Source organism: Stigmatopora nigra, chromosome 9 (assembly GCF_051989575.1).
Source record: "Stigmatopora nigra isolate UIUO_SnigA chromosome 9, RoL_Snig_1.1, whole genome shotgun sequence".
Lineage (NCBI taxonomy): Eukaryota > Metazoa > Chordata > Actinopteri > Syngnathiformes > Syngnathidae > Stigmatopora > Stigmatopora nigra.
In genome coordinates, this window is record NC_135516.1 from 3,653,620 (window position 1) to 3,797,798 (window position 144,179).

A 144,179-nucleotide genomic window follows, 5' to 3' on the forward strand; every position below is an offset into this window, starting at 1 on the left:
AATAGTACCGTGTTTCCCGCACTATAAGGCGCACCTAAAAGCCTTCATTTTTTTTCAAAAACTGACCGTAAGGCTTATAATCTGGTGCGCCTTATATATGGATCAATATTGGGCCACAACAATTGTCTTCAAACTACGATAAGCAACCCCGACTCCATTTCCCCAGTTGTAGAAGTAGTATGTGGTGAATGCTGGAACAGCGACCCTCTTTTAAGGTCGATTTACAAAAGAACTCCTGGCCCTAGATGTTGGCGTCAACAGCTCTCGCAACTACGGCAAGCAGCCCCCGACTCTTTTTCCGGTGCGCGGTGAATGCTGAGATATATAAAACAGCATTTCATTTCGTTTGAGCTCGATTTAGCACATTAATTCTATGTTCGCCACTAAAATAAACCATTCATTGAGGGTGCGCCTTATAATGCGGTGCACCTAATAACGTGGTGCGCCTTATAGTGCGGAAGATACATAATCTTTTGTTCTACCGTCATCACGGAACACATGATCACAGTTAATAGCATCAACATACGTGTAAAGACATAATAAAGGAGAATATTTTAAAAATGTCATGCATTTGGCAAGCTTTCCGTCAGGAAAACTTTAATCCACTAATTAAATGTGTATCATTTAGTCTTGCTATTTCTTTTACCTTACTTTTACATGTGTGTTAGTATAAACTGTTAAAATCTTAGATAACAAAGCAAAACTTCAATTCACTAATTAATATGTATATTATTTAGTCTTGCTATTTTTTTACAAATTTTTACAGGCGTGTTATTATAAACTGTTAAAATCTTAGATAATATATAGTGTCAGTTTGAGTTTAGAAAATATTTATGTTTGCATTGACAGAATATACACACACATGCATGTTTATATTTGAAATTTCAACAAATTGGAAGTGGGGCATCATCACAAACTGGATTGTTATTAGATTCCGATGTAGGAATGCAAAATGGAACAACTATGTTTTTGCTCATCTCACCTAACCTTGAGCTGTAATGTGTAATTAGCGATGTTGTTAATAGAACCTGATGGCACTAACTGTGCATTTGCAAAGGCATGGCTGGAAGACAAAGAATCCAATTATTACTCATACAAGTGCGGATAAAACATGATTACGTAACAAAGGCATCAATAATAATAATGTTGTACATCCTTGAAAGGCACATAATGTAAAGTACAACCCTGCAGACTTTAAAAAAAGGAAGTCCATACAGATCAGTCTATGTCATTGTTCTGTCAAATAATTTTAATTCATCATATTGCTGCTTAACATCCTGTCATTCTTTGATTGAATGTCTTTCTTTTGGCCCTTTCGAACTGACATGTGTAGAAGTGTTAACTTTCGGAAGTATTCTGCCAAGCAAGCAAGGTGGTTGACCGAGGATCTATTTTTTAGTTTCCAGTTCGATGGAAAATGCTTGCCGTAAATGGCAGCCTTACAAAAACAAGAAACCGAGGCAATGATGTGTTCTCCATTGTGGTTAAGAGGCTTCAGTTTTTTTTCCTGCCTCTCTACAACAGAACTTGCAGTTTCCACTGGCCTTACTCTCACGTCATCACAGAGCTCTCTGCTGGCCAACAAAGATACTGCCATTTTCTGCAGAACCAGCCATTTACATCCGGCAATGATAAATCACTCATATCTGAAATCAAATTTTCCCATAAAAAATAACTATAACTACAAATTAATCTGTTCCCACCCTCTGAAAAAAATACCAAAACAGAATATAACAATGGAAAAACATATTTTTATTAAGTCGAAGCCCCCCGACCCCATAATTACCCTTGTAGTTTATTAAGGATGGTAATATTTTGCACATAACAAGGCTTAATCATTTCTTTTGAACTTAACTTACTCTGATTCAAGTTTGTTTATGCCACTTGTCCACTGCTGGACAAAAAAAGGAACTAATTAATTCTGTGCAAGTTTAACATCTAGTATGAGTACAGTAATCCCTCGATTATCACGACTTCAACTATTACGGCTTCACACATACATTTTTTTCATGTGAACAGCAGGCTCAGATGTTGCCTTTTAACAGCAGATGACAGCATAAAATATTGCACGTATATTTTTTATAGGGAGCTCAAATGTGTACTGAAAGAAATGTTGAATAGTTTTTATTCCTGTGGATTTTTGGACACTTTGCAACAGAAATGTTACAAATATGAGTATTGAGCTTCAACACCCAACAAAATTAAATAAGTGACTGACATAATCTTATGCTTACACATTTAGAGAAGTTGATGAATGCTTGTATAGACAAATATAAAGACCTACTTGGATCATTAGAAAAATAGATATTCAAATCTATTAAGTAAAGAGAATTTGGAGTCCATCCTATGAACAAACAACCACTCCCTGATAAATATACCTGAATGTTGCTTCTGGTATTTGAACTGTTTAGATAATCAGATCACGCATCAAAGACTCAAGCAGACATTTAAAAAAAATTAAAAACTGTTTTTTGTTGTTCTAAGTCTATGAATGAATGTAACTCACAATTAAAAACTTTCTATTCGAGCATGTTTTTGTTTGGAAGATCCATATTTTCCCATGAATGTTCTGCCTAATGATTTGTATACAAACAGTCGGACTATATTTCCCATAATTGCAAGCAGGTTACACTTTAATATTATAAATCAGTCATCCAAATACTAGTACAATAACTTTAGCTGAAAATAATAACGTTTTCTCTATGGTTACATTATTAAGTCATTTCAAATGAATCAAATTGAAATATGCAGAGCTCTTTAACTAAAACATAGCAATACATTCCAAAAATTAAAAATATGGAAAGTGATAGATAGTGTGTTTATGAATGCTTTGTATAAGCGTGTTATGGCTTAAATGCAAGGACTAGAGAAGCTGTGATTCTTTCTCCATCTTCACTTTTGAGATCTACTGTATGTATATACGTACTAATTTAGGGCCACACTTCCTTTCTTCTTCCTCCACTTCAAATCAACTCTTTCTGCCCTGTTGTCAAGAAACAAAGAGCATCAAATATGCATTAGACTTAAAGGAAAGCAGAAAGTGAAATCAGTTGTGAGATAATGTATAAACAAGGACACAAAAGTAAGAGAAAAGAGCAAAGGAGAGCAAGGAGGAACACTGGAAACATTTAGTGCTACTGCGGTTCTGGTAATTCAATTATAGTGATGGTAGATGCAACCTCAAAAGGTACTCGAGCATTTTAAAATCAGACTGTTTTGAAAAGAATTCCACAGTTTTGAGTCATGCAAAAACAACTTCTAAATTGTTGGGTCACTTAAAGACTGAATGACAACGGCTGGGACATTTTTATGTTAACGTTTGACTGGTTTATCTCTACGTCAATCTTATTAAAAGACAAATTCATTAGTTGGGATTTTGGGGGGGGGGGGGGGGGGGAATGGTGGGGTCATCTGGAGTGGAAACTCCAGGTCTCACTTACTTTGTTTTTCTTGTTCTTGGCGAGGACACTCACTAAAATTACTGGCTTTCTGTAGACTGTTTTGGTAGATATATATTTTAGGGAGCAAGCCTCAAGTTTAAAATAGGTCATTTAGAACACAGAAAATAATTGCAGTACATTCTAAACAAATGATTATAAAATATTTGAGAGAAAAGGCATGTTATTTTGTCTCATTCAAATCAGGCAAAGGACATCTTAATATCTGATTTCAGTGGTTTTCAAAGTGGGCGGTACCGCCCCCCGGGGGGTGGTGTGAACTTTCAGGGGGGCGCTGACGAATAAACAGGCGAATGGGGGGCGTTGAAATAGTGAAGGGGGCGATGGAGCAATTACAGTAAAATGTGACGTTGGTGTTTGTAGAAAGACCGGAAAAATTGATTGTCTGCAATAAAAAGTCGACAAAAAACAAGCTTTATTGAAACAAGAAACGTTGTCTGCTCGAGCGCTCACGAGCAGCGCGCATATACCGTATATCACTAATTGTCGCGAGTTTATCGTCGATGCAGGCGACTGGGGAAACCACCACCATCCAGTCAGCCGCAGAGGAGCACACAATAGCGCGCCGGCAACGCTTAACCACAGACGTATGCGCACAGCGACCGGCTTAATGCATCAGCTATCAATTTTTATGATTCGAGGTGAACTGCGCATTGGTCTATTAAAAGAAACGAAATTAGCGAATAATATCTGAGGCGCCTGTCTTCTATTTATTTAAGCTTCGTTCGTTGGAAAGGGGTAAAGAGGGGGGCGTTGGCATTTTGGCCCGGCGGTGAAGGGGGCGGTGGCCAAAAAAGTTTGAAAATCACTGATTTAGATGTAAGGTGGAATCACGTTTATAAAAGAATGGCTTCTGTTTTTTTAATGGAAATTAATCAATCTGCTGTGATAAAACAAATAACTTGCACTAATTGCATTAACCAAAGTGTTCAGCGTTTGCTTTCAAGATATCTGGTGCCATTTAGCATTGTGAATGTATATAATGTCTTGTCCCCGAATCTAAGACGACCAACACTTTTTCAGTCTTAATTCAATGCAAAAAAACAGGGGTAATATGGTAGTAAGATGAATTCATTACGAATTTGTTGTTGTCTTTAGGTGGCGAATTAGCCATCGGGGGGCATGTGTTTTCTCGGCTGTGCTTATCGTGTCTCTGGCCTGATTAAATGTTTTGGTAGCAAGCAGTTGCGATTTTCCAAACGAGGACACAATTGGCTATGTTTGAGAGTTACAAGTCGATTGCAATCTTTGTATTGAGAACCGTTGGTTTACATGTACAACTTTAACTCCTGCCTCCTTTCGTATTGAGGAAAAAGCTTGGTTGACCGCAATGGCGGCTAAAATGACATGTTTACCCCTTGGAAACAGTGACTGAGTCCACTTAGTAAACTGCAAAAATATTCCACAACTGATTTATTACTTTGTCATACCTGTCAACGTGTATGTTTTACACATATTTTATACGTTTTTTTTACCATTTCAAATCATGTACGCCGTACACCGACTTTTGTACGGGGAATTTTTTATTTATTTTATTTCGCCAATATTCGTGTAAAACAATCTCAACAAGACCGTTTTGGCTTAAATCCAGATAGTCTCGTAGGTTGGTAGCCAACGACGCTACTGTCATCGATCGTTACTATTGTCACGGTATACCAGCAAAAATTATCCTCAATCGTATGTATTTTTTTTGCGATGCGTACGGCAATATCGATAAAGGATGACCTGCGTAGATATAAATAGAGTAAATATCGTGGAAGCAAGCATGGAGGAGCCACCTAGTAAGAAACGAGTTACTGAGAGTAAACATGCGTCGTACGGTGTTTGTACTTTTTTGGGGGGGGTTGTACGGGGAATCATAATCATTTATAAGGGCAGTTATCGACAGAGGTTGACAGGTATGCTTTATCAATGTAGAAAATTACATGAGTTGTTAACAATGTAAAATATCTATAATGGCTAAAAAAACTATCTTAATCACATCTCGGGACAAGAAATTAATTTAAATGATAACTAATAGTAATATTTCAGATTTAAACTAATTTAATGTATTCTTGTTTGCATTGTGCAGTAAAATATTGGTAGGCAGAAATAGTATGCCATGCTAGAGATAAAGAGCTATTTGCTGAGGATTGGAAAGTTATGTCAGAAGTGGGATACGTCCTTAGAGGAACATCTTTTACTGGGACTTGCAAAAATAGTTCATAATGAACCCACTGTGCATCAACTTCGATAATAAGATTTTCGTCACCGGCCTGGTGGCGCGAGTGGTTAGCACGTCGGCCTCACAGCTCAGGGATCAATTCCAGGTCACGTCCATGTGTGGAGTTTGCATTGTTTCCACGGGCCTATGTGGGTTTTCTCCAGGAACTCTGGTTTCCTCCCACATTACAAAAACATGCATGGTAGGCTGAGTGGACACTTTAAATTGCTCTTAGGTATGAGTGTGAGTGTTAATGGTTGTTTGTCTCCTTGTGCCCTGTCATTGGCTGGCCACCATTTCAGGGTGCACCCCCGCCTTTGGCCTGAAGTCAGCTAGGATAGGCTCCTGCACCCCCCACAACCCTAATGAGGATAAAGTGGGGGAGATGAGATGAGAGATTTTCATCACACATTTGTATAGTAAAAGTACAGTTGAAAGCCACTTCCGCTTTAGACCAAACTGAAATTTCAGGATTTTACATTAGTTTGTCTCTGTTAGTTAGACCTCTGTTCGCTTCCAAACTATGTGCACTACTTCACAGGTATGTTTGTCCTGGTGCAAACGGATCAGTATCAACTTACACTACGAACAACAGTCCACTGTTTTCCTGAACTTTATCTTTACCCCACACTGTTTCCATTGAGTATTTTTCTTTTACTTTGGAGCAGCCTACAAATCCTTCTGTTCCTCACTTCTCACTAAATATTTCAATTCAGAACATCTTGTATACTCTAATTTAAGTTTCTGGAAACTCATCTCCTCTCCATTTGTAAACCACTTTATCCTCACTAGGGACGCAGGGGGTGCTGGAGCCTATCCCAGCTGACTTTGGACCATAGGCGAGGTCACCCTCAACCGATGCCCATGCAGGCCCAGAGGGAACATGCAAACTTCACACTGGATTTGAACCCAGGTCCCCCACTGTGAGACCTATATGCTAACCACTCATCCGCTGGGCCAGCAGTTTCTGGGAACTAAAAAATAAATTTAAAAAATGGGTTAGTCTTTTTGTCTTTTTAGAATCCTGTTATACTCTCCATCCCAAGGACCAGAGTTGGTGGCTTTTGCTCTTGTTCTGGAATGTTTTTGACTGAGCGATCCATAAACAGTTCAATTTTTTAAAAGTTATTTATTGAGAGACATAGTTGATATTAATAGAAAAAATAAAAATGTGAGAATTCTATGTCTTTCTACCACTTTTAAAGTACAAAAAGTCTCTCAATTATTTTGACAACAATGTTATACTATTGCTAATCAATTATTATCATTGAGAATATTCATGCAAAAGAGTATAATAAAAAAATGAATGATGATTAAAGTGGCGGGAGAGGTGGCCAGAGCTGGCAACTACTCCGGAATTTCAGGACTTTACCCGGAAATGCAGTGCAAACTCCGGGACTCCAGACAATCTCCCTAAACTCCGAAAATCCCCCCAAAATTGTCACCTACATTTTTTTGGAAGCAACCATTTCAGAAAAGAACCAAATTTCCAATTTAAATGCTTCGAAATTCTCTCCATCGCTATGGCTTCCGCCATCTTGATTCAACTGTACAGTCAACCGGAAGAATTCGGTAACAAGAGTGCATTGTGAATTATCTGAGTTACAGGTTCTGACGAAAGATTTGTCTTGTGCGACTTCAGCACATATCGATTTTACGTGAATTGCATTCACTCTGGATAAACTCCGGAAATGGGACAAGGGACTCCTGAAATGGGGTCGGAGGAGGTTGGCAGCTCTGGGTAGTTTTGGCGCCTCAGTTTTGACGTGATGCTCCAGGACTCATCTCTTTCACAGGGCCCTATACACCCATCAAAAGAGCCACTCTTGGCTCCCGAGCCCTTGGTTCCCTAACCATCCGCTTGGGCACTGGTGTCAAAGTGGCGGCCCGGGGTCCAAATCTGGCCTGCCGCATCATTTTGTGCGGACCGAGAAAGTAAATCATCAGTGCTGACGTTCCTTTTTGAGGATCAAATTAAAATGAAGAGTATAGATGTATATTAAATTTTGTGATTTTCCGCCTTTTAAATCAATAATTGTAATTTTATCAATTTTTTCAGTGTTTTTAGTTCAAAAATCATTTTGTAAAATCTAAAACTATATTAAAAAAGTTAAAATAAACATTGTTTAGACCTATAAAAAAACTGAATAGTCAGGGCTTTTAATCTAGTTCTTTTAATCCATTTATTAAAAATATCCAAATATGATATCTAAAATGATCCGGCCCACATAAAATTGAGTTGATCTTAATGTGGCCCGCGAACCAACCCGAGTCTGACACCCTTGCTCTAGGGATTGTCCTGTGTATAGGCTAGTGCCAAATAATAGTAAGGAAAATGGGTTAGATCTTTTGAGACGTGATCCATTATAATTTGGCTCGAGAGGACTGAATAGCTCAAGGACAATATCTCAACAGTTAACCGATTTTTTTCCGCGAAGGAAAAGAATGTGAATTTTTGATAGACTGAAATACTTGTTACCTCATGTTTGTTTTTGAAGGTTTTATTTTCTTTTGAGTTGGCAGCAGAGAATGCCAATCACTGGAAAGCAGCTCTAACTGTCCGATCGCTCAGTGGTTGGGTGGGGCGGAAATTGTCCCCCAACATCCCATCATTACCCTCCGGCAGCTCTGCGCCTTTTATATGTGAACGTAGCCTCCGAAACTCTTCAATCTGCAGAAATGGAAAAATATATACATATAAAAATTACATCTCAGAAGGAAACCCAAGTACCCAGAGGAAACCCACGCAGAAAAAAATACATGAGTAGCTAAATTGAATGAGCGGTTCCGGTCAAAATGAATGAAAAGTTGGGTTAAATTCGATATCAGCTACAATACAACCAATAATAAAACATGTTAGTGTATAATACTGTATCTCACTTACCTAGTGCCTGTCATGCTCATACCAAATAATAATAGCAGAGTACTTGACGATGCAGGGTCAAAACTCCATTAGTTCATATACCATATTTTCACGACTGTATGGCGCATCGTATTTTTAGCCGCAGTGTCAATAACGAATGCTATTTCTGTCAACGGAAGCGAAACTGAGTTCGGTTGTACTTTCTTCAGCCATTTTACAATGTACTCACGTCATCATCACCCACAAATCCATCAAAGTTGCTTCGTAAAACTGTGTTGATGCCGATCGCCAGGCCACAATCCATTGGGTGTATTGACAAAAAAACTATATATTCCAGCAGTCACTGCGCTGTACTTTTACTATGGGTAAAAAGTAAAGTCGCGGGCTGCTTGCTGTAGTTGTGAGCGCTGTAGAGCATGGTGTACCCTATCAACTGATTTATTTTGTTTTATCGTGATAACAATTTTAGTATTGGTCCAAATATAAAGGGCACTGGATTATAAGGCACCCTGTCTATTTTGGAGAAAATTTAAGACTTTTATGTGCGCCTTATAGTCGTGAAAATAGGGTATATTAAATGTTCTTTTTGTTCTAAATTAAATCGAAAATACATATTGAAACAAGAAATTACCACTATTGACAGTGTGCTCACATTTTGCCTATGTAAGAAGATAACACACTGTTTATTTGACTTTGCAAAGACGAATTTGACCTTCCTTACTCCAAATATTGGCAGTACACTCGAGACCTCCTCAGGCTGTTATCAGTCCTGGGTGGTTATGAACAAAAGAAAGAGAAGCTGTGGGAAAACCAGAGGAAAGATTGCATGCAGTGCATGTTGAGCATGGAATAGAAATGTGATCAACTGAAGAAAGCAGGCAGCATGCCTGTGGAAATTTATAATTGTAGCAATATAACATCTCTGTGTCTGTTAGCATTTGCGGATGAATTTAACAGATTTGAACTGTGATGGAGAAAATGCATTTCACTTTCATATAGACACTGTCTAAAAAAAAACAGTAACCGCCTTGCATATGAATGAATTATACTGGTTGAAAAATATATTAAGAAACTACATATGGTTTATAAACAGATTACTGGCCTGTACAAATTTAAAGCAGGGCAGTTAGTACATAAGAAGTCCTTTTATAAACACATGCACGTTCATGTTTTGTGTACACACACACTTAACGGCTATAAATAGTAGACAAATGTTTGCTGTGTCCTCCAGAATTGATACAACTGTTCTTTAAGACATCTACTTTATGTGTTAGTAAGATTGTATTTAAAAAAAAAAAAAAAAGAAAGTCAATGAAGCACATTAAAATATACTTTAAATATGCAGTTTTTGTACTTTGAGTATAGTACATTTTAAAGTATAGTTTAGATGTATTTATTATGATATCACAGAACAATTAAATGTGTTTATATTCAGTGCATTTTTTGTTTAAGTGCTTTTGTACATTGATAAGTTGTTGTTTTTTCTTTCTGGGGCATTTTCAAGTACAGTGCAAATATTCAAACTCTACATAATGTTACAGTGATTTCAAATAATAAACATATTTCCCTAGGAATACATTCTCTTGCCTGCAATTTAATTAGACCATTTCTGTGGTACTGGGAGAGGAGGAGAATTAAACTAAAATAAAATATATAATGTAGGGACATTTGAGACCCATTTGATGTTTAAAAAGGCTACACTCACTTTATCGAGTTGAAATAATTACCTAGATTTGTTTAATTGTAAACATTAAGTTGAAAAATGCATTCTGCTGAAATATTTACCTGCAATTGTGATATAGTTAGAGGGTAGCGGTAAAGGATCCAGGTCACGTTTTCGCTACAAGGTGGTGTAGTCAGAGAACCTTTATACACCCAGTAGTCTCTCAACAATGGATCTGAGTGCAAGAATTAGAGTTAGGGATAATATGATAATCTTAACAACGGTCTTTGAAAGTGCTGAAAAAAAACTATAGATGTTGATAGTGAGGCCACGGTAATAAATTTACTGTTATTAACTGGAATCTTTTGACAAACATAATTGTATATTTATTTGTATATGTATATATATTTGTATATTTGTATAACTATGATGTAATTGAGTATGAACATTTCTTTTGATTGTTTGTTACTATCCACTTGTACAATTATCTACCGTATTCGGTTAAAGTTTTTTCTCACCAGGCAACAACGTATTTGGATTGAAGCAGGGAATTATCTTGCTCTTTCCCTAGAGGGGACAAAAAGGGGAAAATATATCATTTCTGTCTACTTAAACAACTCTTAGATTAGATTAGATTAGAATTTTATTTCATCCCGTATTCGGGAAATTTCTTGGTTGCAGTAGCAAGACAGACACAAGACACAGAAGTCATTGTAGACCTAGTTAAAAAAAACTGGAGCCACACACAGAAAGTCCACAAAGTGGGGACCTTCTGCAGACTGAGACTGAGGTTACCACACATTCCCTCAGTACTCTTGAGGTTTTAAAGATCATCTTGCCTAATCAACACGGGATAAAATTCATGTCCATAAAATGTGCCAGTGTAGGTAAACAGATTTATAATTTCTTCATCTGGAAGAACACTGTATCAAAACAATATTGGCATTTTCTTTATCAATCTCACCTTATATTGCAAGTCTTGAAGAACTTCGGTGATAGCTTTCAAGCCCAGATGTTCTTTACCGATCTGTTGGCACAAGTTAGATGTGAGAGGTCAAAAGCGTAACATGTTGTCTTTGGGAGACAAATATCATTGTAAAATTATTCAAGCTAATCGCATGTGATAACAGGTTACCTTCCTTGGATCAACAAACTCATACAATTGGTGGAAGTCAAAACATAACATTGAAATGTACCAACTATTTAAAATGGATAGTATGTGAAACCTGTTTCAGAATTATGTGTTTTGAAAATGTGTGAGACCGGGCGGCTTGAGTGGATAGCACGTTGGGCTTCACAGCTCTTGGGTTCTGAGTTCAAATCCAGGTCAGTTCACCAGTGGGGAGTTTGCATGTTCTCCCCTGGCCTGCGTGGGTTACTGCCGGATACTCTGGTTTTCTCTCACATTCCAGAATCATGCATGATAGGCTAATTGGACACTCTAAATCAGTGTTTGCCAACCTTTTTTGAGCATTTTTTTTTTGCATTGAAAAAATCCCAAGGCACACCACTACCTGAAAATCTTCTAATTTAAAACTATGCCGTCTATATTAATCCTCTAAAGTCGTTTTCATCAAAGTTGTATTAACAAGACTTAAACACCACAAAAAATATTCCAACATTCATTTTTTTCACACCATTCTAACGTCATTAATTGACATCTGCAGACCCCAACCAGCTTTCATTTCGACTGATGTTAAAATAATGAATGCAGTGTTTTTTTTACTTTATTTTCATTTTTGACTTTTTTTCTCCCTATACTATTACACAAAAAGTAAGAGACTTTTCATCCCCAAAAGTTGATGCCCCTTAAAACAAACAACTACCGTAAAAACAGAAACAATTCCTTAAATCTCGTAATATTACGACTTTTTTTCCTCCCAATATCACTTCAACCACCAAACATTACAAGAAGAGCCGCTTTGTGCTCACACATACTTAACGTGGGCAAAAATTGAATTAGAACTTGTTATTCAAGTGGTACAACGAAAAGAGAGTTGTTATAACAAATAAGGAAGGAAAAAAATGAAAGTGGAGTACTTACGTATTGTTTATGTTTTTGCTCATAACTTATTTGAACAGTTGATGCGAATAAAATATGTGTAGCAAGAATTATGAAGAAAATGGTAAACCCTTTTTTAATGGATTATTTTTCAATGATATGAATCATATTTTGCTCACCTGAACAAAAAGAGCAATGATGAGGACTCCATTATTCTTCCCCAAAGCCTCCTCCAGAGAACTAAAAAGAGTACTGTTCCAGTGGATTAGATGGAGCTATGAAGAGAAACAATTGAATTCAAGATGAATGTGAAAAGGTCGCTGTCGTCAACAGGTGTGCAAAGCTGAAGTGACTAAAAGTAATCAGCTGCTAATGACTCAAGACCCTTATCTAAGATATCCTAGCCAGGAACATGATTTTAAAGCTGTTTTCTCATTGGGCGGCCCGATGGCGCGAGTGGTTAGAGCGTGGGCCTCACAGCTCTGGGTTCCTGAGTTTAAATCCAGGTGATGTCCATCTTTGTGGAGTTTGCATGTTGTCCCTGGGCCTGTGTGGGTTTCCTCTGGGTACTCCAGTTTCCTCCCACATACCGAAAATATTCATGATAGGCTGATTGGACATTCTAAATTGCCCCTAAGTATGGGTGTGAGTATGCATATCCATCTCCTTGTAACCTGCGATCGATTGGCATGTGGTCAGCTAGGATAGCATACCTGTCAACTTGTACGTTTTATACATATTTCATACGTTTTTTTACCATTTCATATCATGTACGCCGTACACCGACTTTTGTGCTGGGATTTTTTTTTAAATCGCCAATATTCATGAAAACCGATCTCAACAAGACCGTTTTGGCTAAAATCCAGATAGTCTCGTAGGCTGGTAGCCAACGACGCTACTGTCATCCATCGTTACTATTGTCACGGTATACCAGCGAAAAATTATCCTCAATCGTATGTATTTTTTTTAGCGGTGCATACGGCAATATCGATAAAGGATGACATGCGCATGCGTAGATATACATAGAGTAAATATCGTGGAAGCACGCATGGTGGAGCCATCTAGTAAGAAACGAGTTAACGCGAGTAAACATGCGTCATACGGTGTTTGTACGTTTTTTGGGGGGATTGTACAGGGAATCATAATCATTTATAAGGGCAGTTATCGGCAGAGGTTGACAGGTTCCGGCACCCCCCACGACCCTAATGAGTTCAAATCATGAGCTAAATGTCCTGAAACAGAAGTTTTCTGAGCTCTATCCTCTTAGGGTCGTGTGGGTGCTGGAGCTAATCCCAGCTGCTTTTGTTTTTTTTATTTAAAACTTTTACACCAATGAACTATGAGATACAGAATTACGTTTGGATAGGTTGAGATTGAAAACAACATGTCTTCAAGATGAAATGTGAGACTTTACGGCAGTAGTAAAAGCACTTTCACAGAACAATCCTATTACATTCAGAAAGGACCAAAATTAAATGGTACATTCTTAGCTCCCCTCTACTATAGAGCCAAGTAGTTCTATTGTTTATTTCTTCCACGTATGCTTTATCATACTGTAGCCAGCCTTTATACTCTTACATAGTTATTTTTTCTCAGCCTTGCAAGAGATTAGTAGACAGGAATCAGTTTGGTCAAGGTTATATGGTGATATTGTCTGAAGGACAAACCAGTATTAAACTGAAACATTTCCTGATGAATATTCGGAGGGGCACATGCACAAGTGTGTGTTTGTTTGTGTGTGTTGGCTTGCACATGTTTGTGTGTTCGCTTGCACATGTGTGTGTGTGCTGGCTTGCACGTGTGTGTGTTGGCTTGCACATGTGTGTGTGTTGGCTTGCACATGTGTGTGTGTTGGCTTGCACGTGTGTGTGTGTTACCTCCATAGGAAAAGCCTTGAAATTAACGGTGTGCTCTGATCCTCTCTGATTTTCTTTGCCCCAGTGAAATCGAACTTCATGAAGTTCATACTCATGATCGCGAGGCAATGGACCACCACTGACCACTGAAGACATGTGACTTGTGAGAAAATATAGACTGTTTAAGAAGTGAGTGGTTGTACGGGTTTGTTTACCTGACTTTGACTTTAGAAGTATGCGCACGGTGTGCCCGTCATTGATGACCTCGCAATCACGACACACCACGTAGTTTGGTGACAGGCGTACATCCAGAAGGGATGAGTCATACTCAGCCTCTCTGGAGTTCAAGTTGATGGGCGACTGGTACTCACCGTTAGCTGCTGGGTAATGGAGTCCCCATTCTACACCTATGAGGAATTGAAAGAACAACTAAATACATTTGATTTTGTGAATATCAATAGTACATGTCATTTATTTGACCATTAACACAATCAAGTGTGGAAAGGCTCAACACAATAACACAATGAATTCATTCATTATTCAAGCCACACTAGAGTCAAGGGAATGGTGAAATCCATCAGCCCGAAAACAGGCAGTAAAAAGTGTGGTATACCCTGAATGGTGTTATAATATATTGTATTTTACCCTTTGGCTGTCAGGCATTGAGTTCATTTTAGGATATGTGCATCAATAGATCTAATCCAGCTGGAGCTGTTTTTAAGTTAGTAATGTTGTACTTGTTTAATAATTACAATTCATTATGTTATGCTACATCAAATATATAGATTTAAAAAATCTTGTTCGCGGGCGGCCCGGTGCCGCGAGTGGTTTACATGTTGGCCTCACAGCTCTGGGGTCCTGGGTTCGAATCCAGGTCGGTCCACCTGTGTGGAGTTTGCATGTTCTCCCTGGGTCTGCATGGGTTTTCTCCGGGTACTCCGGTTTCTGATAGGAGACTAGTATGAGTGTGGGAGTGAATGGTTGTACGTCTCCTCGTGCCCTGTGATTGGCTGGCCACCAATTCAGGGTGTTGTCCCCCGCTTATGGCTAGTAGACAACTGGGATTGGCTCCAGCACCCCCTGTGACCTTAATGAGGATAAAGCAGTTCAGAAAATGAGATTAGAAAATTATGTTCGCATTGAAATTATAAATAGGTGGCGCGTTAGCCAAATGGTTAGCCTATCGACCTCACAGTTCTGAATTCGAGGGATCAATCCTAGGTCCGGATGTCACAGTGTGTAGTTTGCATGATCTCCCCGGGTTTGCATGGGTTTTCTCCCAACATGCTTGGTAGGCTGGTTGATCACTCTATATTTCTGTTGAATATGACTGTGTGTGTGAAAGTTTGTATGTCCCCTTGAGCCCTATGATTGGTTGGCCACCAATTTGGGGTGTGCCCTGCCTGGTGCCCATAGTTAGCTGGGACAGGCTCCAGCACCCCTGCGAACCTTGTGAGGATAAGCAGTATGGGAAATGAATTAAATGCAAAATCCTTTTTTGTACTAATGACTTACCATTAGTGGATTGTTGTTGTGTAGAGGGTAAAATTATTATTTAATTTTAACTAAACAATAGCTCCAAGTGTCTAGTCAATTACTATAATTGCAATTACTTAATTTTGACGCCTCTAAAGATTACAAATGTAACAGCTGTAATGGCATGCTTCCATACTCCATTTGCCCTGCGATAAGCTGGCCACCGATTCAGGGTGTCCCCCGCCTCTGGCCCGGAGTCAGGGATAGGCTCCAGCACCCCCGCGACCCGTCGGTTCTCACTATATATATATATATATATATATATATATATATATATATATATATATATATATATATATATATATATATATATATATATATATATATATATATATATATATATATATATATATATATATATATATATATATATATATATATATATATATATATATATATATATATATATATATAGTGAGAACCGACGGGTCGCGGGGGTGCTGGATATATATATATATATATATATCAACCAGCTCTACATGGATGTGAATAATATGTATATGTTATACTGTCGTATTCAAAACTAGTTGAATCATCAATGTGTTCCTTCCAAATTTTGTACCAAATGCAGACTCGTCCGGAAAGCCCTTGGCCTCATACTTTGAGGGACCTAAATAGCATATTTGAGGATTTTGTCAGAGGCCAGATTTCCCGACTTCCAAAAGCACACTATGCTTTTTTGCTGCAACCACAGCAGAGGCAAACATGGAGAGTGAATGTGATGTGTAAGGGGGGGCCTTCACATTCCCTCTTTCCTCAGCAACTAGGATCTTGACAACAACTTATTCAGTGCTTCAACCATTTGTATAAACTAGCAGTTTTTTAAGGTTCCACAAACTTGTGGGGATTTGCTTGCAAAAGCCCAGAAACTGTTCATTCAGTTGGCCTCATAATGGTTTAATGTTAAAGCATACCTTTATTTTCAGAGAGAGAGAGAGAGAGAGAGCGAGAGAGAGAGAGAGAGAGAGAGAGAGAGAGAGAGAGAGAGAGAGAGAGAGAGAGAGAGAGAGAGAAAAAGAGAGAGAAAAAGAGAGAAAAAGAGAGAGAAAGAGAGAGAAAGAGAGAGAAAGAGAGAGAGAGAGAGAGAGAGAGAGAGAGAGAGAGAGAGAGAGAGAGAGAGAGAGAGAGAGAGAGAGAGAGAGAGAGAGAGAAAGAGAGAAAAAGAGAGAAAAAGACAGAGAAAGAGAGAGAAAGAGAGAGAAAGAGAGAGAGAGAGAGAGAGAGAGAGAGAGAGAGAGAGAGAGAGAGAGAGAAAGAGAGAAAAAGAGAGAAAAAGACAGAGAAAGAGAGAGAAAGAGAGAGAAAGAGAGACAGAGAGAGTTTGCTGTTGAAAGCGATCAACCAGGTAATCTCTCGCTCTCAAAATGATAATCGTGAGAGAGAGAGAGAGAGAGAGAGAGAGAGAGAGAGAGAGAGAGAGAGAGAGAGAGAGAGAGAGAGAGAGAGAGAGAGAGAGAGAACTGTCCGTCGACCAAACGTCCGGGGACCAAGCGTCCATCGACCAAACGTCCGTCGATGAAACGTCCAGGTACCCATGTTTGTTAGTCTAGTGTGTTCTTCTGCTGGCCGGCAACCAATTCAAGGTGTAACCCCTCAGTGCCCATTGATGGACTTGGATAGGCTTCTTTATCCTTCTTTATCAATTTAAGGCTTCAATGTTTAATATTTACACATTTATGTGTTAAGAATGCTACAAGATATCCATACATTTTGGAATATGTAAAGTTCAACTCTACACCCTTTTCAAATGCCAATATAAATCTAAGACATACAACTTCATTAAAAACCTTTTTTAAACTATTGGCATTAAAAAAACTTAAAAGATAAACAAGGGATTTGTTCCGAATTTATTATTTTCCGAATGTTTTCTTTAGCAAAAACTTGAGTATTTGAAATAGCAGGCAGCGTAAGCACACCATTATGTTTCGGTCCTCTATACATTTAGGAAAACCTACTGGGATAAATGCAATTGATATGTGGGTACCAAAAGGTATTTTAAAGGTAAAGGTATTTTAATTCTGAAGACAGCCACATCCCAAATATTATCTATTACATTGTGCTTGTGCAACATTGTCTTAGTTGTTGAATTTTATTTTTCTTTTTTGAAAAGAAATCTGAAAATAGCAGTAAACACAGTAATAATTATGTGATGAGGACATTTTGCAAATATTTGATCGTAAATTATACACAAAACATACATTCTATGAATGCATAAAATATCAAGTAAACATCTACTTATTATTTGCACATCCATCCACATTCTTAATAGGTAGAATTATTGGACAAATACATCAGTACTTTGTATGTTATATCATGTTGGGAAATAATTATACTTACAGTAAAGGTTTCACAGTGTTAAAGATTGTCAGCAAAGGGAGAGAGTGAGACACACAAACATTATATTGCTGTATTACATCAAAAATGCATGGCATTGTACATTATTGGGTTGAATGAATCCTCTCAGAAATTACTTTTAAGACATTTATGTCCAATTACTATACATTTACTACTTAGCTCCTAAGTCAATACGGTACAACTGCACTACAGAAACTACATCATAATATTCTCACCATCCCTTCATATGGTGATTAACAGCCTACCTTCCTCATAGCCCCAGTCAAGTTCATCTTTCCCTGGATTATTATTGGATTCCTCATTCACTTTGTCGGCCATTCTGTTTGGCAGTCTTCTCACGAGGGATGGAAACCAGTCTATCCAGTTCACTAGGGAAAAAAAAGTATCTCTAGTTTCCTGTAGATAGAATCTCAACTTGTCCTCTGACAGACTACTTTTCTCTCAAAAATGTAAAAAAGAAATGTCCTTCTTTTTAAACTTCCTACGCACTTTCTTGATGTGCTCAAATGAAATTTCTGCGTAATGTATGCAGAGCTTTCTTTCTCTCAATTTTCTTCCCTCAGCATGCTCCTCCTCCTCTCTTTCTCTTTTTCTCTCTCTTCTGTCATCCCTCTCTCCATTCCTCCTTTGCAAATCTGTTTTTTTGGGTTGAATTACTTTTGTGTCTGTTTTGTGTGTGTGTGTGTGTGGATGTGTGTGTGTGTGTGTGTGTGTGTGTGTGTGGATGTTTGTGCGTGTGTGTGTGTGTGTGTGGATGTTTGTGCGTGTGTGTGTGTGTGTGTGGGTGTGTGTGTGTGTGTGGGGGTGTGTGTGTGTGTGTGTGTGTGGGGGGGGGGGGGGGGGGGGATTTTCCCCCGGAATCCTGTAGGAAGGTCACGGTGGTGTGTTTCTTTTGAAGGCCACAGATAGACACACTCCTATGAGCAAGGAAACAACTGCACACAAAAGAAACCAAAAGGCTAACTTGTTTTTACCATGATGACTTTGTGATTGCTACATCTGTTAAAGATTTGACAAGACACAATAACATGAGCTTCACGAGAAAATATTGAAAGCTAAGAAAAGTAAATTGCTACTCCCTCTATTGTTCCAATTCTATATTTTCTGTCCTTCACATCCTCCAGGACACTGATGTTAATTGCCCTAGATTCTTAATAAAGAAATTGTCTTTGGATGCAAGTGAAACCCCTTGTCTCCGATTTGAGGACGTGAACGCAAGACAGGAATTTTACATAGATTGAGAGACACAGTTGATTTTAGTTTGTATTTACTGGAATGAGAACAGACACAAATCCATATTACAGTGTTCCCTCGCTTATCGCGGTTAATGCGAAGTAGGTGTGCCCCTTCAAAAATGCTTAAAGAAACGTCTAACACGTGCACAAAAGCACCACCAGGCAAAAACATCATAGTAGTCCGAATGGAGGATCTTCTGCAGTTTTTTTGCACGTAAGAAACATCGTTATTGGGAGTTGTGAACATTGTTTTTTTGGGCGGTGAAGATGTGCCTGTAAACAGCCATGACGTCATCAATGCGATTCCTGAACTCTCACCATGTTATTGACAATTTCTTTGATGCAATTACTAATTCTTATTGAATATTTTGTTTCGACCTCTTGTAAAATGTATGTAATTTATAATTTTAACTTAATATCTTTAAATTTTTTATTTATTTTTTTTCCTGAAAAAAATCAGCGAAGCTCTGAGTCCGCTATAGCTGAAGCGCGAAGTAGCGAGGGAACACTGTAATCCACTTGTGTGGAGTTTGCATGTTCTCTGGGGCCTGTGTAGATTTTCTCTGGGTACCCCGGTTTCCTCCCACATTCCAAAAGCATGTAAGGTAGGCTGATTGGACACTCTAAATTGCCCCCAGAGATGGGTGTGAGTGTGGGTTGTCCGTCTCCCTGTGCCCTATGATCGGCTGGCCACCTATTCACGGTCACAGTCAGCTGGGATGGGCTCCAGCACCCCACGCGTCCCTAATGAGGATAAAGCGGTTCAAAAATGAGATGAGATATTTATATAATACATTTTAATTCATACTGAAATATTATATATATAATTTAAATACATTTGTTTAAAATCAGGCAGCTGCCAGTGCCCATTGGAAGCGCTTCGGGCTCACAGTTCTGCGATCAAGGGTTCGATCTCAGGTTGGTCCTCACTTTATGGAGTTTGCATGCTCTCCCTGCATGCATGGTAGGCTGGTTGAACACTCTAATTTGCCCCTAGGTATAAGTGTGAGCATGAATGGTTGTCTGTTTCCTTGTGCCCTGCGATTGGCTGGCCACCAATTCAGGGTGTCCCATGCCTGATGCCCATAGTTAGCTGGGATAGGGTCCAGGACCCCCCGCGAACCGTGTGCAGATAAGAAGTTCAGAAAATTAATGAATGATTAAAATCAAGCAGCCTGGTGGAAGACTAGTTAGCGAGTCGGCCTCACAGCTATGGGGTTGAGGGTTCGATCAGATTTCCATTCACGAACTCAACGCATCATACCTAGGGACAATTTGGTGTTCAACAAGCTTACCGAGCAAGGCACTTTACTTCTCTCTACAGGTAAAAATTGTCATTACACTTGAAGTACAAGTGGATTTTCACAGCCTGAAAGCGCCAAAAAGATAAACAAATCATTGTTAAACTCATTATTATTATTGATTCATTAATTTTCTGTACCGCTTACCCTCGGGAGGTGTCGCTGGGCGTACTGGGGTCTAGCCCACACAACCACAGGCAGCTGGTGGGCACCCTGGAGCCTATCTCAGCAGACTTTGGGCCAGAGGCGGTGGACACCCTGAATCGATGGCCAGCCAATCGCAGGGCACAAGGAGATGGACAACCATGCATACTCACACCCATACCTAGGGGCAATTCAGAGTGTCCAATCAGCCTACCATGCATGTTTTTGAAATGTGGGCGGAAACCTTAGTACCCGGTGGAAACCCACTCAGGCCCGGGTAGAACATACAAACTCCAAACAGGTGGACTGACCTGAATTTGATCCCAGGAACCCAGAGTTGTGAGGCCGACGTACTAACCACTCAACACGGCAGGCTGCTGGCACTGCTGACACTTTTTCATAATAAATTAACTTAGGGAATATGTTTAATTTTCATAATATATGCATCTATTTTTCAACAGAAAAGCTTAGTATGTAAAATAATTTAATCGTAAAAAAGGGACTAGCGGCCCGGTGGCGCGAGTGGTTAGCACGTCGGCCTCAGAGCTGTGGGGTTCTGGGATGAACTGCAGGTCATGTCCATTTGTGGAGTTTGCATGTTCTCCCTGGGCCTGTGTGGGTTTCCTCCGGGTATTCCAGTTTCCTCCCACATTCCAAAAACATGCATGGTAGGCTGATTGGACACTTTAAATTGCCCCTAGTCATGGGTGTGAGTGTACATGGTTGTGTGTCTCCTTGTGCCCTGGGATTGGCTGGCCACCGATTCAGGGTGTCAGCTGGGATTGGCTGCAGCACCCCCCGTGACCCTAATGAGGATAAAGCGGTTCAGAAAATGAGATGAGAGGAGAAAATGAGATGAGGTACGATAAAGTGGCATAAACGTTTATAGAAAATATAGTTTCATGCATGTAAAAACAATTTTCAAATAACATGTCTATGTTTTTTTATCAGAATGGACACATCCATCTGGATAAAACATATAAATATCATATTTGTTTGGTGATCTATATTGTAATATTGATGTTTGAGTTTAACCTGTATGTATTTCAGTAAATTGAATGTGTTCTTTTTAATATTCAATCTGGAGGAATTAAAAAAAAAAAAACTTTTCATGCTGTCGCAAGTGAGACTACTAGTTTTTTTTTAAGTCTGTTCAAAATTGATATAATTGTAATTTCCGAAGGCACGTGAAGTATACATTTTGTCGCGTGGCGAGGGTGGGCCGAGTGACGTAGGGCTGAGGCTCTTGGCTGTTTATTGTTCCTTCTTCAACGCCGATACAGAAAAACAGGCTAACACGCTTTTTCCACGCAGTTTACGGTGGGGTTTACGAAGGTGTGATAGTCTGGACAGCTGACTCCGCATTACGACCACCATGGCATACGCATACCTCTTCAAATACATCATCATCGGAGACACAGGTAGGCTGCAACAAGCTAGACTAGATATTAGCTTGCAGCTAGCTGTTAGCCTGTGGCTAGCGGTCCATTTCCGCAGTGTTGGATGTCCAATGACGTGGTAAAAGTAGACGCAGAGGTGGGATGACAGTTCTCCCTCTTGAACGATTTAAACCCCGGGGCATGGTTGCTTATAGGAAAACAGCACTGTAAATTAAATGTCAAAATTCTAAGTCCAACTACATCAAGTATAAAAATGTAGCAGTAGCTGTTTACGTTCACTGACAGAATACGGGCCTCTTCTTGGGGTGGGGGTGTTAGCCGCAGCCAGCTAGCATCCTGAACTGCCTAGCCAACATTTAGAGTTTAACCAAATGTTACGCAAGCGACGATCACATCAGTAAACAACCATGTCTCAAATTCGGGATAGATCATAAAATAAGAACCAACAGCGTTGTCATGGTTCCAATTAATAAAACCCAGGAGGAGGAGGAGGCCAGTGTGGAAAACCAAGGCTCAGATATTCCCCGAAATGGCGTAGATCGGTGGTTATTTTAATTGCGTATTAGGTAAGTGAGTTATGACATCTCGGGTAGTGTATTTTTTTCCTAACTTTTGAAATATTATTGTTGTCAACTTCTCTGAGTGTGTACTAGGTGATTTAAACAATGATTGATGTTTTCATCTGGACACCTGCCCGCCCTCACAAGGAGCCAAGCCATTTGACTTTTTCTCCTGCCTCAATGCGTGAAAACACCAAAATATCGAAAATACATAAATACATTTTATGGGGGGATCAATTAACACGTTGTCTGCGGTTTATAATGGTTGACGACCAGTCCATTTGAAGTGGGAAAGTTGGCAAAAAAAGAAATTCACTGTTCCAATTCTTTTTTTTAATTTAAGTCTTTTAATATATTTTCCTGATATCCACATGTTTAGACTAGTAAAAATAATGCACCCAGTGAATGACATTTCCAATGTTTTTATATCAGAGTAAGCCTGTCTAGTACCTACTCAATAAATGCTCTGTTTACAAATATTATGGCATACTAAGTTATTATCATTAGAGCAGCCCGGCACGAGTGGTTAGCGCGTTGACTTCACAGTGGGGGTTCTGGGTTCAAATCCAGATTGGTCCAACTGTGTGGGTTTCCTGCGGGTACGTATTCTGGTTTCCTCCCACATTCCAAAGACACGCATAATTAGGCTGATTGGACACTGGTTGTTTGTCTCCTTGTGCCTTGCGATTAGCTGGCCACCAATTCAGGTTGTCCCTCGCATCTGGCCCGAAGTCAGCTAGGATAGGCTCCAGCAGCTCCCGTGACCCTAGTGAGGGTAAAGCGGTTCAGAAAACTAGATGAGATGAGTTACTATCATTAGGTTCTAAAGAGAAGTCGTCTCACTCAGCTGACATGCTCGGCAAGTGGTTTGATTTACAGGAGCCGAAAGGCACGCAAGTACTGGAGTGGATCCAATCTTGTGTCCAAATCTGATACTGCCTAATACTCCCCTAAAACTTGCCCCATTAGGCGCCAATTTTGATACCTACATCAATAAATTTGCTGCCAACCCTTCCACTTCAAATAGACTGGATGTATACGAGGGACAAACTGAGTGAAATTCACAGCAGAAGAATGCAAAGAGCCGCTGAATTCATGTCCACCAATGTCAATGGCACTAAAAAAGTGAAAGGCAAATAGCGTATTTTCTCTCATTAGCTGTATTTTTAACCAAAAAAATTAGACTTGCACAAGACTTGCTGCATTGCTGTACTCTGTTTCACCAGTAGATGTTGGCAAAATAATTTTACTATTTGTTAGTTATTTTCTGTTTTCCAATAAGAAAACAACCATTACTGGATGAAATATTAACGTCCTTATGAAATTGACCCTAATAATGTGCTTTTGATTTATACAGTATCTCAGAAATAGCACTTGCAATGATTTTTTTTAAGATTTTCTTTTCAAGGTAACACAGTTGTACTCCCTATTAAAACCATGAAAATGGACGTGAAACTTGTTCTTCAGGGGGCGTTAACGATTTTAAGGCAATTTTAAGGGCGCATCTTATACACGAGTGCAGTTTATATGCGAGAAAAGATAGTAGTTTAAGTGTAGTATGCCGCCACCTTTTTTATAAACTTGACTTTTTAAAAGCTTGACTAGTATTCCAAAACTACAAAGAAGCATTGCTGGTTGAGATTTTTCTCTCTTAGCAAAGTGCTGTTACAAATTGCCAAGTTCTTGTATATATTATACACGACAATAAACAGCAGGTGTAGTGACTGGATGTAGTCATCCTAAAGCAGTTTGTTATACCAAAATTCCCTGGTATGCTTAGGAATAAAGAGTTCAAAATTCTCTGGAATTAAGATGTGAACATGTCACAACACAGAGGGGTTGGTCTTGGGTATTTTCAAGTATGATTTATTTATTGTTATTATTTTAAGATTTTTTTGGTTAATTTATATGTGAAAATTGCAATACTTGGATTGTAATAACCAGATTTTTGTTTAGTTAGATTTAGGAATTTTGTGATAATCACATTGACCATAATACAAATTGTTTGTGATACTAGTGTTATGTGACTTTTTTTTTTTTAAACGTAGTTTAATCTTAATATAATAGTAAAGTCTTTAGTAAATTAAGGGACTCTCTTCCATCTGGCCTTTATCAATCCTGTCTAGCATTCTGCATCTCAAAATGTAGCTATTCCATAGAAACCTGAGAATCACCATGGTATGCTCTCTAAAATAACCTGTACCAAATCTGGCAGTTATGTAGAAGGCGGTTCTTAATAATTATTTAGATATTAATCCTAATGTAGAGCTGATCGATTTTAGAAAAAAAATCTTGCCAATATTATTCTAATGTGATTCACCTTTTCTCTTCATATTGAGCCTTAATGAAAAATTCGCCAAGCTATATTAAAATACCTAATTAAAAATTGCATCCTGCCATCAAAAAATAAGCGCAAACGTATACTGCTCGCATTCAAGTATTATGGAATCTTCTAAAGTTTTTAAAAATTGGTTCTGAATATGCTAACTCATTCCATTGCGGAAGTTTTAGTTTTTTTTGCCAAAGTTGTTTTAACTTGTATGCAACTGTAGGTAGAATGGTACCGGAATGATTGGCCACTGCCATCCTTCACCACTTTGTGGCTTCAACATTCACAGCTTCACTCTATTTTATATCAGGCATCCAAATAAAATATACAGTGTTCCCTCGCTACTTCGCGGTTCAGCTATTGCGGACTCAGAGCTTCGCAGATTTTTTTTGGAAAAAATAAAATAAAAATACAAATATTACATTGAAACAACATATTTTACAGTTTTTTTGTTATAACATGAATTTCACTCTCTCTACCCGTATTCTATATGGTGTACTGTTTACAGGAGGGTAAAAAAATAAATAAATAAAAAATAATAATAATTAAAAAAAATGGAATTAAATTCAAATCAAGCATTTTTGAAAGGGAATCCCTACTTCGCGGAAATTCACTTATCGCGGGTGGTTCCATGGACTATATCTCAACTCAACTCCTAAGAAGAAAAATGGTGGAAATGTAGAGTTCTCTGAGTGGACTGGAGGGCTGGGAGCCCCAGTGAGTGTGGATTTTTTTCATAAAATCAAGCCCTGGGCAACCTTATGTCGGACGCCATCACCCTCGAAAATAGAACACTGTGGGTGGACAGGAAGGCCGGGATCCTCGCCGAGGCTAAATTTTTCCTGAAATGCGAGCTCCCGGCGATCTTATAGCAGACGCCGTCGCTCTTAGAAAAAAAAATAGTCCTCTTTGGTCAGGTAAGACAGTTCGACGGTGTGAAGGAGCAAAGTGGAAGTTTAATTTCCAAATCTTCACAGAAATAAAGATGCATAACCTGGTCTTAGTGCTTTGAGACATTGGCAAGAAATTGTGAATATGGCTTACAGTTTGAAATAATGTGTCCCCGAGATTGATTACTACATGGTCATAGCCATCGAAAATGGCAATCGACTTGACGCTGTCAGATCTCCCCAACACAATGTCCCTTGTGCGCCAAAAACCTCCTGCATAACTCCTGCTGACCAGACGACACCTCTCGAATCTGACGAAGATTTACCTGACTTGGAATAAAGCTCTCAATAACTTGCACACTAAATTATTGACATCACATGGTTATGTAACAATGAACAATTAAATATTGGTGATGATCAATGGCTTTCTTAATCAGTGCAAGCAATCACTGAGTAAACCATTATTGTAGGTTTATTTTATGTGCGATTTGTCCCCTTTCACTACGGGGTGCGCCAATTTTAGTTTTGCTGCCTTTTCCTTAAGATTTTCTAAACTTGTGATCTCAATAATATATAACATTGTTGTTAATGATAATTCTTTCTTTTCGTTTATCTTTTCAGGTGTTGGAAAATCTTGTCTATTACTACAGTTCACAGACAAGCGGTTTCAGCCTGTTCACGACCTTACCATTGGTAAGACAGTGTGCTTTTCTACTATACTGTATATTTATCAGTAATCCTAAACGGTATATAGTATGCTTGTATGAATGGATGTCAGTGCACAAAATTAAATTCGATTATGATTAGTACATGTCAATACAGATTTTTAGGTTATTATTTAACACTGGAAAGAAGATATTTATTGTGCTTTTTCCAGATTCCAGTCATGAAGTGTTTCTTTTTAAAATGGAGGGAATGAGATTTTTACTTTTTACCCCCTGATTTTTGTCAGCTGTACTGTATAGTATAGATGTTGAACTTTTGAACTTAACACATATCTTATGAATTATTAGCTCTCATGGCTTTAGCAAAATACCTGATTTATTTTAAGAAATTTTACATCACATTTTTAAACAAGTTAACCTTTTTCATTGAAACAAACTAAACTTAATCCTGCCTTTGCATATATGGAGCATATGAAAATACCCAGCATCCACAGTGGTACCTCGACATACGATCTTAATCCATTCCGGGACTGAGATCGTATGTCGAGCTTTTCGTAACTCGGGCGGACGTTTCCCATTGAAATGAACTCAAAACAAATTCATTTGTTCCAACCCTCTGAAAAAAACACCATAAACAGGATATTGGATTGGAAAAAAATATTTTATTTCTTCTAATTTGCCATCTATTAACTAAGTAAGACATAACTAGTGGTTTAATAGTAATAAAATGTGTTTAGTATAACTAAAATTGGGCGGTGTTGTGTGCACAAGTATACTTCATTACCCAGAAAGCCCTCTTTTTGCCCGCGCATGTGCGTTGTGCGTTTCCTGGTCGAAACTCGTCTGAATAAATCGTTCAGTGCTCGTAGATCTCTGTTTAGACAAAAGAGATGCGGCAAAAAAGGCAGTCCGCTACAATGATAAACAGCCTCTCATGTCATGGCCACCTGTCTTGGTTGCATCTCGAAATTTTGATCGTATCGCGGGCGAATAATTCGATCGAAATTTTCGTCATGTCGTACCATGAGCTGATCGTAGGTTGAAGTTGTTGTTGTTGCACTACAAGCGCCTGAGGATTGCCCTCAGATAGCACTAGAGCTGCCACTGGAACGCGGATTATTTCATCCGGGGGGTAGTCGGAGGTGAGGGGCAGTCAGATGTCTCCGGCTGGATGAAAAACGTAGGGTGCCACGGTCCTTGTTGGCAGCTCTGAGTGGTATTTGTTGGAATTCGCAGGCCGCAGCGAGCGGCCTCTCAGGAGACACCACGTGAAGGTTTCCAACTTTGTCTCCCGTAGGTTGAAGTACCACTGTTAATAGCTTAGCAGCCAGTTCTCGGTTACGAGTCTTTGATTGAGCTGTCTGCTTATTCTTATTTGAGAAGGACATACTGAAGTCTGCAGTGTTAAAATTTGAACAATAAAAAAGTCAGTGAAATGATTTTAATTCTCAAATGCAGAAGTGTGCTAAACAGTAACTATTCATACTGTATGAGAGAAACTCAACTTTCTCCTTGCCAACTATCACTGTGAACTGAGAAAGTGTCTGACATCTGTTTTTTTATTTATTTTTAAAGCTGCTTTTTGTTAATTGAGGCTACACAGAAATCTAAACTCATGGAATTTTTTGGTGAACATTTTAAAATTTAAATCTCTTATACTTTCTCTCCCAAATTCAGGTGTAGAGTTTGGAGCAAGGATGATCACTATAGATGGCAAACAGATCAAACTGCAGATCTGGGATACGGTAACGTGCATATATATTTTTTCTTCTTTTAATTTATTTCATGTGAATTACTAAATGGATTTGTACTCATTCAAGTGTTAATATTGTACTAATACTATCAATTTAAAGTCTTTTTTCATGGAGTTTTACCATATTTATTCAGGCATAATGCGCACCTGAGTATAATGCGCAACCATAATTTGTGACTAAAAGTTGGCATACATTTTTTTTTTAATTTCTTAGTTTTTCACAGCTCACACAAGAATTGCACCATTACTGGTAACTGGCAAATGCTGAACACATGTCACCATGACAAACATTTATTTGCAACATTTGGTACGGAAACCCGGTAAAACAAACTACTATCAATATGAACACAATTCTCAAATCGAATTTACAATTTGAAATCCCTAAATTTTGCCAATTACACTCCAATAAATATGGTACATATTAATTAAATCATATCATCCTGTCAAAAATAAAACACACAGACCTATAACTATTGAAATTGTCAAAAAAAGTTGTGTAATGTTGTGGTTCAGCTCACCAATGGCCCAATGGGAGGACAGAATCCGGCAGAGGGCCGTATGTATGACTCAGAAGAAAGAGTGCACTCGTGTTTATCTTGCGACGTGTTGGAATACGAACTTGATAGTAGGTCAGAGGAAGAATTAAATCCCGAATCACCTGAGATTTTACTGCACAAAACAACCCAATTCCTTAGCCACTCATCATTTGTCACTTGGTGAAAGGGATCTTCAGTAAAATGTTTGGATCAAAACAACAGAATCCGCTACTTGCCGGCTACCACCGCCTTCCATCTGCTCAATTCTCTTAGCTCCCGCTTGGTTGGACGGAAAAGAATAGAGGTTTATATGTCTATGGTCCTATGGAGTGTGCAGGAAACTGCTGAGGACTTTCTACGACACTGAGGTGGCATCTACAGTGTTTTATGCAGTGGTCTGTTGGGGATGCGGGAGCACGGAGAGGGACAGGAACAGGCTGAATAAGCTGGTCAGGGGGGCCAACTCTGTTCTGGGCTGTCCTTTGGACTCTGTGGAGGAAGTGGGAGAGCGGAGGATGCTCTTGGAGCATGCAGTATGACAAAGATGAAGTGAACGTGCCGAACATCATGTGTGGGAATGCTGCTGGCTTCATGGTAAAGCCAGTCTTGATCTACAAGTTTGACCCTCCGTCCTCATGCTTTAAAAAATCAAGAACAAAACCTTGCTACCTGTCTACTAGATGAGCAACAGGAAAGCTTGGATCATGAAACCCTTCACAAATGACTGGTTTCTTAAACTGTTTCATCTCGAACGCGAAACTGTACCTCGCTGAAAAGGGGGTGCCATTCTCCTGCTGCACTGGGCAGGAGGACTTGAATTAAATTGAATGCATTTATTGTCATTAAACAAGTATAATGACTTGGACGAAAACTCCCATTTACCTGAATTCCGCCATTTTGCATCTCCTGTCTTCCGCTTGCAAGTTTCAACACAAATTCTGACACAAAGCAGGACGTTTAAGAGGTATTTTCAACGCCAATTCAAAATCCATACAATGCTGGAAGAAGCTCGCTTTAGTCTGCATGATTCGAAATGTATGTAATGTAATCCAAAGAAAAGGCATGACGCTGTATGTATTATCGATGCATCATTCTTCTATGGTGAAGTTTTCCTACTTCTGTGTTGAGTGCCACCCATTTCAGCGCCAAAGAAGAAGCGGTGCCCTAACATCTGCTATTTTTCATCTTCTGACTTCCGCTTGTTAGTTTCAGCGTGGATTTTGACATTTTTATGAACTTTTTTTATACCCAAGATAGAAAACCGCGATGTACAGAACCCGCAAAGTGGTGAAGGATCACAGTATGTAGGCCGTGAAAAAGTATTGCCCCCTTCCTAATTTCTGTGTTTTTGCATATTTATCACACATGATGGAAGAATTGATTCTACTGTCTAACAGCAACTTTTGAAGGAGAACATTCGGGCCCTTAGATTGTGCGCTCAAACTCCCGCACTCTTGGAGCATGCAGTATGACAAAGATCCAAAGCCAACCAACAGTTCCAACTCTGAATGGCAAAAATGTCTCACCTTTCCTCCTCCAAACATAATGCTGGGCATTGTGGCCAAACAGCTTGATTTTTGTTTCGTCTGACCACAGAACTTTCATCCAGAACGTCTTATCTTTGTCCATTTTATCAGCAGCAAACTTCAGTCGAGCCTTAAGGTGCCGCTTTTGGAGCAAGGGCTTCCTTCTTGCTCGGCAGCCTCTCAGTCCATGCAGATGCAAAACACGCTTGACTGTGGACACTGACACCTGTGTTCCTTCAACTTCTAATTCTTGGCAGATCTGCTTTTTGGTGATTCTCGGTTGAATCTTCACCCTCCTGATCAATTTTCTCTCAGCAGCAGGTGATGGCTTGCGTTTTCTTCCTGATCGTGGCAGTGACAAAACAGTGCCATGCACTTTATACTTACAAACAATTGTTTGCACTGTTGCTCTTGGAACTTGCAGCTGCTTTGAAATGGCTTTGAAAAATCCTAGTTGTAGAAATATCTCAATAGATGATATTATGTTCTTCACAAGTGTATGTACACTTTTGACCACAACTGTATATGTCTTCGTGTTTGTGTTGATTTTATTCATTCGTAGTCGTGCTTCTAAATAATTGTGTGACTGAATTTGGAAGTGTGCAAAATGCAGTAAAGTATTTCACCAGCAGAGTGAGGTAGAACACTGCTGTAAAATGCAGCAAATGAGACGAGCAGGGATTTTTCTGTTAATGATGACAGATCTCATTCTCCTTCTGGCTCACTAGTTTGAACATGTTACCTGATGTTCATGTGATGTATGATTGCAACGATAAAACGTCTGCTGGCTTTTTTGGACATATAATATCACCATTAACAATATATTTTTCAGCAGTACAAATTTTCTGATTCCCTGGGTTGCCAGAACAACAGGCTTTTTTTTCTTTAGGTCGACTCATTAGTACTTTGACATGATGACTGATTGCATGATCCGCCACCAGACTGGTTGACAAAGTTAGATGACTGGTCGAGTGATTCACACACTTCCTGGATGTTTGGTTCAACAACCGAGCTTGTAGAGACGATCTGCAGCTGCTGGCACAGAGCGCATTTTGTTTGTGTCTGAGGCCCAGATGAGACATAGGCAACATTGTGATTTTACACTGGATGGAGACAAGGAATGAATAGATATGGTGGGGGGTGTAGGAATGCTTTCCAGGGAGTTCAGCCATTGGGGGTGTAGTTAAAGAGAGAATGGAACGATGAATAATGGAAGGAACAAACAGTGAAGATGAGACAATGAAAACAGGAAGAATAGACCTGTGAATGAACATTAAATGGTGAGCTGTCCTATATGCCAAAATGTTTACATCACTACAAGCTCATGCAAATATCCTTATAGCTTATGTATGGAGAACTGGAGGGTTGTTTTCTTTGTTACCAAATGCTTTGAGAGAATGAGAGAAATTGTGAAAGATAGAAGGAGCAAGTTAGAGAGGACTCCATTGTATCCTGCTATAGATGCGTCTCTGTCCTGCCTTCTCCCAAACTCTTCGAAATCCCGGAGCTAGAGTGCTCTTGGGGAATCAGGGTTCTATTATCTAGTTGCCTTAAAATCACCAATTTTTCACATTAACAGTTTTTTAAGGACATTTACATAACTGTCGCATTTAATGATAGGACTGTTGATGACCATTTCTCCCTACGGGCATAATATTATTCTTATTATTACAAGCTATAAATCAATCACCAAAGAAACATGTGAAGCCCATGAAAAGGGAAATTTTGCTATTCAATGAGACATCAACCGTATCAATTAAGTAATATCTGTATTCTGTGTATCGGCAATTCTGACCCTATAGTTCCTTGGCCCGATTATTGGCAAAATATGCAGTATCGTACACCATTATTCCTTTGTCATTTGTTAGGAAGGGGTTCACTATCAAATATTGTTAGTTGATTATTCTGATGATTAACAGAACAAATTGATTTAAAAAAATGCTTTAATTCAGAAAAACATGATTGTGTTCTCCGTTTTCTATTAATTGGTTTTGCTTATCTTATTTTTTGAACCTCAATATTTTCGAGACTATGGAACTGTATTAATAATTTTCTAAAGAAAAAGCACATGATGACCAATATCATCTATTCAACCCATTGAGAAGCGTTCTGCTTTAAAGTTTGACTAAGTTTATTTACAGTTGAGGGACTGAAATCAACATTTGGGTAATTTTAGTTGCAATTCAATTACTGAATGATTAAATAGTTTTCCATTTATCAATTGTTGAAACTGTAGTGTCGAACCACTTAAATTATTTAAAATTCAATTTCTTTTCATCATTATATTCGTTTCTGTTTAGGCTGGTCAAGAGTCATTCCGGTCCATCACTAGATCTTACTACAGAGGAGCAGCAGGAGCACTCCTCGTCTACGACATCACAAGGTACTAGACAATCACAAACTCGCTACTGCACTATAAAGGTTAAAGCGTGTTGAGAAACAAGTTGTTCACGTTACCAATTATATTTTTGGAATGTATGAAATCAAGAGTACCCAAAGTATTTTGCCATGTAGGTTTACTGTCTAGAAGTTTCTGCAATACAAAATGTATCACAATAATGTCTGGTCGCAAGACAATTTTCAATTCAACAGGGTGCAAATGAGTAAATTTGCAGCTCAATTCTTTAACGCAAATATTTGGGTTTTACTTTAATGTTGTTTCTTTATGCAAAGTATAGCATGTTTTCGTTTTTCAATTACCACAAGAAACATTTTCCAATTTATAACTCCAATGGTTACATTTTGGTAAGTTAGAGTTCCTTTATGTATAAAATATGAACTTTAGATGCCGTGCATTTTTGTGCTATATCAATGAATCTATCAAAAATGTGGTTATTGTGTGTGTAACATGTGTCATTTGCAACTAAGGGACTATGTTCATTTTATGTGACTCTTTAGTATCTTATAAATAATGAGATGTTAGAAGGAAAGTGTATTTTCTAACCACTCCATCTAAATAATACTCAAATATCGTTAGCATTTTAGCACTGACTCACCTCGTGTATTCTTTTGATCAAGCCATAAATAATATATTTATATTTTTTTCCCTTAATTTCTAGGAGGGACACCTTTAACCACTTGACGACTTGGTTAGAGGATGCTCGCCAACATTCCAACTCAAATATGGTCATAATGCTTATTGGAAACAAGAGGTTTGTTCCTTTATTTTCCAAAAAATACAGTAGCTATGAACCTCGGGTACCAGGTGCATTTGCTTGTAAAGGAAAGGTTGGTTAGAAAATGTGTAATCACAAAGACTTCCTACCTCCGCCCCACGTTAAATGTATTGCAGACAATACAAGATAAGAAAAAATCAGTTCAAATGTAATACATGGTTTCTCAACAGTATTGACTCACTTTGTACCTACAGGTTAAGTAATGTGGTGTTATGTAAGATAGATACATGTCAAAATGAAGCCTTTTTTTCTAACTATATTTTAGTGGTGGTTTAGGACAACACTTGATTTGTTTTAATATTAAAAATAACCTTTAACAAATATCAGTTTGTCACAGTGCTGCCTTTAGATGTGATGGCTGTCAGAATGTGTAACTTTATGTCAAAATCAGATTCATGTTTGTTACTGGATAGACTAAAGGAAATTCACAGACATTGTGCTCAATGCGAACTGTGCTCCTCAAAGCAACGTTGAGATAGCTTGGTGGCCAAAAGTGGTACTGTAAATAGGATCGAAATATTGCAAGCTCTCCATGCATTCTCCCTTCAGGTTGATGTTGCATTTCAATCAAAACCAAACCTGTATTCAAAGATCCCGTCTTCTTTAATGCCATGAAACTGTCTCTGTGGACTTTGCCAGATGGGATCAAACATGGGACATTGATAGGTGGGGAGGGAAATATTCTCTGATGAGGAAAAAAAAACTTTATCCTTGGCAGTCCAGATTGTATTACTGGCATGGCAAGGAGATCCAACTTTTCTATCTGGCATGATCTGGAGTGCTTCTTCACTCAGTGAAATTTTGGCACTTCAGGGGAGTGGAGGGTCATCATATGGCTGGTGGTTATGTGCAGATGTTGCGTCCTTCAGGACTGATGGCCCTCGTCTGTGTGGAAGCACAGGTGTCGCGTCTGGGATTTTCAACTTGACAGCTTTAGTTCAGTGTTTGCTTAACCAAGAACTTCTTAAGAGATGATAGAGTCACTCTTTTAGATTATGCTGCATGTTCCACCGATTTAAATCCATTGGAGAACATCTAAGGATGGATAGCAAGGGAACTCTATAAAAAGGGCCATCATTTCCAGAAAGTAGATGCCCTTTGGGAAGCCATCTTCATCACTTGGAGTAATGTTTCCAAAGCCCCTGGAAACACTCACATTACACATTCCGAAACATTTTTTAAACAGAACAGTGGCGCAACTAATTTTGGTATTCAACTGAGATGTTATTTATTTATTTATTTAAAGTTTTGGAGGGTTTTTTTTTAGCGATAGTCTTTTTGATCAGCTATTAAAAGCCATTTTCAATTTACTTGTTGTTTTCGATAAATTACTTTTTCAAAGTGCTTTTAGTCACTCATTGTAGCTATACTTAAAACCTCATTAAGATCCAAATGGGCAAAAGGTAATTTCTAGGATTTCTTTTTTAACTGGTCTGGGATTTTGATCAAGTCTATATTAGAGCCATTGAATATTTGAAGTGCAAATCTTACAGAGTGCTCCGTTAACTGTGGTTACTTCCTCATTTAAAATGGTTTATTACTCCATTATGTGTTTTTGCATTTCAGTGACTTGGAGTCACGGAGAGAGGTAAAGAAAGAGGAAGGGGAAGCATTTGCCAGAGAACATGGCCTCATATTTATGGAAACCTCAGCTAAGACGGCCTCAAATGTAGAGGAGGTAATAATACACACTTGCAAACAAGAAAATGTCATTTAAATATCATCCTTGTCCTGAAGTTCTAATTTCCTCCAATGGTGCATGTAGAACACTGAAACATTTAAATGTACATAGCAGATCAGTTGAAGCCAGTAAGTATATAAACTACACACGTGCATATGAATTACTAATTGTAACGTCTCTTTTAAAGCATTAGATTTCAAACCTTTCTTCAAATAAACCTCAATTTTTATGTACCCACAATACAATTGCGTGGCAATGAATAGACCTGAAGACACATTGTAATACTTGAAAAGGGTGCTATGTAAACGACTTCTTTAATTTGAAAACATGCAAATTAATTCTACTGAAGAAATAGCCCATTTCAAAACCACTCTGTTATATCACTGCAAGCAATCCATTGAACTCTTTTCCCTTCACTGTCTTGAAACCATGATAAATGCGTATATCATTTTGTCTATTCTATTTAGTGATCATTAGCACTTCAAATATTTGCCAATATCAAAGCAAATATTTGAATCTAAAAGGATAAACAGCACAAAATGACTGAAGCAGTAGAGGCCAAAAATTATTTTACGATCCCTGCCTCTTTGCAATTTTCCTTTTCCCCCCCCTTTTTTTATCTTCTCTCTGACACCTTTCGTCTATTTTACATGCACTTGCATCGTTCCCATGATGCTGCAGATGATTTATTACATTAACTCAAGCTGCTGGATTCTTGACGGATCAGCACGATCTTTATTAATGGCAAAACAGAAAATATGATTCTTAATAATAATCCTCTAGAATTCAAAGTTATTCACGCTGACTTGAAATGTCGAGGATGAGTGGCTGTCCTCTTTAGCTCATGGACACATCCCTAGTGTTGTCGATGATGAATGCAGTGTTGTCTCCTGGGACTCTCCTCACTTATCCAATCACATAAATAATCCCATCCTATACACTCCATAGCATTCTGTCCTCAGGCTTGTCTGTGTGTTTACATTGATTTTTCCCCCCTCTTTAACCCATTTCTCCTAGCACGCATGCGCTCGGACACCCCCGCGTAGACACATACAGTCGACTAGGGCTCTCAGGGGTTAAAATGAGGAGGAGGAGGAGTGTGCATGTGTGCTTGTGTGTGTGGTATGATTAATTTGTCTCATTAGTGTCCTCTGAATCCTCCTGATACCTCTCCTCTTCTCAGCTCCCTTCATCTGCACTCGCTCCATTCCTCCTCTTCCCCCGACGTCCATCATTTCCTCTTTATCCCCTCCCCCTCACTCATACCATCCACCCCCCAACCCCCCACCACCGCCCTCCCGGCGTCAAGCCACCCCCGCCTTCGCCCTGTCCTTCCCTCCATTCATGTCTTGGTCTCCTCCACCCCCTTTCTCCCTTGTTGCCATCACCCTCTTTCTCAGCAGTATATCAGCCAGTTAAAGTTCATACATATTCATGTCTTCCACTCTGCCCAACCCCGAGCAGCCAATCATTGAAGGTTCTCTAGGTTGATGATAGAAAATACATTTCTGTAAGAATCCTCTATTCATCTTTGTCAATTTCCCCTTTCCTTGTCATATTTCCCTTTTTCCTCTTGACTGCTGCTCCTCTTTTTTTCATTCTCAGTTCCTCTCACAAATTCCTCCTGACTCCTAACCTCTTGTTCCTTCTTCAGTCCATATTCACAATGCATCCTAAATAGACATGGGAATGAATCAATGCAAGTAAAGAGGCCAGAAGTGAACATGAGTGCACCAGAGCACCCCATGGACACTTTAGACTATTTTAATAGGGTGCCAAATAGAAGATTATGAGATCATTTTAATATACTACCATACCACCTTCGACTCCATCTAAAGCCACTTTTAGATGCACTCATTTTAACATTTAGTCAGTCATTCCCCTATGTTTTCTGCTTCCATTTTGACATTGGTCCAAAAATCTTTGGTCCCTGTCGCACTCACAATTGAGATAACTTGAAACTAGGGTAATATTGTAATCACCCTATGTTTGTAAAACCTGGTTCATTCATTTATTTTTTGTTCAAAAATTAGCAATTTATGTCACATTTAAAGTATATCAGTATAGTAAATTGTATGTGTATATATTGTTTGAATCTCGTTGATGTATGTGGTACAGATTCTTACCTTTTGTATAGAATAAGAACATCAAATCAAAACCAATGAAACGGGTTTCATTTTTGGGACACTTGGGGGTTTTGTCATCTTGATTCCCACCCATTCACTATGTGCATCCCTCCACTAGCTGAATAGTCATGAATCAGGTTAAATTTCTTTCCCCGCATGGAAAATTTCATAAGAATGTGGCATTATCAGCAATGGGGGCAGTGTGTGCTAGCCGTGTGCAAAAGTCAGTTGGTAGTAAAGTGCAACATTGCAGAACAGCGTCTCTTATTAGCCCATTTGGGGCCCAAGCAATCATCAATGTTGCACTATTCCATGACTTTTTTAAACTGTACATTTTAAGTACATTGCATCACTATTTGTATTGTGATAGACGGGAATACCATTATATCAGGACTCAATCATTACCAGAGCCAATTAATGTTTTCCAGACCATAAAGCAGGGGTCCCCAAATCGGTCTTTGAGGACCGGTGTGAGTGCTGGTTTTTGTTCCAACCGATCCAGCACAGACAGTTTGACCAATAAGATTTCAGCAGAAAACAAGAAGCACCTGACTGCAATCAACTGATTGCACATGTAGGACACCAGATTGGTGAAAAGGTGTCCTCTTTACTGGTTGGGATGAAAACCCGCTGCAGCCCTTTATGGAATAGTTTGGAGACCACTGCTATAAAGCATTTGTGACAGGAATCACATTCCCCCCCATGCAGCCATAACCGAAAAAAATAAGTCTTCTCAAAACTTACACCATAAGATTATTATTTAGAGAGATTTAATGGAGAAATTTATACTGATCATCAGGTCCATGTATCCTACTTTAGCCTGCTGTAAGACTACCTGGACAAAATAGAAACACCAAATATAGAGATGTCGCATAATAAGCCTTTCAATAATAAAATGTACCATATTACATTTGTTCAACATGTATCAACCTGCCAAGGGTCACATGTCTAATTTCTAAATATCACCATTTGACACACCTTTTGTAAAGCAGTGTTACAAATTACTTCACGCTAATGTTCCTAAGTTCATTAAACAATAGGATAGTTGCAACATACTTAGGCATTTGGCAAAACAGGTCTAAGCCCTTATTTGCAGTTCATGTGAATGGAGGAGCACACCGTAACAAAGTAACCAGAGTGACTTTAGATTTCTAGAATTCTAATATGACAAAGTTTACAAAGAAATGGTTGATATTATTGGGTGTTAAATACATTTTAATAATGGACCTATCCCCATGTCAAAAGTCATTAAACTCTAAGAAATGGTTGAATATCTTGTCTTCTGTCTTCATTTCAGGCTTTCATCAACACAGCCAAGGAGATTTATGAGAAGATCCAGGAGGGTGTTTTTGATATCAACAATGAGGTGAGACACCCACTCTCCCCCGTTTTTTTTCGTTTCCAATGAGTTTTCTCTTGCCTGTTGAGATTGTATGTTTTTGTGTTGACAAGTACCCTTGAATGCAACTTATTTTTATATCTGCCTTTAGTACTTACTACATAGTATAAGTCCATATTTATTTGTCTCTCCCCTGCTCATCTTTCCCATTTTGGTCACAAAATACTGGATATTTCCTTCTCTAGTCTTAAGCAGTTTTCATTCTCACATATTTCTCATACCATACAAGGTCTCAGTCATTCATAAGAAAATGAAAACAGCCAGCCACTGAGCCAGTTTTCCATTATCTAGTCGGGCAGATGCCTATCTTTATTGTGGAAAAGTTTTCCAGACAGAAATTTGGATGTGTAATCCAAGAATATATGAAAATTGTGTGCGAAAATAACTTGGCAACCTTTCATGTACTACAACAGGATAGTGGCTAAAATTATTCCTCAATGTTATCGGTTTAACCACCTGTGGGGTACTCCATTTCTCTCCAATTTTAGTTTTGCTACATTTCCCTATCATTTGTCGATGCAAATAGTAGTCAGACCACAGTAATTTTACTGATTTACTGTAAAGAGGGGCCTTGGATCTTAAGTATAATTTGTTCCCTGAGCATATTCTAAAATTGCATGGGTCAATTGAAACGTTTCATTTTGCATGTTTGATTCGGACCACAAGCGTACTGTGTGCTGCATAGGAAACCGATTTAAGTGTTGGACATTCAGGAGTCTAAAGAAGTCATCTAGATTTTACAGCTATAACAAATATGTGGAGAGTGAAATTTACTGGAAATATCACCCAAAGGGGGCACTTTTATTCATTTTATTGAATTGTATTGTTTACATTATATTTAAAATAAGTGTTGCAAGTATTTCTGCCTTTTTTGCACCGAAAATGAATCAACCAATACTTTAAAAACCAAACAAAGATGACATTTTAGTGTTCTGTTACACCCCTGGAAAACGGTGCTCGGACGTTTGGTCGCTGGTGTTTTGGTTGCTGGTCTTTTAGTTGCTGCTCTTTTGGTCCCCATTGGTAGCCGGTCTTTTGGTCGCCGTTAGGGTTAGGGTTGTCAAATGTACTTAGATATTAAAGCCTAATCCTAACGACGACCAAAAGACCGGAGACCAACAGGGACCAACAGAGCGTCGACCAAAAGACCAGCGACCAAACGTCCGGTCACGCTGGAAAACATATCTGAAATCGTCTTTTTCCAGAAAGATTAATGGAAATATCATTAATTTTAAAGAAGCGCCCCAAAAAATATGGCCCGGCACAGCAGCATCTGAGGCGCTGTTGTTTCAACTAGTTCCCAATGTTCAGTCATGCAGTATCCTAAACCTCATTGTTGTTGTGTAACATTGTTTGATGAGGAGTTAAGCAATCATCACACTGGCTTTCAGCAATATCCAATTCACGTCGAATCCTGTATGTCTGTTACTAAATGATACGATTTATTCTCAGGCAATTGGCTCAGTGTCCTGTTTCACAATCTACTTGCCAAAGAACCTTTGTCAATGTCCCTATTAACATAGGCAGAACGTGTTGTATCTAAACACCAATTGTGTGCCAGTCCTCACTCGTGTCCACATTGCCTGGACCAGCCAACCAGCAAGTCTAAGTGTTAGTCAGTTAGCCAGCCATGAGTGGTTTTGTTAGGAACAGCAAGATGGAATGAAGGCAGGCCAGCCGGCCAAACCACATCAGCTGACTGCCTGAGAGGGGAGGAAGAGAGAGAATGTGTGTGAGGGAAGCCCCACCAGAAATGTTGGCAGCCTCAACGAGAAAGCACTCACACACACATGGCTTTAGCTCAATAAACGTGATTTAAAGGCATATACAGTGTTTCCCAGAGGCACGACTGCTACCGAATGTAGGCGGGTGAGTTACGCTGTGAAAAAGGGAGATAAATATATACAGAAGGATCGAGTGAGCCAGCCACACACAGAGAGACCGTCGCCACTTTAATGGAGGAGGTGGAGGGGAGCCTTCAATTGAGCAGATGAGAGAGACACATAAAAGAATTGTGTCTCTTGGCTGTCCACCCACCTGCCTCTCGCTTTCTAAGGCTGTCTTTTTTTTTAGTGCCATTCATTTCTCATAGTATCCTTGAGAGCTTGTGTTTCCTCTCGAGCACCTGTTGGTCCCTCTATGCCGTGATCTAAGCGGAGACCAGGCAGTCACTGTGTTATGTTAATCTCACCTTAAAAGCATTGACACACTCATTCGATATTCTTTTTTTTCTGAAATGCTCACGTGTTTTTTATTTTGAGCACATGAGCATATATATATATATATATATATATATATATATATATATATATATATATATATATATATACAAGTGAAAACTGGGAGGTATGCCAATCTTGGGGCTAATTAGCTTTCTTGATTTGACATTATTAGTGGAAGCCACTTCCTTATTTTATTGTTTGTACCAGCTTTTTAATTTTGGTGAGAAACAAGTCACTTGGTAAACATGAATTGTTGCCATCTAACCTGTTTTCACCACCCCTTTATGAGCTAAGTCACTGCTAACAACATACCTGTCAATTAATACCCTTGTTTTATAGGTTTTTGGATCATTTCAAATTGTGTTCGCCATATAATTACTTTTGTACGGGAGTTTTTGGTAAAAAAAAACATTTTACGTAACCCGAATCTTCTCGCCTACTGATAGCAGACGAAAACGTCATTGTCGATTGCTAATATTGCCATGCTTTCAGCATATGCCCACGTGCGACAGTCACATCTGCTTTTTCACTCTATAAATATAGTGCGTCAGCAAGCAATGTAACCAGTCAGCCTAGCTGTCAGCGACTGATTAGGCACCCCACGTCCACTTTGGGGAAAATGTTAGAATTACGTTTTAGACTCAGCCCTACATGAGTAAATGTGACGCGTTGCATTTGTATGGTTTATTATCACTTGATGAGTGGAATTGCAATCATTAATAAGGGGAGCAATTGGCCCAGTTTGAGAGGTATGTAACAGGGCCACGTTCGTGTCAATTTGATGCAGATTTCAGAACAATTGCAATATTCTCATCTTGATTAGGGGCGGACCAGTGAGGTAGTGGTTAGCGCATTGGCCTAACAGTTCTGGGGTTGAGGGTTCGAACCCAGGTTGGTCCTTGATGTGTGGAGATTGAATGTTCTCTCGGCCTAGCGTGGGTTGTTCCTCGGCTACTCGGGTTTCCTCCCACGTTCCAAAAACAGGCAGGATATGATGCTTGAGTACTGCAGAAAATGAATGAATCATCTATATTACTTTTCTAAAAGGGTCATCATTTCATACATGTAAAATATTGGTGTGATTTTATTTTCCATTTTTGCTGTTTCTCTTCAGGCTAACGGTATTAAGATTGGACCTCAGCACCCCACCACCAACTCCACATTGCCCGGTAGCCAGGGAGGCCAACAAGCCGGAGGTGGCTGCTGCTGAAGGCCTCAAAACAGACCGCTTCATCCTCCCCCTTTAATTCCTCTACACCCATCCCATTGCGTTTCTGCTGAACTGTGCAGGCTCAGTAACAGTTTGTTACCCTTTCTCTCTCTCCATCCTGTCATCCATCCATCCCCTGTCGTACTTCCTTGCTTTGTTCTTTCTCTCAGACCATTTTTTGCTAAATTAAATAATACTTGAGGGTCTCATGGCAGCATCCCATGAGCTCAACCTTTAAATGAATGGTGTCAACTCTGCCTCACTAAATTTTGAATTTCACTTTTTCCTTGGGGAAAACGCAATGGTTTTAAATGGATTCGTTTTAAAATTGGGATCATGCAGATGTTTAGCTTGCTCATGGTAGAAAATAATTTGTCCCCCTATTGACAGTCCTTTTGAGTAGAGGACAGGAAATACAACCTGAACGGCTGTATGGAATCATATACCAAGTGTTGCCTATACATATACATGCATATACACACATCTTCATGTTTTTAAAGAAAACAACACAGCTCCTTGGTAGCAAGGCATGTTTGTACATGTAGTTCCTGCGTGTATAGGGATGATATAGGCATTCCAATGAAGTCAGTCTTTTTAGTCACTACCCGCCGCTCATAAAACAGCCCCCCCTTATCTTTGTCTCTCGATGTCAACTTGCAGGTGAAATGTATTTAATGAACACTAAACAATTGTGTGGCTGTTTTAAACTGTCCTGGGGAGAGAATAAAAGACCAAACTGTCGAGTGTGAGAATGAGTCCTTTTGGAACAGTAGAACTATTAAAAAAAGTTAAAGAAATATCTAAAGGATGTGGAGAGAAGTGGCAGCCATAATGAAGTTATGAATTAGAAGGGAAAAAAAAGAAATTATTGGATTTTTTGTTAACTGTATTTATCAGCCGCTATTCTGTGTATATATGGATCTTTAGATTTTTGTAGCTTCTTTGGCTGTTAAAAACTGATACTTGGTAAGTTGGAGTCTTCACCAGGCCTTTATTAGAATAATAAAAAACAGAAAATAAGCATTCTGGACCAACTAGCAACTTCTTTCAAACACTGACCAACCGTATTTAAATGGGTCGCTAGAAAACTTTTCTTTTAAATGGAAGATGTGAACGATAACAGGCTGTTTCGAAGATCATGTAGAGTCTCTGGTGAAGAATCGGCTCAGGTGTCAAGGCATCGACAGTTTGAGCAAGCTATAACTACCATCACAGAATAGTTTGCAGATATACTAATGTGTTATTTAGTGCTTGATCAATGACTCCTGCAATGTTACCTTGCTTGAATTGTAATGGGCATCATTTTACGGTTTGATTCATTGCTTACTTATTTTGTTTATACTTCCCCATGCATACGTTGCGCTTTTTGACTTTGCTCACATAACTTGTGTTTTTTATTGCCAAAACAGCATGTTTACTTGTGCTTCATTAAATAAAGTCGGGGACGAAAATCACTTATGATGAGACATCAGAATCAGCTGTCTGCCTTAACGCCACTCCTACTGAGAGATTTGGACAGTCGCCGAAAAAACAAATTGGCAGCAAATGTGCTTTACCACAAACTTTTTGGATTCGGATGTATTAATGCATTAGATACATGTTGGGGGGAGTGCTGGAAAAGTTTGTTTAAATCTTCATCTATTACTTTCTAAACAAACCATTCGTGTGCACATATCCATGAGCTGCACACAATATATATATATATATATATATATATATATATATATATATATATATATATATATATATATATATATATATATATATGTATGTATATATATTCATACATATATATGTATATATAATATATATATAATATATATATATATATATATATATATATATATATATATATATATATATATATATATATATATATATATATATATATATATATATATATATATATATATATATATATATATATATATATATATATATATATATATATATATATATATATATATATATATATATATATATATATATATATATATATATATATATATATATATATATATATATATATATATATATATATATATATATATATATATATATATATATATATATATATATATATATATATATATATATATATATATATATATATATATATATATATATATATATATATATATATATATATATATATATATATATATATATATATATATATATATATATATATATATATATATATATATATATATATATATATATATATATATATATATATATATATATATATATATATATATATATATATATATATATATATATATATATATATATATATATATATATATATATATATATATATATATATATATATATATATATATATATATATATATATATATATATATATATATATATATATATATATATATATATATATATATATATATATATATATATATATATATATATATATATATATATATATATATATATATATATATATATATATATATATATATATATATATATATATATATATATATATATATATATATATATATATATATATATATATATATATATATATATATATATATATATATATATATATATATAATATTGCATTGCCCACATTTACTCTGATGAGATCATTTTTTTATTGTCATTTTAGATATAACAGATATTATTCGAGTCAGTATAAGATTATTCTTTGTGTAAAGCAACAGTAGTAGTGCGTTTGTGTGGACAGACCAACAGTTATTACAGGGGGAGGATCAAGCCAAACCTGATGCATCTATATATCTATCTATGGATTGATCTATCTTATCTATGTCCTCCTTCCCTTATCTTCTTGCTTCTCTTCTTGCCCCCAATAGTTATTTGTTGTGTTTGTTATTTGGAAGAAAATGAAATTTAAAAAAAGAAAAAAAAAAGAATGCTATTACAATAAACTATATTAAAACATTCAAAAACTCAACATGTCACTTTAATTATGTGAAGATGCAGGGGAGTGAAATTCAGTTTCTAGTGTAGCTGGTCCAATCGCCATAGTTTCACTGATAATAAATAAGCTTTTTTTTATTTATTTTTTACATTGTTTGAAAATGAGCAGGTGTGAATGCTTTTTCTCGAAAAGTGCCCTGCGATTGGCTAGCAAACATTGAGGTTTTACCCTTCATTTCTCCTCCAAAGTCAGGTAGACTAAAGATGACAATATGGAAACTTTTGGGATAAACAGCATTTTTTTTTACCTTGGGCCAGATGAGAAATTAATTGCATTTCATGATTATTTTCAGCTGTTTTTATTCTATCATCCCTTGTATACAACAGTTTTTAAACATATGCATCTTCTCCACATTATGAAATGGACATTAAAGTTGTTCGTATGTGTTTGTTTGGTCGCCATTTGCCATGCTATAGTAAAAGATCAAGATAAAAACATTAACAGGCTGCTATCATTTGTGTAGCTGGGGAGGTAAAGTTATTAAATTAATTGTTTACATTCCTACCTTTTAAGTAAAGCTATGTTAGATTTTTTTAGATTAGTTAGGGAGGCCATAGAATTTGTGTACTACGGTTAGATATAGACATAACATTGCTTTTCTGTAATACTGCCTTTAGAGTGAGCTGAATTATATTGAATATTTCTGTTCTTACCACTGGATTGGTCACTAATCCATCTGATGGCATGTATCCACAAATATTAGCAATTTGTGGGGGAATGTCTGATACATTAGGATTAAATGGGGGAGGGAATCTAAAGTAAAAATGTGGACTTAGTTGAGAAAAGGTAAAACCTAATTTTGGTCATTACAATACTGCTCATAGATTCACACTTTAAAATGTATTCCCAGTGTGAGTTATTAGCTGTTAAACCTGAAGTATATTCTGGAAAGCAATCCATTTTCAATTCTGAAAGAAGGAACTTGTACCCATAACAATTCACACTGCTTTGAAGTCAGGTGAGTAAAACGACCACATCTTTGACTACATTCTGACAATTTTTATATATAGAAACAATAGCCCAATCTTTATCTTTAAAAAAGTAACAAAAAAAACTTATGAATATTTCATTTTTTTCTCAAATAGGTTGAATAAAAAAAGATAAATCTGCTTTATTCAAAATGTTTATACATTTAATGAAAAATAGGGATTTAAAAACATTATTATTGTTATTTTGTATGTTAATGTTATTATGGTTATTAGCTGAAGTGTGTTTGTTTTTATTCATTGTAGTTTTGTTTTGAACTTTTGAATAATTATTCATAACAATATTACAACATTTATGTACTGGACAAATAATTGATCGTTAATACAGTGTCCATTTATGTAGGAATCACTTTTACAAAGAATACCAATGTTTATTTATATGGCCTGCATGTGGATGCCAAGTCTTTATGAAGTTTTTTTATTATTATTAAATACTGTCACTAATGAAAGTGTTTTGAATTCATAGATGGTTTTCATTTAAACCTGTGCAGCTCTCAGTTTTTCTTGCAGTTTTTGACAGAGAATGCCCTCAACAATTCATATTTTCAAATATACTTCCTTGAGAGCCATAGTCAAAATTTAAAAGTAAAAATAAGAGATAATGCATTTTTTTGTCATTTCACCACTTTTACAGAACAAAAAGTGAATTATTTTGACAACATTGTTATGTCATTGCTCATCAAATGAGTATCAATAACACTATGTATGGAGAAGAGTATAATTATAAAGAATAGGATCAAAATGGGAGGCCTGGCGGATGAGTGGTTAGCGTGTCGGACTCACAGTGGGGGACCTGGTTTCAAATCCTGGTTGGTCCACCTGTGTGGAGTTTGCATGTTCTTGCCGGGCCTGTGTGGTTTTCTCCGGGTACTACGATTTAATCCCACATTCCAAAGACATTTATGGTAGGCTGATTGGACACTTGGAATCACTAGGTGTGAGTGTGAGCGTGAATGGTTGTTTGTCTCCTTGTGCCCTGCAATTGGCTGGCCACCAATTCAGGGTGTCCCCCGCCTCTGGCCCAAAGTCAGCTGGGATAGGCTCCAGTACCCCCTGGGACCCTAGTGAGAATAAAGTGGTTCAGAAAATGAGAGAGAAAATCAAAGATGATTAAAAAGGCGCTAGAGGTCGTGTCAACGCCACAGTGCCGACGTAATGTCCTTTAGGACTCAGCGGTTTCCATATTTTAGCTCACGGGTTAGTGGAGAGCCTCATGCACCCAAGAGCCGCATGTGGCTCCCTAGCCATAGGTCACCTACCCTTGTAGTATTTAGTTAAAACGATTTTTTTCTGTTAAAAACCTCCATTGACTGAAGTAGCCGTCCTATCCATTTGGACAGGGAGGGGCCTGCCTGCCCAGTCCAAATGAATTAGACGTCTATTAACGCCAATGGCAGGCAAAAATTGAAAAACACATTCTGAGCATTCACAGAACATGCTGTACTAATTGTTGAAAGATCGGGAGGTGATTTGACCTTATTTTCTGTTAAAAACAACATGAAATAACGCGTGCGCGTTTTGTTTCCCACTAAGGGGGGAATGTCGGAGCGTCATACGGGCACGACGGGGTCAGTGACCGCGCACGCTGCCTGTTTCTCTGTTCGAGAGGTCCTCGGGAGCGCGCACCCCCTGGCCGAGGAAGGTGAGCGAGTGTCTGGAGGGGAGGACTCGGGAACGCGACCGACCAGCCGAGGGATCGATCGGATTAAACTCGATTTGAGTGAATTTAGCACAAAGGAGAGACGCGCGACCCGCACTCGTTGGCGAGGTCGCAGCTGCGAGACCCACCAGATATATTTCCGGATAAACATTCAATTTCAACTTTTATTCTCCTGTTCATTGAGAGCGAGGAAAGACCACGGTCATTTTTCTCCCCCACAAGCAACGGAGATACTATCACCACTAACGAGGAGTAGATTTGATTTTTTTTAAGCCTGAAGTGACCGAGCTTGTTGGGTAAGACGATTTTAAATGTACATTTCAGTAACGATGCATGCAGTTTTATGGGTACTTCGTGCGGTAGTTTGTTTGACATGAATATTCGTAAATCAAAATCGTTTTCATTCAGCGAATGGTAAGTTTTGAGCACTTTTTTGAACGTAACTCGCTGAGTATGCAAGAGATTGGTGTTTGATTTGAGGGACAACTCGTCGGGATATAGCCTAATCTGGAGGACCAGTATATTCCCACCCTAGTCTTCTCCCTCGTTAAAAATAAAGTCATTGAAGGTTTGTATATGTGCCTTGCCGACATGCTAACAATAGCAAGTTTAGCTTTGCCACCCGCTAATCGCACAAACACACGCACCCATCCAGACAGACGCACACGAGTCACTTTCCAATAGTTACTTGAAAAGTGGAAAGCTTATTTTTTTCCGGGACGCACGGTGAACCTCTCTTCCCGTGCGTCTATTTCCCACCGACTTGTTGAGTTTCCTCTTGGGGGAACAATTGACTTGAGTGAAGTAGGGTTTGTTAGCATCGTTAGCTAATTGTGTGGAAGCTTTCAGGAGACACGAGGTGGCTCGAGCGTAGAGGTGAGTCACTGGCCGACTCAATGAGTCAATCTCCCAGGGAGCTTCCCGGCGGAGAAAACACGCTCAAAAACCAGCCAATTCGTTTCTACGAGCAAACTGGTGGAGAGTTTTTTGAACAAAAGTCATATTTCTCTAGATTAGACCTTTGCGTTTGACGGGGGGATTTTATAAAATGCCCGTAGTAGTCGCTAGTTTTATAGGACGGAAGGGACAGAGGAGAGGAGGGGGAATTGTGAGGCCAGGCGGTCACCTACATTATCCGCGTCGTGTGCGTTCTTTCGGCTCACATTCGAACCATTAAACCGACTTGAACAGTCAGTGGAAGTAAAAACAAGTGTTTTTTTTTCGTGTGGAGTGAAGAGTTAGTGGACTTGGATAAACCCCCTTAAAGCGGGGCTGTTTTTTTCTGTTTGGAACGAGGTGCGCAACGCCACCGATAAGCTAATTAGCCTCGCTAGCCGCTGGAGCTAAGCCCAGTGCTAGGATGCAGAAGTTCTGCTAACGAGTTAGCCATCCCTCATCTTCATTGTGTACTTATTAGCCCCGAGCTAGTTAGTAACCTGCTCGAGGCGCGTATCAGATGATGCTTAGCTTGTAAGCAAAGAAACTTTTTTTCTGTCTTCATGGGTGAGTGAGACGAACTAAGTTCGATCGGTGGTGCTCAAGTTGATTTTTGGTATTTTCCTTTGTTTGTTGGTGATTTTTTTTTAAAATGATGTTAAATCCCCGCTGGCACCAAGTTTGGCTTAGACTAGTTACACTTGTTACATGAACGGGATAATATTGCGGCTGCAAACACCTGCCGACACCCTAGCGCGCCACTTGTGCATCAGTAACTAATATCGTTAACTTTAGTTTTACGCGCAGTTTCATAAATAATATTTTTAGGAGTGTTATTTTATCTTGTGGCACGCTCGCGCTGTCTTTTCCCATTATGTTCTGCCATCACTCAACTTGCGTTATGCTAACCGGGCATTCGCATAACTTTTGAAAAGAAAAACATTCGTGATAGAAAATCCTCGGGCAAGTATTACGACAAAGTCAGGTTCTTTTGGTCAGAAATGCTCTTTGTAAATGCGGCTGCATGTTTTTTTGTTTTTCTCCGCCTCCTGTCTGCTGTCGAGTTTGGAGCCGCTACCCCCACTACCCTGTGTCTTTGAGCCAAGATGGCAGCTCGTCATGTTTAGCGGGCCACAGAGGGAGAGATAAGAGGCCCCGACCACACACACATACACATAACAGATGTTCACCACCATGGCTCTTTCTCCCGTTTGTCTTTTCTTGTGGTTTGAATAGAGATCCTTTCAAACTAAAATGGCTTTGCTTAGTTTGGGGGTTGTTGTCCAGAGTTAAAAAGAAACTTTGAGGAAGAGTTTACCATCTCTTCTGTGTTATTTGCATATGTTATGGCTAATCATCAAAGTTGCCATGGTGACCTTGTAATATTGTTTGTATGTAATATGGTATTTATCACAATTAGAAGAAATGGAAATGCAGCATGCAAATGTTTTTTTCTTCTAAAGAACACTGAAAAAAAGTCTTTGAAACTGGTCTTATTTTGCACAATTAATATGATGAACGAATGAATTTACTAGCGTTCACCCCCGGCAGGGTTCCCATATAAAGTCAATATACTGTATTTATTCGAGTAAAACGTGCAACGTTTTATACCAAGAAACTGAAGCAAAGTTTGGGTGTGCGTTATACACGAATCTCGGTGAAACATTGCCTTCCGCCGGTGACGTAAAACCCGTCTTTGTCCGCCAGGTGGGGCACGAGAGTCCGTTCTATTGGTCGGTGCTCACACTTGGAAAAAAATAAATCAAGAAAAATGGAATCAGTTTTTTGAAGAATCTGATGATGATTAATCAGTCTGAAACATTTTAAATATGATGATGAATGATTCTTTAGTGATTTATAGTTGTGAAATCCATTTGAGAATTGTGCCCCTACTGGTAATTTGTTTTACCAGGTTTTCCTGACCATATGTTGTGAATAAATGTTTTGTTATGGCGATGTGTTCAGCATTTGCCCGTTGCTAATACTGGTGCAATCCTTGGTGTGAGCTGAGGAAAAAGTGGGGACATTTTTTTGTCACAAATTATGGGTGTGCGCCATACTCAAATGAAGACGGTATTCGCTTGTAGGTGTTTCTGTGGCTGTGGTAAAACTTTCCATTGTCTTTCGCCACTAGCTCCAATTTAGCAATTCTATAGCTGTACATGTTTTCTTATTTTTTATGCCTAAGCTTCAGTTCTACGGTGTGTTTATGACATATAAACGTCAATGAAGGGAGCAGCATTAAAAATAAATCACAGCCCTAAAGTATCACCCCTTGCGATTAACAGACTAGTTGCACATAGCGACAGGCTTGCACTCACTTAAGTTTAGAATTTTCTCTAAAATCAGTCAGTGGGCCTTGTGAATGCATTAAATTCAAACCTCGGTAAATGTCGCTGTATGACCCTGACCACTTGACTGTCAGGGTTCGTTTTTTTTCTCTCGACACGCTACTTGTATATAGAAGAAAAGGCCTGACGTGAAAGGGGGTGCAAGAAAAGCACATACCCATAGGTCCACATTTAGGTATGCATTTTTGCAAAACTATCGGTTTGACCCCCGACAATGGTTCCTGCAAAGAGAGATGCTTACGGGGCACAATTCAAACTGGGTGCTATCTGAAACGTGGAGAAACGTGGAAATAGGGCTACATCGAGGCTCTTCAACATGGGTTGTGGATGCTTGGGCTAAAGTGTTAGCTAGCAAGATGAGCTTTCGCTTAAGCCGTTCGGCATCACTTTTATGAAAGCCCATGGTGACAACTCTGACTTTGATGGATTTGTATGTTATAATGCTTTGACTTATATTAGTGCCAGTACACATTACGTCAATAAAGCACAATCAAACTCGGTTTTGCTCCTGTTGCCTTTTTTAAAATGTACGCAACATCAAAGTAGTACTGGTATGATAGCAGTACTGTATGTATGGGCAAAATACAGATATTTCACCTGCAACTGAGACGTGCCCTATTAATTTGTGAGTCCTGAAGGTGTGAAAACACAGTGCATGCGTGAATTGTTGGCCACTAAAGGCCTTCTGAAACACATCTGCTGTGTCTTACAATAACAACCGAGTAGTGTAAAGCAGTATTCAGTTACAGTGCATCTCACTTTTGGAAAGGGTTACCCGAAGGTTTGAAGTGTGATCAAACCGTTAGTGAAATGTGCTATTGTTTAAGAACTAGAAGTATAGGAATAAAGTCTTTTAGAATATAGCCATACAATGTGTAACTTTTCCACTTGTAACAGAACAAACATTTAAATTAACTTGGATTAATATATACAGAAACACACAAACATACATTTAATGTAACTTTACACAAAACTGAATTCTAATTTTGTTTTAATTTTTATTAACCTTTGTTCTCCGGGTTGACTCCCCGGACGTTCAGTGAGAGTTTGCAGAAGGAGTGCATCAAGAGTGGTTTGTTTTTGCCTTCCCTTCAAAATATTTAGAAAATGACACGCACAAATGTCCTCAAAATACGATAACGTGCGACCACTTGCCAGCTTGTCAGGGTGCCTCTCTTCTACAAAATCAGAAAACTCTTGCCACTTCGCGAGCACGTCTTTGATATCCTTTCTAGTCAAGCGGCCCCCCTCTTCCACCTGCTCCTCGCTACGAGTTCCCGCAACACCTCCAAATGTTCACTCTCCTGGAGCTCGATCCTGTGTCATTAGTTCTTTGTGGTGGGCGGCGATTAGATCATTTGCATCTGCCTCGTTAACCTCCAGCCCCAAAGAATTTCCAAGTGACACGATATCATCCATGACAACGAGAAAGCTCTGTGACAAGGGAAAATGCATGCTCCGCCCAGTGCTCGTAGATATCTGTTATACACGAATAAGATGTGGCAAAAAAGACAGTGGACTACAATGATAAACAGCCTGTCATGTCATGGCCACCTGGCTTTCTCGCATCTCGAAATTTTTCTCGTATCTAGATGTAATTATTTGCTCGAAATTTTCTTCGTATCGGGCATCTCGTAGGTAGAGTTGCTCGTACGTAGAAGTACCACTGTATTACAATATTTCAATATTAATATTTAGTGAAACAAACTCCATATTTACAAGATTAAAATAATTAGATTAAGTCTAATTACGTAACAAGTCCAAGAAAAAGTCGCAAAAAGTCTGAACATAAAATTGCTTCGTCGTGCACCAGTTTAACTTTGGTGTGAACGCAGCTCTAAGGCCACAGGTCCCAGACTAAACATGAGTTACAGATGCTCGGGCAGGTAGTAACACCGGAGGGAATGGAGGTTTTTCTGTATTTTAATTCAATCCCTGTGATTGACTGCAGTTGATGCACATTTTGACTGGGATGGATCAAATTTGACGTCTATTGTTGTCGATGCCAGCCAAAGACTTAAAATGGGAATGCAATCACATGTTCTGATACATGAATCACGAAAGCGGTCTCAGAATTCGCTGATAAGCAGTGTTGTGGTGGCTCTAAAAAAACCCAAATAGTAAAAAGCTCTAAGATGGATTCAAACCCACTTCAGGATGAGGCGGAAACAAATCAGCTTGGCTAATGAGAGGGTAGCAGTGGTGAATCATTGACTGCTGGAAATCCTGCATGGGAAATATTTGTACATAATGCTTGTTCTACATGGGTCTAAAAGTGCAAAATATAGCTACTTGTCGATTTGGAAAATAGGCTATATATGGTTGAAAGCTTAATTTATTATTTAGTTTTTGAGTAAGAAACTGACAATTTCTTTCTTTGCCTAAACTTGATTTGGATACTGTTTTACGCACAATGATAAACTTTGATTTGATGCATTTATCTTGTCCTGTTATCAAAATGCCCCGGGATTCTGATTTTAAAGTTGAATTTATTTTTGCGACCAAGACGTTACCATGATCTTGCACACCAGGGGTAGGGAACCTATGGCTTGGGAGCCATATGTGGCTCTTTTGATGGGTGTACATGGCTCTCTGCCTTTTTAAATCAAAATTTTTCTTCATCAGGCTCTTCTCCACAGTGATAATTTTACAATTGGCACACTGCGAGTCCCAGGGATTCGCTTGTCTGAAAACTGTGCGTCCCAGGAAACTTGTCACGAGTCCCAACATACTACGGATGCAAATAAAACATAAACAACGATATATAAACATTCAGATTTCATTTATTTATTATATGGTTTAGGGTTAGGGTTTATTTATCATTGTACTAGTCTTTCAGCTCGTAGATCCTCCTCTCTTTGCAGCCAAAAGTCTTTTGAAATGTGCGTATTTTTCCTTGCTTTTTTCCTTGCTTCCCCCGTTTTGCTTCATGATCATCGATCGAATCTTCTGCAGTTCTTTTCTTACTAGTTGTATTTTTAACTGCGAAATAACTATCCAGACTGTTTTGCTTTTTCTGAAACATTTTTTATCTTTCTTACACTATTACGAAACTCTTGCTATCGCTTTCTCTCCTTCGTCTGCTAGTGTCTGCTAGTCTCACGAGAATTATTTCGCAAAGATTATGTGGAATAAATTGGTTTGCTATCGGATATATGTGTTTTGGTTTTTTTTTTTGATAAAAATTTCTTTGCGTCCGAAAAAAGCACATTACTTGAAATTGTGCGTCTGGAAGAAAAGCTGTGCGTATCAGACGCAGGACGCAGAGGTAACGAGAACACTGTCTCCATGCATTCTCTCATTGATACTCCTTGATTAGCAACAGTGAAATAATGTTCTCAAAAGCTTTCAAAGTGGTGAAATTAATAAATGCTCACATTTTCATGTATTTTGACTTATAAATCCTGAGTATGGTTCTCAAGGAATTATGTTTGAAAATATGAATTGTTTATGGCTCTCTTCGTCAAAAAGGTTCCCGCCCCCTGTTGTACACTATAGCCCAAATTAAGAGTTGACCTGATATACACGGTCTTTTTTTCCCACTTGCGATACGTTCCTTTGCTATTTTTTTAAATCATAAGTTGTGAGGAAAAAAATAGTTCACAGTCAATGTCAAAACAAGCAGCAGATGGTGAGCAAGAGGTTAAAATCCTTTTTTCGAGCGGTTTATTTCCATTCCCCTATTAAGTTTAAATTTACTACAAGGGATTACGTGTTTTATTTAATCAAACCACGTGCAAGTTGTCTCTTTGAGTTTAGATATTGAGATTAATTAGAAAAGTCAGTTAGCTGAAGGACCCAGTGGGGTCTGTTTAAACTGGCTTTGAATTGAATAAGGTTTGGATTATACTCACCAATTGTGATGTTTGTTGGTGTCATTAGACTGCATTCAGTTGCCTGAATATATTTTCTTTTTAATTTTGTTTTTAGAGCTAAAAAACATTCATCTATAAGTCACTTACCATAGCCCTAATCATATATATCACAGATGCCTGTCGTGATAAATTTTAGTGGTAATACATTGTTTTGTTAAATTATTGCCAATTTGCGATTTCAAAATAAAAGTAATGAGCCAATTTGATCACTGTGGTGCCAATATAGCCTGATTTACCACCTATTCAAATGCAATATTGTTTATTCTTAAACAAAATGCACATTAAAATAAAAGTAAATATTTCTTTAAAATCACTATGCATAACGCGTTATTTGAGAGGCAGCTTGGTGGCGAATATAAAATACTATGTAAGAAATCCAGCGCCATTTTCTTCTACGCCAACTACGGTTGTTTGATTTGATCCAAAATCAATGTCACAGTGCGCATGTCAGCTAATTTGAAAGCAATTTTTTCTTTTTTTTCCTCATCCAGATTTTTCATTGTCATTTGAACAGCTATCTTAATAGAATCTGAAATATGTCAGAGTAACGGCAGACATCTTGAGTTGATGCTGAAAAATACGTACCTGCTTTCATTTTTAAACCAGGAGTGTGCAACCTAATTGCAAACTCTGCATGAGGTAACAGAAAAAGTGCACTACATTAATCCCTCAAATATCACAGTTAATGTAGACCAGACATGGCCGCGATAATCGAAAAATCAAAAAAAGTAGTATCACACCTATTATAACTTGTTTTTTTACTTCTAGTGCTGAGTCTTACTAGCAAGTTTCTTCCGCAAACAATTTTCAGCATGTTTATGAACTTACATTTTTTTCATAATTAATAGCGAAAAAACGGTAAGTAGTGAATTTGCGATAACTGAGGGATTACTGTTGATGTATTTTCCTCATGTAGTGTCAGCTGTACATTTTTTTCTCTATTTTTTTGGCATTGCAAACACTGTAAACGAGTAATTTTTCATTTGTGGAGTGTCACATTGAAACTGAAAATTGCATTTTGGAGTAGACAGTCATTGGTTAATCGCAGGCTTAGCCTCTTTTTAGTATGTCTGAACTTTAGTTCTACCACATCTATAGGACCAGTAAAAATCTGTGAGAGGAAGTGGAGTCCCATATGTAATCAATGGGTGAAGTTTTAACACGCATGTGTGCCAAGTGCCGATAAATCACAGCAAGGAAAATTACTAACCTCTTTCGTGTGGGATTAATTGATTTATTGCATATCGCCACAATCTTAATGTCACATAATAATATAACATAACATATATCATAATTAGGATGGTGTACCAAACTGCTTCTTCTCAGGCACCAACTGAAGTGCATCGATAGCGCAGTGTATCAAAACAAGCCTTTTCTTCTTATGTCAAATTTTGGTACTAGTATTGGAGAAAAAAAACATGCTTGTTTAAGTGAGTGTGTTAGGAGTAAATTGTGTTAACACCTGTCCTCCAAGAGTGTTGTGTGCTAAATCTCAGTTCTGAACTACAGTTGCACGCAAAGCGCCAGGAAATGCTAGCACAAAGAACTTTAAAAAACCCATTTCAAGTCTTCCAAAATTTGGCAAACTTTAAGGCTGTTCCTTAATCATGGCTTCCTGTGCAGTGATTTTTTTGTCTACGGGCAATATTGCCTCCCTAAAAAGAATACTGCCTTTGCGTGCTCTGGAAAAAATGTTCCATACCACTTGCATATTGGTAATAATGAGTGTCACGTGGCACACACAGACTTGGTATTGGTTTGTTGCGTGGGCAATAATGTCAACGGCAGATATTGTAAGCAAGTAGATTTACAATGACTGTTCTACCGCCAAGCAAGTGTCTTTTTCAACATAGAAATTATTGTAAAAGCTTAAAAAATATTGTATTGTATAATTCAGTGTTTTCCAACCTTTTTTTAAGATGCGGCACTCTTTGAATTGGAAAAAATCTCATGGGACACCACCATCTGAAAATCTTTTAAATTAAAACTATGTTGCCTATATTAACATGATCAGTCTCATCAAGGTTTTATCAGCAGGAATCATCCAAACTTCCAAAATTATTCTAAAAAATTCAAATTGTTCACACTAACGTAATGACACCGAAAGTTAATGTCTACGGACTCTGAATTACTTCCGGTTTGAGTGATGCAAAAATAAGTAATGTAATGTTTTTAATCGTGTAATTTTATGACTTTTCTCCAAATATTACCTAAATCTCCTAATATTACACAAAAAAAATTGGAAAATTTGAGACCAAACAACTTCCGGTGCATGTTAGAGAAAAATAAGCAACAAAATGACTTCATAACAATTTCAATAATCTATAATTTAACATTCATGTTTGCACTTGAACCATATTATAGTTCAATTTTAATCTCATTATAGTCATTAATTTTTCTCTCTAAATATTATATTATATGACCTCTTACAATTTCCCACCTGGCCCACCTGACCATTGCTCACCGTGCGGCACCGTGGTTGAGAAACACTGGTATAATATACATTACATTATAATGAAGGAATTAGAGGTAAGACCGGCCCGAACCCGGCGAGTTAACTTGATTTGCAGTTTAGAGCCCATAGCAAACACGGAATTTCATAAATTATTTTCGGGACTTCAGAGTCGGAGGAGGGAGCGTGATTTATGATAAAAAAAAATTAAGCCTGTCTTTTGTAACGAAATCTAAGTTGAACAAGACTGTAGCAACATTTCCATCTTTTATGTGGTAATATCGATGTTTGACAAGTTCAACTGTTTAAATACCTGCTCAGTGTCGAGGTGCCAGTCTTTTTGCTCTCGGATGAGAGCAAAGCGCCGCCACATTGACTACGCAAGTTTCTCTAGCATATTCAACAATCAATTTGAAGCTTTTCCCAAAACTCACCTTACCATCTTTTTAAATCTAATATCTTTAGTTTATCCTTTACTTCTTGCTTCCTTATATTCAATATTGTTGCAAAGGGGAAGGGAGGGCGCCATTCACGTGACGTTATGTATTTTTAGTCAAATGCAAACAACACTGAATAAGTCCTCTTGACTCGATAGTAGGTCCAGAGAGATTTTTTTTGTGTGTGGAGTTTACATGTTCTCTCTGGGCTTGTGTGTGGTTTTTTTAATTGGTACTCCAGTTTCCTCCCATATCCCCAAAACATGCAGGGTGAGCTAGTTGAACACTCAAAATTGTGAGAGCATGAATGGTTGCCCATCCCTGTGTGCCCTGTGATTGGTTGGCTGGTTGTATTTACCGCATCAGCCTCACAGCTCTGGGGTTCTGGGCTCAAATCCAGGTCCCATCCACCTGTATGGAGTTTGCATGTTCTCGCCGGGCCTGTGCAGGTTTCCTCAGGGTACTCCAGTTTCCTGCCACTATCCAAAAACATGTATGGTAGGCTGATTGGACACTCTAAATTGCCCTTAGGTATGGGTGTGAGTGCATGGTTGTCCTTTGTCTCCTTGTGACCTGCGATCGGCTGGCCCGGAGTCAACTCCGATGAGGCTCCGGCACCCCCCCCCCCCCCCCCCCCCCCCGCGACTCTAATGAGGATAAAGCGGTTCAGAAAATGAGCTTTCAGGGCTACGTCAAAAACTTCTGTGCTTTGACGTGTACAATTATCTTCTGCATTAAAACAATGCAAGCCGGTTATGTAACGGCAGATTGCATTTACAATACATTACCAGATTTCTTTGTCTGAAAAGCTGCTTTCAGCCATAGGAAGAACTCCAACTTTACCCCCCAGAACCCAACTTTACCCTCAAGTGTTCCAGTGATACCTTGAAACAATGCTGAAATGTCCTCACCTCTACTCTATTACTTGATTCCTTGATTTATATGTAAATTACAGATGTATAGCAATTACAGGAAGGACTACTTTTATTGGAGTTTGGGATGTTGCCCCATCAGTAAAGAGAAGCGGAGCTGTTGTTTTCTTACATCACTCTAGGTCCACCCACTCAGTCTGTCAATGTCTCTTACCTGTTTTTTTTGACTAATTTTCTATATCATACTTTTATTTTGTGTTTGCATGACCACCTTCCGCACCCTCTTATTTCAAACCCAAAGGTTTCGTTGGGGGTCTTGAGTACCACAGGAGACATTCAGAACTGTCTGTCATCTCTCCCTTTGCCACCATCCCCCACAATCACCATACTTGAACTGCAGGGAATACCTTCTGGGCTGACTGCTATGCCTCGAAGAGAGGCTGGCAATAAGAGCTTTGGTGGGAGGGGGAGTTCTGCTGGTCTATGACAGTGAAGACATGTCAAGTACACGTCTGACCCATATGGGAACATGTCTGTTAATCTCGCCTTCATCTTTCCCAATTTTTTTATAATCCCTTTTTTAAGGTTTATTTTTTAAGTTTAGTTTATACATGCCATTTTGATATTTTGAACAGATGATGTCATTTTTCTCTACTGTGGGTGTCTGTGTGTATATTTTATCTACATTCTGACCTGATTCAACAAATACCTCACAGCTAATCTTATTGTGGAGGTGTTGTCAATGTCATACTGTCCATGAAATTGTATTTCTTGCTGTATAATGAAAAAATGCTCAATAGGGGACCTATTTGAAATTACTATACTATGTAATTTTCTCATTAGTCTATTGCTTCAAAAAGGAATCAGATTTGTATTAAAAATTAACATTATCTCTTTATAGATACAGTATATTCTTCTGGCAAATTGCAACTCATGGATTTACATATGTAGTTAATCAGCATCATGCCAATGATTCAGAACCATAGCATTTTCCACTAGTTCTGGTTTGCAACCATAGGTTCTGGACCTTTTTCTAAAATGTTTGAAAATGGGGGATAAGCTCCAGCACCCCCCTTGGGACAATTGGTGGTTCAGAAAATGAATGAATTAATGCATCCGACCAAAAAGCAAATGCGTTATAGCTGGTCCTATTTATATGATAAATTGCAGAGCCGGATCAAAGAGAGCTTTTTGAAATGGAGCTCATCTCTTTGCGGATTTTGTGTTTTCCCTCATTTGAAATGATTGGTCTGTCTGGATACTATACCTAAACCATGCACACAGGAAAAGTATCTCATCTCCAAATTTGTTACATGCGTGCATGGTTGCTTTTAGAAGAGCGAGTTAGCCCATAGTTTTTTCCCTAAATCATGGTAAGGGAATAGATGAAATCATCACAGCCCTTTCCTGGTAGCCCACCAACCCCCACCCAAAGCGTGCACACACAGACGCACACGTACTGTCCATTAACGAAGCAGTCGTGTGTAAAATAACCAGATTTCCCCCTGCCTCGTTGCTTCTCCTCTTCTCTTGCTCTTTTGAACCCACCCCCGGCCTCCTCCTCTCTTCCTTCCTTCCGGGTCTTAAATCCCAGCCTCAAGCACACAGGCCAGCATCCCCTCACTTGAGCATAATTACACACACAGCTAGCCAGCTCCTGTGTGATGTTCTCTATTTGGGAACAAAGGTACAGTAATCCCTCGAATATCGCGGCTTCAACTTTCACGGTTTCACTATATCGCAGATTTTCCCCCGTTTTTTTTTGTAAGTTCATAAAAATGTGAAAATCCAAGCAGAAACTTGCAAACGAAGGCCCCTCCGCTTGCTACTAGAACTTAGTACTGAAGTAAAAAAAAAAAAAAAAAATTTAAATAGGGGCTACCTTACTTTTCGTTTTTTTTGTTTATCGCGGCCATGTCTGGTCTACATTAACCGCGATAGTAGAGGGATTACTGTATAAATTATAGCGCCTTAGACCCAAGTTGAATGGGAGATTGGTGGGTTCCTATGCTTGTATTTGCCATGGGGGTGGGGGGCGGTCTTGGTTGGTGATGATCAGTCCAGACCTTAGTGAGTTAGGTTTTACTGAATGAAGCATTTTCGCTAGTCGAATTTTCGCTAGTCGATTGCACTTGGTTTTGTTTTTCTGTTCCAATGTCAGAGGAAACGGTGGTTGTTGACATGGCAGAGATTTCCTGACATACCACCTGAAGGACGCATGCTTTTTCGCTGCGGCCAAACTAGTGACTGCACAGGCACGCCTCTGCTGTTTGTTAATCACACCTCTTTTAAAGAAAGGCGGTGCACAAATCAAGTGTCAACTGATTTATGACAAAAATATACAATACGCTAAGAATAAATTTTTTGGTGCATTGAAACTGTATCCGAAAGTTTTTTTAAAGACCCAGTTAAATAATTTCATTCATTTTTTTTCTCATAACATTGAATACATTTGAAGAGAAGTGCTGGAAATAATGCCGAGAGAGTTATCGTTGGCAATGATTGTGATTTTATACAGCCTGTTGATGAAATCCCCAATTCCATTTCGTTTTTAATATAATTCTGAGCTGTTATTACTGTTTTAAAAGAGCGATTTTTCAGCGTATTGTCCAAAAACGGTCTTGAGGAGTAAAATAATGAGGGAATAAGATCCTTCTTTGAGTTTCCAGATAATTGGTTCGCAATGAATTTGCAAACTGCCATGAGAGAATATCTGTGTAGTCTAAAATCTAATGTCAATCACATACCTAAACTTTAAATGATTACATGGTACGGTCTTCAAAACATAGAATTTTCACAACTGTCAAAATAACTTTAATGGTGTGACAAGTGATTTGTAAAATGGGAAAATCTTGTCTTCATCATTCAAAACTCTTAGTTTGAGTTATTTGCACAAAACATGTTCTCTTGATCTCAATTGAAATATTAGGATCTTTTAATGATTGTTAATAATAATAATTAATCATAAGTTATAAAGTTTTGACTATTGTTTTGTATATATTGACACTATATAATATAGTAACTTTATTATACTACATTGTGAATTTTGCACAGATTTATTTTCATAAAAAGTCATGAATCGATTCGAAATATTGGCAGAACACCCAAGCTTTTTTAAATAAAAAAATGTTGAGCCCTAGTTGGAAACGTGCAAACACACGGAACAACTTGGTGCAGAATTGCTCAAAATAGTCATTTGTGAAACAAAAACCAAACAAGGACTGTATGAATTATTTTATATCGTAATAGGAATATGCCATTACATGATGAAAAACTATTTAAAAACAAAAAAACCTTTAAAATTTTGATTCAACTAGCATGTCTAATATGTGAAATGCAATTAGCCAAGCAGTATACAATTATCTAAGGAACAGGAACACGCCCAACACCCATATTTTGCAAAAATGAAAAGCGATCTACTTTTATTTGAAAAGAAACAAACTCTTTCACCCATAAATGTGACTATTATCTCAGAGGACAAAAGTTTCAATGCAATACCACACATCTGAAATATACATCTGTAGTAATTAGTATAATAATTCCAGTTGATATTTGATTATTAGCAGGCAGATGTTTGCTCTCCCACCTCCAGTTGCCCCTAAAACATAACGTCAGAAAAAAATATCCCAAAACTAGTCATTGTGTGTTCACTGGCCAGTAACGATTTAAGAACTGAAGATTCAATTTATACCACGTTTCTTGACTCAAGATCAGATACGCACACAATTTTTTGAATATGAATAATATAAACTACTTTCATACCAACGTCAAATCACTTGAAAATGGCATGCAATGAATGGATGAGAAATATTGGAAAAATTGCAAAATTTAAGGGCAGAACCAAAGCGGACTAGGGCAACGAATGTCTCTCTCGCTGTGACTCTGTCTCACTCTCTCCCTGCAAGGCGTTTTCTCCCTACATTCGGGTATAACATCTAAATTTTTGCAAGCTCACGGGTCCTGTTTCGAGTTACCAGCAAATGCGAATAATTGGTTTTAACTCCACCTGAACATATGTCATGATTCTATCATCTTAGTCTTCTAGGAATCTGGCTTGTGACGGTGATCGGGAATCCGAGAATCTAGATTTTGATACGCACCTCATTAGGGGCTTAGTTTTCACACCGTACTCGTCTTGGTCTACATGGGCACGCTGCTTGTCTGAAAGAGGTAGACCCAGGCAAGTTCTAGCTCGGGGGTCCATTTGAAAGCCACCATCTGGGTTGCCGATTGCTGATCATATAAAACTGTAATGTTACGGCATATCATATGAAACCGGCTATTTGAACACAGACATGCATTCTGTGAATAAAGCTTTCGATATGCAAAATTTGGAGTTTTACTAATGACTACATTGTAGTGGATTTAATGTGGGCAATCAGGCAGACCAACCACATGCAAATTAAGATGTCCCATGTGACCTTGGTCAGCCTATTAAATCTGCATCTCAGCAAGTAAATGCTGGCTGTAAAGCCAAGACAAGGCAGAAACTGATAGAGATTGAGCTGAGAAGAGAACTACAGTCTTACGTGAAAAAGTTGTGAAAATGACTGGGGGAGGGGAGATTGGGAATGTGATGTTATGCTGCTTCAGCAATAAAAGCCAGAATCATCTGTTTCTAGTGCTTCCCTCTAGGAGCACAGATTAACAGTATACATGTCTAATGGCATGCAACAAAACGCAGTTGTGATGAATAAGGATTACATGTTCTATTAGTTTGACATTTTTTTACTCAAGTTTCTCCCAGTACTATACAAAAAAAACTAGGAGAAGAGGATGAAGGGGAAACGTGTTTTCAGGATGTTAGCAATAGACTCTAACACAGCATGAACGGAAAAAGCACAACACAGCTAAAATAAGCGATTATAAGATGCAGGACAACACCAATATCCACGAAAAGATCCAAGTGAATTGTTCCTGGTGTTTTCTTTCTTTTTTTTAAAAAGCTCGTAAATACCTGTGCACAAAGAGCAGCCTTATGGATAATGTCTTTAACCCATTCTTCTGTATTAATGCTTACTTTTGAGGGTGACAAAACTTGAACTCAAGGCATTATTTACTGTTTTATTCCGTCTACTGACTTTATGTCGAGGGTGTGAATCCCCACTTTCGTGCGAGGGTTATATGGGTGACATATTCCCCAAATTATGAGGTTTGAAAAACGACATGCGCACAGGACGTGCCGTCATGAACGTCCAATCTAGAGGGTTAACAAGCAGTAATCTCATTTCGATGCTAATAAATAACTAATACTGTATCATACCAAACTAGCCTTAATGTAAGCATTATAACGTTTGTCTGACAGAATGGAGAGTACAGTATGTTGAATGCCTCATCCCATGATGAGATTTGACATGCAAAGCGGTACACTGACCATTCACCTAATTCCCTTGACAGTGACAGCTGGACTTCAATGACAAACTATGCACGTGTTGGCGTGAACTTTGCCAGAAAGGAACTGGAGAGCGGCAACATGGATTGAAATGGTTGCACAAAGTACGCAAGTTCTCCAAAGCAGGTTTGTCTTTTCTCTGTCCGTGTATGATGAACAAGAGTGGAAAACAATGAATTACATTTCAGTTCATACATAAGCACGTTTTCTTGGAAATCTACCTGATGACTTTTCAAAATGCTTTGTTACAAAACAAAATGAAACACACTATCACCAAAGGGGGCGGACGAGAATTTGGAATCTGTGGGCTCAGTATTTCCAATAGCAAGACACACATTAGAAACCCCAATATTTCAGGAAAGGTGTCCCGCATTGCCACAACGTTGGTTTGGATTCCTCACTTTCACAGACGTAAATGCCATCAATGCATAAAAGTAGTGGAGCTTTACGATATGTATTTGTTTGACATTGTCCTCTAACAGTGATTGCAGCCCGCTACAAGTTAGTCTTCCATGGTTGAAAAATGGTTGTCTGTTATCTAGGGTCATATTTTTGCTAATGTGCATAGCCAACATAATTGAAATCACATTAGGAGCAGCACTTATTCTTTTTTAAGTGATGTAACGTTACTATTGTGCTAATATTTTAAGTAGTTGCCACCACAATTTTTATTATTGTCTTACCAAAAAACTTAGAATAAATTAGCTATTTTTACACCAAAACTGCCAATTTCTAGCGTAAGTAGCCTAGTGATTTAGGAAGTGGGAAATTTATATATATATATATATATATATATATATATATATATATATATATATATATATATATATATATATATATATATATATATATATATATATATATATATATATATATATATATATATATATATATATATATATATATATATATATATATATATATATATATATATATGTATATATGTATATATATATATATATATATGTATATATATGTATATATATGTATATATATATATATATATATATATATGTATATATATGTATATATATATATATATATATATATATATATGTATATATATGTATATATATGTATATATATGTATATATATGTATATATATGTATATATATGTATATATATGTATATATATATATATATATATATATATATATATATATATATATATATATATATATATATATATATATATATATGTATATATATATATATATATATATATATATATATATATATGTATATATATGTATATATATGTATATATATGTATATATATGTATATATATGTATATATATGTATATATATGTATATATATATATATATATATATATATATATGTATATATATATATATATATATATATATATATATATATATATATATATATATATATATATATACACACACACACACACACACACACATACACATATATTACTTCAAATACAATTTTTCTGAAGATGCTGATATTTTAACACTAGAAAAAGTAATGTAATATATAATGTAAATGATAAATCACTTTGTATTAACGTCAAGGAATGCATTGTTTATGATATTATACCATGATCAATTACTGCCATTAGTTTCTAAAGAGATGTAGCCCCACTCAATGGACATGTTTGGCTTCTGGTTTGATATGCAGCAAGCGAAAAAAACAATTAATACTGAAAACGCGTGACTACTTAATCACATCTGATCTTGTAACCAAATCAAATGCTGATTGATCCAAAAATAGTTGTATCAGGTGGTGAAACCAATATTAAGTATCAGATTGGGAAAGCTCTAATTTAACCTAATGCAAAGCAATTTAGCTAAATATTAAATGCGATGGTAATATATTTTTGGAATATCTTGAGTATTATTGCCCCACTGATGGACAGAATTTCAGTCGCAAGTCAATTATGTCGCCCCATTGATATCGGATACTGGCCAGCTCCAAAATAATTTGTAATTGTGTATTTGGTAAGTTTGTTTGAATTTTGAGGGTGCTCCACAACTGAACTCATGCTGGCGCTTCTTCCTTGTGAACACTTTTTATGTGAGCAGTCACAGTGCTGTAAAAAAGAAAACGCTATGCGAGGGTGGGACAGCGTGGGTCAGTGGCAGTCGTTCCCCAACCGTGTGTTTGATACAACCCCTTTGTGACATCAGCTAAATATCATTGAGCAAGATACTGATCGCCTACATCAGTCGTGCCCAAGTCTGGTCCTCGAGAGCCCCTACCCACCTTTAACTCACCGCTAAAAACGTAATAAATAAATGAAACAATGTGAAGTTTTGAATAACCAATACCTAGCCTCGCTGATGTGCAGCTCATATTTCTTGTCCTAATCGATTTTTTTTCTTCTAATACCACAACTTTAGCTGTACAACAAAAATCTTCCCTTGGGCATTTTTTTAGGGGGGAGGGAGTCTTTGTCTCAATGCATGGTGAAACAGCTGGCTGGCAGCAACCCGTATAATGTCTGCACCACACGATGCCCGCAGCTAAGCAGTGCATTAAACTCTGACTGGCATTTCTGGCCTGAAATAAAGAAAATCTAAAGTAGAATAAAAAGGATGAAAGCAATTATTTTAGTGTATCCAAAATAGCCCAGTTAAAGTAGCATTTCTTTACAGGCTACTGGAGAAGTAGAAAATATGGTAAAACTACTCAAAAGCTAATTTCCTTTACAAAATAAAAACAAAATAAATACAATTATTTGAGAAACTAAATAGTTACTATCCACTTCTGAAAAGCCACCAACAACTTTGTGTTCTTTCTTTGTCTTTCAAGCAATACTTGTTAGTAATGCTCCCACCTAAAACTTTGTTTCCCATTCTGTCTCTTGTCAGGAAACTATAAAGAGGACCATGGAATAGCAAGGTGGCAGCCATAAGCATTGGTCTTTCCTGCACAAGACACCTCCCATCTGTGGGCCCCCCACCCAGCCATGGCGGACCCAGGGATGTTGAGTTTATTTGCAGATGATGCAGGGCTGTTCTCAGATGGATTAGAGGGCATAGGAGACTGTTTTCCTCAGCAAACTACCCCTGGCCAATCCAACACTCTACCCCGACAGACTAACCCCCCACTCAACCACGAACACCAGGGAAACAGGGGTTACCACCAGGGCATGCTCCTTGGTACTGGACCATCACAGCCTAAATTAGGCCAAATCTACGACCACAGCACCTATGCAGGCTTTGAACAGGCCAGCGCTCCTGGAGGAAGAATGATGTCTCAGAACGGTCCGAGTCAGGGGCCAACTAATGTCAATGCAACAATGAATGGCATGGCTTCTCATTACCATAACCCATCTAACTCAAATAATTCCCATCATGGTTACCAAGGTGATACTGGAGCTGGAGCAAGTGGAGCTGGTGTTTGGGGCCAACAGCATCAAAGTAGATCACCATATCATCAGGCAGCAGCACAGCCAGGGAATGGAGCCACCCAGATGGGAGCTTTCCAAATGTCTCAAGGCAACTATGGTGGGATGCAGGGACAACCCGCACCAAACCCAGCTCGAATAAGCCAACATTACCCAACACAGAACATGGCTCACACGCCTACTCAAGACCCATCTCACTACATGGGACATGTTGGAATGGTGGGAAGTCAAATGAGACACCCACAGCCACAAAGTCAAGGCTACCCCAATTTGAACCACACAACTAGATTTCCACATTCTCCTTCAAGACAACCTCCACACACTCATCATCAGCAAAGTATGGGTGGGTTTGGAGGTGGCCAGTACCCTAATTATCAAGCCCAGTATGGCGCCATGGCCTCTGGAATTGGCCAGGGGGCTAATGCTACTGTCACTAGTAATACCAGCACAGCTATAGGACAAGGGCAGCTTGGCCAAAGGTTTAATCAGGGATCAGGCACAACTTCTGGGCAATCTGGGCAGCGATACCCTCCTGGGCCACCCCACCAGGCACATTCGCTCCCAATCCAACCACAGCCGGCAGGGCAACAAGGTCCGCCTATACACCCCCTTAGCCACACCCAGCCCCCAAATCAAGCCCAGTCTCACCTTGCACCCCCAGCTCAGGGATCCTACCCCTCTCCTTCATCAATGTCCCCCATGCGGGTTTTGGGAACTCCAACACCTCCACCCCAACAGGTCAGGCCCCCCAGTGCAGGAATAGCTGTTCCTCCAGAGGTTGCTGGGTACACGACACTGCAGCCTACACCTAATTCTATCGCACATCCTCAGAGACCTCCGCAAACATCGCTGTCTGCCCCCCTCCAACACCAGCAGACCCACAGTATACCCCCGAATGCAGGGCAAATGTACCCTAGCATGGGACCACAGCGTGGACCCCAAATTGGCCTAAATCACCCTTCACTCCAGCAGCAAGGTAAACTAACTGTCAACTTTTACTGTCTTACTCCTATTCTAAGGGCATATTCACAGCATAAAAGTCCTTAGTTTTCTTGGATGCGGTTCGTTCTTACTTGGCAATTTTTGCGAGCGACCCACAGTTTTACTAAAAAATATGAATGCGCAGACATCTAATCATTGAACTAAGTGGTGTGGGCCGGGTAATACGGTAAATGCAAGAATAAACAATCATGGAGCGAGCGGCAGCTTGTAGCACTCGTGCTCAGATTGATATTGTTCATCCAACTACAAGTGTTTGCAGGACATTTGAAAAATCAGAGAGTATTGAAGCAACGTCGATTTTATGTGTGAATACCTGGAAAGGTCCCCGTCCTTTTTCCCACTGCGGACCGGTAAAGCTCTTTCTATTTTTTCTCGGACCGGTGGGGGGGGGGGGGGGGGGGCACTACGGCAGACAAAGGCGGGAGAATGCAACATGACGGCAAAAGAAACAAGTACTAAGCAAGCACGATAGTGTGTATTAATTGTTATGATTTTTTTCATTTCAAGAAGGCCGACATTGAAAATACTGTACTAATTTTGGCAATAACGTGTTATGAGAGCCATTTGACGTGTAACAGAGAATCGGGCAATTTTTCTAAATAAAACATTTTTCACATTCTTGCGATAATAAATTAATACGATAGTAATGTAATTTTGTTTATTCCCATTCTGTGGCCCTGTACCAACTTACTAGCATCTCCAGCGGTTGGCGACCTATGGTCCTGAAGACATTCCGTTTCCTCATGGGTTCATGTCAAACCTTGTTAGCTGACACGTTGCGAACCAAACATTTCCCACAATGCCAGTGGGTACAGAAGCCTATAATGTGCAAAGAAGAGTGTGATTTCACCTTTGGTCCGTTGACCCGACACCACTATCTGGCGAGGTTTCGGACCAGCTGTTTGGTCTACAACAGACCTCACTGGTTTGTACTGACATCGGCCCAAAAGCTGTGCACCATAAACTTCAGGGCGGGTGTGAATATGTCCTAAAGTTAGTTATGATTTGAGTCTGTGAAGATTATTTCTGCTCTATCTGTGATCCAATAACGAATATCCTATCTGTTTTTAGGGCCTCATGATTCACCGGTCAGCAAAGGGGGAGAACAGCATATCCTCCTTTCTCAGCAACAAGCCTCTCGAAGTGGCCAGGCCATACAGCCTTCCCCTGTCGGTTTCCAGGGTCCGCCTGTCAACCAGCATGGAGTCCTTACCATGAACCATGGTTTATTGCCACCTACCCAAAATGTTCAGGCGCCACACACTCACCTATCCTCCCATCCACTACACAGCACGCCCCCTCCCCACAACCAGGCCTCCCAGCATTGGCCACCGCCGCCTTCTGCCTCACACCCGCTCTCCTCACCCCCGACTACCCCTCAGAAAGTGCCTAATATACAGGTGAGTCACAATCAAAGAAGTGTTTATCTCGGGATGGGGCAGAAAGAACATTGTTTTTTTTTGTTGTTTTCACAAATATCTTCAAAACTATGTAAATATTTCTTGTGTATGTGTGTGGAGTAATTGTTGGAGTGTGAGGTAGGTGCACTGTGTTTGTGTATACCTTATGTGACATTTATTCAGTGCAATTCTGTGTATTACATTACAGTGTTACCTCGAGATACACGCTTAATTCGTTCCAGGACTTAGTTTGTATGTAGATTCACTCATAACTCTAATGAATGTTTCCTATTCAAATGAACTAGAAACTAATTAATTGCTTGCTGTTGTCTTCCCTTCAAAATATTCTGAAAATAATGCACACAAATGTCCCCAAAATAGGATAACGCACGGTCACTTGCCAACTTGACTAACGGAAAAAAACACCTGAAAAAATGCAGCCCTCCGCCCAGTGCTCGTAGAGACATTATACGGGGAGTTACGCCCAGAAAGATAGTGTCCATGATATTCTTATGAGCAGCCTATCGCGTCCGCTGTATGCTCAAATATCAAAATTTGTATCGTATCTCGAGGAAAATATTTGCCCAAAATTTGACTTGTATCTCAAATTGCTCTTATGTCGGGGCACTCGTATGTCGAGGTATTTTTCTTCTGCTCCAACCCATGTGCGGTTGTGCTTTCATATATGTTAGTGGGTTTTTTTCTCAGACCATGCACACAGTCTACCACTCATACATAGAGGCGCCACCAACATAATCTCTCCTCCCTCGTGCTCCCACTTCACCACCACCTCTTAAGAGGAAACCTCCCTTCCTGTCTCTGCCTCCTCCCTGTCTCCTCTATTTCCGTTCTCTCTGCAGGTCTCGTTCCCAGTCTTATTTCTTTTCATTATTGTTATGTGGCCAGATGTTCAGAGAGATAGTTTATGTGACAGCGAGAGGGTGAGGAAGAAAAGAACCCCACAGTGCCTCTTAGGAGGACACGTGCAAAGAATAAGTAAGGGCCTCTTGTGGTGGCATCTAACCTCTATGCCATTGGAAACTGTGACTAGGATGGAGTCTTCGTAGCAATATGGTTCCAATGACCTCTGTCTCTGGTGTTGATTTTTTTTCCACCATTGGTGCTCCATGTGGTTCCCTCTTCTTCCCTGAGATTGTTTAGTTGCTCAAAGCCTCCTTTCTCCACTGACCCAATCATACACAATAGCAGCCCTGTGGTCTCACATGCCCAGATCCAATCCTCTCTCCTCTGCGGTCTCATTCATACAGATTTCCACTCCTCCCTAACATCACCCACCCTACCTCCAGCCTTTGTGACCTGTTATTTGAGGTTGAGATTTAAGTCATCACGTTCAATTTATCCGACTCTCCTGACCTAGATGCTGGTTTTGATGGGGAACCAAGCTTGGTTCTTCCCTGGGTTGACAGCTTGGGCCAGTCCAAGACTAACTGCCTGCTAGCTGCATCAACAGTCAGTCAGAAATCTGCATTAGCGATAAGATGGCAAATCTACCTGGGAATATCAGATGTATCCTATCTAGTGGAATCCCTTTACCGTGTGAATATCAGCTACAATGTTGTTCGGCACTGCCATTAGTGATTCTTCTAATGTAGTTGTTTAAAAAAAACACACTGACAACAACATAGAGTGCATACGCAGATAGACTGGACTGGCGAGTCAGTCATGATTATGGTATGTCTCGTATTCTAAGCTCCATCTGTTCACTAAGCATGGTTATTACACATGCACTTATACACACACGTGCAAGTGTGCTTTCGTCAGCCGCTCAAGGTCACAGTGCTGGCAGATCACCGTGGTGTGACCTTTATTCTACATCACACACATACACACGCTGTTGCGTGCGGCACTCTAGATGACATATAACATGCCTATCTCACCCTTCCCCCTCTTCCAATTGCCGTCAGCAAGCTGCTATACAATCTAACTTGCCTTGTCGCCACAGCTTCAAGAAAATGGCGCTCTAATGTGGTCTTTATTTTTTGTATTATTATAGTGGACTTATATTGGCTGAACAAACAAATAAATGAAAATAACTGTACATGAAGGAATAACTTTTACGATAAACTGCTCAGTACATTTTGGTTAAAAACAGTGCTTTTCAGTTTTGTGTTTGCCTTTCCACTTTTACAAAGGCAGGAGGGTGATCGTATCTGACAATAGCGTAAACCGTATTACACAAGAGCAACGCAGTTTCTAACTCACCACTAAATTTAACACGAGATGAATACAAATGAAAATATGTACAATGAAAATTTCACCAAAATCTACAAACCTCATCTTTGCCGTATTCCATGAATTTAATTGTCAGCTAGGTATGTTGTGATACTCACTTTTCTTCATTCCGATTTTTCTGTTTTGGCAAAACAGATCCAACGGCAAACCGATGCCCATTTATTGGACCAGTATGATTCATTAAAGTCAATGAAAATTTGCTTTGTTCTTATTTGAGTCAAGAAATACTTAGTACACTATATTACAGGATGATCTGTTACTTTCATTATTTTCGAAAGGGACCCATTCAGCTGGAAATGTTTCCTTCATGGGTTGATATACAGCAGCACAAGTGCATCATAGTACTGAAAATACACTGGATCAGATCCGATCTTGGGACCAAATCCGTTACAGTACAGTACTCCAAAAATAGTCAACATAGGGTGTCATACTGAGTATCTTATTGGGACATTACTGTCCTCAGCCTAAATGTGCATTTGCTTTTTGAATAAAAACTTAAAGGGCCAATGAGCCTACAACTGAGGAGATTTATCATTGGCCAAAATTCTGAACGTCCAGAACTACCCTAGTCCCTTGAGCGACAATGAGAAAAGGCTATGTGGCTTCCGCAAATTAAATCCTTATCCAGTGGAAAGGTTAAAGTACCTTGGTATTTTGGTGACGTTTGAAGTGTGGAATTGGTCGGCTGAGTGGTGTAGTATCTGCGTTGGTCTTTCATGGTTATGTGCTAAACCAAAGGGAAAAGTTCTCTATTTACCTGCCAGGGCACATTCCACCATCATTCTGACCGAAAGAAAAAGATCATAGATCTTCTTTTCTTCAAGAGAGATGCTTGTTTTCTGCCTTGAAGTCAGGGCTTCCTTACTTAAGCGTCTGACTTGGGTTTAAGTGGAGAAAGATGTGTGAAATTTTAAGATATTTTTTGTATGAAAAGCACTTAATATATAGATGAAGGACATGAGGCTAACACTACTGTAAAAAGTAATCCCTTCCCAAGTTTACTGACAGATTCTGAGCTGAAATTTTCCTAATAATTTCCAATTGACAACACGGCACTATGCCACCTAAAAATGATCTCGACTGGCCATTGTGTTAATTTTCGCACGCAACCCGACTGTATATATTTGGAAAGAGTCGTTCTCCGCATAGATGAGCTTTGATAGCAAATTTGATGATGCGAAAAGCAAAATCATGCTGTTCTGGGAAACGTATAGCTACAGTTCATGGGAGAGGATGTCTTGATGGGCTTTCTTGAAGTTTTGCAATCTTTAAAATCCCAATCCTAGCCTAGGGTTGTTTGCACTTAGTGTTGCTACTAGATGCAGTAAATACCTGACAACTTGACTCCTAGTCATTTTGACGCACAGTTACTCAACTCTGTCCACCATGATAAATTGATGGTTCAATGAGTGGGCTGACATTTACTAAAGGCTGCCCCTCCCTCATTGACACCGCTTCATCTTCCCCCATAGAATCCTTCCCTTTTTATTCCTGTGAGAGTTAAAATCTATGGCCATTCCTGTCCATGGTTCTCTCATTCGCACAATATTAGTTTTTATTTTGATTATTTTAAAGAAACTTTATACAGATGTGCCGCTATTTACAAAATGAACTCAGTCCAGAAGCAGTTTTGTAACTTGGACAATTCATAATTAGAAATGCATATTACATGTAAATTCTTTCGTCCTTCCACGTTTCTCAATATAAACCTCTTTATAAATGATCGAAACTTTCCATGAATGGTTTTAGAAACACAAAACATAACATGATTTAAAACTACATATTTTATTTAGCCATTAACATGAATAATAAACAGATGCAAAACCATTTTCTATTGTTTCTGAAAGGGGTGAGTGAGAGAGTAAGAGGCTAATGTTTGGGAACCGACAAACCATACAGCACACGCAACTTAACAACTTTCAATTATGAAATGAACAATCTCTTTGGGGACCTAAATAAAAAATAAAGTGGCTTTAAGTATACACAAAAAACTCACGAAACATTGATAGAACTCCATGACGACAATCAACAGGGTACACTAAAAGCAGCACAGTGATGAATCACTTTCCCAGCCAATAGGAGGCAAGCAAGGGAGAGCAACTAAATCATGCTAAATTGAAAATAAAATACAGGATAAAGGTAGTGTAGTTATGTATTTTGGAGATTAAGCATTTTGTAACTCAAATTTCTTTCGCATTGTCAAAAAAAAAATCCCATTGATGTTTTCTGTAACTTCAATATTTTGTAAGGAGAGGTAGTAACCCTGTAATTAATCCCTTTAATGCGATTGTCACAACCTATTGGACGTCATGTTTTTTACATGCAGCATAAAAATGTAATGGAAAATGGAAATTGAAACCAAATACTTCTCTTCGTCTCTATTTTTATTTTCCCGTACTTGTTCCTCCCACCCTCCGTTTTTTTTCTGGGTGGCTCTATTTACGTGTATCAGCAGGTGTTTGTGTGCAGTCTTTAGCGTGATGTGTGACCTTGCAGTGCTTGGGTGTGATGTGCGTCTGTGGGCATTAGCATTCGCCTGATGCAAGTGGACTTGGGAGTGATGGCACCTCCCCCCCTTGATCTGAAGTACAACCACTCTGTGGTTGTGTATGAGGAGAGCTATTTATTTGGGTATTTTTCTTGGTAAATCAGCTGATTCTCTTGCATACCTCATCACACCTAGCCAATACTCACTTGATTTCATAGTGTTTACATTCGGTTCTAATATGCACGTACACTCTGAGGCATAAGTTCCCCTGTAGAATAGACATCCAGACTCACAAATGCACACCCTCTTGCTCACTGTGACTTTTTGAAGTATGGAGATAATTTATTCGTGTCATGATGCCTGATTTCCCATCTGCTACTGGGACCCTGAGCAGCTGGAGGAAGCGAGAAAGGAGGAGGGAACGTTGGAAGGCAGCAGGGGGGTATAGGCAGCTGTAGTAGGTCTCAACAGCTGGTAACCAGTTTCCTTTCACAAAAAGCATATATTGGAGCAATAAGGTCGTAGAGTAAAGAATGAAAAATCGGTTGAAAATGCAGTGTTAGAAAGGGAAAAATGAAGTGTCAGCCATTTGTTTCCTATGGTTTGTGTTCTTTCAGTTCGGGGGAGGAAATTGTAACCCGTGGGACTGGATAGGCAAATCACCAGTACTTAATAATGGCTATTTCAGCACAAACATGCAAAATATAAATTTGAGTGCTAGTCATGTATTACTGAATCAGAATTAGTCACATGCAAGCACAAATCTGTCACTACAAACCTGTTCATACCACAACGTTTAGGAGAACATAAAATGCAATTTGTCTGGTTCTCAAACGAGCAGTTGTTTAATGACCTGCTCGGAGTCCCAAATTATGATCACCTATTTGCGGATGACTTAAAATATACAGAACTAAGTCTGAAAATTAGTAGTTCGTAGATCATTTTTGTTGCAAAAATGCCTTCCTTCAGAATGATCTGGAACATTTTAAAATGAGAATATCCCAAAAAAATCACAATTTAAAACGTAATTCGAGTTGAACGCAAGTATATTATTGCGCCCTATGCTTGAAATGTCCAAGCTCAGTCATTGCATGAGCATCTCATGACAACTTCAGATGTGCCCCCCAGTTGCATGCATAAGATGTAATTTACAGCTGCAGTCACCAGAAAGCCAGCTATGTGTGCAATATGTTCCAACCCCTGCCTTATACAATTGGAAAGCCCTTTTTGACCCCCTTCTAATGGTACCACCCATTTAAGGAACATATATTTTTGGCATTAGTAGAGAGAGCTGAGTGTATTTGTATGACACATTTCATATAATGTATGAGAAGCCAAAATGTTTTTGGCCCTTTTTTCTGCGTGATTAAGTTTTAAATAAATAAAACACATTGGCAAATAAACAATCAAGTTAGCAAAAGGTAGTCTAAGTAAGGTAACTGCTGGCTCACAATCACATAACCATAACTCCTGAGTTCTGGAGTAATGTATTTTCAGCACAGGTTTTTCTGTGTCCTAACCCTTGACCCAGTAATTCAACTGCTGAAGGAAGAACCTAGATACATCCGTTAACATAACAGTTGTGCTCAAGTTCCAGTGCGTGTTACAAGACACACGGCAGTCCTTTGAGATAAAGAACACTAGTTTTGTCGGACGCATTTTCCTGCAAATTTTGACTGCAAAATACATTGAATGCAGCCTAAATACTGGTCATGGCCATGTTATTTTACAAAGCTGTTCTACTGACCTTGGCATTACGTTTGGAGAAAACAGGATACTAAATAATGCCAGATACCAGTCTGTTACTCCCCTGTGGTACTATAAAGTTAAAACACACTAAATGGAAAATACATTTAGGGTCGACTATTGGAGAAAAGTCGCCAAACCCCAAAATATATTAAATATGTGAAGACTTGTTGAATAGATTAAGTTTGACCAGAAAACAGAACATAGCTTTTTTTATTTGTTCCCACTGGTTTTAACTTTTTCCCCCCACCACAAAGTAATAACTTGGTAAATAGAAGCACTTTGTTTTGATTTGTGGCTGACTAAGTATTCAAATGTTACAAAGTAGGTTAGATATGCTTTGATTTCTATTAGTGTTATGCTTTGAATTGTCACTTTTCGCTTTTTTTCTGATCGTTTGCATTTATGTAAAAAAAAAAATCTTTTTTGGGACTATATTAAGATTAACTGGAATGTCTCTTCTTGGTTCTTTAGCATACCCCAATGGACCCTGCCGATGCCTCAACGTTGGTTCCTGATAGGCCGACTGGTAGCACTAATGATGCTGGTCAGGCTGTCTGCACGGAGCAGCTTAGTGATCAGAAGATTAAGCCAAAAAAGAAAAAGAAGAAAACAAAAGTAGAAGATGGAGTACATGAAGGAAAGAAGAGCATAACTGGAGGAGAGGAAGATGTCAAGTCAGAATTTACTTTAACAGGGTGTGAGCAGGGTGCTGGCATGGTAATTGGAGATGGAATCACCCAACCTGTTGAAAAGAAAAAACGGAAAAAGAAACCAAAGGATAAAGCAGAGGGGGCTGATGCAAAAGAGCCTAAGACCCCCAAGATGCCTAAAACACCCAAGACACCCAAGACTCCCAAAGAACCCAAGGAGAAGAAAGTCAAGAACTCTACACCCAAGGCCAAAATGCCCAAAAAGTCCAGGTATGAATATTATCGCTTCTATACATTATTTATCTACATGTACCAAAAGTTGCCTCCTTATGTGCGTGACACCGATTAGTTTGTAATTGGAGTGGATTGAATTGGATAACTTTATTCATCCCGTATTCGGTAAATTTCGTTGTCACAGTAGAAAGAGGGTGAGGATGCAGAAATAGGGCAGGTAGTTTAGAATTGTAAAGGATAATAATGTGGATTTCATTATTCACAAAACATTTTTGTTTGCAGGCTTTTAAACCAACAATCCATAAAATCAATCTTTCCCTGATAGTTGATAAGTGTTTTTAAAATCATAGGCAGATTTAATTTTCTTTTCCCTTTATGCTTGATCGTGTGACAAGAAGGATAGGTTTGAGGTTTTGTATTGAAAATGCATTATACACATACTTTTGAACTGTTCTGCACAATCCTACAAACAAAACAGCAAAAAGTAAATTTGACTCAAGCTTTCTTACAATTTGGCAGAGTAGAAACACTAGTACTTCCTGTGAAATTGGGAGCATAATAATAATCGGACATAGGCGTTGTCATCATCATTGACTCGACAAAAGCCTAATTGCCTAAGCGTCTTTTCATGTTACCTCACCCCGGTGTTATTACACAGAAGGGATTGTGTGTTGTGCTACCGCAAGTTTGGAGTCCTGATGGATGTGGGAAAAAAACTGTCCTCAAGCCTATTTGTCAGTACTTTGTGAGACCTGTAGCATCTGCCGGAAGGCAGCAGTTGGAACAGGTTTTGACCAGGGTGGTATGGGTCCCCGACAATGTTCCTGGCTCTGCTTGGTATGGTACAATGAGTCACACGATGATCTTTGTCATTTGATTTGGTGAATAAAATAATCCCCCGTTTTACCTGTAAACTATTTATACAGAGGTACCTTTACTTACCAAATTAGTTTGTTGCAGAAGTGGTTTTGTAACTTCGAGTTTTTATAAATAGAGAAGCATTTTATATTGAAAAGTGATATAATCCGCTACAACCGTTCTAAGATCTCCAACTCCTACCCCTAAAAACCCTTGGTAAATTATGAAAGTACAGTGGTACCTCTACTTACGAAATGAATTAGTTCCAGAAGCGTTTTCGTAACTTGGATTTTTGTGAGGACAGAAATCTTTTACATTGAACTAGCAATTAGTTTCACGGCCTTTAATACTACTCCTAAACCCTTTAAAAATGACAAAACTATACCAATTTAAATCAGAAAATTACCACCAGGGCAAGAAAAAAATCTCCAGAAAGTGTTGGAAGAGCAACTCTATCAAGAAAATTCAAAATAAAATACAGGATGCTTAAATTTGCTATTTAAATTTTTCAGTTTTCGCATTTTATAATTTTTTCGTATCCTGAAACTAAATTGATGCCTTTCATAACCTGAATATTTTGTATGTAGAAGCATTCGTGAGTAGATGTACCACTGGACTGTAGTTTGACTAGATATTTTGCTTTCAAACTTCATTGTGAAGTCTGGTCTGAGATATTCCCCATTTAATAGAGAAAATAAATATATTGTTTGTTCATTTCAAACTATAGAATCTGATTTTTAGGGATGGCAGTAAATTTGAGTGCCCAGTTTAGAATTTTCTTGGGACTAATCCGAATTTCATAGATATGATGATTTTTGTGAAGGTTTTATGAAGCTGAACATTACACTTTGGTTAAACTGCCTCAGTTGTTCATAAAATGTTATTATTTGCTGAAATATCTGACAATTTGTTTATTTCACACCATTTTCACTTATCCTTGTCCATATTACTCAGTATTTCTTTTCACATGACATGTACACTTACTCTTCTAAGTAAATAGAACATTGACAAACGGAGAAATGAAAATATTTGTCTTAGGCAGAGGTTGTTTCATTGTGAAGTTGGAAACTTGATCTGACAGAGGAATGTGTCAGGATACCGCCCTCCTTCTCCTCCTCCTCCCCGTCCTTTCTGAGCCTTCATCTCACCCCATTTCCCTCTTTCTTTTTACTTGCGGGTGCTTTTATCCAGAGGAAGAGAGAGGGCCCAAATTGCCGGGAAGGGTCAGTGCTCCGGGAGGGGGACTTGTGCTTTTGGATGCTTTGGTCACTGTTAGGAAAGGGGGAAGGGGCTTAAGGGTGGGGTAGGTTGCTTGCAAGGCAATAAGGGGGCAGGCGTTTTTTGTATGTGTATTGGGGGAGGGTTTTTTTCTCTTTGTGGCAGAAAATGGCGTCTAATGATAATGAAGCCCATGCTGCTGACCACTCCACAGTCATAGCTCAGTGTGGGCAGAGGAAATGTGGGGGTGGGGTAGCGTGCATGACTGTGTGTGTGTGTGTGTGTGTGTTGGTAAACTAGCTGTTATCTGTTTTCAGGCTTTCCTCCATCTTGAGTGGCGGCCTGCAGCTCTCAGGTTAATTTAGCATAATAATAGCTGGCGGCTATTCACTGCCATTCTAAAATGGTGGACCAACAATATCCAACCATTATCCCTTTATTCTTTTTCAACTTCCACTGCTATGTCTAACTCTTCTATTTTCACTTCAAATTACCCTTTTTGCATTTTTTACAGTTATTGATTTTTGCATTTTAATAGTTTTTGAAAGTTTTTTTTTTCATTTAACATAAAATTGCATTTAATTTGGTGTTTTGTGCATCGACATTGAAAAACATCCAGAATTATCTATGAGCTTTGTAGTGGGATATTTGATGTTACAGTGATTCCTCGAATATCATGGTTGATATAGACCAGACTTGGCCACGATAAATGAAAAATCCTAAAGTAGGTTCACCCCAATTATAACTATCTTTTTTTTTTCTTCATTCCTAATATCAAAAGTGGCTTCCGCTTATGACTCAGCGTGGATTTTCACATTTTTATCATCTTTAAAGATAAAATAAACAATTTTTTTCAGTGCTGAGTCCTAGTAGTAGCAAGCAGAAGACTTGAAAAGTGTTCCGGCTTGCGAGTTTTTGCATGGAATTTCACATTTTTGTGAATAAAAGAATATATAACAGCAGAAAAAATTGCAAAGAAGTGATTTCACATAAGTGAAGTTGTGATAATGGAGGGAAGACTATATCCAGAGGGTGGCATGTTCTTATATAGTTTAAAATGCTTGTTTTTCTGTATTATCAGGCTCGATACATTTAAAAAAAATCCAGACAAGCCTGAGCCAGAGAGAATTTACACAAGGTGCACTGGATAATAAAATGAATGTCAATTTTTTATAGAAAAAGGTTTTTAAAAGCTCACCCTTATTAACCCTTTTTACACACCAATTAAATGATATAATCCTGTCAGTTTTCCAAAAATAAACAAAGACCCACACTGATCCATAACTATTGAAATAGTATTTATTTAATTAATTTTTGTAATGTTACGATCAGCTTTCTTAAAAATCGACGACTTCTATACACAAGTTGCATGTCGGCAAGTGTATCCTGACAGTGAAAGTTTACAGTTTAATGTAGCAGTCCCCTTTTTAGTATTTTCTAGCTCAACATCAAATTGTATGTGCCTATACCGTTTGGTTGTGAATTGAGAAAATTAGGTGGTTTACTTTGTTGAGTCAGCTCAAATCTCTCCTTTGACCTTCTTTCTCTGTCCTGTTCGCGCGCACCGCCTCTCTGTCTACTTGTCTCAGGAAGTGCATCTATAAATAACCCAGCTTTTAGCCACCACGCCCTTCCCTGTGTGTGTGTTGGCGACTTTTTGTGCAGTACACACACCGACACATATTCTGGCACCTTGCTGCGTACGTGTGTGTGTATCAGTTGGTGCGTCCATGCAAGCTGTGTCGTTACCGCGTTCATGTTTTTCGTTTAAGTGTATATACTGTACACGTTTTTACCAGTATCAATATTGTGGGTTTTCTTATAAGCAGATGTCCGTTGACATTTTTTTCTTAGCGGATCAGTCCAGCCCCAGATTTGACTAACACTTGGTATTTTCTTAATTCCCCTCATGTGAAATGAAATTTTCAGCTTCATGCACACTACACTCCTTAGATGGTCAGTATTTGTGAATGCCGTAACACCATGATACATGTGGATTAAGTAGAGTGTGTTGGAAGGACTATTTGCACCTTTTTTAGAGGTGACACGTTAACGTTTTCTTACGAAACCTTTATCCACACTAGGATGGATAACCGCCTTAACGTTTAATTATTTAGCCAATACTTCATGTCGGCACACTGATTTACCCCTTTCCAGATTTTTTTTTAAATGAGTAGATAGCTGTCTAATTTTAGAATCTCCGGACACAGTCTAGTGGTTTTCTACCGACAACGCAGTGGGAGAGAGGAAGTGGCGTCATAAAATGTGCTATGCAGCCACACAGTATAAAAAAGGAAATGGGGTCGAATGCAGTATGGGAAGTTACTTTTATAAGATTATGGACAAAAAATGTTATCAAGGAGTGTGTTTTGCCAGAGGAACGGAAAGCAAATGTTTTAATAACATTATTAGCTCTGTTTTAACTTGGAAAACTATTTGTGGAAGGGGAGACGATTATGCGTGACTCATTGGATCTGCTCAAGTTTTTGTTGCAGTGACTAGACTTTTTGACCTGTTTGTGTGTACACAATCAAACAGTTTACTATTGTCGAACACTTAAAAGGCTTTTGTTCAGTTTTCATTTAAGGATTTTATTTTCAGCTCACTGTCACATCTCTCTCGTGCAAAGATATCTATGAGCACTGGATGGAGCGTTGCATTTTTTCATTATTTTTTTTATGGGTTAGTCGGTGCAGAATTAAGGGAAAGGGTCCAACGCAAGCCGGTGCAATATAGGGTAGTGCGAAGCAAAGGCATATGATAACAATCGATATTAAGCACGAAATAATCCAAAAACATTAGTGTACGCGTGACTGAGCTGGCTCGCCAATAAGTAAGGAGAAGCAGGAAGTCTGCCTCGAAAGCTGTGGTGAAATACATTAACCTCTTTGCCTTGGTTATTGCACATTAATCTTTAAATTTAAAGTAACGTAAGATTAAAACTTTTTTTGTGAAGGAATCTAAGTTCATTTAAGTTCAATTTAAAGTTTGTATGTTACGAGTGCATCCGTCAAGTCTCTCCCATCTACGAACTCGGCGTTGTATTGAATGTCTCATTTTTTTAATTAAACACCGAAACCACTAGTTATTTGTTACTCTGTTAATAGATGGTAAATTACAACCAATTGTTTTTCCATTGCAATATCCAGTTTTTTTGGTATTTTTTTCAGAGGGTCGGAACAAATTCATTTGTATTTAGTACAATTCTATAGGAAACGTTGATTTGAGATACGAGTAAATCGACATACGAGCTCAGTCCCTGAACGAGTTAAGCTCGTATCTCAAGGCATGACTACCGTTTTTTTGCCGAGGGCACACTTAAAAGTTCATGTTTTTTTTTTGGGAAGGATGGAGAATGAGAATCCAAGCTCCAGTGGTTGTGACCCAAATTGAATGACAACATGTGTGTGAATGCTTGGAAAATGGACTGAAGCCATGGATCGAACACAATTCAACAGCGAGGAGGAACAGCTTTGCAAACGGTTTGGGAGTGATGAATGTCAGATGGCCGCCAACATAGAGGCACCATACAAAGACAGGCAGCCGGCGTCGCACGAGTTATGTCAGTGACGATTTGGAATGGATTGTCGATGCCTGGGTGAAAGTGCCAGCGAGCATTGTAGTTTGAGCTTTCGTCAAAGCTGGAATCGCTATCACGAAACCCCACGATGAACACGCTGACCCTGATGATGTTATGGAACCCAGCATTGTCGGCCAACTCTTTGTCAGATACTGAAGATGAGGACTTTGACAGATTTGTAGATGTTTCAATACTTTGACTGATATTATCGCGAATACATGCTCGGTCGATAAAACAAAATCAAACTCAGTTTTACTTTTGCATCTATGCTTTGTGCTATGGTGTGTGTCATGGTATCACAACCATAGCAGTGGGTCCTTTGACACGAAACGCCTTATGTATTGACAAAAAACAGAGTACACTTGGAACTGAGACTGCGCCCATTAAGGCGGTGCGTTTTATAGGTCTGAAAATATGGCAAATGTTCTGTTTTGCTGCCCTTACTGCTCTTCTGACACAAACGTAAGATTTGCAGTATCAAAGTGGACCTTTTGGGAGCAAATGTGGGCGTTTGAAATTCGCACTAATTTAGATGCGACAACGTCAGAATGTCTGTTCATAGTTCATTAGTAGGCGTGTAACAACAGATTGATCTGATCGAAATTCAACAAATAGCACAAAATCGATGTCATGTGGTTGATAAAAAGGAATGCTTCTCATTAAAATGTCTTGAATGGTTCGGCACTGAAATTGTAAAAACATCACAATTGGTTAGTTTAGTTGAAACATAACTGATTTTGTCAAATTTGGTCATACCCTATTAAATCTAAATGTTTTCTCATCCCGATCACTTCAGTAGCCAACGGTAGGCCACTAACAACTAAAACGTACCCGTTTCCATGCTATTCCAGAACTACCAATGAAATGCTCACTAGTGCAATGTCCAATCGAAGTGCAATGGTTTTAGGATTTGAACTTGTGGTAATGTTATATTGTCATAATTTAACATGATAATGTCTAACCCAACTTTCAAGAAACTGCTGACACTAGACATAGGTTGTAACCTTGATTTTTCTTCATTATACGAGTTTACTGATAAATACACGATATATAGTAGAAAAAACAGAGGATTCTGGTGGGATGCACTGTGATCATCTAGTTCATGCGTTTTTAAATATTTGAGAAGAGGATGAAATGTGTGAAGGTAAACTGGGCAGGGGCTGATTGGGTGTTGACTGAGGAAGTCGGGGAAGCAATTTCACGAAGGAAGTATAGAAACAGCCAAGTAGAAGAGAAGAAGTGTGTGTGTGTTTGTGTATGTATGTGTGTGTGTGTTGTGTGGCCAGATGGCTCCAGCGTGTGGCGACCAGCCAGAGGAACAGGTGCAGGTCACATGACCAGCCGTTACCACGGAGATGGTTATTGCTCTTGGCGTGAGGATGAAAGGAGAAGGGCCCCAGGGACAGCAAGGGAGTGAGCAAGCAGGAGGGACCAGTGGAGAGAGGCACATCCATGCTGTGATGCAAAAGGGCAGGGTAGAAGATAGTGTGTCACACAGAATGCATCTTGGATGATGAAACTAGCATCCCTCTTTTCTTGCCATTTATTTAGTAAATTAGCTTTTTTTCACCCCTCAATATTGGCTTTTATAGTGTTTTCTGCTATCATCTTGCTCTCTAATGTCATTCAAAATACTGTAAAAGTTAGTAAATAGATTTCCCCTGGACGTTACTTACTTTAACGTATTCAATCTTAAAGAACTGATGACTGCGAGTCCTACTGCCGTTGTAAGTTATTGTTGCACTTTGATACTGTTGTCGAACCGTGCCCTTCTAGCAAAGAGCTGAGCAACTTGCACGTGTAACAACAACACATGGTCGCTAATGGAAATGTTGAGGAAAAAGTTCAAATGTGCCTCTAAACCGATAAGCTTTTGGCTTGTAATATTCATTCGTCAAAAGCTGTCCCTCTTGTTTTTGACATAATTTTAAATGTGTGTACTAGGTGCAGAATGTGCACGTGCTGAAGTGCACGGGTACACGAACGTCCCCTGGACTTCCTGTGTCGTGCGTGTACACTTAACACACACACACCCGGCTCCTCTTTATTTCCATGCCAGAGATTAGAGGAAGCATAGGAGCCTCTCAACCTCACCCCTCCCAATTGCTCTCTCTTGCTGAGCCCTTGTGTGCTTCCTCTCAACTTGGATCTCTCCATCTTGCTCCCTCCACCCCTATGCAGTCTTTCATCATATTAACCCCCTGTGTTCCAGGGCCTGAGGCACACTAATGATTCCTAAATGGGCAAATCAAACATGGCGACTGCCCTGGGACGAGCACACGTGTACACACACACACACACACACACACACACACACACACACACACACACACACATGCATGCCTTGTTTGTTCAGGGCTGTGGACTGAAAAATAGGAACTGTATTATTATTTTTTTGTTCAAAGATTTTAAAGACATTTTTTCCCATAACCTCTTAATAATCCAGTAGCAGTAAGAAGGTGGAGTCCGAAGATGGCGCCATCACTAGCAAGAAGGACTCAAAGAGGAAACGACATTCATCTGGCTGTGAAAATGTGGAGGTGAAGTCTCCACTTCCCTCGCCTATTGAGGATGACGATGACGATGGCGTGCAGGTACAGAATTCCTTGATTCATGACACATGAATCCAACCAATATTGTGACAGCAGTACACCCTAACGTGCAACTCCGTGTTGTCCATTATTTAACCTCTAATTCCAAAAACATGCATGGTAGGCTGATTGAAAAATGAATTTATAAGGAGGCGTTTTTAAATAAACAGTTGAAAGTCCTAAGTCTAGTTATTCCATTATTTTGAATAGTTTGTATAACAAATTGCATAGTATTTTTTGTTAGTCAGCTGGCCTGTAAAGAGCAAAAATCTCAGTATTTATAATTAAGGGTGGGTGATCAGCTCCCCTTTATTTTTTCGTATCATCTGATCTCAATTCTTTTCCTTTTTTTAACTGATGAATTCCATAAGACAATTATCTTTGTCATACTACAATTAAGCTAGCGGTCGTCCATATGCAAATGTATTTTGTATCTTAGTCCACAATTTGTGTAATTTTCTGATATATGGTTACTTTAACTCGTTTAACCCGTTTAACTCACCTGGAGTGTAATAAACCTCCCAAAAATAATCAACATTGAAATCTTTTTGATCATCAAAATCTGCCAAAATAGTCAGTTGGCCTATGCAAATTGTCGATGAAAAAAAGATATGGCTGAGCAACGAGAAAATGTATGTTTTCTATCTTTAATCTTGATTTTAAAATTGCCCGAAACACCCGTTACAAATCAAGTTTGTCAGGTTTTTGTGGCTGGTATATGAGAAGCTCTGACTGTGTTCCTTTCTCATCAAAAGGAACTGTAATCTATCCTATTTGTTCTTATCTCATTTATTGACTATAAATCATGAAGTAAGATGATAGGGCGACTAACATTAAGCCTATACTTTACTCCTTTCCTCAACAGAAGCGCCGCTCTAGCCGTCAAGTGAAGAGGAAGCGGTACACAGAAGACCCAGAGTTCCGAATATCAGATGACGATGACAGTGGAGACGATTCAGCCGCACCAAAGTCCCCATCGTCAACAACCCAGCTGCAGGTACGGTCTGGGTGGAGCTGGGTTTCACTCCAAATGTTTTGTGTCTAGCTACCATAATCCCATTGGCTGGTAGCTAATATTGTTTCAGTCATCTGCCCCAAAACTGTGGCGCATACCAATTTTGTTGTTTTCCGGTTGTAGGACGTAGCTGAAGCTGATGGGCCAGTTGTGGAGAAGATAATGGGTGTGCGTACCACCAAGAAACAGGTGAACTAAAAACAGACGCGCGTGCACATTCCAACACATTGCATTCAGAGTGCAATGGAGGGTGAATTCTGATTGGCTGCTCACAATTCACTCGCGTCTTACACCAATATATATATATATATATATAGAGACATCCCAGAAGCCTGTACTTTGGAACTTTTTGTGGATTTGTAAGCAGTGACTGTCCCAATGCTTATACAGCTTTTTTAAAAATAGAAAAATAATTATTTAATTGAATTTCGTTTTGAATAATTCCACCTTTGAAACAAAGGCCATAGATCAGACGGTATTAAATTGCAGATACAGTAATCCCTCGAATATCGCAGTTAATGTAGACCAGACATCGGCCCGATAATCGAAAAATCGCAAAGTAAGGTCACCCCTATTAAAAAGTAAATAAATAAATGTTTACTTCATTGCTGAGTCCTAGTAGCAAGAGGATCTTCCACTTAAGAGTTTCGGCGTGGATTTTCATTTTTATGAACTTTAAAAAAATTATATAATAGCAGAAAAAATCGCGCAGTCGTGAATTCGTGATAATTGAAGTCGCGATAATCGAGGGATTACTGTAAAACTTTTCTAACATAGAAATCAGCACCATCACGTGTGCAATTTCTGAGCAATTCATGACTGCATGTTACTGGCTCCTTATTTCACAGAAGAAGAAAACCTGTAGAACTCCATTTCCCATGTTGACCGTTTGTTCACAAGAAAAATAAAGCGTTTTGAGGCCAATGGAAGAACTTTCTAAGTCTGTGATGGTTGGTTAGACGTACATGTCAGCAGGAATGGATTTTAAAGACAGGACACGTACAAACTAAATCTATATTATTCATATGATTACTTTCCTGCATATACATAAAACCTTTGACACAGGTTATTCTAAGGAATACTGCAACTTGTCTAACACAAGCATGCTCACAGTAAATAGTATACAGTACACAGCCAAAATGTGCTTTTGCCATCTGTCTTGCCAATTCGTATGGCTCTTTTTTCCACTTGCATGAACGCAACTCTATTCAAATTTGACCCTAGGCTTGGCATATTGCCCAAACCACAATACGAGAGCAACGCCAGACACCAAGCTAGCATTTCCTCAGGCTATATGTGTGAGTGTGATTGATGATTCGGGGCATTACAGTAGTAGTAGTAGTAGCAGCAGCAGCAGCACGGCGGAGTATGAGCTTTTTGTGTGCTTGTGTTAAGTAAGTTATGTTAACTGAAAGCAGTTCTGTACAAGGATTTATGTCTTGTTTTACACATTCCATAGAAATCTACGTGTATTTTAACTCGTATTTAAACCTCTTTGTTGTTGATCTTGTCTTCACGCCATTTGTATTTGCTTGGCATATTCTTATGTAATTTTAGTCTGTTTCTGCCAAGTAAGGTTTGACTGCTATTTTGGTCATACAACACTTAGAATTCAATAATTACAAACAAGGAATGCACACGTGATTGTGAAGTATTATATTTTGATTTTTGCAGCTTTAAAGTTTTCTAAAATGATCTCCATCTCTTCATCCATTTCTTTTCACAATATATTTGGGTAGTTAATTTTTGCCCTTGTCTTTTAGCTGGAGTCGCAAGAGGAGGTGGAGGTTGAGGAGTTCTATGTCAAGTTCAAGGGCTTGTGAGTGGCACACTTCAGTTTTTTCTTCCTCTATTGAGTCCTACTTTCCTCCCATTTTCTACAGTGTGAAGTACGCGCTGTTTCATTTTGCGATTGTTTCACTCATATTTGTAGTGCTTGACCCAACTGTAGCTGTAATATTCCACACTATCATTATCCTATACTACAGTGGAACTAGCTTTACGATACAAATATACCGTATTTTCACGACTATTAAGCGCGCCATATTTTTAGCCGCAATGTCAATAATGAGTGCTATTTCTGTATTTTAGACACACAAAAGCTGCGCTGTTCCTTTAGACGCAGCCAGGCATGGCATATATATATATATATCCATATATTATTTATGGATATCGAACCGTATTAGCACAATGGAAGCAGCCCCAGATGCTATTTCTGGTGTGCAGTGACTGCTGGGATATATAGTCCTTTTGTCAATACAACCAGGTTGACGGCTGTGACAACTTTGCACTAATAGTATCAATATACTACAACGGCAAACACAATAATTTGGTGCAACATGCACCAAATGCACGCTACACCCGCACGCTAAAAACACGTTTTTAAAAAGGCAACGCAAGCAAGACTGTGTTTCGTTGTACTTTATTTAGCCATTTTACAATGTACTCGCGTCATCATCACTCAAAAAACCATCAAAGTCCTCATTTTATGTGTCCGAATTGAAAAATTGTCCATCGAAAACGCTGAGTTTAATACATTCGTCCAGGCGGCCACAATCCATAGTAGCTAGCTAGTAGCTAACGTAACTATTCCAAGGCTGTCTTCCATGCTTCGCAACTGCGTTGATGCCGATCGGCGTATTGACAAAAGAACTACTACATATCACAGCATTCACTGCGCAATACTTTGTCTACAGGAAAATAGTAGAGTCGGGGGCTGCTTGCCGTAGTTGTCCTATCGACTGATTTATTTTATCGTGATAACAGTTTTAGTTTTGCTCCATATATAAAGCGCACTGGATGTGCGCCTTATAGTCGTGAAAATACGGTAGTCAAGTGATAGTCTCCTTGGACAATTTCAGTAAACTTGTGCAGTGTCTTTTCACAGGACTAGAGCCTTTGTTATCATGGTCAAGCACTACATCTTTAAATGTTTCCTTTGTGTTTTTACACTTGTACTGCTACACTGAATTCTTAACGAGCATCTGTATTTGGCACCCATTTAAGTGTTTTGCTCTCTGTTTACACTAATTGGCAAATTATGAGGTTACTACAGCTAGAGCAACCATCTCGGCCCCTAGAGTTAGTCTATCCTTATCCTTTCTTCCCTGTTCTCCGTTTGGAGCTGTTTGATTCATTTGAGCTGGTTTCTTTGAAGGTTTGGGAAAATAGTTTGGCAGATCAAGGCATCTGGTTTTCCTTGTGATGCTGTTCCACCTCAATTTTTTTAATGGTTACCCAAATATGGGACTGTCTGTTTTGGCTAATTTAATTGTGTCCAGCATGTTTTTACCAGTGGTTTCTCTTCAAGCACTTTATTGAGTTGAGTTACTTGTCTGTTTAATGCGCCTCTTTTCTTTCAGTTCGTACCTCCACTGTCGTTGGGCAGAGTTAGAAGAACTGGAGAAAGACAAACGAATACAGCAGAAGGTCAAACGATTTAAGGCGAAGCAACTTCTCAACACATTTATCACTGAGGTATGAATAAAATCTTTGCTGTTTGCTTTAAGAATGGCCCAAAATATCTCCATCTTAAACATCTTGTTTTCAGTTGTTAAAGTTGACCAGTTTTTTTTTTTAATTATAAGTCACTTGGTTCAGGAATTTCTGAACACTATAATATATATCCACTGCACTTGATTTTTTGTAACCCCATGCGGCCAAATGGTACGGAAAATGAATAATTGAATAAATGAAGAAACACACCAAGGCAACAGTAAAACTAATTGATTCAAAGATAAACTCACTCTTGGAATCTCTCCAGATGGATGACGAGCCTTTCAACCCAGACTACGTTGAGGTTGACCGTGTCTTGGACATTTCAGAGAGCACTGATGAAAACAGCGAGGTGCGTTGATCGCCTCTTGATGTCTTATTTGTTTTTGAAATAGTCCTACACACACTCACCAAGTGACTTCTCCCACCTTGTGCACATCTTCAGCTGGTGACTTTATATTTGGTGAAATGGTGCAGCCTACCATACGAAGACTCCACCTGGGAACTAAAGGCAGATATTGACCAGTCAAAGATAGAGGAATATGAACGTATCGCTGCACGCCCACCCAACACTAACAAAGTAGTAAGTATCTGCTGCCCTATTGGTTTATCAGCAGAAGAAACCCATATTTGAAGCAATGAGTACAGTGCCATATTGGTCTATACTTCCATGATGTATCATCTATGATATTGTCAAAATGTTGTTTTATAACAGTGATGCCCATTGTCATTTTTCACTCAATTTGTTTTGTGTGAACAACTGAGAAATATTGGCACTCCGGAACTAAGCAAGAACTGTCAAATATTTCCTTTAATCTTTGTTCAGGGTTATTTCTTCAGACAATATAATTGAACAGGCCTGTAGGACGTCAATTTACTAGAATTGAATGTGAAGTTTGCTACAGGCCAAACCCAACACACTGTCACCAAGGCTCCTCCCAAGATGATGCCAGTGTTTGTGTGGGTTGGCCTGCCGCCTGCTCCTTCCTCTCTCCTGATTTACGGCCCCCTTAACTGCTCTCCGCGGGGCCACGTTTTGTGGTCTTGCACGCGCACACAAACACGCCCCACTCTTGTGGCTGTGCCAAACCACTAACAGTCTGTTTAATGCTGAACAGAAGCAGCTGTCTAGTTGTGGTCTTACTACTACTTGTGACCATCCCTTTTAACTACTGCCAACTTCTGTGTCTAGAGCACAAATTATCAAGAGTTTCTGAATGAAGTTGTAAAACTTTTTATAATTGTCAGAAGTTTGGAACTAATTCTAAATTTAGCAACTAGTGTTTCGTAACTCAAGATCAACAAGGAAAAAGTAATCAACAGAGCTGAAAGTGATTTTATAAAGTAAAATATACTATATATTCTTTTATTTTTTACTTCAACAATGCAAGTTGATTTGGCAATGCACTGTCAAAAAAATGATTTCTTGTTCATTCTTTTTCCATTGTTTAGGATCGGCCTTCAGCTACTGAATGGAAAAAGTTGGAAGGTTCTAGAGAATACAGGAACAGCAATGCACTCAGGGAATACCAACTAGAAGGCCTCAACTGGCTCACTTTCAACTGGTACAACTCGTAAGTATACAACCAAGTCGATTTTGGTTTTGTTGACATATCAACTTTAAAAGAAAAATATGAAATGGACCATTTTGTTTTGTCATCCCAAATGTGGGTCATTATTTTATAAAGTTTTTGCTTTAACCACAGTATACACTCAAAGCTGTTGTCAACCTTGTTCAAATTAGATATATTAGTTTTTAATGATAAAGGGGCTACTATGGACTTATTTCCTTTCCGTTACATTCCAAACTGACGAATCAAATTTAAAAGGACAGTGTTGTGACGCTATTTGAACCATCTAAATTGGTCCTTTAGACCAACCACTTCCCTCACCAAGAAAAATGAAGCTTTTAAAATTACATTTGTAAATGAGGAACAGTTTGGCTAAGGAGTAGTTCACCACAGTTTTATGGTGTACTAACAAAGAAATGTCTAATAGGTCATGCAATGTTGGACTTAATTCAGTATATTTAATAAAAGTATATAGCTTGTCTGTTATTTCTAGCCTTACATGACTTGTTTGCAGCTGCATTTAGCCTCTTGGGAAAAGCTGTACTAATAAATCTATGATGGGAAAATTCTTTTTAGATCATGAGAGCACACTGACCAAGTCGCTACCCTGTTTTTTTTTTTTTTTCAGACGGAACTGTATATTGGCTGATGAGATGGGTCTCGGAAAAACTATCCAGTCCATTACATTCCTCTACGAAATTTACATGAAGGGCATTCAGGGACCGTTCTTGGTTATTGCCCCACTCTCTACAATTCCCAACTGGGAAAGAGAGTTCAGGACTTGGACTGAGCTCAATGCTGTGGTCTATCATGGCAGCCAAGCCAGCCGCAGAACCATCCAGGCCTATGAGATGTACTTTCGAGATACACAGGTAACGCAAATCAGGGATATCTTCATAAAGCCTCTGTAAAATGTATTACAGTGTTCCCCCGCTACTTCACGGTTCAGCTATTGTGGACTCAGAGCTTTGCAGATTTTTTTTGGGGGGGGGGGTAGTGGGAAATACAATTATTACATTGAAACAACATATATTACAGTTTTTTTGTTATAACATGAATTTCACTCTCGCTACCCGTAGTCTATATGGTGTACTGTATACAGGGGGGTAATTTAAAAACAAATAATATATATTTATATTTTTGGAATTAAATTCAAATTAAGCATTTTTGAAGGGGAATCCCTACTTCGCGGAAATGAACTTATCGCGGGAGGTCTAGGTCCCCATTAACCGCAATAAGCGAGGGAACACTGAATTTCTTCCCAAGCAGTATTGAAGGAAATGTCAGAATGTACATTTTGTGTTAAAATGTAAATACCCAACACTATAGTAGGTAAGTACTTGAGTTTTTATCATTATTATTTTTAATCTTTTGGATTTCTTTTTGTTTTCCTTAGGGTAAAATAATAAAGGGAGCTTATCGATTCGACGCTGTGATAACCACCTTTGAGATGATTCTGGCTGATTGTCCAGAGCTTCGCGGGATCCCTTGGCGCTGTGTCGTAATAGACGAAGCCCATCGCTTGAAAAACCGCAACTGTAAACTATTAGAAGGACTCAAGGCGATGGACATGGTGAGTGTTTTTGGTTGCTATACTTAAATGTCCACAAATGTTTGGGCTTTTAATCTTATTTGTTATGCATTTGCTCAGACAGTATACAAAAAATGTTTTTTCATGACTTATTGATCTGACTAGTAGTAATTATTCGATATTGTCAATCACATTGTAATCCTGTCCATCTTACCTTAATGTTTCCATTTTTATATTTTTCCTTTTGCTGAATTTCTTCTTACTTGGTTCCTTCTTATCCAGGAACACAAGGTTCTGTTAACAGGGACTCCTCTTCAGAATACAGTGGAGGAACTCTTTAGTTTACTCAACTTTCTAGAACCAGAACGTTTTCCATCAGAACAAACATTCATGACTGAATTTGGAGACCTTAAAACCGAAGAACAGGTATGTAGGACTTTTTTAATTTTTTTATCTTTTACCTAGGTTTACAATGTCTTGTGCCTGTCTTGCTACTGCAACCAAGAAATTTCCCAATTACGAGATGAAATAAAGTTCTAATCCTAATTTATGCGCACATCATTAGCATTTATCATACATTTTCTCCATTTAGTACAAGCTTGCCTGAATTTGAACACTGTCTGGCTTTAGACCAAGAGTCACCATTTCATTTGTTGCCACCAATCGAGGGCATTTTGTTTATTCTTACTCAAAATGAGGTGTCTCTGAGTCCTTGTGCCTTCTGTTTTGACTATATTGTTGAGATCGTGTACATCTTTTGAAAACTCTGATGTACCAATACGATTTCAGAGCTTGCAACCGCCGTCGTTTTATGTTTTCATCAGGAGTGAATGCGATTTGGCCGAATTCAATATAAAATGTAAAAAAAAATAGAACAGACAAGTGAAATTAAACTGTTATCAGCATACTTGGATGTTTCACAATGCACTCGTGTTACCCAATTCATCCGGTTTATAGGGCAGTTGAATCAAATGTGTGAATAAGATGGCAGGCGCTGTAGCGATGGTGTGAATTTTGAGGTATTTGAATTGGAAATTTGGCACTTTTATGAAATGGTTGCTTAAAAAAAGATTTGTTTATAGTGCAGTTTTCTTAAAAATCAAATTTCTGAGTTGAAGCTTAGAAGAAAGTCTTAACACTGTCTATGACTACCACAGGTTCAGAATCTGCAGGGTATTCTGAAACCCATGATGTTGAGAAGACTAAAAGAGGATGTTGAAAAGAACCTGGCCCCAAAGGAGGAGACTATCATAGAGGTGAGATTCAAGTTTTTATCTATGACCAATAATGATAATTTCTATTTTGCTCATACTGGAAAAACGTTTTTAATATCAGGTGGAGCTCACAAACATCCAGAAGAAATATTATCGAGCCATTCTGGAGAAGAATTTCTCCTTCTTGTCAAAAGGGGGTGGAGGGGGAGGAGGAGGCGGTGGTGGTGGAGGTGGTGGAGGAGGAGCAGGAGGGGGAGGGGTCCCCAACCTCCTAAACACTATGATGGAGCTAAGGAAATGCTGTAACCATCCGTATCTCATCAACGGTATATATCCAATGCTCACAATGCTTTAAATATGACCCAGTAAAGTTGCTGTTCTGGTTTAAATTGTGTTCATTCTTTGGCAGGCGCGGAAGAGAAGATCATTGAGGAGTTTCGGGACTCCCACAGTGGAACAGACATGCCAGACATGCCCCTGCAAGCAATGGTCCATGCTGCAGGAAAGCTGGTGCTCATTGACAAGCTTTTGCCTAAACTGAAGGCAGGCGGCCACAGAGTCCTAGTTTTCAGTCAGATGGTCCGTTGTCTGGACATCTTGGAGGACTATCTCATCCAAAAACGGTACGAAGAGTAAAAAAAAAAAAAAAAGTTGTCTGAGAGGCATTTCGCCACTGTAGTAAATGATTAAAGAAATGTTTCCTTGATCATGTGGCACATTTTTGTGTTCAGTTACCCCTACGAGCGTATTGATGGCAGAGTTCGTGGTAATCTGCGGCAGGCAGCCATTGACCGCTTCTCTAGACCGGATTCTGACCGATTTGTCTTCCTGCTGTGCACAAGAGCCGGCGGACTTGGCATTAACCTAACTGCAGCCGATACTTGCATTATTTTCGACTCTGACTGGAACCCACAGAATGATTTGCAGGTGAAAAAAGAAGATTCCCTACCAACCTCAAATGATTAATGTTTCTCCTTCAGGAGATCATCACTAGTTAAATTGAATAGTTATTTGTAGACTAAAATTGTGAATTATTGCAAGACATTCTTCTGAAAATTCTCCTTTCACAGGCTCAGGCAAGATGCCATCGAATCGGCCAGTCCAAAGCTGTCAAAATATACCGCCTAATCACAAGGAACAGTTATGAGAGGGAAATGTTTGATAAAGCCAGTCTGAAACTTGGTCTTGACAAGGCTGTCCTCCAGAGCATGAGTGGTCGTGAGAACGCCAATAGTGGGGTAAGATACAAACCAAATAATATTTTGGATGAGGTTAGATCATTGTGTAAATCTGCTCCCCAATATTTGATGTATAGTTTTCCATTTACATGTTTGTATTTCTCTTCTAGGTTCAGCAATTGTCCAAGAAAGAGATTGAAGACTTACTAAGGAAGGGGGCATATGGTGCACTCATGGATGAGGAGGATGAAGGCTCCAAATTCTGTGAGGAAGACATTGACCAGATCCTTCAAAGGCGAACCCACACCATAACTATAGAGTCCGAGGGCAAAGGGTCTACCTTCGCCAAGGTGAAGACCCTACTTAGCCAGGGATAAAAGTTATATACTCCCTTTGGATTGTCATTGTCCATTAATTGATTGTCACCAATGTAACCTTTTGTTCTGTCTCAAAAGGCCAGTTTTGTTGCACCTGGTAACAGAACGGACATTTCTCTGGAGGATCCCGACTTTTGGCAGAAATGGGCCAAGAAAGCAGAACTAGACCTGGATGCCATCAATGGACGGGTACAACACACACACCGCCTTCAAGAGCCGATCTGTAGATAAAAAGAACGCAAGTTTAGAACAAAGATGCTTTCTTTTTTTTTCATGGCACACCAAATACAAGAGACACTGCTATTGGCCTCTCATACTGTTTAAATTACCCTTTTCACATGATCTCATGTAGGTGTCAATGTTTGTCCTTGTATTTGAGTGTAAGCTGCTTAGCTCAATTTTTGAAAATGCAGATGCCTAGAGGGTTCCCAGTTATCACTCAAGCTTTTGCTCACAGATATTTAATCAGTCTTACGCACTCAAATACAAGAATGGCCTGCTTTATGATCTTTCTTTCGTCCCCTCTCCGTGCCTTTAAATCGTATTCTCTTAATTGTGTATTTATGCCTCCGGGTATGTATTTTATGCCCTCCCTGTTGCCTCTTTTTGAGAAACCTTCATTGGAACACTTAATCCAGCTCTAACATTGTAAATTTGCTCCACTTGGGGTGCTCCTGTGGGATTTCACATAATGTGATGGTAAAATGGAAATGATGGTTGCCCTCTGTGCTAATGGTTTGCACTAACTACTGCCCAGCTTGCGCATATTTGTGATTGTAAGCAGGACACATTTGAATTAATTAAACAAAATGTAATTCATTAGACAACATAATCATTGGCTGTTTATGTGAGCTGACAAGTAATTTTCCCACTTTCAGGAAAGAAACACAGAAAAAATATCCAATTATTCTAAATTGGTACTAAAGAGGCCATGTTTAATAGGGCGCGTCTTAGAACCCGGATATTGTACAAATTTATACTAATAAGAGGGCAAAAACACTATGTTTGGATGTTTGACTGTCTGGACTTAGAATGGAAATCCAGAGTTAAATGCCAAAGTTTTTTGCTTTAGAGGTGAGAATTATCCACTTAATTTTTTTGATCTTGTGTTCCTGTTGACCCAGAACACATTGGTGATAGACACACCAAGAGTGAGAAAGCAGACACGTCACTATAGCAGTGTGAAAGAGGATGAGATGATGGAGTTCTCAGAATTGGAGAGTGATGATGAAGAACCTAGCAGACCCGTGTCCAAACCACGGCGACCTCAAGACAAAGTCCAGGGCTATCCTCGATCTGAGTGCTTCCGAGTGGAGAAGAACCTGCTAGTCTACGGGTTTGTTTCATACTTAAACATGCATATTTCAAAGCTTACTGTGTACTGTAAATGGTCAAATCAACAAAGACTGACATTTAAATTTAGTATTAAAGTTCATCATTGTGTCAACTAATAATGACATGTTAGCCTTTTACAACAACCTTCATATTTTATGGTAGCACAATGGTGTACAGCGCACATGAGCAAATTGACACACTGTAAAGTGAACTTGTGCATTTTCATGGGTGAATTGACATGACTGTGTGTGCAAGGAAGAACAGTGGTGCTAGTGAGATGCGGGCATTGTTGTTGTTCCAGTCTAGCCTTGTGCCCTGAGGCTATAGGACACAAAACACAGTCTTTCTTAGGTCTCGTCTTGTTGGTGATGGCTTGTCGTCTTTTACCGTCATTCACGTCAATCCCACTCGCTTGTCCACCATTTTAAACCTTCGCCAATCAGCCATTAGGTCAGCTAGCATGGTTGAATTGCCTTTGAAAAGCAAGATTGGACAACTTGTCTTTTTGTCAGGACTGCTAGTGTAAAAGATTGAAATACCATGAGGCATTCTTTAGGTTTCGGTGCTGTCTGATTGTGTTTAGTGTTTTCAATCCAAGTGGAGTCAGCAGACCTAAGCCACGTGCTTTTGAGTCTCTGAGCTACTAGACGCTATGACGTGTGGATATTCATGAAAGATTAAGGTCATGGTGATGATGGTAGCCATCAAGATAGCTTATTTTTTCAATTACAAGCCCTCTAAATGATTTATGTGCGTCAACTGTGATTTTGTTCCTAATAATTGTGACGGTTACTCTCACTGTATAATTGAATAAAACAATGTTGGGCAACTCGTGGTCTGCATGACACAATTGGCCAATGGCCAAGAATGCCTGGGCCACCAATTGGCATTGATTCAAAACTGATAATTATCTATTTATGGTAGTAAAGCAAATGCCTTACTTTTGTTTCCGAATACTATGTAGAGTATTTGGGACTACATTAATAACAGCCTTTTGCAGTTAATTCACTCAAGGGCTGCGGGGGTGCTGGTGTCTATCCGAGCCAATTGCGGGCAACAGGCGGGGGGGACCCTGAATAGGTGGCCAGCATTCGGAGGGCACAAGAAGATGGAGAACCACTTACGCTCACACACATACCTAAGGGCAATTTATAGTTTTCGCAAGTTCATTCAGTTATTTTCAATTAATAAGTTAATCAGATGACATTTTATTACATTGTGTTTCCGTATTTTCTCGCATACAAGCCGAATTTGTCGGTTAAAATATTGATGACTGAATCAAGGGTACACAAATTAGACTTGACATACACGAAACTGCTAGGTGACAGACGAAACGCCATAACGCAACTTCCTGGTTGTACTGGTCACGTGCTTCCTTTGTGTATTCGTCAATGTGCAGTCAACACTAATTTGGAATTTGCAAACCAGCAGATGATCCTTTGGATTCATACAGTATCTCAGAAATACCATGTGCGATGATTTTTTCCTAAGATTTACCCTTCAAGATGATACATTAGCGTTCCCTATTAAAACCATGAATATGGAGGTGTACATTGTGAATCAAGGGGTGTCTTATACAAGGGAAATTGTAAAAGTCAACAATTTAAGGGTACGGCTTTTACGCGGAGGTGGCTAATATGCCAGAAAATACGCTACTGTAAATTCAGTCGATAAACATAGTATAACAATAATTGAGAAAGGGATTTGCAACAGATTCTGCATCACCATGTTCAAAGTTAAATTAGAATAAATATGGTAAATTGTGTAAAGTTAAATCTGTAAACTAAAAATGCTAATCACTTTACTTTGTTCAAAAGTTGGGGTAGATGGACTGACATCCTGGCTCATGGCCGCTTCAAGCGACCGTTGAAGGAAGCTGATGTGGAAACAATCTGCCGTGCACTCCTAGCATACTGCCTGTTGCACTACCGTGGCGATGAGAACATCAAAAGCTTCATATGGGACCTGATCACCCCAAGTGAAGATGGAACAACCAAGACATTGACCAACCACTCTGGTAAATGCTCACATAACTCTGCAATGAACCTGCTATGTCCTACACTTAGTAACCTTACACATTACTGCATATTCTTTGAACGGACCAAATAACGCTGTTATTTTCCACCTTTCTTGAAATGACTTCTTTCAAAAATATGTAACAATATGCTAGTATCTACTGCCATGTGAAAAGAAATTTGATTGTCAGAATTTAATATACATTGCACTTGTATTAAGATATATAACAGATCGGTAAAAAAGATCACAAATGGGACATTCCTACTATTTAATACTACAACCTGAATCAAACTTGAAAATATAAAGAAGTTTTGCTAGTTTTTATGGTTAACAAAAGATTCCCAACCAGTTTCAACATTTCCATTCTGCTATTTCTTTAGGACTATCAACACCCGTACCTCGAGGCAGAAAGGGCAAAAAAGGGAAACCCACTGGTCCATTGCCACAGACACCAAGAGCGTCTTGGCTTGCAAGCTGCAATCCTGATCATCTACTGCAAGAAGATAGCTACAAACGACACTTGAAGCATCACTGTAACAAGTATGTTGAACTAACTCGCTATCCCTAAAAAATGGTCGTGACAATGTGAAGATTTACTTGCCTTTGACAATACAGATCAGTGTTTCCCAACCTTTTTTCAGGCACACTTTTTGCATTGATAAATTCTCAGTTAACAACACCATCTGAAAATCTTTTAATTTAAAATGATGTCGCCTATATTAACAATAATCATTCTCATCAAAGTTTTACCAGCAGGAATCACATAAACCACCAAAATTATTCCAAAATCAAAATTTTCACTCTGGCCTAATGTCTGCAGACCCTGAACAACTTCCAATTCGAGTGATGGAAAAACAAGTAATGTAATGTTGTTTAACTCATAATTTTATGACTTTTCTCCAAATATTACTTGAATCGCCTAATATTACGAAAAATAAATTGTGCTCAATCAGATTTTACGTCGGCAAAAGTTGATACCCTAGAAACCAAACAACTTCCGTCCCGTTCATGTTAAAGGAAATATAAGCAACAAAATTACTGTTTCACAATTTGAATCTTGCAATAGTATAATCTATAATTTAACGTTCATGTTTTGATTTAAAACTTGTAATAATAGTTCATTTTTAAGCCCATTATATTCATAATAATTTCTCTCTGAATATTACATTGTGTGACAACTTCCCGCGGCACACCTGACCATTGCTCACGGCACATTGGTTGGGAAACACTGCATTCGATATCCAGTGATGTTTTGCAAAGGACCATGTCATTAAACACGACTCGGATCTCTACCTTCCGCTTTCTCCAGTTTAGTTTATTGAGAAATGTCTAGTTCTTAAATACGTCATGACTACAAACGTACGTGTACGTGTTGAAAAGACATCCGCCCCATGTTCAACTCTTTGTAAACACCTGTAAGACATCTGGATGCTAGGCTTCTTTTCTTTACAGATGTATTTTTCAAGTTCCTCAGTTGTAAAAAGTGTCTTTTGCATCCACTATCTGGCTCACCCAAGGAGAGTTTGTGTGTGTTGATGTCCAAATATGCACATCTGTGCACATATATGCATCCATTTGGTTATGTGCTAGACAAGACACGCATACCTGTTAGAAGTAGGTGAAAGGTGTATACACATGCACACACGCGCATATTCATCAATGTACACACACATACACACACTTGGGGGTGATTATGTGGTGCCATCTGCTAGGCTGAAGCACAGTGTTGTGTGGCTAATCAGGCCTGGCACATTGATGGATGAGCACAGAGAGGCTGCCAGCAAGCACACATGTGCGTTGCTACTTGTGATCCCATTGGTACAAATACACACACACACATTGCAGAATTAGTACCAAGTTACTTCTTGTGTGCCCTTCCCCCTTAATGCTGCAAGTTTATGTTTCTACCCAATGGGCAAGGCTCCTCTGTCCTCTATGTTCATCAGTCCTTCGTGCCTTTACAGCATCACGGGGAAGGCATGAACCACCCAATCACGCAGTGAACAGATTTGGCCAGTTCCCACCTTAATAGATCCTGACAGGTGAACTGGTACAGCTAATTTATGAAACTAATCTCAAACTGATCAGATGTAAATGAATGTGGAGCCATTGAATATCATGATGGCATAATGCAGGCTGCCATGAAAAATGTTTCCCTCAAATATCTCAATTAATGTAGACTAAGCATGGCCGCGATAGTCAAAAAATTGCAAAGTAGGTTCACCCCCATTATAACTTTAAAAAAATTAAAAATTCAGTGCTGAATCCTAGTAGCAAAATTGGTTTTAAGCATGGTTTTTCACATATTTATGAACTTAATTATTTCAAAAATAATAATTTAGAAACAAATTTGCCCCCCCCCCCCCCCCCCCCATGTTTATATTATGATGATGGCAATACCAATTGATGATAATTGTTTATGGGATTTTTCATGAGGAATTGGCAATTTTGAAAATGTTCACATTATGAAACACATTTTCTATCTCAATGTGACATATTTTTGCTATGCTGTTTTAAGCTTGTTTTTTTCCCTCTTTTAGGGTGTTGCTAAGGGTGAGAATGCTGTATTATCTGAGGCAGGAGGTCATCGGCGATCAGGCTGAACGCATTCTGGATGGAGCTGAATCCAGGTTGGTATATGCTAACTTTTTCAACTTAGCTTTGCTTCAATCACATTTGTTCTTTTCGACAATGGGTGACAACTTTTGTGCAGCTTTTTTGGTTTGCTCCCTGATAAAGCCAAGTTTTTTTTTAAGCATAAAACTATCCCATCATTTTGAATTTCATGTAGTTACACATTTACGAACACATTAAAGGTTGAGGTCCTGTGTTCTGAAGAGGGGTGGTTGTATGCAAGAGCATTCAAACATTAGCAGTTAATATAATAGTGATTAATTTGTAATTTTGTTTGGTTTTTGTATAGAAACGTCTCATCACGAACTGATTCGCCCATTTCACTAAGATTATTGTCACTGTATATAAGATGGATGCGCATGGAGGCATCTTGACAGCGATCTGTGAAAGGCTTATTTATGAATATGACATGAATTATTGCTTGAGTGTATTTTCGTCTCTTCAAATGGCCTCTTTGGCAGCCTCTTCCTCACACGAGGTCTCTGTAAAATTATCTTGGGAAAGTGGATGGCAGTTGTCTTTTGACCCATTTGGATTTTGATGAGCCACTGATTGTTTGGCATCTACGCTCTTCATTGTTTTTCTTTTATCACACAGACTTCTTGCTACCTTGCATCCTTGTTCTCTTGACTTATATACATTTTTGCAATACATTTTACTATTAATTTGCCCTTTTGGGATAAACACATCTCATTTATCTTCTCCCCTTCTCATAATCTTTCCGTCCAAATATGTCTTGAAAGTGCAGGGTGTGTACTTTGTGTTGTTCACCAACACCAAGCTACCTCTGAGAGAGAGAGAGCAAGCATACGGGATGCCATGGTGCCAACATATGCCAGGGGGATTTGGAGCGTCAGTCTTGGCACAGTCTTGTTCATGTTTCGCCAAAGACTATGCATGCTGCTGTTTCCCGAGATAAGGAACAATTTCCCTGTGTTGTCCTCTTCTCCTGTCACCCTCTGTTTCTCGGCTTCCATTGTTTACATTGTGTATTGTGGGCTCTTTCCATAATAGAGGATTTTGTTTTTTGGTGCCACAATACAGAAGATATCTGTGGAGCACGTTACATGGAAAGTAGTCTTGCATTATTACATCTGCATGATGAGCGCAGGGATGTTTTCTATCCATGTGACTGAGCTTTTTCCACTGTTTTTGGCAAGTCATCAGATCCAATTTGTGCATTTGGTCACCGCCAAACCATTTAGATGACTTCCTGCGGTATCAATAAATGACCACTGACTGCAAATGCAGGTGATTAACTCGCAAAGATGAAAGTCCAGACATTTGGCTCGGTTTTTTATTGCCAGCCTTATAGCCAATCACTCATAATCAGGCTAATCTGAGGTTCTTCCTTCCCCTACAATTATTCTCCATCCAAGTCATGCTCTTGTGCAGATTCAAATCCGTGAGTTGTAGTAAGTTGGAGTCAAATATATGTTCTACTGTAAATATGAATTAAACTGCTCCATAGGCTCGTAAATTGTATCCATGGATGTGCTTTCATCTTTCTGGACGGATCCCCTCGTCCACCCCTTGTGCTGACGACTGTACTGCTTTTAATGTGGGTTACTTTGAAGGGGGGTGAAAGGCCATGTTTTTTTTTCCACTTCCCATTGTTTTCATTTTCACACTTTTTCCGGAGCGACTTCAATGGCGAGTTGGCGGGCAATTGGACTGTATCCCTGAAATGTAAGATATAATGTTGTAACTGTCCGGTTGTGCTGTACCCGGAAGGCATTTTGTTGTACAGTAATACCTTGACGTACGAGTGCCCCCACATACGAGAAATTTGAGATATAAGGAAAATTCCAAGCACATATTTGCCTGATATATTTGACTTAAATGTCTCCATTTGTTCAGTTTTCATGAAAGGGTTTTATCTTCTTAGAGCTTAGTTGATTCACTTTGAAAGTAGAGCAATGTTTTTCAAATGTCGTCAATAGACCCTCTCTCAGTTCTGCACCGTTGCAACTATGTAAAACAGCCATGTTCTTTCTTCGACTCAATAATGATTTACAGTAATACCTTGCCATACGAGTGCCCAATATGACAAATTTGAGATACGGGTAAAATTCCGAACAAATATTTGCCTTGAGATACGAGCATACGAGACAGCCTGCAGGCCGAGTTCAAAACGAACACTCTGTTCTTACTCATGGAATAGCCACAAGTTCGGTCCTGGACGCATTAAACTTGTAACTCAAGGTATTACTGTACTCTTGCAATGAGATTAAAGCTATCAATTCCTATTTGAGACATTGAACAGTTGTACCAAAAAAAGAGTTCATATTAAAATATTTGTTTAATTTCGATTAAAAACTAGTGACATTAGATTCGATAACTTTATTCATCCTGTATTCGTGAAATTTTGATGTTGATCTTCATCTGTTCCACAGTGAATTGGATATCTGGATCCCCCAACCATTCCATGCGGAGGTCCCCACAGACTGGTGGGACTCTGAGTCGGACAAATGCCTGCTCTTAGGTGTCTTCAAACATGGTAAGAAACAACCGTAGCACCTAAATGAATATTTTACCAACTGTTTTGCTACCCATTTTACACAGTCCTCAACTCTCAGACAAAAACGCACATATGGGAAATAAACTTGTGTAATCATGTCTCCTCTGCTTTGGCCTGTCACCGATTGATTGGTGTTTATCTGGTGATACCAATACACAGCTGTCAGCCTTACTGAGCTGTGATGTGGGATTGGTGGCTTTAGTAAAGTAATCCCTCAATTATCGCGGTTTATGTAGACCACGATGGCCGCGATAAACGAAAAACCGCGAAGTTGGGTCACCCCTGTTTATAAAAAAATAATACAAAATAAAAGGTTCTGAGTTCTAGTAGCAAGCGGAGGACAGGGGAGTGTTTTCCGCTTGTGAGTTTCGACGTGGATTTTCATATTTTAATGAATTTATACAAATTTTTTTTGGGGGGGGGGGGGGGGGGGGGGAATTCCCCAGAAAAAAAATCTGCGATGTAGTGAAACCGTGAAAGTTGAAGCCGCCATTTTCCAGGGATTACTGTACAACATTGGTGAGGTGTATTTCCCTGTCCTATTCTGTTAGAGAACTTAATGTTGCAAATACAAAAAGCTAATTGCTTTTCTTGTTTGTTTGGAACTTAGTGAGCAGCCTGTTTTATGAAAGCAGTGACCCACCTTTGGGTCACTGACTTCAACTGTGTGACTCACGCCAATGATGTAGTTTATTATTGTCATCTGTTGTGCATGGAGACCTTCATTCGTATTAATTTGTTATAATTGTCATACTTTTTCCATCATTGCCACCCTCTATGATTCAATTAGGAGTGACACACTCAAATACACAATGAAAAATACAAAAGGGCTCACCCGTAGTTAATCATAATCCCCATTCACTAGGGAGGCCCTTTGGGGGGGACTGACACACAAACAGTGTGCAGTGTACGATTGGGAAAACAGAGGTGTGTATCGCATTTTGCACACTCGCACAATGACGCACTGCAGAGTGATGACCTGTGAAGGCCCCAATGATTGGCCATGTTTGGCTGTGTGTATGTGTGTGACAGAAAGACGTTTAGAACAATGAGCCACATCTTTCCTAATTGAAATGTGATGGGCAGAAGAGAAATATGCTTGAGGCAAAAGAAGCCACGCCACGATTCTTTTGCGATTTTGCTCTTGTTCTTTCCTTACCTACTGAGTCCCACTTTTACACATTTACTGATCCCTACTTTTCACCTTTTATGGTGTTGTACTTAGTGATTTCATCATCTTTTTCTTTCTCGATTTAGCTCAGTAGGATCTGCACATCTAGTCTAGCCTGTCTGGATTTACCAACGGGTTACTTATTCCCACTCATTGTCATAGCCTCCAAGACCACTGTTTTTTTTTTTTTCTCAATGCAAAAGTTGAAGAGCTTTTGAAAGGGATCAAACCTGTAATTTTTATGCATTCCACTTTTAAAGCTTCAGACTTAAATGTTGTACATTTCCTATTCAGGCTATGAAAAGTATAACTCCATGCGAGCTGACCCCACCCTGTGTTTTTTGGAGAGGGTGGGTATGCCTGATGCCAAGGCTATTGCCGCCGAGCAGAGGGGCAACGATATGATGGCAGATGGCGCCGAAGGGTAACCAACAGTCTTTTTTCTCTCTCTACAGTTCTCTTTCTCCATGCTGCCAATTTGTCATATTTTATACAGTCCATGTTTTGGGGTTTGCCCTGATTTTAATTTTTATGATTAAAGATGATTCTCTGCTTTTTCGGTTTTCATAGTATGTGGCAAGCTGTTTGTATGATATTTAAAAGGTAATCTCCTTGCATGTGTTTCTAACTTTTTACAGTGAAGATGAGGATCCAGAATACAAGCCACTCCGGATGACTTTTAAAGATGAAATGGACGATTTCACCAATTCTCCTCTAGATGACATGGGGGAAGGAGAAGTAGAGGGTATTATGATTGTTTATTTCTTAAATGTTCCAAAGAATGCACTGTTTTATGTATAAAACCACTAAAATTATTAATTGATTACACTTCCAGTCAAAATGGTTTATACACCTAACACTATCAATGGCACTGAATAGTGTGCATTCAGTCAGTCCTCCTTGTTTAAATGAATTGGAAGTTTTACCATGTTATTTGGGGTATAACATGGACAACATGGATGCTCTGATTTTTTTTAATTGAATTTTTAATTTTATTTTATGTTAGGATTTTATTTATTTTAATGTGTTTATTAAGGCATTTATTATATTTCTATTACACTATAGGTTATTTATAGTCAAATTAAATGTATTAATTAATACATTATTTTATTTAGATACATTTATTTTAGAATTTTAGCAAAGCCTAACTTGCCATTCTCTGTCCTTGATTACTGCATAGAATGACTTTTCACTCACCCAAATTCACGCCCAACTATCATTAATCCTAATGAGCTGACGTATTCCGTTGATTTACACTCAGCATGGAATGAGCATGCTTGTTGTTTTAATGGAAAAGGGGAATGTTGAGGTTAAAGAAAAAATAGTCAATTGCCCCTGAAAGGGTTAAAAGCTTGAATCTGTATTAAGAAAAGCTCTCTGTAATTTTAAATTAGATTACATGGTTGTTTTTTCTACTCACAAATGAAATAAACTGCAGTTCAAATTTGCTATGACGCCGCTGAAATTCATGAATGTCAGCAGTTGGGATTCGTCAAGACATTTTTGATCCTTTCCCCCTTGTCTTCATAGTTGGCGGTTTTTGATGAGTGATGTCTTTTTCCATTTCCATCTGTGAAGGTAAATCTGATGAAAATGGCCAAGGTGTTCTACCTATGGGCGGTGCCGCAGGCTCCAACGAGCGACTCTATTGGCCGGCCGCTTCCGCTCTGACAGCACGTCTACGGCGCCTCATTACTGCCTACCAACGGTCCAATCGCAGGGAGCAGCTTCGTCAGGAGGCGCTCAATAGACCCGACGGGCGCCGAAAGCGACGGCGGGACTTCCTGCCGACCATTGCAATGGTTACAGACGCCACGGGAGGAGCTGCAGCATATATGCAAGATCCGGCAACGGTGTACATGGCTGAAGGAACTCCGTACTTGGCTAAAGGAACTGCCTATTTTGCTAAAGGTGGACAATTTATAACAGACGACTCACCACTGTTGACCACAAGTGCCCTGATGACTGATGGAGCAATGTACTACAAGGAAAGACGTCAAAGGTAATCAAATTTAGCCGATTTTGAAAACATTTCACCAATACATAAGTTCTATGGTGAAAACAGCAGAGCAGTTTTACTCTTATCTCTCTCTCTACATTGGGTTGTCCAAAGCCTTTGGTGTTTATTCTTTGTTTTCCTTTTAGATGGACTCGTCGTGAGGAGGCTGACTTTTACAGAGTTGTTTCCACATTTGGAGTTGTCTTTGACATCCAGCGTCAGAAATTTGACTGGACACAATTCAGAGCGTTTGCTCGTTTGGACAAAAAAACAGACGAAAGCCTGGAGAACTATTACTATTCCTTCATTGCAATGTGCAAACGTGTCTGTCGTATGCAGGTCAAAACTGATACAGGTGAGGAATTTTGAAAACAATTTCATTGAAATATCGCTTAAAAACTGTCATGTTTATCCTAAGTCCTATGATCCGTTGTAGCACACTGATTGGCTGCCCTTGACAGTGCGACACGTCCAATCCATTTTGACTAAAAGAGCCTAGCAATGAACGATCACTGCCAGGTTCCCAGTCGAAATGCATTGAATGTCTAGCGCCATTACAGACGAATGATTACGCACTCAGAAAAACTCAACAACAACAAAAAACTGAATCCAGGGGCACACGAATCAGGAACTGATGAGCCATGGTCCCAGAGAAGATTTAAAATTGTGTGGAAAAGGGGCATTCGGTCAGATGGTCATGCTCAATCTCTACTGGTGGTCGATACCCCATTTTGGGTCAGCTTTGCCGTCCACCTAGACCAGGGGTGGCCCAGTCTGGTCCTCGAGAACCCCTATCCCGTCTGTTTTCCATATCTTCCTCTATGACACGTAAATAAAATGATCAACTCATTAGCAAGCTTTCCAGAAGCTTGATACCAATCCAGATTATTTGATTTGGCTGTGTTGGTGGATGGAGATTTAGAAAACAGACCGGATAGGGGCCCTGGAGAACCGGACTTGGCTACCCCCGATATGGATAGATATAGAGATATAGATAGAGCAATGATTTTGTCTGAACTTTCGTAACTTGGAAAAAAAAGTTTCCCATCCGGGCTTTTTTATCCTGAATTTTTAGTATGTAGATCTGTTCTCCACATTTGTGGCGATTCTATTTTGAGCCATGTATGTCAAATGTACATATTGTGACCTATATAACATATATCTGTATGCCAGGCCTTTGAAGCTTTTCTCAGATGACAAAAAACATTCACTTACCCTTTAAAGCAGGGGTGTCAAACTCATTTTTTTGTTGCGGGCCACGTGGTAGTTTCGATTACATCCGGAGGGCCTTTATGTCTTCCAACTAGGCTGCTAAAATTAATCGATTAATAAATTGACAGCTTTCTCGATCGTGCTATAATCGTTTGATCATTTTTGGACATTCAAGTTAGTAAAAATGTTTACAATTATCGATATAAAATGAGGAAACACAGGAAATAATCTACAATCTTCATTTAAATGTCATCATAAAACAGAAAGTTGGCACATCATTTACTTTCTCGGGCCGTACAAAATGATGCGGTGGGCCAGATTTGGCCCTCGGGCCGCCACTTTGGCACCTGTGCTTTAAAGGGTTAAGGATGTCCGTGCGATTTCATTCTTTGACATATCTACCTCTCTATCAGAGTTGGCACATACTGTAAGTTTATCTTTGTCTGTTGCAGAACTCCCTGACCCAACGCTGATTATTGATCCCATCACTGAGGAACGTGCTTCCCGCACATTGTATCGTATAGAATTGCTTCGGCGTATCAGAGAACAGGTTCTCCCTCATCCGATGCTCCCCGAACGCCTCAAACTCTGTCAGCCTTCGCAAGACCTCCCGGAGTGGTGGGAGTGCGGCCGCCATGACAGGGACCTCCTTATTGGCGCCTCCAAGCATGGTGTGAGTCGAACAGATTACCACATCCAAAATGATCCTACTTTGTCTTTTCTGGAGGCCCATCAGCGCATCAGTAGTCAACGAGGGACCATCATCAGCATGGGGGAACTCTGCAGAAGTGGCATAGGAGCAGCAGAGAGCAGCTCTTTGGCTCTACTGACACCTGCAGAACTGACTGCAGTCGTGGATTCTGCCGAAATGGCCATTGCAAAAGAGGAAGCACAGAGAGCCATGGTGAAAACCGAGGAAGATGATGACAAGACTGAAGTTAAAACAGAGGGTGAGGAGGAGGAGGCCAGTATACAGACTGGATCTCCCCCAAAAATGGAAGAAAATGTAGTTGATGTTAAAGTTGAGAAAGAGACCTCAGATTCACCAGTCATGGATATCAAAGACAATGAGAATAGACCAGCGGCAGAAAAACAGCCGGCCGGGGAAACAAAAGAGAACGTGGATGTTTCTCGACTGACTGAAGATACGGGATTACCTGACGAAAAGGCAATCCTGGTCCCTGTTGAGACCCCCGGTGACCAGATAACATTGAGGGTTTCCGAAGATCCCGAAGCCCAGACAGGACAAAATGTTGCAGAGGAAGGAGAGCAAGTGGAGAGGGAGGACTGCAAATCCCCAAAGTCAACTGATGTTGAGAAAAGCCCAGAAGAGGAAGATGAGGAGAGGATGGATGAAGATGACAAGTCAGAAAAATCTTCACAGGCTGAAGGTTGGAAAATTAATTTACTTCATTGCTCCGTTGCAGGTTTATTTTTTCTAAACACTATTGGAATGTCTCATGAATTGTGCAATATGGCCTTTGCATATGTTTTATTCATCTCATTTGCCACCCATTCTAATAATTACGACAAAAAAATACTTTTTTTGTGTTAACTAAATATATATTTTGAATGAATTTGCCCTCGTTGCATGGCCCCATCTTTTCACATCACTTGTTCAAAGCCCTATTTCTGGTTTCCCCCTCAAGACTTGACAGAGTTTAAACGGGAGCAAGATCATAAAATGAGCTTGTATCCCTTGACGACCAGTTGGAAGCCCTTTTTAATTAAGCGTTAAATATGACTTTCCCTGTCTTTACATAGCGGGCGCCGTGTCTGAGCAGAAGAACTTTGACGAGGAAAGCATTGCATCTTTGAGCACGTCCGCTCGAGATGAAACCAGAGATGGCTTCTGCCCTGATGACCTGCCAGATACTTCCGCCTTGCATGCCTTACAGGACAGAACATATGCCTTCACGCTTTGGCCAAAGGTTAGTTTTTGTTCATTAGAGTCACCATTAAAAAAAAACGCCTATTTTTTGTTGAATTTAGTGTTTTTTTTTTGTGATAAAACGATAATGATAATTGTTGTGAAATATTAAAAAAAAAAAAAATTAACAATAGTTGATCATTTTAAACTGCAATTACACCCCTCAACCACACCAGAGAACATGGGCGCAGTTGTGACATGAACACTAGTTCCAGATCAATTCTCAGAAGAGGATAATCAGGACCTGTTTTTAGCTTGGTCAGAAATAAAGTCTAACACGAGGCATGAACACAAAAAGACAATAGCAGGGCCAAAATGAGGGATTATGAGATGCAAGACAACACAGAGCCTATCCACTAAAAGATCCAAGTGAATTCTCTTTAGCGTGTTCTTTTAAAAAAAAAATCATTTTTTAAAATAAATGCCTCGTAAATACCTGTGCACAAAGGGGAGCCTCATTGAAAATGTCCTTAACCCAATGTCCTAATTTGAGACCAGCCTGTAATATTTTTCTTACTTGATATCAAGGTGTTTCCCCATTTTATGTAAATGTTCTGCAAATATTTTTAGATCTCAAACTTATCTTGGGTTAAAATGGTTTAAGTTCATCCAACTTTTTAACATTTTTTTTTTGTAAATGGCCATATGTGAAATAAATGTACACTTTGTTATTGTGAGGGTGAAAATAGTCTGCTTGCCAATGGCGGTCTTTTTGATTTGAAGGTAAATTTATAAAAATAGATGCCTGTCAAAATTTCTGTAGGTTTTATTCTTTACTTTTCATAGTCTAAGGAGGGAGGTGTCTTATCTTTAGATCACAACAGAACAACAAAATTACTTTTTAAAATCATATTTTATTATTTTTTAATAAAGAAGGTAATGTAGTTACTTTCATATGTGAATAAGAAGGAAAGTGATGACTTGGTTTACTCCCAGAACTTTGAAGTTTGAAATTTGAAACAAAAAAGATGTGTTATCGTGATAATAATCGATACCAACTATTTTTTTCGTCGCAATAACAATTTTTGTCATATGGCCCAGCTCTATATGCTATCGTATGCGACCTGTTTGTTGGATTACTATTGGCATTCCGTATTGCATGGATAAAATCCATTTTGATTGTATTTAAGATTAAGTTAAGCAATTCCCATATCATGATCGGATTCTGAGAATCTGGAACAATCTTTGCATGAAAGGGTCAAGCCTAAAAAAAAATAACAAAACATTTTCGATGCCTGTAATCTCCAGGCCGTGCGTTACAAACAGGAAGACTGTTTTAAATGAACATTTTTTTTTTTCAAGGAACAAGATAGACTGAAATGTTGATTCAGCCAATCTTTAAGCATACCTCCTAATGGCTCTTAAACCACACTTTGACAACAATGCCATCATCTTATTCTACTCTTCTCCATATCTTAGGATCGATTGATGATTAACAGGATGGACAACATCTGTGAAGCTGTCCTGAAAGGCAAATGGCCCGTAAACAGGCGGCACATTTTTGACTTTCCTAGCAACATGTTGCCAGGTCATGGCTCCGCAGTCAACCCAGCGGCAGTAGCCACAGCAAGTGAAAGCCCTCTGCATAAGAGAAGTTTGGGTGAGCTCAATGTGAGCGGGATCCACACACCTTACAGCGGGAGTGAGGATAAAGCCCTTTCGCCACAGGTTCATGTGAGTTCTTGTTTTTTTTTTTAAATACATGCAGAAATTTTAGTGTAATAGACTTCGATCGGAAATTAGACTAATCTCCAATTTGCAGCACCACTTCTCTGTTCATTGGTGGAACTAAAGAGGGGGGAACGGTGAACTATGTGAGGGCCACGGGGCCCAGGACGAAGAAATGTTAGCCAGACAGAAGCTAGCCTATCTCATGACTAACTCAATTAGGAAAGCAAAAATGTTAAATATGTCCACGATAGACATGAGATCTTAATGTTGAGACCGACCGGAATTTCAGGTCGAGTCGGGCCTAAAATGTCAATCATTACAGTAATCCCTCGAATATCGTGGCTTAAACTATCACGGTTTCACTACATCGCAGATTTTTTTTCTGGGGGAACTTTTTTTATAAAATTAAGATGTTTTTGTAAGTTCATAAAAATGGGAAAATCCACGCTGAAACTTGCAAGCAAGCCACTCCTCTTTATGTATGTGTGCAATATATATACATATATATTTATTTCTTTTTTTGTTTTTAAATATGGGTCTCCCTACTTCACGGTTTTTCGTTTATCGCGGCCATGTCTGGTCTACTTTAACCGCGATAATCGAGGGATTACTGTACTTTGGTTTTGGGTTGGGTCGGGCATCACACTCGCTAGCTGAAAAAAAAAATATACCAAAACGATCTCTTCTCTCTCGCTGACTTTTTTTCCCGAATAAATATATGTATATAAAAATGTTTCCTCACAAATAAAGTATGAAAGTTCAGGTTTGTTTCGGGGTCTGCCGGGTCGGGGTCTAATACCTGCGGGCCGGGTCACGTAGAGTCAGATTTTTTTTGGCCCGATCTTCTCTCTAGTCCATGATAAATCTAATGAATGGTATTGTGCCCTTATCTGATTTTATGCTCCAGGATGATCCTCTAGGCCTGACGCTACCACGTCAGAGGAGGAGAAGGAGGAGAAAGATTGAGATCGAGGCGGAAAGAGCGGCCAAGAGGCGCAACCTGATGGAGATGGTTGCTCAACTGAGGGAGAGCCACGCTTCCCTCGAGTCCCAGAGTCAAGCTATAGATCTAACAAAGGTTTTTTGTTGTATTTTCTTTTTTTTAAGATTTCTTGACTCTGGAGCACAAAGGTCAAGAGAAATCTCAACGTGGACTAAATGTGCTCATTCTCCCTTCCCCAGGGTATGCACCATCAACACAAGAGCACTCCATCGTTGTCTGGCTTCCCCAACGCCCTCGTGACAAACCCCTCCCTCAAGGCCCAAATGGAGCTGCTGCAGCAACCCCCGCCCTCCGGACACAGAGCTAACGGTTCGCTGGAAGCTGACCTACCGTTGATGAGGAGGAGGCGGGGCCGAAGGAAAAATGTAGAGGGCTTGGAGCTGCTATTTATGGGCAACAAAAGAGTCAGCGGGGTACGCCTTTTGTCTGTCATTTCATTTCAACTAGTTTATTTGTTGACAGAAATTTAAATCGCATTGTCTGCATTGTTAGGATGATGGAGACGGGACCAAGGTTTCAGGGGGGGAAGGTGGACAAGATGCCGCCCTTGCCCACAGACTCCTCGCAGCCTCCGAGCAAAGCCCCAGTGGAATATCTCTTGCCTCTGGTAGTGTTGAAGAGGAAGAGGCGACAGTTTCCAACAAAGAACTGGGCGAGTGGCTGAGGCAGCATCCCACGTTCACCATGGACATGTCTGGATTTACACCAGTACGTCCCTATTCATTTTTTACATTTAACTTTTTGGCTTATAGAAAATATATGAACCCTTTAGAGCAGTGGTCTCAAACCAGTTCCACATAGGGCCGCAGTGGGTCCTGGTTTTTGCTCCAACCGATCCAGTGCCGACATTTTAACCAATCAGGTCTCTTTAAAATAAGTAGCACCTGACTCTAATTAACTGATTGCACTTGCAAAAGGTATCCTTGTTGAGTTGGAATGAAAACCTGCACCCACTGTGGCCCTTTGAGGACCGGTTTGAGACCACTGCTTTAGAGGCACTCATTGGCTGCCATTGACGATAACACGAGACATCCAATCCATTTTGGTGGGAGGGCTCGCATTTTCTTCTAACAGGAGGATTCAAAGCTACCATTGCCAGTCGAAATGTATTGTCAATGGCAGACAATGGATTGATTATATTCTAAGAAAATAGAAAAAATGAAAATAGAGGAGCATTTTGAGAGAGTAGACCTCCACCTATGCAGCCAAATTCCATCCTGATCATCACTACACTGCCCAACTGTTTACAATTTATGACACGTTTTAACTTTGCTTTCATGCACCAAAATGTCATTGCTTATCTTCTCATATCACATCACCAGAGATGCAAATTGGAGTAAAATAGGCTAATCCATTAATAAGTTATGGTGAATTTCCTTTTCTGACATCCCCTCTGCTCGACCTGATTACCCCAAATTTTAATCAATTATTCCATTTTGATATTAAAAACATCGGTCAAGTTTGATAATCTATTTGTTCTTGAGTTATCGTGAACACAACCAAATTCTCTGCCTTTTGTACTTTTCACCTACTGGTGGATTTCATTAACTGAAGTGTTATTAAGGGCTGTTAAGTGTATTTCTGTGTTGATTTTGTTTCATTAACACTTTTTTTTTTTTTAGTCCTAAAAATTGGTAGTGATTTTTTTTAGTGGTTGAAAATAGTCACAGGCCTTTTAAAGGGTTAATACAAAAAAATGTTTTTCCATTGCTACTGCAGAAGAATGAAGAGTTACTGCTATCTCAATTTTCAAAGCCCAAGCAAAAGCGTCATCGCTGCCGGAACCCCAACAAGATCGACATCAACACCCTGACTGGAGAAGAAAGGGTCCCTGTGGTCAACAGACGGAATGGACGCAAGGTAACGTCTAAAACTGACCTTTCAGTCTTTTTAACTCTCCACGAAACTTAACCATAACGTCTTCTGTTGCTTTAGATGGGCGGGGCGATGGCTCCGCCAATGAAAGAACTTCCTAGATGGTTACTGGAGAACCCAGAATTTTCAATCGCACCTGATTGGACAGATATCGTCAAACAGTCGGTTAGCACCACTTTTTGTACCTTTAAAACAGTGTTTCCCAAACTTGTTTCAGCTGAAGTAAGATACACCTGAAAATGTTAAAATTTCACACTTAATAGCCAATTTTAACGATATAAAAGTATTTTCTCATTGTCGATGCTTTTGAGACCAAACAACTTCTGGTTCACGAAACAGAAACACCATGACTTACTAAATCTCGTAATATTACGTTTTTTTTTTCACACTTAACACTCCTTCAATCTTGTAATATTACACACATCAGTTTTGTGCTCACAGATTTAATGTTGGTTCACATTACACAAAAATAAGCTACAAGAAGACTTTAACCTCATAGTATTAAGTTTTGAATCTTGATTTTACAATCATTTCCTGCGGCACAGTGGTTGGGAAACACTGCCCTAAACTATAAACGCGGGCGAAAGTTTTTTTGCATTCCGAGTCCGCACTTATTGAACCCATAATCCACTGTTCATCAGGGTTTTCTACCGGAAGCCATGTTTGACCGGCTGTTGACCGGTCCCGTCGTCAGGGAAGAGGGAGTCCGTCGTCGTGGGCGACGACCCAAATCCGAGATCGCCAAAGCGGCGGCCGCGGCCCAGGCGGCGGCTGCAGCTCAGGCCTCGCTTGCCACCGCTGCTTCGTCTGCTGGTAAGAAATCAGCCTCACACGAGGACTGAGCGATATATCCTTAATTTTTTTCTCCGATTTCAATGTTAATTTGAGATGCAATGAATAAGAAAAGTTCTGTTGTGAATACGTTTTTCTGAAGTGTGGTAACATTGGGAATGTTTCGTAGGAGGCATCAATCCTTTGCTGCTGAACAGTCTGTTTGGAGGGATGGATCTGTCGTCCCTGCAGAGCCTCCAATCCCTTCAGTTGGCAGCCGGTCTCATGGCCTTCCCGACAGCCAGCGATCCCAAGCAGGCGGCGGCCAACGCCGCAGCCGCTTCCATGCTCCCCCTCATGCTACCCGGAATGGGGGGCTTGCCCAACATGGCCGCGGCCATCCCCAACATGTTCGCCCTCGGCGGGCTGTTCGGCGGAAACTTGGCAGCCTCTCCCGACGCGGCGACGGCCTCTGGCTCCGGGAACACCAACGGGAGCGCGGATGAGGATACCGCGTCGACTAAGAAGAAGGAAAGAGGGCTGACGGGGGATGACGACGAGGAGGGAGGAGAAAAGGAGGAAGGGGAAGCCGATGGAAGCGAATGTGAAAATCCTGCTAAGAAAATAAAGCTTGATAAGGAAAATGAAGAAGGCGGAGAGAAGAGCGAGAAATCCCAAAGTAATCGCGGCGTAGGTCCACAGATGGCGGCAACTTCATCGGCCGACTCGATCAACGGCGAGGCCGCCGCCCTGCTGGCCGCAGCCGGCATGTCGGCCAATTCTTTGGCTTTCAACCCTTTCCTCCTCTCCACCATGGCTCCCGGCCTACTCTACCCCTCCGTGTTCCTTCCTCCAGGGTTAGGGGGTCTGGGCCTGCCCGGCTTTCCCGCTGCCGCCAGCTTGGCTGAGCTTCAGAGCGCCATGGGAACGCCGGGGGGCGACACCGCGGCCGCCGAGCCTTCCAGGGACGACGAGGCGGAGGAACCGAATGCGGTGGACGAGGAGCCGGCCCGGGTGGGAGACAGTGACTTGGCTGAGGAGAGCGCGCCCGCGAAAGAGAACAGAAGCGAAGCGGACGAATCGCTCGTGGAGGACGGAGGAACCATCGACGAAGGGGAAGATGGCGAGTAGATGGACGGATGCGCGGACTAACCTCCATCCAAACTTACAACTGGCGTGTCTGGACTTTTCCTCCCCTCCGTGGTATCCTTGCAAGCTTCCACCAACACAAATCTTTCTTTACCCCCTTTTTTTTCCAGGCGTATTTCCTCAGTGTCCACGAGGCACGTGTGTTAAGTTAAATCCCATTGTTAGCGTAGTCAAAGCTCACCTCAAAGACTATTGGCCAGTTTGCATCTCCTCTTGGTCTTCACTAAGTTGCAGTAGTGCTATTATTATTATTATTGTTATTATTATTATTATCGCTGCTGCTTTCGACTCTTCAACCTTGTTTTTCCTTCAACTTATTGCTTCTCGCAAGGAGAAACGGAGCTTCTCCAACATGAATTGTGGGATTTGGAGTTGATGTAGTTTATTCTTGTAGTTTTCCCAGGTGAGACTCGTAAGTAGGATAAGCAGACCAACTTTGTTAGCACACACACACACACTCACACTCAAGCAACCAGCCTAGCACTACACCCACTGTAGCCCTAAATAGCTTCCCGTAATGTGGCAGGACCCGCCTACCCCTCCCTTCAGCACGTGCATCTCCACATAAGCTGACCTTCTACTGTTAAGCGCCTGTCCCACACTGTTTTGAATAGCAGTTTTGAGTCTTTCCACTGCCAGTCTCCAAATCCTGTCTTCTCACTTGAAAGGGAGCTAGTTCTGTAGCACAGCCAAGGCAGACACAAATTCGCGTGGGGGAGAAACGAGGATTTGGAACCACACGGGGGTGTTTCAGCTTGGTTCTTAAAGGTGGACGTTTATATTTGGCCTGTCACGTCCTGCTGGTTTGAGACCGCCTGCTGCTCCCCATTTAAGCAAGACTGTTGCTCTAGTCACACACTGACACCAGGCCTGGCCAGAACAGGACTGAAACATGATCTTCTAACTATATAAGGTCGACTCTGGGTCTCAAGTTGACATTGTGTTGTCTTTTGAAAACTTTTTTTTTTCTTGGTTGCTTTTTTTTTTTTTTTGGTCTTTCTGTTTTGAATACTTGAAAAGCAACAACGGTGCTTGATTTATCTCGAGTGGTAAAGGGATCAATCAGGCGCCAAGCTTGCTTCAAATATTTGAAAGATCCGATTTTAACTCATTGGATGCCAGTAGCGGCAATAGACGTCTAATCCACGTGAACCGGAAGGTCTGGCGGCGGACGAACGACTGTTCATTCCTCTTAACCTTCAAACCATTCAGATCGGACACTTGATGAAATAAAAATGAAAGGGGGCACTTGATTGGACGTCTATCTTTGACAATGGCACCGAAAGGGTTAATAACATTCACTATCACAGCCAGCCCAGCACACACGTAATCACAACTTTTCACATCTGTGATGCTGAGACAGCAATAACTATGGCAGCTTTTGAATGTTCCAACGTAACTCGCCCAATACACAGACTCTATGAATTAAACCACAAGTGTCGTATTAATAAATTAAAAAAACAAAAAAAAATCCAAACTTAAACTAACTGATGACAAATAAGTACTGCAATCAATTTTGTCTCACTCTGTTCCTGTTGATGCACTGGTGTTTAAAGTTCAAGTAATCAGGTACCTTTATTACTTAGCTACTTTTCTTGAAAACAAATGGACTTGTTGTTACTTTTAGCCAGCAAGCTGAAGAGCATTACCTCAAAATTCTTATCTAGCCTTGAAGTTTACAGACTTACAATGTAAATGTTTTCTTTTTCCTCCTTGTTTTTTTTTCTTTATGGGTGTGTCTTTTTTTTGGAGACATCATGTATTGATGAATTGTAGCTATGATGCTTTTAATAAAAGTGAATCATGATATTCGCCTAGGAAACCAAACTCGGCTCTGTTGCCGTTCTTTCTCCATTTATACATTGGAACATTGACACTTAACACTGGAAGAAATATTTGTTGTCACTGAGATCAAAGTTTTCATCAAAAATCCTGTTTTTTTCCCTTTTACTAAGGCTGTATAGTCACCACTCAGGTTTTTGTTGTCCTTGTGGTCACTAACTTTGAAGTCCTACACCTCTGTCATTTAGGAGCTGATGCTTGGTAGCAGCAACAAAGCATGGACTACATTCATTCTTGCCCAATAAAAAAAAAAGGATACCAAGGATTGCAGTGGCACGAGTGGTTAGCGCTCACAGTTCTAGTGTCCTGGGTTCAAATCCAGGTCACGTCCACCTGTGTGGAGTTTGTGTGTTCTCCCCGGGCCTGCATGGGTTTCCTCCGGGTACTCCAATTTCCTCCCACATTCCAAAAACATGAATGGTAGACTGATTGACCACTTTAAATTGCCGAGCTGCCCAGGTTATTATTGATGCTTTTTTAAAAAGTTGCAGCTGTAAGATTTTATAGCCATAAAATAGTTATTGAGGGTTGGATTGATTCAGATGTAGCACTACTTAAGGCTTAGGTGTGAAATGCTTGGCCCCCCACCACTAAGTGAAATAAGAAAAACGTCTGCAATCTTAAAAACACTTAATTATATAGTTCACTAACTTTAAACTGTATAGTAGTTCGTAATGGTAGTTAAAGATTGCCATTGTTTTCCTGATGTTGCCGACTCACTGCAAAAAACAAATTGTAATTGTTGTCAGTCATGTGTGTCTGTGTGTGTGTGTGGAAGTCTGTCTGCATATAAGCGTGTGTGTTTATCCCAGCAGACAGTGGGGCGACGCCTATTATGTGTGTGTGACGGACGTCTGGCCTAATCGCCTTGCTAGGGGAAGTGGAACGTGAAATCGACCAGCCGCCCTAGACACAAACACACACATAGCAAGCAGCGTGTACCCTAGTTTCTCTTCTTAACTCATTGGCTGCCATTTATGACACTAAAATTCCAATCCATTTTGAGTGGGAGAGTTGATAGTAGTCATCCGCAGCTAAACATAATGCCTTGTTCTGGCGGATGTTGCTTCGATATTGCTCCAAATCAAATAACTAATATACTCGGGTATCAGCTTCGCTGCCATAGATTTTACTGTAGGAGTCACAAAGCTTGACCGAGTAGCGACAGTAGCTAAGTGGGATGGAACTTTTACAGAGAGTCAATTGAGAACCTTTTAATGGGAGACACGTTGAAAATATATGCATTGGTTGATATTTCAATACACGCAGTAGTGTGCCATCAGGGCCTTCAAGACCTTCTCTGCTGGCCTAAGAAATATTTGAATCTTATTATATTATGTCCATCAATACTTATGAAATAATTCCAAATTGTCTGGGAGCTTTCTTTCATTGCTTTCCCGCTGGTTGCACTGCTTTCAGATGTGTTTTCATATTGAAACATTTAACCAATCACATTTCTGCCATTATTTGTTGCCAGGGTCAGAAATCTGCCTCAAGGCTTTCACAATCAGTTCTGAAGCCTCTCCTGCATTAAACAAGCATCAAAGACTGTTGCTTTAACCAATCAGAATTATATTTTGTGACACCAAGGCCTCGGAGGTGTAGGGTTACCTCATTTCCTTCTTGCAGAAAAGCTAAAGGTTCCCGACCACTGGCATAGAGGTTTGTTCACCTGACTCCCATGTGGGCAACTGTAGTTCGAATCCTGGTTGGGAGACATTTTCCCTTAGTTGTTTCTATATATTTGTAGTCAAGACCTTCCAATAATGACAAAGTAAAGTGTGGCCAATTCCTGGCGTGGAGATTTGTTCACCTAGCTGCCATGTGGGCAACTGGAGTTCGAATCCTGCTCTCGTTTGACTGATCACTACACTATGTAGTTCAGTAAATGGGTAATCCTTTTTTCATTAAAATAGAGACTGTCTTTTTTTTCAGCAGAACAATTTGGGGGGGGGGTCACCAGTCAGGGGCTGACTGGCGACACCAGGACAACCCTCACCTCCCACATGGCAGGCAGGTGACTTACCCACTACACCATGAGCCAGCCTGCCTATACATGGTCATTTGTTGCTTTTATTTAAGGAAAGACTGAATGACTTAGTTAATTTTAATGGCAAAATGGTTCATCGTCCACCGAGATTTGAACCCTGCCTAGCCATAAAATATCTTTTGAGGGTTGGATTGATTCCGACAGCTGAAGGCGTCGCTAGGAAATTCACGGACCGCCACTGCAATACAGTAATCCCTCAAATATCGCACTTAATGTAGACCAGCCATGATAATCATAAAATCATGTCATCATTATTTATTCTGTTTTTAGAGTGCACCAGCTAACTTTCCAATTTGCAAAAATAATAATTTTACAGGGCGATGCGGCAGATGAGTGGTTAGCATGTGGGCCTCACAGTGGGAGACCTGGGTTCAAATCCAGGTCGGTCCTCCTGTGTGGTGTTTGCATGTTCTCCCTGGGGCTGTGGATTTTCTCTGGGTACTATAGCTTCCTCCCACATTCTAAAAACACGAATGGTAGGCTGATTGGACCCTCTAAATTGCCCCTAGGTATGAGTGTGAGCATAAATGGTTGTTTGTCTCCTTGTGCCCTGCGATTGGCTGGCCACCAGTTCAAGGTGTCCCTTAATATTGCAGTATTTAAATCTGGTTGCAGCTCTAAAACATAACAGGAATTGCACTCTGACCCTACAGTTAGCTGACTAGCTAGATAGACAGGGAGATAGCTAGCTAAATCCATGTGTGTGCGTGTCCTGTCAACATGAATCTCTCCACTGGGCTGGATGTGTCACTTCCTGCTCTGTGTGGTTGTCATGGCGAGGCCGCGATAAGGAGCCATCTGTCGTCGGCGTGACCACCTACAGACTGCATGGCTGCCGTCATAGCCTCCATGATTGATAGCCCCCAGAGAGTGGCACAGTAAGAAATATGGAAAAAAATAAAACAAAGAAAACGAACGGCAGGGGAGAAGAGAGAGACAAGTTAGAGAAGAAGGAGAACAAAGGAGCAAGATAGAAAAAAGGTCCAGATGTCCTCCTGTTTGCTAGGAGGTTGTGACTATCTCTCCCTCTGTTACTAGGGGAGACAAATGGAAGAAATACGATCCAATAGCCCCCCGCTCCACGACCTCGGCACATACAAAATACAATGACATTCAATCAATCTCACTTCCGCTTTTGCATCTTCGGGAAGATGTGAATAGAGTCAGCTCCATTGCTCGGATAACCTTTGATATTTTAGGGAAGGAATGAGAGCAACTGACTTTTTAACGTTGGGTACTGTCACTAAAGCTAGAGAAAAAGCAAGCCGTGTCTTTCCTAAACTAATAAATTAATAAAAATATTCAACCATCATTATGACACATTATCAATTTAACCATAGCTTTTTGCTGGTGTAAAAAGCCCATAATGCAAAAATCAATAGACAAATCAGCGAAACTGAGGTGAACTGACATGTTTTAGTTTTCAATCACCTTTATTAGTTAAATTTAATTTTGAATAAAACTGTGACACCGTCTGGGTATATATCAATTTTTTTTCAAACCTTTTGCACGGCAATGCGCTCTTAACATAACATAAACAAATTTAAACGAACTTGTATTACGATGCAGACTCTCAAAAATAAATTTAATCTAACCTTACACTAGACTTAATTCTAATTTTGTTTTAAATTTTGATACCTTTCTTCACCCGGGTTGGCTCTATTTGCCTTACCTGCACCCTGACTTTCAGACGCAACCCATCAATGGTTGTTTGCTTTTGTATTCCTTCAAAATATTCCGAAAATGATGCACACAAATGTCCTCACAATAGGATAACGCACGACTACTTGCCAACTTGGCCAGGAAGTAGTACTCCTCTCTTATTAGCAAACAAGCTACGCCATTTGCACTGACTACAGGGGGAAAAAAACACTGAAAAAATGCAACACTCTGCACAGTGCTCATAGAGACATTACACGAGGGAGTTGCGACCAGAAAGACAGTGCCCATGATGCTCTTATGAGCAGCCTCTCCCATCCGCCTTGTGCTCGTATATCAAAATGTGTCTCGTATCCCAAGATAAATATTTGACCGAAATTTTAATCGTATCTCAAATAGCTCGTATGTTGGGGTACTGCTGTACTGGGTTATTCGACCGGAGGTCATTGATAGGCAGGATTCTGTAAGTGTCCGTGCCCCGTCAGCGTCGTAAAATACATAAATGGTTCTTTCAATTGGTTCATTTTTGGTGGTTTATGGTTCTTTTTAGGAATTTGGAATCTTACTCAATCACGGGAGTACAAAAATATATTTTTAGTATTACAGATTTCCAAAAATTAGTGACAAAAATATTTGTCTACGTAATTCTACGCGATTTTCCCACAAAAAAAGCATACGATGAAAATAGTCACAAATATAAAATAAAAAACCTGATTGACCGCCTCCTGTTGATTATGCTTACTATGTTACCATTTATAATATTAATGTATAATATTATAATGTTTATACGTGGATACATCCTTTATATGGAATACACCCTAAATTGGTTGCTAGCCAATGGCCCAGCACAAGTAGATTAACAACCATTCTCACTCACACTCATACCTACGAACAATTTAGTGTTCAACGAGATTAGATTAGATTACTTTATTCATCCCGTATTTGGGAAATTTCACTGTCACAGTAGCAAGAGGGTGAGAATACAGACACAAGAAAAATACATTTTAGACACAAAAAAAAAAGTCAGGTTTTGAAATGTGGGAAGAATGCGGGGTCCCCAGAACATGCAAACTCCACAGAGCGAGATCGTAACTCACGGGGGATTTCGCAACACATTTGTACTCCCAAATAAAACTATGAATATGGAGGTGTAATTTGTGATCCAATCAGCGTCGTATACGAGATAAATCCTAAAGTTCTACGATTTTAAGGCAATTTTAAGGGTGGTCAATATGTGAGAAAATACGGTATTCATTGTCACATTGACATGCACAATAGGGTGTCACAAACCACTTGAAAACACTTGGAATTATTATATATTGTCACTCCTTTGACATCCATGTGGCTGCAATGCCTTTTGGTTGCAATTCAATAGCTCATGAATATGTTGCAACCTTTTCTATCTCGGTATCTTCAATAGATTAATTTGATTAATTTGCAATTTACTTCTCAGGCTGATCTCATTTCATTCCTTTCAGTTCATCGCCACATCAAAATCAATACAGATATGAATCCAGCTTGTGCGGTCTGCTGGGGAAAAATCCATTTCTGTGGCAAGAGATATGAGATCCTAACCGTGTGTGTGTGTATGTAGGAGAAGAAACATGTGAAATATGATCCTGAATTCTGGTCTCCATCAATTTCTAGCAGCGGCTGCTGATGGCGCTGTGTCAGCCTATCATGTGGCTTTATGACTCTGAACTCATCACTTACCTCATCCTGACATCACATATTGATTGGCTGGCAGTAAGAGGGATGATGGATGGATGAGCAGACAGACAGACGGACGAATGGATGGACATCTGAGGAGGAAGCCCATCTCATGAATATATTATATTCCTCATCTACGACCGCGCCTTTAGCATTTTGCCCCAGATCTGCAAAACAAAAACACTCAGTTCAAGGCCTCTTTTCTACATTTTAATGTTATAAACGTGGCAAAAACATGTGAGCCCTTCAATTTGACTGGAGACCAGGTCAGGCCACTCACCCGTGACATCAATAATGACAAGCACAATAAAAAAAATGGATGGTTTAATGTTCACATCACTTCCCATTTACAGACAGATGCGGCACCCTATATATCAGTATCATTTTAATAAACTGGAATGGCATACTACTCGTTGACAAACTGAAACGTTTCTGCTATTAACATTTTACATTTTTTAAGGATGAAAACCAAACTGGTAGTTAGCGCGCCAGCGTCACAGTGGGGTACATGGGTTAAAATCCAGGTTGATCTACCTGTGCAGTGTTTGCGTGTTCTCCCGGGGGCTGTGTGGGTTTTCTCCAGGTACTCCAGTTTTTTCCCACGTTCCAAATACATGCATGGTAGGCTGATTGGACACTCTAAATTGCCGTATGCGTGTGAGCATAAATGGTTGTTTGTCTCCTTGTGCCCTGCGATTTAGTTTCCAATCATCCTACCGTGGATGTTTTTTGGAATGTGGGAGGAAACCGGAGTACCCAGAGAAAACCCACACAGGCCCGGGGAGAACACACAAAGTCCACATTTGAACCCAGGACTCCAGAGCTGTGACACCGACACACTGACCACTCAAGCCACTGGGCCACCTAGCGTAGCATTAGTATCTTCAATTTATCAATCACAGATGACAATTTCCTGCATGAACATGGAAAACCTTTTTTTGCAGGTGTGCAATATGATGTACTTTTAACTTTCCAGGCTCAAAATAAAAATAAAAAAAAACATAAATAAAAGCATCAAATATTACATCTTTATCCAGTTTGACTTCAAAGAATCTCACAGCACCAAAAGTGTTAATTCAAAAAGTAGACTATTCTGCATTAACATAATTGGCCAGCTGGCTTTCTCTTATCTCGAATTTTTTTTCGTATCTAGAGATAATTATTTGCGCAAAATTTTACCCGTATCTCAAAATACTCATATGTCGGGGTGTTCTTAGGTCGAGGTACCACTGTATTGGTATTATTGGTACATTGTCACTAATGTGGGAGTCAATAGTTTGAGGTTGGGTTAGGTTTTTTAGGTTAGAACTTTATTTCATCCAGTATTTGGGAAATTTCTTGGTTGCAGTATCAAGACAGACACAAGACACACAAGACATTGTAGACATAGGCAAAAAACAGGAGCCACACACGGGAAGTCCATAAGGTGGGTACCTTCTGCAGACTGAGACTGAGGTTACTGCACATCCCCTCAGTAGTCGGGAGGGACTGAGTAGTAACCTTAGTATCAGTTTTGTCATTGTCACTAAAGTGGAAGTCAATAGTTCTATACAAGACAGGCTTATCTTGGAGAATTTGCACTGTTGGATAAATCAAGTGTTGCCAGCCAGGGGAAAAGAGCTCAAAAAGCACTTGAGCTCAAAAGCTGAGAAAAGCTTGAACAACCCATGAGCGGCACAAATGCGATCAATGACAAGACATCTTCATTTTAGCATGGGGGTAGTGATGCAAAATGGAAGGCAATGCGTATGTGTTCAGAATTCTGTGTTGGGTCCTTTACCTCAATTCACAGCTGCTTATGATATCACGGTTGCACCTATTGATTCCCAAATCCACTTTCAAAAAGAGAGCTGGTCTTCCATTTTTGTTTGTGCATATTGGGAAAAATTGAGGGGTTTTATTGCAGATTTTTATCTTATCTGTGGTTATGATAGACCTCTCTGTGGGGCCCATGACGCCATTCAAAACACAGATGCCACTTGGGGTCTGTAGTTATCTGTTGCAGATATATAGCCCTGTGTATGTGTTCTTTTCACACCCTACTACGCTCACTACAAACTGAAGAACTAGAGGAAAATGGAGACAAGAGGAAGTGGGGGGTCTGCATCAACCCCCGATCAGTGGATCATCTGCATCACTGAACACACACACACGAGGTGGGGGCTCTGAGGTCATGGAGGCTCAAAGGCAGTGTTTCCCAACCACTGTGCTGCGGTACACTGCTATGCCTTGAGATTTTCAGATGTGCCACGGGAAATTATAAGAAGCCATACATTGTAATCTCCCGAGAGAATTTTTTCATATTACGAGATTAAAATTGAACTATTATGAGGTTAAAAGTCAAAATATGACGAACATGTAATAATAGAGCGGCCCGCCGGATGAGTGGTTAGTGCATCGGCCTCACAGTGGGGTCCCTGGGTTCAAATCCAGGTCGGTCCACTTGTATGGTTTGCATGTTCTCCCTAGGCCTCCGTGGGTTTTCTCCGAGTACTCCGGTTTCCTCCCACATTCCAAAGACATGCATAGTAGGATGATTGGACACTCTAAATTGCCCTCAGGTAGGAGTGTGAGCATGACATGGTTGTTTGTCACCCTTGTGCCCTGCGATTGGCTGCCCACCAATTCCTCGTTGTCCCCAGCCTCAGGTGGAATAGGCTCCAGTACCCACTACGACCCTAGTGAGGATAAAGCGGTTCAGAAAATGAGATGAGAGATGTAATAATAGATGGTACTAATGCTATTATTAGATTCAAATCCTAATACTATGAGATTGAAGTCATTTTGTTGCTTAATTTAGACATGTAACGTGAATTGGAAGTTTTTTGGCTTCACAGGATTCAACTCGACATCAGTCATTTTTTCTGAACTGCTGATCTTCACAAGTGTCGCGGAGGGGTTTTCACATGAACTTTCAAACATAATCATAAAATAATTTTTAAAAATTGCAGAAAAAACGCAAAATTGTGAATTTGCGATAAGTGAAGATGCGAAAAGTTACAGCTGTGACACATTAAAAAACCTAATCAATAATAACCACAATAATGTTTAGGAATACAGCCTCTTTTGGGTAAGATTTCACTCACCTAAAATTTTGGAACCAAAATCTATCCCGTTTTATTTCTACTACTCTGTCATACATACAGATTATATGTGCGTTTCAGTCCCAAAAATGTTTCTTCTCCCTTTGGTTATAGAACTTGGTTTCCCTAAAAAGAGTTGCCAAGCGTTCTTTAGCATTTCTAGAAAAATCCGTCTTGAAAATGGCTTTGACAGTAAACCTGCAACCATATCTATTTGATATCCTCATTCAGCAATTGAGGGTTGACAAAACCACTATGAAATCCCAACAATATATTTGCCTCTACAGCACGCTACAGATGCAGTTAGCTAGCGCTGGCTAGCATAACATCTCATTGTCCAATCATAGGCTGTAAAAACGATGACACTTCCGCACGCCAACTAGAAGGCTAACTCGAATTTTGATTGGTCAAAACCACCTGTCGGGTTGACACTATTTCTATGGGACGGCCCACCATTGTTTATTTGATTAGGAATGTTTTAATGTATCTTCACACACATATGATGATTTGAGATCATTCATTGAGAAAAGCTAATGGCTTCTATATTTTAATGCAACAATTGTGCTATATAGAGGTGGATTTGGGTATTAGTCCGTGTTTACATTCAAGGGAGCATTCTGTCATTCAAACCAGATTATCTTTTAAGCAGTCTAGTGGGTGTGGCTGGTTTACACGTATGCTTTTTTTTTTTTTACAAGCAATGGGGCAATTATGAGAGCTTTGTCTGAATTTCGCCTAGCCACCAATGACCAATAAGTTGTGGCAATTTTAAACGCCCCAGTTGTATGTAGCAAAACTGGATAAATCAACAAGATTGCAAAAATAAAGCTCCGTTGACCATCTGATATGCGCGGGGCGACAGTTGTCTGATGACCTCATTGACTCCCTCGCTGAAATTGGATCCTCTCTCATTGTGGGCCTTTGTAATAGAAACGATATTGCTCTTTTATTAATAACATAATTAAAAACGAGCAAGACAGACAATAAAAACTCTAAAGCCACTAAGGTGGATATTTTACAGTTGTGTCACAAATGTCCTCAAGTGGTTATTTCTGCAAATGAAGTACATATACGTATATGTATGAGCTAAATGATTCATTAAACATTTGGTGACCCCTTGTGGACCACCAAGGAGGTGCACTTCGTTAATAAGGAGTATCCAAGAACATTTGGTAATGTTATAACACAATTTGAAATGAAGTGCAGTAAAGTGTTCATCGGTAAATTTGCATAACCAAAATATAACTAAATGCATTCAGCTGTGTACTTGTGTTTCATTGGAAAGCTACATTTAGTCAGACTGGAGTGACTGAGAAAAAAAAGTCAAGGAAGAGAGAGCTTAGAAGTTTATTGACAGTAAAGATAAGGAAAATAGCATAAAATTTAACCAACACAAGACAGAATTCACCTACAATTGTTTGTTTAACCAATTTTTTTATTTATACTAATCTGAACACATTTCACAAAGTATAAATGGTACAATCGGCAAAAAAGGAAAAAAAACGAGCCGTCTGCTTTAAAGATTTCCATTTTTTTTTGCCAACACATTCTCATTTGCAGTGGTGAACTATCTTAGGTTTGATCACTGCGTTTAAAGCAAAAAAGGATGTGGAGTCAAATACAAAATCTGAACATATTATTCAGTGACAAGAGTGTCAATTACAAGAAAGCAAAACACAGTCAGACTGCAGGCCTCACTTGAACAGTGGTATCACATCAAGGGCACCAGCATGACAGCCACTAATACATCACAAATTTCTTTAGCTTCATCTAACAATAATGCTAACCTTCTGGTCTATTAGTCAAAGAATTAAAGAATTTGAAACAGTTTGAGGATTTTATGTGGCTTTGACATTAGTGTACAATGACAGTGACCGCCTAGTTTGGCTGATTGGACTTTAGATGGTCGACTTTGAGAAGGAAACTTTGAGATGGTGATTCCCACCCATGTCATAGTTATGAAGATCCATCAGCGTCTGGATGGCTTCCTCAACTGATGACATCTGAATCAAGGCCATTTTATGGTCCCTGGGGGATTAGACGGAACAAAAAATTAGGTTATCAAAATGTAACACAAAGGTTGCATTTCACCAAGTTGCACATTTATTAGTGGGAGCCAATTAGTTCAATAAAAGAACTACTATATTTTTTGCTAGTTTTTTTCCACAGCCTAACACTAATACTCCAGTGCAATTCCTTTTCTCTCTTTCTGACAGCCTGTTGTGTTATTTCTTAAAGCTATTATTGCTATCAGAAAAAAGTATTAAGTTAAAATATGCCTATTTTGCCTGTTCTACATTTTTCTTTTATTACTATATTATATTTGTTTTTGGTTTCTAATCAAATAAAAAAATGCCCTGATGCAAAATAAATGTTTTTTTTCCTATTCAGTGTGAATTCTTTGCTAAGCGCGACTTATACTCAGGCCTGAGTTTTTGTCTTAAAAACGTGATAAACATTGTGTATCTGCGTGTGCATTTGTTGGGGGAACCACTGTAAATGCTTTCTAGTGGCAATGTGTTGAAATGGAGACTGCCTAATGTCAGCTGGGATAAGTTTACCCTACCAATACATAGCCTTGGACACAAAAAGCAGTAGAAAATGAATGTAAACATTTTGGAAAAAAAATGTTTGGAAGTGCTTCTTACTGGAAGAACTTGAAAGCCTTGACTGATCCTCCGCTATTGGAGAACAGGACTCGCAGGTCTTCCTCTCCCAAACTGTCCCTGAACAAAAGGCAGACATTCTTTTAGATAGGAAAACAACAATTTTGCACTCAATGTATAAAATTTCACAACCTTAGATACACCTGATACCCTTAAAAGAAAAACAATCTCAATGTATTACACTAGGCAACCTATAATTCTTTAAAAAGGATTCTCAACTGGTGGAGAAGTAAAATTATGATATAATTCATAAGTGTGACAAACATATAAAGAGTGTTTGTGTATGAGGGGGGAGGGATTGTTGAAATAAAAAGACTTTGGAAACAATATTTACAAACACGTTTAACAAAGACTTCAGGTGCATTGGATATAGGGTTTTGACTTAAATAAAATAATTGTAATTTGATGGGCAACACATGATATTGAAAATAGAAAAGCTTAGAATGGAGTATCAGTATTTTTATTTAGGGGCTAAAACACAACTGTGTACATAGGGAGTTACTTTTTGGGCAATTTTGATATTCAATTGTACTTTACTTCTCTGGCCCTTTGCAATATATTTAAAAAAGTACAGACAAGCACTGTATTTTCTATAGGGCGCAATTAAAAGTCTAAAATTTTCCCCAAACTGAACAGGCGCCCATTAAGTCGGTGGTCCTTTTGTATGTACTAAATTCAATATTGTGTAGACGTCGCTGTTTTACGCTGACCGCTTGATTGCTTAGGTGCATCTTTGCCGACACGCTATATTTATATAGTATATTTATATATTATATTTATATAGTATATTTATATAGTATATTTATATAGATTGTTATAAGTAAAATTAGACTGAATAAATGAAGAATAATTCTATGAGCTCTACCGGATGTTGGAGAGGTGAAGTGTTGTGGAAGGTGGAAAGATATTCTGAAAGTTTTTGGATCCAGGTTTCTTGAAGCGATGTAGTGGAGAGCCAGAAAAATCTGTGGAGAAAACTAAATTAAGTCAAGTGTCCTACTTTCTGAGATCTTTGTATGAAATTACAGTGTCATAATGAGCGCTATAAGACTGTGTTCACCTTTAGTCAAGAGCTGGTCATCCAGCCCTTCTCTGGGAAGAGCCACAGTTTGATGTTTGGACAGTGTCACTCTCATCACTTTACCAAAAACCTTTTGACCATTCAGGTGGCTCATGGCTATAGAGGAGAAAAGACATGAGTGGAAAAATTGGCTCTGCCCGACTTGTATTGGGTTTTCACTTAAATTTAAACTTTCCTCTTCATCAAACAAATAGAAATACCAGTCAAGAACAGCACAAGTAAAACCAAATTGAAAGGTTTTATTGTAAAGGTAGGAAAAAAAAAACTTAAATTACTACGGTTAATGTAGAAAAAACATGGCCGCGATAATCCAAAAATCGCCAAATAGGATCACCCCTATTATAAGTAACTTTTTTTTATTCAGTAGAGTGGGACCCACTTACGAGTTTCAGCGTGGATTTTCACTTTTTAGAACTTTTACATTTTTTTGTGAATATATTTAATTCCAAGAGAAAAAAAATCACTTATTCGCGATAAGTAAAGTTGTGATAATCAAGTGAAGACTGCATATGTTCCAGTCTTAAATATATTGGTCCAGATTTGCAATGATGTGATCAGCTCATGCCAACTTCTGTTTAAACATTTACCTTGGTTGATTTATTCAACTAACTATCTATATATCTGTCTATTTCACTTTAGTAAGAAACTTTGAAGTGGACTGTAGTTAAAAGTTGTGCGAGGGCACATTTTCATCAGATGAAGAACATGTTTATATTCTTTAAGCGAATGGTCAAATGGCCTTAAAATTGGTAAAAATAGGAGATTAATTGTGAAGTATCGAATGTATTCTTCATACTTTTATTCAGTATAGTCACTAGGATAGAATTTTGCAGAGCCTAGTGGAAATTTCCATCATGACACCTATGAGTTAGGGGCGCGTCATATACCAAGACATGCCCATTTCTTTGTCCACCTCATCCCATCTAAAGTTTGTACCTAGATCACATGACCCTCTGTTAATAAAACTATCTTAACTGTTGGGGGTAGCCAGAGATTCGAACTGGTCAGGCTGGGGGATGGACACATCTCCCAGCGCTGGCTACTCTGACCCCTCCTTCAGCTGAAGTCTAGTGAATCTCATCAAGCCGACTCTCCGTGTGCTTCATCTGATCCGAAATTATTGAATGTATATGGTTTTAAACCCGACATGAATCGCCTAAAACAGGGGTGTCAAACATACGGCCCGCGGGCCGGATCCGGCCCGTCTGGTGGTTTGGTACGGCCAGGGGAAGAAAGCTGCATTGTATAAAAAAAATATGAATTTTCTTCAAAATGTTTAGTTCTTGTATTGTCCACTGGGGGGCCGCAGTCTTTTAGTATGTGCAGACAACATGAATTGACATTTATTTAAGATCTTATGTTATTCTCTTGTTCATAATATATAGTTCATAATGTAAAAGGAAAATTCTGTTAATAAACATTTTGATAATTTACTCACTCTTTGCACTAATTATTAGTGACTAATACAAAGGAAAAAAGTGGGCTTATTGTTAGTTCTATGTAATTTTGCAATGAGTTTACTGGTCCGGCCCGCTTGTTCTCAAATTAAGCTGTATTCGGCCCGCAGACCAAAGGGAGTTTAACACCCCTGGCCTAAAACATCTCACTATTTTTTTTTTTACTTTGGAAAAGATCTGCATAAATGTATGATAACGTAAACTCACCCAGCTGAGCCTGGTTACCATCAGATAACTGGATGAGAGCACTGTCCTTTTTATTGTACAGTATCTTCACCCGTTGCACGTCACCATAGACACCTAAATATGGAGAGATAAAGAGAGCGAGAGAGAGAGAGAGAAAGGTGGACCAAGACAGGGAGAGAGAGTAACAGACAGACAGAGCACAGGGTAGAGGAGAGCACGAGGACAGAAAAGACAGAGCAGGACAGCAGGAGCGGATGTAGATAAAAAGGAGAGGTGTGAATGACGGAAGGAATTCAGTTAGTGCTAGAGAGAAAGGATCAGAAAAGAACGGATCTTCCCATTTGACTGCCACTTGAATACAACATTTCAGTACCACAATGATTTTCTTTTAGAACTGTCAACCATCATATGTTTAGTATCTGTGTATGGAAAATGGCCTTTAAGTCACATTTGTGCACTGAGCTATAGCAGGAAAAGCTGCATAGGACGTCTGTGAAGTCAACACCTTAACACGTGGAGCAATAATTTAGGAGTTCAAAAGATAAAAGCGGCTGGTTGACAGATTGTAAGAGCAAAGTGTCGAGCTGCAGATGATCCGACTGCATAGTTTCATTGCTTGAATGGAAATATGAAATAAAAAATTGGGAAGGCATTTGTTTGAAAAAAATGTTGAGAGTTCAAAAGACGAGGAAAGATTTGACAAGGAGAGTCTTAAAGTGAAAGTGGTGGCCTGTGTGATCAACGTATCCATTTTTAACAAAAAAAAATGCGAACTGCAATGTAATGTTTTTGTAGTTGGATATCTACAGGAAAATATTTGTATTTCATTTTGAATTTTTGATTCAACGGTTAAACCCTCTCTCAATGTGTCTTTGTCTACAACTAGGCTTAACAAATTTGAATTCGAGAGCTACTTGGAGACAGATTAAATAAGATTTTTCAGATTATTTATTTGCTATATGTTAAAACTGTCTATTTGACTTTATAATTTGTACCTTTCCAATATAATAAACTGAATATCTTATATATAAAAGAAAATATTTGTATTTCATTTTGAATTTTTGATTCAACGGTTAAACCCTCTCTCAATGTATCTTTGTCTACAACTAGGCTTAACAAATTTGAATTCGAGAGCTACTTGGAGACAGATTAAATACGATTTTCAGATTATTTATTTGCGATGTTAAAACTGTCTTTTTGACTTTATAATTTGTACCCTTCCAATATAATAAACTGAATACCTTGAATTAAAAAAAGTCTTTCGCCGCCTCCTAAATTGAATCTTTGAATATATAAACATTTGTCTGTGAAGCTATTGTACTCAAGAAACCTACATATGGAAATCAAATTGTTGTTGTCCTTAAGTTAATGAAAGAAAAACCCACCACGGTCAATGAAATCACTTGGAACTTACAAAGATACACGTTCGCTTATCTTTTCACGTTGAGAGGGCAGTGAATACGTATTATTAAAAAGTACAGCACGTCATTTTTGAGAAATTACGTGAAACAAGAATGTCCGCGCTACTGTTGGAGAAAAGGTAGAGCAAACTGGATAAACAGACTGAAAAGTAGAGATTGAACATACCAAAGAGGGTAAAGAGACTTTGAGGCGTGACCATCTTTACAGAGAGAGACCGCAGAGTAGAGGACAGGAAGAGGAGGAGCAGAGGAGGAAGAAGAGGAGAGACGAAGGCAGAGATCAGACCACCCAGCATTGGACGAGGGGAGATGATGGTTTCCATGATGATGAGCATTGGAGCAAAGATTATTTGGGGAGAGGTCAACATTGTCACAAGTTGGGTGACACCAATTTATCGAAAGGGGTGAAATAAATTAAAAAACAAAAAATGACGTAAACATACAATATTGAAGGTTACAGGGGAAATGGGTTTGACAAATAGACCGTGCATTGGAACAGGGGGAAGCAGGGAAGGGAAGAAAGGAGAGAGGAAAAAAAGACAAAAACCAAAGCAGAGGTCAGTAAACGGCATCAACGGAGTGAATGTGTGCGAGCTTGTTTTGCAACAGACACACACACAAATCCCAGGCGCACAAACACGCAGTGCAGGATGAATAAATAAATTAGGGTAAAGAACATGAAAATGAGTAAGGTGGGGAGGAAAAAAAATACTAGAACAAAACAGGTGTATTTGATTGGATAAAAAGGGCATAACAACACCTAACTGGAGGGATGTGTAAGTATATCAATTGGGTGGTGACACAACAGGAACAGATAGCATTACTTTATATACAAAACATAACTTAAAACGTAAGATTCCCAAATTTCTGTTTTAAAATATAAGAATGGATGATAATGCGGTTCAGACTGCTAGCAAATGTCGTCTTGTATATGGCTTCCAGTACCTCGCTATATGAGAATGACAGCCTCACACACTGGATATTTCATCTACTTTCTACAATATGTAAACCATGAAGAAACATGGCCTGGACTTTTCAGTATTATGATACTAAATTGAAATAATTTTGTACTGAGGATAACTAATTCAAGAACTGATGTAATTAAGAAACAAGTAAATCAACAATTATATTTGTAGAAGCATTTGTGAAGAATACAAATGTCATATTTACAGCTAGCATTTTGAAATGCAATTAATCCTTTATTTTGGGGAAACTATTGCTTGAGTAAATATTTCCCTTACGTTGTAAGAATTTGATAATAAGAAAAAATGGGCATTTTACAGCGGTGAAATAAAGATAGGAACTCAACACTTCATGCGTTTCAGGCACAGTAGAACCTCTAAAACTGAAGGCCCATGTGTGGTTGTTTGCCTTAGGATATATAAAACTCAGGTGGATAACCATCCCAGGACAGATTACATTCAACCTTAGAGGTTCTGCTATACAAGCAAGGGACGCTACAGTGAGGCGTTTCATCACTCAGTGGCAATGAACGCGGCAGTTGAATGAAGACGATGACACATGGGGAGCGAAATGTGAAAACCACCACTCCGCTGTAAAGGCGTTCTCAATAGGGAGATGAGCAAGGATGGATTGAAAAAGTAGAAGGATAGTCTCTGACAGATAGTAATTCATAGGAGAGATTGTTATTAAAGATATCGATGTAGAAAACACATTAGGGTTGATCTAAAATGGAGTTAGAAGAAAATTACTAGCATCATAAATTTCAATTCTAAATTGTTTTATCTCTCAATTTAATGTTCTTTTATATTCCTAAAAAAATGAAATTTAATTGAAGACATTTTTAACATTTTAACTTCAACAAATAGGTGTGTAACAATCATCATCTGATATTAAGAGATAGATCGATTTATTTAAAGTCTTAAGATCTAACCGTCCTGATATGAAATTGTGTCTTAGGTCAAATGAATTGTGCAGTAAAGAGTAAAAAATAATATTTTTAATTAATAGAGTAGTTATAGACTTTTTTTAAATGTGCATATTTTAGGGGCAAATGAAAACCACACCACAACACCCGAGTGTGATGGTAGGCAAAGGATTATTTTGGATGTGCACAATTATTTTGTAAACATGGGTCCTTATATCACTATTAGGTTTATTTATTATTACCTCATCGTTCAGGTTGGATGCCAATAGCACCCCAGAAACACTGGACCCCGATAGAGCAACACGTCCCGCAGCAGCTGCCGCAGCCGCGGCTGCACTCAGTGGGCTAATGGCTCCTGTTCCCATAAAATCATACAGAAAAAATACAGTTCAAACCAAGGGTTTACATCCACTACACAAAACGTTTTAAGACAATTTCAAATATACAGAGATTACCAAATGTCAGAACCATGACAGTATGATACATGTGTATTATGCACCCTATAGAATGAGTTACTTGCTTCAATGTCAGAAGGTCAAAGGTTTTGACATTATCCCTATTGTTTGTTTTTATTTTAACATGAGGCAAAAATAAAATATGGTGCACTCTTAAATATGTAAACGTCTCCCAAAATGTTCGAACACTGGAGACCTAAAAAAGTCTAGTTTGAATGGTGCCAATTTTAGAAGTCCCAGATTTAAAAGGGTTGTATTTCCAGCTGCAGTGAGCATTTTAAAAAGTTTGGGGAACTTGGAAATGGCTCTGACACACTTCAATTGTTAAGCTAAATGATATCTCAATATTCATTTGTGTAAAACTGTTGTTCTACCACACCACAGCAAATGCACATGTATGCTTTTAAATACTACTGTATTTGTATACGGTTTGCTTGATTAAACTCCAACCTACTAACACAGACTCAAATACACTCTCTATACTCTAGTAACAAGCAATGTGGCGCAAAGATCAAGGAAAAGTAACTTCAGAATGAGTGTATAAGCGATGAAGTAGATTTATTTTATTTTCCTTCATTCAATAATTATTTTGAGACAGAGCGCTGAGAAAGTGTGTCTGACACTTCCAAGCATTTTCAAGGACTGTACACAAAAGCGTTTTTTTTTTAAACTTGAAAAAGCTTCAGTATTTCCTAGCATTTAAGGATCTTAAAGGTCCATATAAAGACTGAAAATACCAACGATTCCAACGTCAAAAATAACACGTACATAAATCTTTAAGAAAAAGTACCTGCATTCTGTGAGAGGGAGAGAGAGGATGAGTAACCTGCTCCACCTGAGTAGGAAGCTAGCGCTCCAGATGGGGTACCTATAAGAAACCATACATTTAATTACACCACAAAACTGCAATAAAACAGTCAGTAAATAGAAATGTTAATCTGCAAAAAAGGTCCTTAAAATTAAATATAAATTGATTTTACGTTTAAAAAAAATAAAAATAAAACAAGCCCTTGTGGGCTTTTACTCTACTTTAAGGGGGAAAAAAGGTAGCTACCATTTTCCGAAGAAAGCATGAATGCCAATGTTAAAATTTAAACTCAGATGAAAATATACAGAGCATATTCACCGAATCAGTGTTGCCCACAGAAATATTCAGGTAGTATTGTATCCGTTTACCTATGCCCTGCCTGTGAATTTAATTAGATTCAGGGGTACAGCAGATACACAAATGCATACATGTAATTTTTGTAATTACCCAATAAAGAATGATCTTTATTCGAATCTCCATCTCCTGTAGGTAAATCCGGTCGAGTATAATCCCGACTCTTATCATTGTTGTATTTGACATTAAGGTTGACAAGTTTACTGAAATCGATCCTCAACGTACAGCACGCATTATAGATGTTCTGTCCATCGAGAGACTGGAAAGAACAGATAAAAGTTAGAAGACAGTCAGAAATGTAGTCGAAACATATTAGGCATCTTGCTACCATCAATGAGAGAGAATGATTATATTTTGGTTTGTTAAGAAACTATCCAAATGAGCTAATCCGCCGTCTGACAACTCGGAGTAGTCCCTACGATGAGATTGACCTTAGAAGCCATAGAATACAGTGAGTCCTCAGGTTACGACGTCAAATCATACCCGAGATGTGGTGTAACCCAAATTTTGGTTTAAGTCGAAACATAAAAATGAAGTATAAAATACACTTACACTGCATGTGCAGTGCTATACAGAAACCACCTTGCAATATTACTATTTTACCAGATAATTCAGTATATCACACTAATGTATATAATTCGGTGTTGACAAAAAAAGGATGTTTTTTTGTCCTGATGTTGAACAAAATTTGGAATAGATTAAGGCAATTTACATAATTTGTCATGGAAGAAGTAGATTTTTTTTAATCGGGCGTTTGTGATGACGAAATGAGGCAATTCAAGATTGATGTAAGCCGAGGACTCCCTGTACTAAGAAAAACACTGCAGTAATTAGTGTGTTGAAATGATAGGGACTACAAATACTGGAAAATCATTTGACATTTAGGAGCTATGTTACACCTACCAATTTAGCCTGCTGAGCGTTGACAGGATCACTAAACTGCAGAAGCGCTTGAAACTGGTTGTTCTTTGTGAAGGTAATTATCTTCATCACAGTTCCAAATTTACTGAATATCTGAAAAAAATAAAGCAATTTTATATTTTTGGACAGTGTTGTTAAATCATCATCATTGTCAAAATAACTACAAAGGCACCGCTAACAAGGAATTTACATGATAACAAAAAAAATCGTATTACGACGAGGATCACTGCACTAGGCGATATGACAAAAAATGTTATCATAAGAAAAAAATATATATAATATTGATAATTGACAATAACTATCACATGTTTTTGTTCCAAATTTGAAACTACAAACTTCTGTGTAAAGGTAAATAAATTACTTTCCTCCTCAAAAAGAATTCAAAAGAGAAAAGAAAGCAAGCTCCAATTATTTTAAGAATTTAAATATTTTTTTATAAATTGTGCTTCAAACCAAAAGCTGCTGTGCAATATGGAATAAATAAAATAATCAACTGAAGATCATCATTGGCAAGAAGACTTTTCAGCCTCACATAAAAACAGAGTAAATTTAATACGTGTTTTTAAACCTTTTTCATTTGATGGTTCATTCTCAGATGCCATTCGCTGTCAAATACTGTAGGGTAAGAAGCTCACCGAGTTTTCTTCGGAAGAAATACCTTCTCATACCCGCTTAAGACGTCATTGCTGACATCAATGCCGACTGAGCCATTCACTCATTCGCACACTCACACTCTGGGGTAAAAATTGCTGCTCTCCTACGTACACGGAACACCGATCATTTGTCAGATTTGCACCAATATTTCACAAAGTGCTGGAATCCCAGATCCTTGCTGCTCCACTTTACTTTACTCTTGGGATCAGCAATGTGACATCAAGTGAAAGCAGCTTTAGAACGAGCAATCTTATTTTTCTCTCTTTCATCATTTGTATTTCTAGACAGGCTGCTGAAAAATATTGAGTGCTTAACATTTTCAAGCGTTTTCAACGACATACAAAATTGAAGCATGTTCTTAAACATTGAAGACATGACAGTGCACAAGTTTTTTGCCCAAGAACATTTTGACAGTGGACAGTTGAAGTTCGAATCAAACCACTGACCCTTTAAGTACGACCACATTATCAGCCACCTATGCTACCGTATACATCAAAAAATGTACGTGAAAGTTAAATTTAATACCTGTTGCAGAACATCGAGTGTCACAGGATAAAACATGTTGTCAATTATAATACGCAGGACAGGACTGGGTGGTGGGGCGAGGTCCAAAACTCCGTGATCAGATGAAGGAGAATTTCCATCCTGAACTGCTGAAACTGCCTGGAGCACTGCCTGAGCTCTCTGTGGGGAGACCATGAGAAAATTCAACAACATATTAAACATTGAAGCAAATATTTGTTTTTATTCAAGTCATTTAGAAATTTGCATCTTCATGGCTTTATCTTAATGCAAAACATTTTCAAAGTCCGAAGCTTGGTGCCACAACGGAAGAAACATTTAAGGCTTTATAGCCATAGGTTGTGAGTGGTTGCAAAAAGGCTGTGAAACTAGCTAGCATCAGGCACGCAAGGGCTTTGGCCGATGTCTGGTGCCATTATCCGGGGACGACAATTTAAGGCTTTCCACAAGCGGTTCAATAGATTTAAAAAGATGAATTTTGCGAAGTTTGGAGACGGCTTCAACATGGAATACGAATTTCGAATACGAACCAATAAACTACTGCGAGTATCTGGGTTTGTTATTGTAAGATTCATCCAAATTGCCATTCATTTTGCGCCTAACCCGAGCAGGCATATTGATAAGACTTACCATTGCTTTGTACGCCTACTTCTTTTAGAAGAACCCCAGGAATTATACGATTTGTTTCAAAACAAAAGACTTCATAATACTTCCTTTATGAAAAAAAAAATGTTAAAGCGATAGAGGCTACCTGTGCAATTGATTGCCACGCTGAAGTCACATAAGGCGAATCATTTGTCAGAATTTGTAACTCAGATGATTTACAATGCACCCGTGTTACCGAATACACCCAGTTTACAGTGCACTTGAATCAGATGGGGAAATAAGATGTGGAATCCGTAGCGATGGTGAGAATTTGAAGCATTTAAATTGGAACTTTGGTACTTTTTCCAAAATGGCTGCGTATGAGACAAATTATTAGAAGTACAAATATTTCCTCAGAGTAAATACCTGGTTAAGTGCAGAGTCTGTTTTCAATTCCTTATGGTTGGAGTACTGGATGAATACGGGATTATTTCTGACCTTAATAGAGGAATTCACAGATTATGAAAGACGTTCAGGATTGCATAGTGAAAACAACTAAAACAAAAAAATATCAAATTCCTGACCTGAGGTGTAACAGCTGAGTAGTAGTTCACCATTGTAATGGCAGCTTCCGTAGTACTCAGCTCCAGAAATGCCTTCAAGAGAAATTTTGTTATTAGAGGATAAAAAGTCTATATGAAACCACATGATAAGTCATACCTGGTTTTTCCCTTTCAGCATTAGTATATTGGTAACCTTTCCAAAAGGAACCCCCAGTGCAATGACCTCGGTCTCTGATACTTCATTGGGAAGTTTTCTGATGTGAAGAACTCTGGATGGTGGTGACTCATCCAGACGCTGCTTTTTTACGTCAGTGCCATTTGCTGGACACACATGCAAATATTTTAATTAAAAGTATGAATACGGTAAAACATACGCCAACTCAAGTAGTTCGCCTGCAAACATTTATGAATTATTTTTCCTTAAATTTATTAAATTGTATAGCTCGAGGAAGGAAGGCCTTCATTTAATATGATACTGATAGCAAGGTTAAAGGTTTTTACTCATTAGTTTCTCTCAAGTAGGGACAGTTTCGCACAACCATGTCACCTGATTTTGAGGATCCACCAATGGGCAGCCCTGATTTTGTATCTTTGTAAAGTATCAAGGAGTGGGCAAAAAAGCAGATTTAAATGGTTTTTTTTATGGAACTAAACTATTAACTACTAACATGATAGCCATGGTGGCAACTGGTTTTGCACAAGTAAAACATATTTTTTTTGTAAACAGTTGTGCAACACATGATTCGATAGTTATTCTTTTACATAAATAATCTTGTTTTAAAAAATAAAATTCACATAATGCAAAGCATCAAAATGTCTTACAACCTCGGGAGTATTTTGCAGCTTGAGAGCTGTTAAATTTGAAAGAGTAAAATGGATAATTTGATGTGGAATAACTATTAATTGAAGGGGAAATAACACATGGCTTTAAAATGAAAGCAGACCACATTTTGGACACAAATCCACCTAAAAAGTGACGGAAGAGGCTGGATAATGATGAATTTTTAATTATCAATTCTGGTTGTGAAGTCAAAAAAATTGCTTAAAAACAGTGGATGTTCCCAAAAGCACTGTTTGAGGTAGAATAACTATGAACTGAGGGGGAAGAAGCCATATTTGAGTGACAATTTAAGAGAGTGACTTTCAATCATTCTATTTAAAAGAAATATTCAAAACGGTTTCCTTACCAGTCATGGAGCTTGGGCTGCTACCATAAATGTTGAGCTCCTCAGAGCCTCTCTGTAATTAAAAAAAAAAAAAAAAAAAAAAAAAAAAGAAATGAGATACCTGTAACACCATCTCATTTTCTGAACCGCTTTATCCTCATTATGGTCGCGAGGGTGCTGGAGCCTATCTCAGTTGTCTCTGGGCCAGAGGCGGGGGACACCCCGAATCGGTGGCCAGCCGATCGCAGGGCACAATGGGACGGACAACCATGCTCTCTCACATCCATACATAGGGGCAATTTAGGGTGTCCAATCAGCCTACCATGCATGATTTTGGAATATGGGAGGAAACCCACGCAGGCCCAGGGAGAACATGCAAACTCCACACAGAGGGTAATGACCTGGATTAGAACCCAGGACCCCAGAGCTGTGAGGCCGGCACGCTAACCACTTTTGATATATTTGTATTTGAAAAGAATTAACAAAATCGCCTAGTCGTACCTACATTATTACTCACGACAATATTAGCCAGTCAAAAATTTACACAAATAGTAAAAAAAATATTCTTGCCTTTACACCAACCGCAACATCGCTGCCAATGTAGGGAATGGGTATATGGAAAAGAGAGAGAAGATAAGTAAACACAAGTCACGTTATATACATTTTCATTTAAAACTATACTATTGTACGTCTATTGGAATCATCTATCTTACGTGTTCCATTAGTGGTTCGATTTCTAATGTGTACTGTACACCCTCTGTCACACCCAAACTGCGGCACGTCAGTCATGTATCTTTTAAATGTATTTTAACGTTTTAATATACACCATGCTTGCGGCCAATGACCTTCTATTACTACAATAACAAATAGAGTACACAAAACTACACCAGCTAAGGGGTGTACTTCAGGCTTAGCTAGCTCGTACTGCAGCCGTACAGCTCAGCTAATAATTGTTAGCATCTCCTAAATCAAGAATTGGGACCATCGTCCATTCATGACTTATATGAACTACATACATACTTTAGAAAACATGTGAGCGTCTAAACGCATGCCTAAGAAAATCAAGACATTTTATTTTACCCGTCCATTGCAGTTCTTTGTCTTCTTCAGCGTGAAAGTACGTCAAGTACAATACCCGAACAAGTGGGAGTAAAATGGACGTCTTCGTTAGCAAAGTAGGCTCTTTACCGCCATCTTCAGCTTTGGATGATAACAGCACATGAGGATTTGCTATTTCGTCGCTGTAGCTAGAAAGATAAACTACTAAGTGTACGATTTGACCGGAATTTAATTACATTCACCTTAAATATAAAATAAAAATAACACCAGAAGATGAATTAATTAGGAAAATTGCGTTTTCAAAAATAATTAATTCAAAAACATCCCCAAAAATAAGTGTATTTAAAAACGGCCAGGGCTTTAGAAAATATATTTTTAAGATAAATGGAACAAGCCTCCACACCAAATCATACAAATAAGAGATCCTGTTTTTTCCCCAACTGATCTAACAGTTTACATGTCTCCAGGGTGATGTGTGGGACATAGAATCCATGTGAACCATGTTCCATTTATCCATATTTGAGGAGATCATGGCGCAAATCCCTAGATTTGTACATGGACACCACCCAGAAGGGATACCCTGCAACTGAAGGAGTCCTATTTGGCCCTTGTGTGCAGGTACGTTCATTACAGCATCAGTTGTCAATGAGCACAAACACAGGAGCAGTTCAGTGAGCCCAGCCACTCAGACTAGCACATTAGATACTTTATTGATCATGAACAAAATTTCCTTTCAATTGTTTAGTATTTAAAACAAATAGAATAACTATGCCTTTTTATTTCAAAATAAGATACTAACCATTTTCCATCTTCAGCTTCCCAGGGAAGATTAATTTTAAACTGTTAATTACAAAGAATCAAGCAAACGTTAAAAAGCCCCACCAAGCACTCATCTAAACATTTAGAGCATGTACATTTCTCAATATTTACCCGATTACTTTTTTCCCAAGCTACATCATGG

The 144,179-nt window shown here is 39.0% G+C and overlaps 5 protein-coding genes across 11 annotated transcripts in view; 2 read left to right on the top strand and 3 right to left on the bottom strand.

Annotated features, from left to right (window-relative positions):
- Positions 1–2,615: 2,615 nt before the first annotated feature.
- On the bottom strand, positions 2,616–18,506 carry ca8 (carbonic anhydrase VIII). 2 transcript variants are annotated; one of them, XM_077725237.1, is made up of 9 exons: positions 18,182–18,506; positions 14,261–14,446; positions 14,067–14,191; positions 12,369–12,464; positions 11,152–11,214; positions 10,706–10,754; positions 10,310–10,422; positions 8,141–8,332; positions 2,616–2,983 (listed from the first exon to the last, which is right to left on the bottom strand). In XM_077725237.1, the coding sequence occupies exons 1-8, from the start codon at positions 18,252–18,254 to the stop codon at positions 8,198–8,200; spliced, it is 840 nt and encodes a 279-aa protein (XP_077581363.1). In that variant the 5' UTR covers positions 18,255–18,506; the 3' UTR covers positions 2,616–2,983; positions 8,141–8,197. The 2 variants fall into 2 exon arrangements, with proteins under 2 accessions (XP_077581363.1, XP_077581362.1); XM_077725236.1 differs by having other exon boundaries at positions 14,261–14,452.
- Positions 18,507–21,822: 3,316 nt separating this feature from the next.
- Positions 21,823–42,830, top strand: rab2a (RAB2A, member RAS oncogene family). The gene is made up of 8 exons (XM_077724436.1): positions 21,823–22,037; positions 26,417–26,488; positions 28,138–28,205; positions 32,576–32,658; positions 33,335–33,427; positions 35,018–35,129; positions 38,556–38,624; positions 41,994–42,830. The coding sequence occupies exons 1-8, from the start codon at positions 21,992–21,994 to the stop codon at positions 42,087–42,089; spliced, it is 639 nt and encodes a 212-aa protein (XP_077580562.1). The 5' UTR covers positions 21,823–21,991; the 3' UTR covers positions 42,090–42,830.
- A 4,819-nt stretch (positions 42,831–47,649) lies between these two features.
- chd7 (chromodomain helicase DNA binding protein 7) lies at positions 47,650–118,915 on the top strand. 5 transcript variants are annotated; one of them, XM_077723752.1, is made up of 42 exons: positions 47,650–47,999; positions 64,024–64,144; positions 66,859–68,373; positions 69,471–69,799; positions 76,761–77,209; positions 85,276–85,423; positions 86,286–86,417; positions 86,559–86,624; positions 88,199–88,254; positions 89,798–89,912; positions 90,199–90,282; positions 90,376–90,513; positions 91,383–91,504; positions 92,130–92,373; positions 92,898–93,074; positions 93,315–93,458; positions 94,190–94,288; positions 94,368–94,572; positions 94,656–94,869; positions 94,978–95,173; positions 95,317–95,484; positions 95,595–95,774; positions 95,880–95,990; positions 96,926–97,137; positions 98,954–99,153; positions 99,533–99,692; positions 101,693–101,782; positions 104,183–104,286; positions 105,773–105,902; positions 106,117–106,223; positions 107,057–107,480; positions 107,624–107,832; positions 109,142–110,080; positions 110,454–110,620; positions 112,039–112,293; positions 113,198–113,368; positions 113,473–113,706; positions 113,786–114,001; positions 115,049–115,153; positions 115,229–115,333; positions 115,810–115,981; positions 116,130–118,915. In XM_077723752.1, exons 3-42 carry the CDS (start codon positions 66,957–66,959, stop codon positions 117,068–117,070), a joined length of 9,735 nt encoding a protein of 3,244 aa, XP_077579878.1. In that variant the 5' UTR covers positions 47,650–47,999; positions 64,024–64,144; positions 66,859–66,956; the 3' UTR covers positions 117,071–118,915. The 5 variants fall into 5 exon arrangements, with proteins under 5 accessions (XP_077579878.1, XP_077579873.1, XP_077579877.1 ...); XM_077723747.1 differs by having other exon boundaries at positions 47,651–47,999; positions 115,013–115,153; XM_077723751.1 differs by having other exon boundaries at positions 47,651–47,999; positions 85,279–85,423; positions 115,013–115,153.
- Positions 118,916–128,763: 9,848 nt separating this feature from the next.
- LOC144201567 (polypyrimidine tract-binding protein 2-like) lies at positions 128,764–143,350 on the bottom strand. The gene is made up of 17 exons (XM_077724301.1): positions 143,240–143,350; positions 142,730–142,751; positions 142,181–142,232; positions 141,151–141,314; positions 141,015–141,086; positions 140,857–140,928; positions 139,849–140,007; positions 138,652–138,762; positions 137,842–138,007; positions 137,377–137,454; positions 136,374–136,486; positions 134,410–134,443; positions 132,844–132,936; positions 131,159–131,275; positions 130,964–131,063; positions 130,081–130,158; positions 128,764–129,460 (listed from the first exon to the last, which is right to left on the bottom strand). Exons 1-17 carry the CDS (start codon positions 143,245–143,247, stop codon positions 129,331–129,333), a joined length of 1,569 nt encoding a protein of 522 aa, XP_077580427.1. The 5' UTR covers positions 143,248–143,350; the 3' UTR covers positions 128,764–129,330.
- Positions 143,351–143,885: 535 nt separating this feature from the next.
- The window catches only part of dpydb (dihydropyrimidine dehydrogenase b), a 17,078-nt gene continuing 16,784 nt past the window's right edge, over positions 143,886–144,179 (bottom strand). For both annotated transcript variants that reach the window (XM_077723736.1, XM_077723737.1), the window contains exon 25: positions 143,886–144,179. This exon is cut by the window's right edge and continues 455 nt beyond it. The gene's annotated coding sequence lies outside the window, so the exon portion shown is untranslated.

Coding starts and splice junctions, on each gene's coding strand:
- rab2a (XM_077724436.1), top strand. CDS start 21,992: ATGGCATACGCATACCTCTTCAAATACATCATCATCGGAGACACAG. Junction 22,038..26,416: donor CATCATCATCGGAGACACAG/GTAGGCTGCAAC, acceptor TTATCTTTTCAG/GTGTTGGAAAATCTTGTCTA. Junction 32,659..33,334: donor CTCGTCTACGACATCACAAG/GTACTAGACAAT, acceptor CTTAATTTCTAG/GAGGGACACCTTTAACCACT.
- LOC144201567 (XM_077724301.1), bottom strand. Junction 131,276..132,843: donor TGGTAACCAGGCTCAGCTGG/GTGAGTTTACGT, acceptor TCTCCTCTATAG/CCATGAGCCACCTGAATGGT. Junction 129,461..130,080: donor AAGGCTTTCAAGTTCTTCCA/GTAAGAAGCACT, acceptor CTAATCCCCCAG/GGACCATAAAATGGCCTTGA.
- chd7 (XM_077723747.1), top strand. CDS start 66,957: ATGGCGGACCCAGGGATGTTGAGTTTATTTGCAGATGATGCAGGGCTG. Junction 99,154..99,532: donor GACATTGACCAACCACTCTG/GTAAATGCTCAC, acceptor CTATTTCTTTAG/GACTATCAACACCCGTACCT. Junction 115,154..115,228: donor ACAGACGGAATGGACGCAAG/GTAACGTCTAAA, acceptor CTGTTGCTTTAG/ATGGGCGGGGCGATGGCTCC.
- ca8 (XM_077725236.1), bottom strand. CDS start 18,254: ATGGCCGACAAAGTGAATGAGGAATCCAATAATAATCCAGGGAAAGAT. Junction 14,192..14,260: donor ACTTCTAAAGTCAAAGTCAG/GTAAACAAACCC, acceptor ACATGTCTTCAG/TGGTCAGTGGTGGTCCATTG. Junction 11,215..12,368: donor TCATTGCTCTTTTTGTTCAG/GTGAGCAAAATA, acceptor TTGTGCCAACAG/ATCGGTAAAGAACATCTGGG.